The sequence below is a fragment of the Diplotaxodon limnothrissa genome, linkage group LG17 (assembly GCF_057381915.1).
Source record: "Diplotaxodon limnothrissa isolate DT_005_m linkage group LG17, D_limnothrissa_male_GT1.1, whole genome shotgun sequence".
In the NCBI taxonomy this organism is placed as follows: Eukaryota; Metazoa; Chordata; class Actinopteri; order Cichliformes; family Cichlidae; genus Diplotaxodon; species Diplotaxodon limnothrissa.
Window position 1 is genome coordinate 20,840,311 of NC_140612.1, and position 110,298 is coordinate 20,950,608.

At 41.6% G+C, this 110,298-nt stretch overlaps 2 protein-coding genes and 1 non-coding gene across 3 annotated transcripts; 2 read left to right on the plus strand and 1 right to left on the minus strand.

Annotated features, from left to right (window-relative positions):
• Nucleotides 1-5,784: 5,784 nt before the first annotated feature.
• grip1 (glutamate receptor interacting protein 1) lies at nucleotides 5,785-66,492 on the minus strand. The gene is made up of 26 exons (XM_085375724.1): nucleotides 66,256-66,492; nucleotides 24,994-25,074; nucleotides 23,547-23,682; nucleotides 22,611-22,756; nucleotides 22,438-22,521; nucleotides 22,291-22,366; nucleotides 22,055-22,200; nucleotides 20,865-21,012; nucleotides 20,339-20,508; nucleotides 19,880-20,017; nucleotides 19,647-19,796; nucleotides 19,209-19,395; nucleotides 18,753-18,898; nucleotides 17,120-17,200; nucleotides 16,603-16,672; nucleotides 15,740-15,885; nucleotides 14,348-14,492; nucleotides 13,343-13,482; nucleotides 11,914-12,117; nucleotides 11,681-11,834; nucleotides 10,650-10,761; nucleotides 8,397-8,429; nucleotides 6,731-6,841; nucleotides 6,522-6,638; nucleotides 6,286-6,432; nucleotides 5,785-6,197 (listed from the first exon to the last, which is right to left on the minus strand). The coding sequence occupies exons 1-26, from the start codon at nucleotides 66,308-66,310 to the stop codon at nucleotides 5,889-5,891; spliced, it is 3,432 nt and encodes a 1,143-aa protein (XP_085231850.1). The 5' UTR covers nucleotides 66,311-66,492; the 3' UTR covers nucleotides 5,785-5,888.
• Nucleotides 66,493-76,161: 9,669 nt separating this feature from the next.
• trnav-uac (transfer RNA valine (anticodon UAC)) lies at nucleotides 76,162-76,234 on the plus strand. Its single transcript has one exon. It is a non-coding gene; the product is annotated as a tRNA-Val (tRNA).
• Nucleotides 76,235-80,834: 4,600 nt separating this feature from the next.
• cand1 (cullin-associated and neddylation-dissociated 1) lies at nucleotides 80,835-105,183 on the plus strand. The gene is made up of 26 exons (XM_085375752.1): nucleotides 80,835-81,129; nucleotides 91,530-91,605; nucleotides 91,708-91,775; nucleotides 91,860-92,014; nucleotides 92,199-92,322; nucleotides 92,406-92,493; nucleotides 92,579-92,747; nucleotides 92,834-92,939; nucleotides 93,011-93,156; nucleotides 93,335-93,486; nucleotides 93,573-93,713; nucleotides 94,139-94,295; nucleotides 95,933-96,141; nucleotides 96,229-96,397; nucleotides 96,479-96,568; nucleotides 96,704-96,857; nucleotides 96,944-97,181; nucleotides 97,260-97,448; nucleotides 97,577-97,720; nucleotides 97,980-98,115; nucleotides 98,198-98,374; nucleotides 98,468-98,563; nucleotides 99,749-99,918; nucleotides 99,999-100,163; nucleotides 100,407-100,514; nucleotides 103,924-105,183. Exons 1-26 carry the CDS (start codon nucleotides 81,062-81,064, stop codon nucleotides 104,146-104,148), a joined length of 3,720 nt encoding a protein of 1,239 aa, XP_085231878.1. The 5' UTR covers nucleotides 80,835-81,061; the 3' UTR covers nucleotides 104,149-105,183.
• Nucleotides 105,184-110,298: the final 5,115 nt, after the last annotated feature.

Below are 110,298 nucleotides of genomic sequence, written 5' to 3' on the forward strand. Positions count from 1 at the left end.
TCAACCTGTAACTACTACCTCGGCTAAATGCTAGCTGCAAGCTAAATTATAGTTCATGTTAGTTATGTGCTAACATAAACCACAAATCAGTAGAAGCTGACATAAAACTGACATACTCTCTTGTTAGCAGACATTTTTAGCTCCTTGGTTACCCGTTGTGTTTACCTACCTACAAACCAACCAAGCCCTTGCTATGTTAAGTTGTAACCACACCAGTAAATAAGTGTTGAAAAATTGTATAGCTAACTTACCACCCATGTACTATGTGCAACTAGCCACATGTTATAGTTAGCTCTAATGCTCTGCATCAACTACCACATGCTAAACTGTAGTTCTATTATTTCCCATGTTAGCTTTTTGCTAACAAGAGAAAAACTTTGTTTTGCAAATGTAAGCCCTGTGTTAAAGGTCTGTAAGGGCTGTGCTGGCACTAGCCGTGTGCTAACATAAAAAGTTTAGGTTTGGATAGCTCTTTATTCATATGCTAATTAAATTACTTATACGCTTATTAACTAATAAATATAGCAAGAAATGGGTGTTACACATAGAAAGCCTAATTTTCTTGTTCTATGTGTATAGTCATGCGTTATGGTTAGACTAGTCCTATGCTCAATGTCTGCTAGATACATACTAATCATGTGTTAGTAATGTCCTCAGACCAAGTTAGGCTGCTCACTTGTCAGTTGAATTTGATGTGTGGCATATTGCTTTTGCTAAAATTAGAAACCGTGACTTAGTACTAACCATAAGCTAAATAGCTCTGTTATCCCCATGTAAGCTATGCGTTAACATAAGCCAAAAATCTGTAAGAGATCTTCAATGGAGCTGAAATACCCTTATGTTAGCATTGGCTGCATTACGTAAACCCCGTGTTCAACATCTGTTGGTCACATGCTAAAATGTATTTCTGTTATCTGTTATGTTTGCCTAATGCAAATAAGAAAAAAAGTCTTTATTTAACACATTAGCCCAATTTTAAAAATGGGCACAAGTTTTGCTTAACTGTGTCCTGACATACAATAGGATGTTACAATAAATGTTAGCTTTGGCTAGCTGTTTAAATATATGCCAACCAAGTTCTTTCTTTGTGATTAGCTAATAAACATAATAATAAATGGATATCAAACACAGCCAGCCTATGGTCCTTGTGTTATGTCTGTTATGATTACGCTAGCCCTTTGTTTAGTGTCTGCTAGCCATATGATAGCTATGTCCTTAGATCAAGTTAGCTTGCTCAAGTGTCAGTGTAATACCAGTGTTTCAGCCTTTTTCTAGTCAAGATGCTAAAAGACATTAATTAGCTCTACAGCTAACCGTACCTTAGTGAAGTGCAAGGTTTGTGCTAACAATACACAGACTGTGCTAGTACTGGGATAGCTGTGTGCTAACATAAAAAAAATGTTGGTTAAATTTAAGCTTTGGTTAGCTGCTTTTACCCATGTGCTTACAAGTCTCTTGCTATGTTTATTAGCTAGTAAACATAGTTGGGATAGTAGTTTGTACTGTGTTTATAATTATGGGTATGCTCTGCGTCTGCTAGCGTAATGCTAACTACATACTAGGCATTTTCTTGCAAAAAAAACCAAAAAAAAAAACCCATCTGAGCTTTTAGAAATTTTTGGGTAGACCAGAACAGCCAATTACAACTATCCACATAGAAACAGCCAATCACAATGCTAATCCAAAGCACAGCAGCAACTATTGGAGTGTTTGGCTCAGGGATGCTGAGGGAGGGTTCTGATTGGCCACTTTAAATAGTGAGTTAAGACTAAGGTGAGAGCAGGAAGATGTTGACATCACTCGAAAATAAACACTCATTCACTCTCTCTCAGACACACACACACACACACACACACACACACACACACTGTTTACTGTCACAGGTTTCCTGTTTTAACAGGATTTTTTTTCTTTTGTAACATAGTTTTTGTGATTATGAGATGGTGTTTTCAGGGTTTGATGGTTTTTGATGTGAACAGCGATGGGGACTGAACTCTTTTTTTTTTTTTAAATCTATTTTACATATTTTCTGGTTCAGTCACCATGGAAACAAACAAACAAACAAACAGAATTGACAACAGTCAATCAAAAAAAAAAACACACCAATTGATTAGCATAAGAGATCACTGTCACTGGGGCTGGGGAGGGGAAGTCGGGGGAGGGGCATGCGTGGCTTCTTCCTGGAAGCTGATTGGTTGTCTTTGTGTGTAAAAAAAGAACCAATCACAGACAGGCAGGGAAGGAAATGTTTATGTTTCTGATTGGTTCCAGCCAATCAGCTGAATTTTTCAGAACTGCCGTCCATCATCCTGGCTGCCTATTGGTCAGGGGGTAGATTGGGTGGGGCTTGAGGTGGGAGGGGCTTAACTGGCCTTGTGTTTAACGTGTAACATACACACACACAGACACGCACACATACATACACAGTGTGGCCAGTCCAACAGGTGTAAACAGTAGAAAAAGTATTATTGAACTTGCTCAGTGTCATCATCATCATTATTATTATTGACAGCGTGGTTATCGTAACTCTTCCAGCCTGTAGCTCGTCCATGGCACAGAACTAAAATTTTAACAGTAAACCCTTCGTTTCATTTAGGATGCTCCGATCAGTATCAGCTGATCATTAGTGAAAATGCACCGTTTTTTTTTTCCTAAAAGGTAAAATTCACAAATAATTATTTAAAAAAACATAATGATATTGTCCTTTATATTATATATAAACAAATTTCTCTAGTTGACATATTAAAGCATATAAAGTAGCTGTTCTGAAGCTTTGGATCCTACCACATGTTCTCCCTTAGCAGATGGAGTGTGCCCAGTGTTGCAGAGGTTCCTTTTTTGTGTTTTTTGTTTTAACTTAGCTTGCCAAAATTTTAAATTAGAAACTGCATAATTAAGAAACATGTTTATAGGAAGTAGCCATTAATAGATGGTTTTCCACAAAATATTTCAAACTGTTACTTTTAATGGGAGGCAATGCATTCCCAAATTCCTAAGAAGATATGGACTATAGGCACTTTTGGACCAAAAAGCATCAAAGATGTATAGCTTTCCAAAATACACTTTCCAGATATACTAAGCTAAGCATGGTTTGCAGATTCTTTTCTATTCAAACTGCCTACATACCAAAGATGGACAATTTATTTTCCCAAGGAGACACATGCTAAACTGGGACTGTTCTGCTCAATATTATTTTTTTCTCTTTATAAGTTCATTGGTGCAGAGCTCCACACCAGTCCCAGTTTCTCATGGCCTCCTCCTGGAGCATAGATATGCAGAAGTGATGTAAAAGCTGAATAGCATTAAGTATACATGAAAAATCAAATTACCTTGCCCTCACACAGAGCCAAGGTAAAATTATTTCTCTGTGCTTTGCTCCATTTTTTAATCACTGAGAGTTTTATATACTCAGCTGATGTTACACCCATTTTTATGCAGGCTTTTTAAATGTACTTTTTTGCAATTACCTTCTGCAAATTTTAACCTAAACTCTTTACCACAGTGATTTATGTGTTGAAATGTTTTGAGTTGTGTTCTGTCAAATTTTTAGTATTCCTTTCTAACCATACTCGAATTTCTTTTAGAACTTTGGTGATGGCTAGCGGTTCTCCAATCGTGCATATCATGTGTATCTAAAAAAACTAACAAAGGCTTGTTTAACAAGACCAATAAAAATTTCTCTGGTCCGAAAGCACCTTATCTTTGTCTTTTCACTAGCTTCAAGCTGAGGCGCAACAAACATAAATATATATGCAGCTGCAGGTTTTCCTGCTCAGTAAAAACCAGTATTGTAGACATGATCAAAACAGCAAAAGGTGACCTCTAGCGACCACATAAGGTATTAACCCAAGAATGGCTCCTACAAGTATCATGTTTCAATGTCCAGCTCTGGTTTAAAACTTTAAAACAGTGTTCATCCAGAGACCAACATCTCTGCTCAAATGCTAACTTTTCTCATATTATTCATCTGTATAGCGGCAATGGTTAGTAATAATGTAAATTTTGTGAATGGCGTCATAAAATATTAGAACTGTCAGTTGTAATTTATGGAGAATTTAGGAAATTAAAGTGATAGAGAGCAGGTTACATAAAATATAGCAGCCGTTCAACAGTGGAGCCAAAGTACAAGCCAAACCTTGTACAGTTTTAGTTCAGTAAAGTGCATAATCGAACTTGACTAAGTGCTAGTTATTATTTTTCCAATAGAATGGTAAATAAGAATGCAACAATGTTAAAACCCCTCAAAGCTGTCTGTCAACCTCTGCCAACTATTTAAACCAAACTAGTGAGCCTTAGTGTCTGAATTTTATCTGGTTATCATGAAAAACTACACCTGGTAATGCCCACAGGAATAAATCTCTGGGTTGCCAGACGAACTAGCTAAGGAGGTCTTTCCTTTTGTACTGTTTAATTTGGATATCTCTTCAGGTTTCCATGTCATGTTGAGCATTTATTTTAAGGAGGTACATCTCATCATAACCTTATGAATCCAACCTTGTATACTTGCCAAACCTCACCTAATCCCAACCATTTTTGAGCTCGAACTCTCTTTCTATCGTCATTTCCACTTATACCCTTTCTTCAAAACCTGCAGTTAACCAGAACCATTTTTATTCTCATCTCTTAAACCAACCTTCTGATACCGGTTTCTTGTGGGATCTGTACCTTCTTGTTCGAAAGCTTCTTTCTTTAATTCTATGTGGGGCAGTGCCTAAAACTACCTTTCCATCAACCTTCCAATGTCAAGCATAACTACTTGGAAAAGTTACACCTTCAGTAAATTCAGACTTACCGTCTTCTGCATTCTGAACAATCTAATTTTTAGTGTACTGAGGACCAGTTATTTCAGCTGGTTAAATATCAAATAGAAGACTTTCATAAGGATTTCTTATACACAAGCATAAGGATTTAGTAATCAGTATATGTTCAGTAATATCATCAGATGTAGACACTGATCAGAGCATCCCTAGTCTCCTTGGCAACTGTTATGCCCATCAGCAGGTTTCGGTATCTGGACTAGTGTCCCATCAGTCTTTGTGCTGCTGTGGATCTCGGCCAAATGCCACAAATCTGGTTCTAGTAGGCCCAGGATCCAGGATGGACTTCCCCAAGCACTGGCCATGGCAATGGCACAGTATCCATAGTTCCTTGGCCAGTGAGACCACAAACATGAACCATGCTTTGACCAGTAAGACAACTAGATTAGCCTCTGGTTTCACTAGAAACAATAGCCATTGTCCTGATCCCACTAAGACCAGTACCTGTGTGTCTTGGTATGCTAAGACTATTGGCTCAGGTGCTTGTTTAGTAGGACTTTGGTGGAACCTGGAACCATAATTCCAGAACCCATGTGTCTTCAACCTAGAATTCTAGGCTTCTAGAACCAGTAACCATCAATCTTAAAAGAGTAAGACCATTGGCTGCGGCACTGACTTCATAGGGATATATTTCTCGGCTTGTAGACCGTTAAGACTATTGGCTGTAGTTGTGGCTTCAGTAGAACCAGTAGCACTGGCTCTGGGCTAGAAGGACCAATAACTATTAATCTTAGACCAGGTAGGCCAGTAGCCCCAGTTGTGGCTATAATAGGATCATTAGAATTCTGGTTCCAGTGACACTAGTAATACCAGTATACAGAACTGGTTCAGGTTAAAAGGTGTGGAGTTGCTCCAGTCCATCACTGTGCTTTCAGGCTGCTTTAGCAGTTCAAGGGTCAAACTATAGTAGTCAAAGGTCATCCAGAGGGTGTGTGTAGCACCATGGGCGGTCTACTCCGAACCAGTTTAAACCAGTTTTAAATCAGTTTGATTCAACTTTGTTGTCCCCTTTTTCCTCACGATCTCTCCAGTCTGGTGTGGTTGAATCCAGTGTGACATAATTTTTGTCTGCTATAAGGAATTGTTTGTAACCTGCCCCATCCCAATCCCTGTCCCAAAGCCATCTCCTGGTTGGCTCCACTTAATTGGACCACTGTCCTCTCCCTGGCCAACAGAGAGCTCTGAGGATCCCAGGTCACTGCCAACTGGCTGAGAGGGGTGGCTGCTGTTGGTTGTGCCATCGGTGTGATTGGCCATCAGGGTAGAGGAGGAAGAGGATGAAGGGTTTCGGCTGATTACAAGCTCCAAGCGGTTTGGAGACTCTGCAATCAGGGGAACTACAAGGCAGCAGTCAAAGTCCCTGGTCCGCACATGGTTAATCTGTAAGAAAAAAGAAATCTTAATTTAAACCAAGAAATGAAGAGTTGAAGGCTGTGGAGAGATTAGTGAAACTGGTATATTTTTGTACCTGTAGTATTCGGTCATAGGCTTTGAGACCACCCCGTTCCGCTGGGCCTCCGGGTCGGATGTTATTAACATAGACGCCGCGGTCCAGCAATCCATCAGAAACGCTGAAACCAAAATCCTCCAGGTCTGTCGCCTTCTCCAGAGTGAGCTATGAGTACAAAAACACACCTGTCAGTTAATAAGGATCACAGGGTTTGTGAAACTCCCTAAAGAGAGCAAACACAGGCCAAACATTACCTTGTGAAGTTCCACAGGGTTCTGGTTTAGGATGTCATTTACTTCCTGTCTCATCTTCCTCATGGCGAAGGCTCGGCGCTGAGGGTCAGAGGGCAAGGTGTTGGATCGAGGAGTCACCTGAGAACAATCACAAGAAAGTTGTCTTCAAAATCAATATTTCACAAAATAACACATATCACAGAGAGAGGTTAAAGGTCAGCGGCATGTACTTGTGGTCTGGAGTTGCTGCGCTCCTGGAAACTCGCCTGGCGTCCCAGTGTGCTCCGCAGAGGGGTGGGATCATGGTTTAGACTGAGGGTGGAGCCTGACATGATGGTAGCCTATGAGAGTCAATCAGAGAACAGCAAGCGCAAACATCCAATCAGAACCGGATAAATAGCAAACATGGTAATTAAAGATTGCTGCCTTTGAACCCAGGTGGCAGGAAAGGACCTCTTTCTAATCATACATCACTATTATTTACTGTGCCTCTACTGATGTTTCTGAATTTCCATTCCTAGGATCTGCTGCTGTTTTTGAGCAGGCTCAACTGTTGTCACCATTGACTGTTTTAACTCATATTTACTGACAGGATCTCTTGTTTTGTACAGTTTAATGGCCTGTAATATGAAGCAGGTTCAACATAACAAAGAAAATCTGGCTTTGCTTACTCTGATATCAGCAAGCAGCCACACGAAGGTGGTTATTGGTACCATTCAGGTCTATACAGTAAACTGTTTGGGGGAGTTTTTTGGCATACACTCTTTATATTCCCAGTGTGTCATTATGTTTTCCAGTGCTTTTAGATTTCATTTTAATATTTATTAACTGGAATTTTCTAACCTAGCAGTAAGTTTGACAACACCTATCAGGAGCTGATGATCTCTCTATAATAAACACACACCAGCCACATTTTTTTTCTTTTTTTTTTAGGTAAACCTTGCTATTACCTGGTTGCAGAACTATCTTAATTCTTCGAAGTCCAAGTTGGAACTTCTTAATGTCATCTTGATGACATGTAGAAATGCACCATGTCATTTCTACATGATTGGGTGATTAGCTAATTGCTTTAACAAGCAGCTGAACATGTATACCTAATAAAGTGTCTGGTAAGTGTATATTACTCTATTTAAGGCTTATAGGAAAATAAAATTGCTTTAAAACGGCAGTTTTCCATTTTTCTTACTGGTCAGGGAAAGAAAAACTACATACTAGTCATCAAGGTGTGAGGGATCTTCTAAGAATCAATACTGATTGATCAGTAGACTAAGGCTTTGTACATGCAGGTCTCTTATCTCAAGCATAGCCGACATAATCTAATAAGACATGAACTCTGAAAGCTCAGCATTCAACCTGAAGTTAGCTGTCTAATCAGAAATCCTGCTTCGTAGTACAGACCTCTACAGATAGATTCTACTTTTGAGCTCACCCAGAGGATTTCAACTCTCTGACTGTCAATGTTTGATGATTGTGCTTATTTTCCACATCACACCCTTTTTTTTTAAATGGCTAAACTTCCCAACCGATGCCCACTTCAGCCAATCAGAATCAAGAACTCATCAAACGCATGCATGACTGACAGATCTGCTTCATGACTGGCAAAAAAAAAAAAAACTACCCATGAGGCCTTGCGCAAGCTCTCCAAGCATGCCTTGCTCAAACTGCCATGCCTGGTGCAACAACATGACTCTGCCATGTGATTGTGTTTGGAAGCTGGGTGATGTCACTAAGATGTCACAATGACGTCACCATGGTCTGCTGTTAGAATGCAGTTAGAGTCACATTCAAAACCAGCAAACATGTCAGATGTTTGACAACGCTGGAGGTCCAGTTAGAGGAGACAGAAGAAGAGGAGGACAGGAGGAGTTAGTACAGGGGAGGGAGGATGGGGAATACCAGAGTGAGGAGGTGTGTCTCCTTTCCAGACTCCTGGAAGAGAAGGAGTCTCTTTTTTACTTCTGTGTGCCAGAGAAGGTATAAACATGTAGTTCTTTCAGCATGAATTGGACAAATATGACTAAACTTTGACTGTCAGTCCTCAGGGCTGAACAATAAGCCTCTCATCAGTGTTCACATCACTACATGATTATTTGTGTTAACAGTTTTTGTCCAGTTCAATAATTAAAGTGATCAATATTTCAGCTATATTTGGTTTGTCTTCATTCTTGTGGATGTGTGATGTGGTTTTTAAGTGTTTCTGTGGATAAGAAGAGCATTATAGTTAAGCTCATTACAGACTTCCAGCCTGTGTTGCTGTTCAGATCAAAATATCAATGTCATCCTGTAACAGTGCAGTGTATTGGGCACAGGAATGCTACAACTGTTTATTACAGAAGGTCTATACTGTAACTTCTCCAAAGCCAAGTGGGGAGACTTGATCTGGCTTGCTGTCCAAATGTTAAGTACTTGTGACAGTGTGGTGTATGGGTCACAAAAAGTTTATCTGTTTTTAAAAAATGCTTAATGAAGACTGTAAAAAGTTCACTTATGTTGAGCGTCTTTTTCAAATTGTGTTGAAATTGTGGACTTCAACCTACAAACCAGTTTTTAAATTGTGTTAATCAGCAAAGTAAAACCGCAGTTATGATAAATATTTTATGCCATACTTCCTCAAAACTGTCCTCATATTTAGTGCAGGAAGAAGCTATAAAAATGGGATTTTCTAAGGACAGTGACAGTTCTATCAGAGAGATTTATGACACTTAGTGTGTTTGGACTGTGTTCTTAGTAGTGGTGCAACGGATCAAAAATCTCACGGTTTGGATCAGATCAATTTTCGGATCAGCAAAAAAAAAAAAAAAATGTTAACATTTACTTATTAACTTATTTAAGTATTTTTTGCCTATTAAAAACATTCAACTCAAGACTCATTCCACAGAATTATATAAAAACAAATTAAGGTGCAATGTAGGGCAGTACAGGGCTTTGTATCTACCACTCCGCTGTGATATAACGAGCGGTCACGGTCACGTAGCTTTCCGTTGCCCTGGAGGTCGACCCATTTGTAGTTGGGCAACAGAAGATGCCTGGGACAGTTCAGCCATAACTTTAAACTTTTCCTGCTCATACATGCCTGGGTACGATCTTGTCACTGAAGTGGACGCGCAACGGGATATCATAGCGTGGCTCAAGCACGTTCATCACAGTTTAAACCCCTTGTTTTGCACAACGGAATACGGCCTCCCGTCTGCAGCTAAACACCCCAGTAGCTTTTGTAATAGCTTTAGCCCGGTTGGACTGGGCAGCAAAGGGCTGCTTAAATGCCACAAACTCCTCTGCTCCTCCACTTGGACCGCTTTCGCTGACCATAACTATTGCTTAACAGACTGACCACGCGCACCATACACATACTTTTTTGAATCTTCGGATCACGTGCGTGCCGAACCGTGGAGTGGGATTGGTTCAGATAACGGATCAGCCGTGATCCGTTGCACCACTAGTTCTTAGTGTGTAGGGTAGTTTTTTTTTTGTTTTGTGTGTCATAACATTGAGACGACTACTGAATGTCACAGATGCCAGTCAACAATCCACCAATGGCAGACTGCAGCGTAAACGCTGTCTCCTGGTGATCCACAGGAGGAGTTTCTACACCTTCAAGGTGTCAGGCCTGTGATGTGCCCCCTTGTCTTATGGTAGACAGGAATTTAATGTAAATAACTACCACATTTGTACAATTTGAAATTTACAATTTATATTTGCATTTCAATGTTTGTGGTTTTCACACTAATAAAGTCTAACTGTTGCAACTCTGATTTTTTTTGTGTGTGTGATTTTAGGTCAATTGTGTTAATACAGTATGTCAAAATGGAAAATAACTGTAAAGACATATATGTGAGATTTTATTGAAAGTAAAATCAAAAACCAAATAAACTCAACTCCAGAAGGTTAAAAAATTAGCCTTAATCCATCATCTTTTCAACATTTTTTCTATATCTTCTTTGAGAAAAGCCAGCCTATCAAACTTCACAGTGTAGGTGCTGGTATCCATACACCAGAGGGCGATGCAGAAAGGCATTAGCATCTGAGAATTCTTCATTTGCTGAATAAAAATTTCAGAAGCCTTACTCCTGCTAATACTCAACTCTTACTGTAAATACTTCTTCTACTGCTAACACTTCTCACTATAGTAGATTTCGTGGCGTTCCTCACCTCCAGCTCTCTGAGGATGCCGCTCTGTCCACAGGTCTCCAAGTCCTCCAGAGCCTGAGACCAGAAGTTCTCCTCCTGGTCTGGTTCTGTCCCATCATGTCCCACATTAAACCTGAGAGGGAAAGGTAACAGGTCAACCAGTCAGCATGATGGGTACACACACACACACACACACACACACACACACACACACACACACACACACAGGAAGCTAGTGGTCATGCTGGAGAGTGTTTTTTTAACAGGAGGGGGCATGGGCAGTGATGACATACACATCCACCAGGTATTGATATCGGTGTGGCGGGGGTTAAAGGTCACCAAGTGAGGGTATCTGCTGGAGGTTACTGGGTGTCACAGAAGACTGTGTGTGAAGGGTTAAAGGTCAAAGGTCACTGTGGTACCTGCTGTCAGAGATTAGACCGCTGGGCAGATTACAGCCTCTGCAGAAAGACACACTACTGTTATTGCTGTTAGCTCAGTGCTACATACTCCATTGTTCTGGATGAGGAATGCTAACAGCTACAAAAGATATGCTGCAAAATGTATCCGTGCACATCCATCTTCAGGCCTCTCTTCTGATGTGCTTCTGGGTTTAAGGGTATACACATACTAGGCAAGCTGAGTTTGTTTAGACTGATCTTATCACACAGTTTGAGCATCAGTGTCATAGTTTCAGTGAACTGCGCCAGTTTGTGATGTAGAGGAGGAGGATCGAGTATCTGTACCCTCAGTATTTCATCTGTATCTGATAATTCATGGGAGAAAACTTGAAAAATTGCATTCTGAGTAAATTTGGAAATCACTATGTGGCATAAGTGGCTGCTCAAAACTAGTATGAAAAGCATATTAATCCTTCTCCCTCCTCTGTAACAGTTTTGAATAATTGTGTTGATCAAAGTACTTTAAGCCCTGAAAACAGCTTGATTAAACCTGGAACAGTTGAATACTGTCTGTTATATAACAAAGGTTATTACAGTTTTCTTTACTCAAGCTTTTATGTTTTTCACTGTGCCGTTCACTCAGTCTCTCACCCTCCGAGAGGTGGCCGGTCCCAATCATCGTCATTCAGACCCAGATCCGACAGTGGATTGGCTCTCTGGCGAGTGGAAGATGATGATTGGCTGTTGCTTGTCTTGGCGCTGCGCCACTCGTGGAAACTGTACAGTGACGACTGAAAAGTAGGAGCTACACACACCAGCAAAGGAGAAGTGTTTCATTACTGAGGCATTAATGAGGTCAGCAGAGGTCAGAGGTCGGTCCCTACCTGGGTTGGTGAAGCTGCTGTCCATGTTGGATCCATCCCAGGACTCCACAGCGCTGTCCACGGACGGCAGTGTGCTGAATGCTCTCTGGCTTGTCGGAGGTGCAACCATGACAACAGGCTCCTCCTCCCCATCCTGGTTCTCCAGGTTAGGCCCCACTCCTGGCCCCAGACCCGAACCAATCACGCAAGACTTTGGGCTTGACACTGCAGACAGACGGAGTACGTTTGTCAAACCACCAATGTGCGTTCGTGAATATAAATGTGTAAATCTGTAACTCCACTGGAAGTGACACTGTGTCCCGTCCCTTTAATGAGCTGTACGTTCAACTCTTCCCCTACCGCAAGGGGTCGCCACAGTGTTATGGGTAGCTCTGCATCTTTGATTCGGGAGCTTTATTCCCTTCCAGACAGAAAAGAAGGGACTGAAAAGGGGACTTTTCGCTTGTTGGGTGCTAGTTTGCACCACCAAACTATGGAGCCACTTAATGACCTGTACAAATAACGACCATCATTCAAACCTCTCCATGAGGTGTTAACAGCAGCGATGGCATAAAAGTGCAGGTTATAAAACTTCCCTAATGAAATCTTTAAATTACGGTAAATTATATTCAACATGTGCTCTGTGGAGGACTGTTTATAAAAATGGTTCTAATTCTTGAACAGTTAATGTTTAACTTTGTCAAACAGCCTGAATTAAAGCTTAAAGTCTGACTGTTCGATTTAACATCCAAACCACCGCCACAACTTCAAGCTGGATAAAACACAAAGCAATAAAAAGGAAAGTTGATGCCGAGGAGGGAGACTGGGTTGTCAGTTTCTTTTTTTCAAAGATCATAACTGGTGCTGATATTTTGATGTTTGAATCATTTGAGTCACAGAGGGGGAACAGAGGCTTCAGAAAGTCGCTGAAGTGGAACGATGCATTCAGCCACTGCACAATGTGTCTCTCTGAGGCCATCTTAAAGCCATGGAGCTGTAAAAGGAGGTTTCCTTTTCATGTGCAGCCGGTTTCACAGCAGAAGGCTTGGCAGTTTGGTACAGGTAACTGCACGATCAAAAAGCTTTTACTTTTCTTTCTGTTTAAAATGAAAACTCCCACACAGCTGCTGTAAGATCAGGACTAGAAAACAGTCTGTGGGCTGCTTGTGTGCAAGAACAAAACTTATAAGTTATTATTTTGCTCTTATATCAGGACATATTTGTTACAATTAAATGTCCAAAGCTGGTGAAACAGTTGGTCGTGAATTATTCTGCTTTATTAATAGTTTATAAAGGCTACTGAGTGATTGTTACTGGTTAAGTAAGCTGTATGAGACACACTACACAAGCCTGGCTCTTGATGTGAATCTCATTTCCTTGTGTTTTGCATTTGCTGTTGATGCTTGTGATTATGAACGGTGTTTATGGTGTGAAAAAAGCGTCTACGTACGTTCTCCCTGCTTCTTGATCTTCAACGTGACCGTCTCGCCCGCCTGCTGCAGCAGACTGATGGCTTCACTCAGAGGTTTCCCCTTCAGGCTGCTGCTGTTGATCGCAAGAATACGGTCGCCTACATGGATCGCACCAGTCCTGTAAACAACACCAAAACACACAGAAATATACACTCAGGGTTCAGCAACTCAAAAATCATACTTGACAAGACTTTAAAGAAGACTGGAACTGAGTTAACAGTCTCAGGGAAACACAAATATACTTATACACAAAATAGAAATGAGAATCATTTCTGTAGGAAAGAGGTGAAAACCCAATTGATGATGAGGAAAATAATTATTTTTAAACAGCAGAGGGCGACACTCTCCACTTCATCTGGCATCCTAAGCTTATCATGTCTGTCACGGTTTCACTCCATATTTCATTCCTCCAGTCACTGATGTTATTTTTAGAAAGATGAAAAATCTTTTCTTATTTAAAATTTCCTTAATTTTTTATAGTGAGACCATTTAGATGGCCTGCGCTGATACTGTATTTCTTATTTTATACATCATTAAACATAATCCCTCAGATTTAGGCAGCCAGCTTTAGCATTTCCTCTGTTTACGACCTTTGACATAAAGATGGCGTTTACACAAACAACCCTGGTTCTAAGCTTCTTAGTGTCTGAGTTTCTGTAAATAAAATGCCGTATTAAGCACAGAATGTATTTAATACTAATCCAGAATCATACATAACACCAGCAGGGAACTACTAAAGACAATAGAGCCTGCACTAATGATAATAATAATAATAATAATAATAATAATAATAATAATAATAATAAACATCTATTTATGGCACTTTATAGTGAATAAATGCGATCCTCCAAATAGCTGAAAAGAACAGAAAACTAGATGTGCTGATTAAGTGATTAAATAATCCACAACCTTGACATGTTTTCTACAGGTGTGACCTGTAATTAATTTTTTATGTAATGTAATTAGAGTTCATGTGCGTGCACCTCTCTGCCAGCCCCCCCTTGCTCAGAGAGGAGATGATGATGGGGTCGAAGGGCTCCTCGGTGCCTGAGATGGTGATTCCCAGCGGACCACCATAGCGTTGAAGCTCCACTGTGTAAATGATGCTGCCAGACACCTCCTGTTCATCTGGAACATTCAATAAAGATTGATTCCACATAAGGTCAGTGGTGAACAGATGATCAGGAGAAGATGGCATGGGAAGGGATGATGTGGTGACACAGACTAAAACACGCTAAAACTAAGCCAGAAGTGCAACGTTTGTCCTGAAAGTAGCATTAGACACCTCCTTTAAACCTTGAGTAGGTTTTCAGGGACTTAAGGGCCCTGTGTACCCTTAAGAGCGGCTGAGGACATTTAGAAAACCTTGACTGGGATCTATATCGCCATTAAAATGTTCTAAAGGTTATCAAGGTCCAGGGTCTGCCATAAGTTTAGTGAAATCCTCAATCAAGGTCAAAGTATTCAGCAATGTTTGAGTTAGTTTTGAAAAGAAGAGCCACCCTGGTAAGACACTTGAGAGTCCTTGAGGAGTTGATGGCAGATTTCAAGCAAACAGTTTGCTTTCCAGTCGTCCTTTAGGACGGTTGACGATCCGGCTCTACATCTAGTAGTAGTAGTTCTAGTAGTACCTTAGTAAATTTCTGTTCGTCCTTATGGACGATCGAGTCGATTTAGAAAATATGAATGGGGTCCTGAAGGATTCAGGGATGTTCTAGTTGGTGTTGAAGATACTTAAGATTGTGCTGGTCCCTTAGAGTCACTGATAAGGTTTGAAAGAATTTGGCCATCCTGAAGATCACCAACAAGATCCTAAATGTTTTTGAGAACATTCATTTTTTGGAAGAAGATTTCAAGAATAATGGATTAGTTTCTAGTCCTCGAAGACTCCTGACAGTCAGGTTGTGATCAAGTTACGATTAGATTTCATGTTTAAAGAGGTTTTAAGTTTAACTTAAAATGATACAAGACAAATGATTTCAAATCAGCTATTGATCTAGAGAGTTTAGGACCCCATCAGGACTCTCTAAAGTACAATAAAACTGTCATAAAGATGCTAAAGATCTCAGGATTGTCAGAAGATTAGTGAAGATTTTATGAGCACCAGTTTGGCTCCTACATGCTTTTAAGTACCACTGTCTTTTCACTTATTCAAAAGGATTTAGGTGTGACTGTTGGTGTTGCTAAAGCTCTTTAAATATGATCTTTTGAGGAGAATTTGGAAAGGTCCCACAGCTTATTAAAGTTGGCAAGTAGGTCACCACGGAACGACTCTAGAGGTTCTTTTTAAGGAGGATTAATGATACTGTGGGCATCCCTGAAAGCTGGTTTATCACTCGGCCTCTTGCTTTTGGGAATAGACTTAAAAGCGATACCAGAGTTGTCTTCATCTTTGCGGATCTTCAGTTTGACGAGCTCCTCACACTGCTGGAGGATCTGAACAGCTTCCTCCATGGAGCAGTTCTCCACACGGATGTTATCAATGGCCAGCAGCTTGTCTCCCAGCTCCAACGTCCCCGTCCTGAAAACACATTCAGGTAAATTAGAGGAACAAGTTTAATAAAGAAGTCAGCTGAGATCGTTATTATGTCATATTATCATAATCATGACTGCAGTGCATCTGCTTTATGGACAGGATGGAATTTTGCATTAATATCAGTTCTTCAACATATGAAATATAACCTTACAAATTTTACATGAAGATATGTTAACTTGTACATGAAATAGGAGTGAAGATATTGCTTTGGGTTTAAACCACGAGGTACAACTTAAACCAATTTTTTAGGCTTTATTTGTTTACATTTTGGGAAAATTAATCCCAATCATTTTACCTAATATCAGTTCTTTTTTAGTTTGTAAAGGACATCGAAGCTGGAAGATATCCTCTGAAATTGGTCCAAAATCTTGTAAAACTGCCGGCACTTTCTTTTCCGTATGAAGGTCTATAACTAGTCCTCTGCTTCCTGTTTCTAAAAGTCCTGCAGAGTAAACAGATGCTACCTGCCAGCAGAAGCCCTTTAGCTCATATTCTGCTTCACAGTCCAAAACACATGACCTACAAACCACGACATGCACAGGCCTGGACCGTTAGCCTAATTAACCAAACACGTACAGGCGGCAGTCTGAGGTTTAACACAGCTGACACTGTTTTATTTTAGCCTCACATACTGTGTGTAGAGTTCAGCCTCGGTTAGGTTTAAGGCTGGATTAGAGTTAGTTTAGCCATAGTTTGTGTCACCTGTGTGCGACGCTGCCTTTTTTGATGTCCGAGATGATCAAAGGATCACCTGGTTTCCTGTTGGACGGAGCTGCAGACACACAAAGAGACGAGTTGAAGATGAAACAGAAAACTGTAAATAATTAAACCTGTTTACACCACTACAACCAGAAGTAACGATTAAATGTTAAAGGGGAAAAGTAAAATCAAAGCAGGAAATGTAATATTGAAGTGACACCCAAGAGGAGGTCGGGCTGGATCTGGTCTGATGAAATCTGTCTTTCAGAATGAAAATTTAATTTCCTCGATGTGTAAACATGATGAAACACCAAATTAAATCATTTAATAAAAAATAAAACTACTGTCACTGACAATAAAAAGACTTTTATAATATTCTAGTTGCTTGTTTTGGCATTGGCACTCTTTCTTAATCAATAATTAACACAGAGCTGTGTTACTAATAAAGTCCATCTAAACCATCCACAGTAGCGACCTCACATTAGTGTACGTGTTTGCGTAGTCGTTTCTCTTTACTTACAGCTGATGGTGATTCCCAGTTCCACTCCTGGTTTCTTTGGGAGCTTTACGTGGAACGTCCCTGAACTGGGGATGACTGACTCTGTGCAGAAAGATGGAGACATTTCAGCAGTAGAAATGTTTAATTTACTGTGAAATACATCAGAAGAGGAATAAAGGCTTTCTGCTCAACATCTTCTCAGTCAGAATCAGGTGATTAAGCTTCTGTTCGAGGCTTTAATCATACGCTCTGTATACAGTCCTGCCTGGCTTGATGAGAACCAGGGTTTCAATCTTACTCACACTTGGTTTAACGGTTATAAATACAGGAAGAAATAGAAATATTTTTTACTCAGAGACCTCAGCAGACATGTGGAAAACAATTTCAATAACAGTCAATGATTAATCACAAAGTGAGCTCATAGGTACGACGTATATGTTAGCTGTCCATGTATTAAACCTGATTCTACATAACTTAGAGGACACATCATGCTCTCAAATGTTTATAGAAGATCAAAGTTCAAAACTTAGAGGTGATCATACATAAAAATCTTTCCTGCAAGTCAAAAATCTTTAATGCACCATTTGTGATGACATCTGTCTGTTTTGTAGCTATTATGTTAAGAATGTTCAGGAAGTCTTTTGTGCTGTCCATTTGTACATTTTATTAATTTATTAAGTGAAGTATTGAGATTATTAATTGTTAATATCAACACTGACTGATAGAGACAAAAAAAGACTGCTACAGATTCACACTGGCCGTAGATGCTGACAGTAGGTGACGTAACATTTAACTTCACCATTATTAGATGACGCATAGCTATATCGCTTCTTCGCTACCATTCGGTACAGTAGACTGGACATCACAAAATAAATTGGGAGTTAATCTTTTACATAAGCCTTTGTTTATAACTGGCTATGAGCATGTTCATAAACATACATCCACTGCTTGGTCCCTTTATTCCGAATATCCAAAGCACTGTTAAGAACTCATGTTAAAACTGAAAATCCAGATGATCTTCTAATTATTAAAAAAAGCTAAATTGATCTGTTCTTGTTGAATTATCCTGTGTAAAGATTATCTATTACTCACTTTCCATAAAATCAATCAGCATAGATGATGACATTATAGAGATTTGTAAAATAAATGATTGTAGTATTTGGCTCCTTGCAGGTTTTGGAAGATGTCCCCTTGGACTGACTTCAGTTATGATGCTTTCAGGAAGTGAGGAAAATTTTCTCAGCCTTATGTTTCTCTGGGAAATAACATCCACGGTCTATATTCTTCTTTTGGTTAAATAGTGACTCTGACTGTCCTGTAAATGACATCTCATACAGTTAACCGTCCTGCAGCTACAAATCATACAATATGCCTGTGAGTCACTACTGACAGCTTGTTGTGTCGTTCTATTAAACTCAGGCGTAGGTGGTTATTTACACCAGCTGGAGTACGTTACATCCACAAAGAGTCTGACAAATTACAGAGAAGCAGAACCAAACACAGACTGGCAGTCAGTCAGCCAAAACACGACGACACAGAAAACAGATGTCTTTGCCCAGCAGACAGACATTCATCAACAAGCACAGTTTTCAGTGCTGATCAGAAGCATGAAAACACAATTCTGATAAAATGATTTTTTGATTTTTTTTTTTACCAGCTACATCGAACTCAATTTCCAGTGTGAGCTGAGCAGTGATGGACGAGTCTCTGAGAAGCTGATTGGTTTCTTCAAGGGTCGAATCTTCGGTTGGAACGCCGTTTATGGATAAGATCCTGTCACCGATCTGCAGGATGCCACACCTACACATATATACACAAATATCTGATCACTGGAGCTCTCCTTACAATACTGTAGAGTCTGTACAGAAGGACATGAGGTAATGGCATTTTGAACTGGTGCTGCAAACATAAAATGCAAAGCTGCGATATAGAAAATAAAAATTATATATATGTTACCATGATTATCAATAAAGACAAAATATTAAATATTTCCAAATTTCACAAAAAAAACTGAAAATTGGGGGGGAAAGTTCAAATCTGAGAAGCAAGGGCAAAAGAATTTTTTCTCTAAATTTTTTTAAAGCCATCATAGCTGTGTCAGTGTGTTTACCTCTCAGCGGGGCTGTCGGGGTCGATGTAGGCAATAAGTGGCGGGGATGACAGCGTTTCCGTGGCGAACACTCCTCCCTGCAGTTGCAGGCCAAACCCCATGATGCCGTCGCCAAGCAGCGTCACCTCGGTGGTTTCCGTGTGGACTACCTGACCGGCCAGACCCACAGTGCTGGACGCCAGGGACACTGACAGAAACAAAGATTATTCTATTTTTTAGTCTCATTTTCCTCCCGTCCTGTGACAGCACCTCAGTCCTGTCCTTGTTTTCTGTCATACATACGCTGTTAGAGGGTGCAAGCTCATATTAAAATGTCATGGTTTAAGGGTTTGTAATGTTTTTTTACATTTTGTTGGTCATTATTGGTCATGTTATGAATTCATGTCTAAAACCAGCTAATAAAATAATAAGATTTGTTGGATTTGGAGACAGACTCACAGGAGCTCTTAAAGTCCTTTTTCTTGCCCTTCCTCCTCATCAGTGTGCCCCGTGGACTTGTGGGATACATGTTCCTGGGCAGGGTGCTCATGTTGAGGGAGGAGAGGCTATAGGCCGACATGGAGCCTGGAGAGAAGGAGTGGCTGAGCGCTGCAGAAAGAGAGAGGGCTGATGAGGAAAGGTCTCTCTCTCTCAACAGAAAACATGAGAGAGAGTGAGAGAGGTGCACGTACGAGGATTGTTTGTATGGCGGTTGTGCGATCTGGCGCCTGATTGGTCAGGGTGGTACGTGTTGTAGTGGTAGGGGGGGAGGATAGGGGCAGAGCCTCCGGTCTCCCAGGGGAGGGGGCGGGGACTACGCTGCACCTTGACTGCACAGACACACACAGAGGAGGGTGTTTAGGTTAAGACAAGAGGAAAGGTCAAAGGTGAGGCAGGTGCTTGGATCACAGCATCGAGATACCTCACTGGGAAGCCAGATGAGGAACTGTCATGCATACACAGGTGTGTGTCTTTCACGGCTTTATAAAAGATTACTCCTCTCTTCACATAATCTTTTATAGGGCCTCTTGAGTGTGTGTGTGTGTGTGTGTGTGTGTGTGTGTGTGTGTGTGTGTGTGTGTGTGTGTGTGTCTATACTGGTCTGTGGTGCATTCAGGGCCTTGTCGGATGTGATGTGTGTACGTTTATACCGTGCTGTGGTGCGTTCAGGGCTGGTCGGGTCTGGTGTTGTGGCAGGATCTCCAAGCGGACGGTCTGACAGGAAGCAGAAAGCAGCTGAGTGGCTTCAGCCAGGGAACAAAACTCCATCGACTTCCCATCAACGGACAGGATATGATCTCCTGCATGAAGAGCACCACACCTACACAAAAACACAAAAATAAACAGAGAATTTAAACCTGAACTTGGACAAAACTCATAAGTTAAATTTCTGCAGTTAAAAGTGCAACAAAATATTTCAGTTTCTGCACAAATACTGAAGTTAAAGTGTGACTGAATGAAGCTGAAAGATGACAAGGTGGTTAAAATAACCAAATTTACATAGAATCAAATAATAAGATAAGAAAACGGTGGTAATATTAGTTAATAAGCTGAAATTCCACTTTAGGCAAAATGAAAGCAGCTGGAACGATGCTCAATACGTGAAATCAATAAATAATAATAATAAAACAATGCAGTTAAAACAGTAAAACAGCATCAGGGTCAGAGGTTAGATACCTGTCTGCTATACTGGCTGGTTTGACCTTGTCGATGATGATGACCTGCTTGTTGCAGAACATGGAGGTGGACAGGGCCACACCCAGGCTAGACCCTGCCGCCTTGGCAACTTCAACCAGCAGCGGCCCTGATGCCGTGGCAACAGAGTCTGAAGGAGGGAAAACAGACAAAGTTTTTACAGTTTTTACATCGTGTAATTTACAAACGGTCCAAACGGTGTTCATCAGGGTTCCATCCTGGGTCCTGTTTAATTTTATGTAAAAGTTCCAAATAAACTAATCATCTGAAATCTTTATAATTCAGATGATACTCTTCTTTACATGTTGGTAAATTTTTAGAATTTTACTCTACACAGTACAAAGTACAAATGATCTTTTATTTTAACCAAAAATCACATTTTGGGTTTCAGATAATAAATACAAAATAATACTTCTCATGCACTGTTTCCTAATGTTAACGTTAACCAAGAACAGGACTTCACATAATACAGTTGGGATCAAAAGTCTATATCGACTTAATCATGTGCATGAGTGTTATGGAAATTCCAGTATCTATTAGTAACTGTTCTTTTTCCAGGGTTAAATGATTGTGCAGCATACATCTTTAATTACATAAAAAATAAATAAATAAATAAATAAAATTAGCTGCACAAGTTTGAATTTATTTTGGATTTTCTCTACTCCACAGTGCCCCTAAAAAAAACCATGTTTCTGCCATAATTCGGGCTAAACGTTTGACCAATCATCTTGGCAGAATTGATACAGTTCATTTAAACTGACTGGTTTCCTGGGACATACTTATGGTCTACTCTCTTATTATTTTTCTACTTACAGAAAAACATTAATGAGTTCTGCAGAACACAAACTTACTTCTTTAAATTGCTTTTGTCATTCAATGAACATCTCAAAATTGTATCTAATATCCACATATCAGGATGGACACAAATTCGAGCTCAGCTGCAGTCCTGGCACACTGTTTGGCATCGTTTCTCATCTGTAAGCCCCCTGGCAACCTACCTCTACCCAAACTTTCCATTAAATGTAATTTCAAATTTAATAACAATAAATGTCAAAACCAGTACAAGCAAGATTTCAGCTTGAATCCCCACAACCTTCTCCTTTTCCTGCACAGTTCTGATGTTAACTGATTAACGCTTTAAGCTCTGCTGGGAGGGGACACTGATGACTGACCCATCACGGAGACGTCATACTCAATCAGCAGCGTGGCCTCCTGTCCACACTGCTTCAGGATGCTCATGGCCTCTGAAAGTGTGCTGCCATGGAGACGAATCCCATCAATGCTTAACAACCGATCACCTGGCTTGATGGTTCCTTCCCTGCAGGTAAAAGAGAAAGAGAACAGTTTTTAGTCTGTACAAAGGCTCCCAAGGGACAAAAATCAGACAGACAGGTCAGAGGCCACGTACCGGTCTGCTGGGCCGCCTGGCCGGATGGTTGTAATGACGATGGGACGGGACTTGTTCCTGTCTTCATGGGCTCCACCTGCAAACACGCGGTCACATCACCATGTTTATTTTGATTTATTCTAAACACACAAACAGAACTCGCCTCACCTCTGATGACGAAACCAAAGCAGTTTCCTTCTTTGTGAAGCGTGACTTCCACATTCTTAAACATGACCCCTGACCCCTGCACCGCTGCAACACACCAGAACATCAACAACACGTCAACATTGCAGCCGGCCGGGTGCAGCTGAGTGTACACGTCTTCTGCTGGCAGAACTTACAGACAGGCGGCAGCTCGTACTCGACCTCCAAGACGACCCGTTCACCCACGTTCTTCAGCAGACTGATGATCTCATCGTGTCTGAACTTGGCCAGGTTGATGCCGTTGACAGACCTGATATAGTCGCCCACGTTCAGCTGGTCACTCCTGAGCAAACAGCCAAAACATCAGCTTTAATTTTACTTAATCAAACCTTAATGAGTTCGTTTAAGAAGAGGCTGTTCCAGAAAGGATGCTGCTAAACATTAATAACTGCCACTGCTTCACCAATATCCATTAATCAGTCACCCAAAGTGTTCTGTGTCATTTTTGCTCATTGTCGCTTTGTAGCTGGTAGTTGATCGTACATTGCAGGCTCCTGCTGCAGCCCAGTCACCTATGCCTAGAGGGTAACGGCTGAGAAAAATATATATTATCAGGCTGGTTAAAGAGGGGTTGCTGGAGGTTGCTGGCTGTCTCTAGGTAAACTCAGTCACAAAAAGGGTTCTTTCAGTTTGCATGGAATATGCAGATTTGTCTGCAAATACTCATCGACTACCCACTGAGCGTTAGTAAAACTTTAAAAACGTCCGACCAGAAACCTTCACAGTAAAAGTTAGTTAGTATCTTGCCCAAGGATATTTGGCATGCAGACTGGGGAAGCCAGGGATCGAACCACCAACCTTCCGATCAGTAGATGACCCACTCTACCACCTGAGCTACAGGCTACAGCCACCCCTGGAGCCCACTATGTGGAATATTCATGTAATCTATAGGTTTTCACTAAGTACAAAGTGATGTAGAACACGTTTTGTCTTTTTAATATCTTATATCAGATTGCTCATCCCTTTAAACAACTGAAAATACCTGGCACAACTCCAAAGTTAGTCTCAATGGCGATTCTTTGTTTTTTGGCTCAAGTCCTAAAAACACAAAGACCAGATGTAGAAGACATTACCGGGCCGCGATGCCTCCCTGCCGCAGGTTTGAAACTCGAGGCTTCCCATCTTTGTCGATTCCTCCTGAAACTGTCAGCCCGAGCGTCGTCCCCTCCTTCTTCATCAACTCCACCACCGTGCATCCCCGAAACTCATCTGCAAAAAGGGACATGGGATGAACTGAATGCTCTTCCTCGCCATTAAGGATTTTTTTCTTTTCTTCTTCCAGTAAAAATTATTCCTATTTGCTTTTTCTTCTTCTTGACTGCATAGCTTCTACTCTCTTTATTTAAGCATGGAAAAAATAAATAATAATCTGGATAAAATGAGAAATGAAGTCATCCTCTGTTCTGTCATCCATCTATATTTCATCAAACAGATGAAATATTTAACACACACAGAGAGAGAGACAGAGACAGAGAGAGAGAGAGAGAGAGAGAGAGAGAGAGAGAATTTCAGATCAGACCTGCTACGATGGGCTGTGACCAGTTATAAGGTAATGAAACTGAAATCAGGTTCATCCTCTTTCATACAGGCAGGATTAAGACGATCAGTCTTTGGCAGTGACCATCATCGTCTCCTCTTCACTCATCTTCCTCCTCCAAAGAGGCTTTACAAAAAAAGCAGCAGCGCCCTTTTCAACTTTTCGAAAACGGCACAGCTGACTCACACTCGGAAATGGAAAACCCTCAAATCTCTGATAAAAAAAAACAAGATGAACAAGTTTCCTGCAGCGGCGCTGGTGTCAGCAGCGCGGGGGGGGGGGGGGGGGGGGGGGGTGGTTTAAAGTTAGCTTTACGCTGAAGGAAGCAGCACAAAGTTTCCCTCAAAGGAACAGAGCTTTGTTAAAGAGTTTAACATCAGGGGTATCTGGGCTAGGAAATCCAGACTGTATATGATGATTTAGCCTCTACGATGTCACCCACTCGTTTCTACAATCCGTGTTTTCAAGCTTCAGTATTAGAGCTCTGGTGTTTTTGGAGTAAGAAATGACCATATTTGAAGAAGAGGGTGCTAAGCTTATCAGCTAATATTGGTTAGTTTCATTTTTAAGGGCGGTTACCAATGCTGCACTGATACATTTGACCAATCACAGTACACTTATGTCCCTCAAAGTCTTTCTAATCTAGCAAAGGCACCCACTTATACTAAGAGCTGAGGAAAGACCTAAAACTGAAGTTCTGACGTCTACGATATCATCCCTAGGCTGTCTCTGACGTCAGTCTGACGGCTCTCCAAATCAGTGATGCAATTTTTATTCTCACAGAATTTTTGATTGTAGCACAAAGACATCACAAGTAGGACACCAGCTCCAGGTGGGAGGAGATAAACTGCGACTGCAAGCATCTTCCTCTTCAGGTCACAAAATGGGAAACATCAGCTGTTTCTGAGCGTGCTCTATTTTCAGCTGTGTTAATGAGCTCAGCTGGTGGATTCAGACACTTTGATTATAAAAATGTTTGTTACCTGGTATACTCTGCCTCCTGATGGCCAGCGCTCCATCTGGAGGTCGCGACCCGGCGGAGTGTTTCGTGTACGGCCCTTCATCTGGAACACAAGGAGACATGCAAGAATATTACAGACTGGATCCAGACTTTAACTGGTTCCAGTAGCTAGAAGTAACGCCTCATAAGGCAGGTTCTTTTCAATAGTTTGGACACAGTGGCTCTGATGGCATATAAACCCCCATCATCACCTTGCACTGAGTCCAAATCTCCATTTCCTCTTGTAGAAGGTACCAGACCTTAACCATTTACTCTAACTTGTTTCTAACCAGATCTAACTGGATCAATCGGGTCCTTTGACTAGTTTTAAAGCCTTTCCTAAAAACTGGTTAAATAGTTGGGATTTTTTGACAGAATGGTTACAGACCTTCCTCAATATTGGTATCTGACCTCTACCATCTCATCAACATGGTCTGTTTGATTGGTTTGGAGACTCCACTAGTGTCTGTAATTGGGTATAAACATAAACCAATTTCTTCAACTGGTCTCCACGCTCAGATTTTTCCTCTAAGCGACCCTTACCAATTCAAACCTACTAACCAGCCCAGTTTTTCTGACTTGTTTTTAAACCCGTAGAACCACCTCTAGCTGGACATATACCTCACAAAAAATCATGACGCGTTTCCAAAGTTTTGGTCCTTCAAAGTGATTCTAAACTATATCCAGTTTATCAACAGTGTACCTGGCGGTACATCTAACTGGATATATTCCACAATTGTCCCACAAACTGGTTCTGAGGTTCTACCAGTTCTCATCACTGTTTTTAAATGCTTTCACTGCCCCTACATTCAAAAAGCAACTAGTTCCTTTAATTGAAATGGAGACTGTTCAGTTCCTGGTCCTAAAGTGTTTAAGAGGCTTTACTACGTCCTCTACATGGATCCAGACTAAAATGGCAAACTGGTTTTCCTTGACTGCTTCCTTTAGCAAGCTCCAGTTCAATCAACTGGTTTTGGAGACAACAGGAGATTTCAAAAGTTAATCCAACAATTTAATTTAAACTATACAAATATACAACCAGTGGCCGTTTCCAATATATAAAAATTCATTGGTTCCTTCAGCAGGTTCAAATGCTCCACCAATTCATCCAACTGGTTTCAAAAGTCAAACTGTTCATCCTTTAACTATTTTTCATTATCCATTATGTTTAGAAGCTTAACCAAGCTTCCTTTAACTAGTTGTGAAACTCTAAAATTAAACCTGCTGAGTTCTGACACAGATTACCTCAGACAGTATCCCCACACCAGGCTCCCATAATGCATCTGTACTCACCATCATCATCAGACAGTGCAGAGCTTCCACCACAGAAAAACATATCAGGGATGAGCTAAACAGCGAACACGTTAGTATGCTCGCCTTCAGGTTCTTTTACTCATCATCATCGTCCAGCAAAGCTCTGAAGGAGATTTCTCCTGACCACTGGTGTGTCTTGCTCTCAGCCTGAACAGCTGCTGAGCAGTCTGTCAACTCATGAATAAAGAAGCCACAGCCAGAGAGCGGTTACCTCATCAGCACAGCGACCAATCCCTGTGGAGAGCAGAGGTGGTCCAGCTAAGTCTGCACCAATCTCAGCAGCCCACCGGGAGATCCCGCCGGTGATGTCATCACGCTAAAAGCATGATGTCATGTAGATATATCTGGATGGAGTGGTTTGACTGTTTATTCCCAGTTTACAACAGGTGAGACTCTCCTATCATCTACTGCACCTGACACCAGGTACAGGCTTGAACAGCATTTGATCAAACCCTCTTATTAAATCTGACGATCCACCCGAAAGAGGGGAAAACTCGGGAAGATACGCATATTGCCTGTGAAGTGAATACTTCTATTATTAATTAAATGCTAATCTTCAGTTTTGTCTCCTTTTTATTCCTCTTTAGTGTGGTGTTGTTCTATTTTAGTTCTGCGTTTGGCTCTATTTTATGTCATTCTAATTTATTCTAATCTGCTCCGGATCTATTCTGTTTGGTTCCAGCAGCTGAGCTCAGAAACACAGCGAGGCCATTACGTTACATTCACCTCCTGAATATAACCTGAATATAACCTACCGTGAACCCCAAACCTCATACCAAGTCTTTATGGTAAAATCTCACTCGGGAACTTCCTTTTGTTCCCAAAAAGAAAGTCGAGTCCCCACAAAATGAGCATGCAAACAGAATTAGGTCCCCACAACATGAGTAATACACACACACACACACACACACACACACACCATAACAAACTGAAGATGAAAGCTAAGCCTCCTCCTCCTCCAGATGTAGGACAGCAGCAGCAGCAGCTCATTTTTTCTGTCTCCATCTACAGTGCAATCTACATATACACACATATACTGGATAATACTACATTCTACACGCTGCAGTATCTCCTGTGACACACATGCACACAATCTTAGCTCCTATTACTGAGCTGCAGTTCTTTAAACGAGGTCACGCATCATCTTTAAATATCAAGCATCTGAAACCAGCATTTGAGTCCAATCAGGGAAGAAAAATACGAGTAGCTGTGAAATGGTACATATAAAAAAAAAAGACTCCATGATAGCAACAACAACAACAATATTGATAATAATAAACACATCTTACAGGCAAGACAAATGCAACCAGTCAAATGTGTCTGCAAAAATGCCCTCACCACTAACAGACAATAAGGAATCACTAAGCAGCTGCAATAGAAATGCAAATTACACACAACGCCACCTACAGGCAAGACAGGTAACAGTAAAAATTTATAAATGAAAGGGCTCAAGAGTAACAATAATAAATGCAAGAAAACTAAGAAAAACGCACAAAAATATACATGTTTTATACACAAACGTCTGCAAAAAATTTTTTTTTATATATATCTATGATTATTATATGTAATAAAAATCATAAACAGCTAGGATGTGCAGTAAACAGCAAAACAAAACTGTACATCATGCTACTTAGGTAAGTAACAATATTAAAGGTAACTAAAATGACAGCAATAAAACTGAAAAATCAACAATAAAAAAAAGAAAATGTTAAAAATAAATGCCACCTACGGGTGAGAAATGTATTGTATTAGAAAACTGGGAGATCTATATAAAGCAAATGTGTTTAAGTCCTTTCAAGAATTCAAGGGGTTTAGCAGAAAGTGAATCATGGAGATATTTACAGCTGAGGAGCTGCATGAAAAGCACAGCAGTTATCGTAAGTAATAAAGAAAACGTATTATCATCCTTTTTAAATCTGTCTCAGGAAGCTCAATCAGCATCAGTTTTCTATAAATACATCCTTTGAATCAGTGGTGGCAAAGACTAAGGAAGTGTGGTCTGACATGGAATATGAAACTGACAGAATATAAAGGCAGGTGCTCTTTTCCATTTTCTGCCTCCACTAAGTTTTTGGAACCACTGTCCAAACACTAGTACTTAAAAATTGTATTCATCTATTATCATTTAATTTATTATTTTTAAAATAATATTTTAAATATTTTTTTCTCCAATTACCCAGACTGTAAATATGTTCAATGTGTTTTAGATACTTTGATGGAAATGAAAAGATTTCTAAAAATTTGAGTTACAAAACTAAATAAATAAAACAATAAGTGACGATGCATTAGCAATGGTAAATATCCATATATAAAAATATCAACAATAAGAGTATATGAGAGTATATGAGGTTTATGTATATAATACCTTTTACTAGATTTACATATTGTTTATTAATACAATTCAGACTATTCTCTTGCATAATCTGTTAGTCTTGACTTTTATTATTTTTTGTTAATCATTTTCAGAAGATAAAACATTTATTGACACATCTCTAAAGAGGAAACAATTATCAAACTAGTAGGAAACCTTTTGCTGAGATTAACTGTTAAATTTCCTAAGCATAAATTATTATGTATTTGTTTTTGTACAAGTTTTTAAACTTCCTACCTCCCGAGCACAGACGTTGTTTTACTTTTAATTAAAGGTTTATGCACACGTTTGGGTTAATTGTCAGTACTGACTGTGCAAAGTGTTTTATATTTTACGTTTTTAAACATCTTTTAATGTGCAAATGAGCTGGCACCGCTAAATGAACCAAAATGTTTTAATGGCATTTTTACTAATTATTTAACTTTTACGCACCAACAAATTTAATCACTGCTGTAATTCTCTGTACAATTGAGCAGATGTTTATTTATTCAGATAATTCACATGTTGGCTCTCTACTTTGATATTTAAAAACCTGAAAAACATGGATGTTCAGCCAAGCTCATGGATTTTAAAAATAAACCTCTTCCACTTACATTCATTTACAAAACCTCCCAAAGCTAACATCTAAGGTTTTACAGCCACAAGCTGAACTGTGTTTTCACTTGTATAATTAATATCCACTGAGAGCTGGAGCTCAATTTTTAATTATATTTATAACGCTCCTCACAACACATTCAAAGATTTCTCCAAACACTCAAACTTTCAGCAGACCTTGAACAGAAGTCAAATCTCCCAAAGAAACAAATACAAACAGCAGAACTATCAAAGGAAAACCAGAGCTGTGAAGACTTTGAACACAGCAGGGGTAAAACTTTCTTTGTCTGTATGATTATCTCAGCGCAGGAGGTGTCATCGAAGCCTCGTCTAATTTACTGGAAAAGGAGGATTTCAGCTCTTCCAGATTAACTGGCTTCCAGTTGAGGACAGGGCTCCGCATGTTCAAGTGTTTCTTCTTATTTCCATAATTAAGAAAAATCAAAGAGGCTGGGTGGACTCCAGAGCCAAACCCAGCTGTGTGAAGATAACACTCTGAGACCAGCCAGGTTTCCTCCATGTCTTCTGCTGCCAACAAACTGAACAAACTACTCATGCAATCCAAGAAGAGTCAAACTTTCCTGGCTTTCAAGTGGAGGCCAAACAGTGGCTGCTGAATTTCTCTGAACTCCTTCCTCAAGATGTGGACGTCAGCGACTAAAGCAGCTTTTTGTCCTTTGTCACCAATTTAAAAGCTTCAAATATGTGAACCTCACAGTTTATTTCACCTGTTTATGAAGTGATGGAGCGCCACATAATTTAGAAACTGGACTTCATGTTGTGTTAAATATGACCTGAAATTACTGAATGAAACCATAAACTGATCAAAAAAGCATTTACTGAGGTTGTAAATGAAGCCAGGAAAAGGTTGATTTTCTCATAGACGTCAATACGATCAGACTTCATATCAGAACCAAAGCATTCACCACTGGTGGCAATTAGAAAGAATGCAGATTTGCTTTACTACCTCATCACTACACCATTTTTATATATACAGCCCAGAATCTCAGTACTGATACTGTTGTTATGCTGGGTATAATAGTATCACTAAGTATCCAGCCCACCTAAAGATGGAATCAGAGTGTGAGGAGTTCTGTCAGATAACAGACTAGCGTGGATCCAACAACAGGTTTGGTGAGTGTATCATCAAATAATTTAGAGGTTTTAAGGCAAACAGAGCTGCTGCAGAAATAAACCACACTTTCATCTGGTATTCTCACCTTCATCCACATGATATCCAGCATTTCCTACAGATTTACAATGAATTTGTGTTTGTGCCCAGCAGCACATGAACCTCCTGCAGGTTTTGCTTAGACCAACTTTTGAAAGTGGAACAAGCTACTGTCACCAGGTGCACGTGGAGACAGAGCAGATACAGCTTGTTTAATCATGAGATAGAGACCCTCTGGAGAGGAAGCTGAAGAAATCGAGGCCCTGTACAGCCTGTTGGTGGGCAACACTAGTGCGTTTTCAACACTAGGGCCAGCAGAAAATAAACTAAAAATAAAAGTGAAAGATGGTCCAAGGATGACAAATGGAGCAGTAATCAGAGGCGTCTACAGTCAGTCTCTCGTCCCATGGACGGACTTAACCTCTATTGTCTAGAACCACAGATGGAGATGGTAACCAGTTTTCCACCTGCTGCATTTTCTACTTTGAATCTAATTTAGCCTGGACCAGATCACCAGAGTAGAAACAGCAAATACTGCTTATAGCTGCATTTGGAGTTGGAGTGTACTGGAATGCAGGATGAGAGACTGAGTTTACTGTAGCAGCACAAATCCAACTTGTCTGACTGGAGCATCCACCTACCTCACAGTCCAAGATGCTGGAGTTGGAGTCTATTCAACAAGGGGACAAGAAACCTCCTCTCATGAACAAACTCAAGGTTAAATGTTCACAAGCCCGCTCAGGTCTGAGTACGTAAATTTGATTATTAGACGGTGACCACAAGGGTCCATGTGACTGTACACATGTTAGCCTCTTTTTTGAGCTCTAAAAATGTTAATTATAATGCACTACAGGCAATGGACTTAAAATAAACTTGAAAGAAGTGTAACAGGAATGACTGCTCAGCTGTCAGGTCCACTAAGAAATATAAACAAGGCTTCCACCATCTTGGACTGCAGCTGGTTAAACAGTTAGTAGTTCAAGAATGGAGACAGAGTTTGACTGAAGTTTCTGAACATTGAAGACCGCCACAACAGCAACGTACAGCTAGTCAACAGCAAACCACAAGACGGAAAGGGCAGCAACTTTTTCTTCCAACGAGGGAAAATAAAAATAGCAGAGCAACATTCTCCTAATGCCATTCTGTAGATGAGTTACAGGTCAACTGTCTCAGACTGAGACCGCCACAACAGCAATGTACAGCCAGCTAGAAGGGAAACATGACAGGACAACAACTGAGCTTAACTTAATAAGGAAAACTAGATGGTTCAGGGATGAGAAATTAAAAACAGCTGTTTCTATATTCAGTAATCCAGAGAACAAACTCCAGATCAGCTGTCTTAGACTGCAGCTGGTGACGCAGTCCTTGTTCAGCTGAGTAACATGTTAACCAGCTCTCCACCTGCTGCAGTTTCTGGTTAGAGTGGCCATGTAGAACCACCATCACCAGCTGTGGTCTACAGCGGCAGACACCGAATTCATCTCACCAAGGGAGGACAGGCTTTCAGGACATCGAGGACCGCCACAGCGGCGACTTGTGCCGCCTGCTGGTAGGTAACACAAGACAGAAAAGGCAAAAGCTTAACTTTTCAAATACGATTGAGGGACTGTGCATGGAGGAAAGATAGATATAATTTTTTTTTTTTAAATGCTCAAATGAGTCATGAAATTTAATTGATCAGCCTAAATTGATGAATAAAGTTAGACGCTGGACACCTGAAGCTTCAGACTGAAGGAATTTCATAATCCTGATCGCTCTCTCAGGCTCTGCCTGCCCTGCTTTCTCTTCCCTGTTAATACAAACCATGAATATTACATTCATGAAAACAGGACCCCATGCTCGCGCGCTCGCTCACTCACTCTCTCTAGGGGTCTCTCGCCCCACAGCAACCTGCAGCCATCGACTGAATGAATCCATCAGGAGATCATTTACATCACCACACACACACACACAGACACACACACACACTTACAGCCGGCGTTGGTCATATACAAGCCACTCTCTCTCTTTTCAATGTCAGCAGTTTACAGCAAATGTCTCTCGACCACTCCTGCATGTATGTTGCACATGAAATTCTCCTCCATCACACACACATCCTCTCTCTCTCTCTCTCTCTCTCTTCCTCCCAGTGTTCCTCTGTGTCTCTCTACCTTTGTTCACCCTGCGCAGGATCTGGCAGCGACATTTAAACGACACGGCGATCATGGTGAAGCCGAGCCGAGCGCCACCTCCCCCCCAGCGCCATGCAGAAGACGTGCAGCCACCAAAAAAAACCCTACACCTCCCAATCCTCTTGCTCGCTCTCTCGTCTGCAAACGACCGAATGACCGACGACCTCCTCCTCAAACAGAAACCATCATCGAGGCGCTTCCTGAGGCTCGAGAGAGAGGGTGGGAGGGAGGGAGAGAGAGAGAGAGTGTGCTGCAGATGTGAAGCGCCTCCATAAAATCAGGGAGGGGGAGGGTGGAGGAAGAGTCTGCGCAGATGGGAGGATGAAGAGGAGCGGGAGGAGGAGGGGAGGAAAGAGGCTGCCATATCTCTGTGCTGGTTTGTAATGTGTGTTTGTGCAGCTGGAGGGAAGGAAGGATAGATAAAAAGGATTCTGATGTGCGACTGTGATAAGGAGACAAATGGAAGATGGAAAAAGGGACCTGAAGAAAATTATTAAAATTAAAAATGGAGGAACAAACATAAAAGAACAGAAGGAAAAAAGCAAAGAAATAAGAAAAAGGTTAATTGGATAATCCAAATTGCCACTAGGTGTGCATGTGAGTGTGAATGGTTGTCTGTCCCTGTGTGTTGGCCCTGCGACAGACTGGCGACCTGTCCAGGGTGTACCCCGCCTCTCGCCCTATGACAGCTGGGATAGGCTCCAGCGCCCCCCGCGACCCTGAAAAGGAGAAGCGGATGGATGGATGGAGATGAAAAAGGATTACAGAGAGAGAGAAAATGAGAGAAGAAAGGGAGGACATATTGAAGGAGAAAAGTGGAAGGATGGAGGAAAGGACTGAAAAATAAGGGAAGAAAGGTAGGAAGAAGAAAAGGGAAGAATTGAAGGAGACAAGGAATAATGGAAGGGATGTGATGAAAGGAAAGCAAGAACATTAAAGAAAGAAGGGAAAAAGAAACAAGGAAGGAAAGAAACAATAAAGGAGATGGAAATAAATGAAAAGAAGATAAAATGAAATAAGGAAGGATGCAATAAAGGATAGAAGGAGACAGAATAAGGAAACAAAAAGCAAAGGGAACGAAATTAAAGTAAGAAAAGGAAAGAGGGACTGAAATTGATAAAGAACAGCAAGGTTGGAGGTCAGCAAAACAGGAGGGAAGGAAATGAGAAAGTGGAGAAGGAAAAAAGAAAAGCAAGGAACTGAAACATAACAGAAGGAAGCAAACGAAAGGAAGTGTGAAAGGAAACAAATAATGAAGAACTAAGAAGGAACGGAATGAAGAAGGAAATGGGAAAGTGAAGATATAAATAAAAAGGCAGGAAATAAGGAAAGCAAAATGGTGAGTGAAAGAAGGAAGCATGAAGTGCAAGGCAAAGGAAAAACACTGGGCCTTAAAGTGTTTCTGTGGACATCAGCTTGTGATGTGTAAACCGGAGTTTAAACCCTTAAAACTGAAAATTTAATCAGAGGAATCTGAGTCTGCAGCCCTCCGGCCACCGCCGCAGTTTTCAGGAGTCAAACAGCAACAGATTTGTCTGCAGGAGGAGCGAGGTGACGAAGATAAACCTTTTAAAATCGCTCAACGGGGAGCTGTAAAGGTACTTCAGAGCCTTCCCTTACCACTCAGCATACGCAGCTGGTCTGATTTACATGATATGATTGGTCAGCTCCTGGGGGGCGTGTCCAGTAGCAGGTAGTGAAGTGGTCAGACATGTAGGTCAGTGTTTCAGATGCAGATTATTCTGGATTAGTGTCAGTGTGCGAGTATTAAAGGTATTAACAGTGATGTTACCATAACTGCAGTGAAGGCGGGTCAGTGTGTGTGTGTGTGTGTGTGAGTGTGTGAGAGAGAGAGAGAGAGAGAGAGAGAGAGAGAGAGAGAGAGAGAGAGAGAGAGAGAGAGAGAGAGACGCACAGTTATTATATCAGGACATTTTTGTTCATGTTATTTACAATGAGGCATGCTGCTGCTGATCTCTGCCGCCTCCTGCTGGAGACACTGCAGCAGCACAACAGCAAGAACTGCAACATGAATTTATTTAGCTTTTTATAACAGACAAACTCCTGAAACACAGAAAAAAAAAGAAAAAAAGAAGAATCACAACAGCCACAGGACGAGTGGAGACCCTCTGTGATGTGTTTTAGTACTGAGGAAAAAAACAGAAAGGACGTGAGTGAAAAGAAAAAGGGACAGAACACTAATAAGGGGGGGGGGGGGGGGGGGGGGAGGAAGGGAGAAAAAGCAAGGATGAAAGGTGAGAAAAAAGGAAGGAAGCATAAGAGTGAGAAAGAAGAAAGAAAATAGACAGGAAATGGGAGAACACTAGGGATGAAATAAATCCAAAAAACAGAGAAGGAAAAAAAACAAAATGGGAAAAAGGGAATCGGGGAGGGAAATAATACAGTGAAAAAAGGAACAAAATAAGGGCATAAACGGGCATAAATGAGGATGAAGAAGAAGGAAGGTGAAATGGTCCTTAGTTTGGAGGGTTTTTTACGCCATCGTCTTTCCTCTGTAGAAGTTTTTAACTTGTCAGGAAACTGAGATCAACAAGAAACGCCGGTTCTCCTGTCAGCATCACCCTCGTTATGTTGGCTGTAGCACATGTTTTGAAGCTTTACATTAGTCATTATGGTAACAAAACATGATCTAAAAGTCTTATCGACCCACAGTGAGATCATAAGCTCAAGTTCTGGTTTTATGTGGTCTTGTTTCTGTTGTTTTCTGTGTCAGAATCACACTGAATGAATGCCACACACACACACACACACACACACACACACACACACACACACACACACACACACACACACACACACACACGTTCTTTGATTTAAAACACAAAAACATTCAATATAAACTTTACAAGCAGAACGTCCTGTTTACAGCCCCACATCACTGATAAAACACAGAATAATGAAGTGTTGAAGCCCGTCCTGCTCATGTCAACACACACACACACACACACACACACACACACACACACACACACACACACACAAGAATGGCTGCAGCTGTTACCATGGAAACAAGCTGATGAATAATTGAGGGGAGAGAGCGAGCGACCCGAGCTGCACAAAGACTGATTTTTGAGAGATGAAAGAAGTGTTCACACCGGCTCACACGCACAAACAGACACACACACACACACACACACACACACACACACACACACACACACACACACACACACACACACACACACACACAACTACAGGTTATCATCACAGCCGGCAGCATTTCAAAACAACCAAATCAGAGAATAAACCCTGACATGTAGTGTGTGTGTGTCTGTGTGTGTGTGTCTGTGTCTGTGTGTGTTAAACATGAGTTTGAGTCACTGTGCCATCGTCACATGCCCCCACACACTCACAAAAACACTCAGAGTGCTAATGATGCCGTTACAGAGGTGGGTGGGGGAGGGGGGAGGAGAGGACGGATGTGCAAACCTTTAATTAGCGCTAACGGTCGCAGTCAGACTGACGGGTTCACGTGTGTGTGAAGAACAGATGGGATGAACTGTCACTGCCGCCGCCACACTTGCTGTCAGACCCTTCAAGCAGATATCAATGCTGAATTTCCACTTATTGAAGGTTATTCAAAGTAGTCAGGACAAAATTGAAACACGCCTTGTTCCCACTTACTGCTCCTTACTTACTATCATTTGAAATTAATCTTTTTCATCTCAGTAGAGAAGATGCATTGTAACAGCTGGAAAGCAGCTCTACTGACTTGACTTGACAACTGAAGGTAGGTTTGGAGAAGAAATGGTTAACTACGTCAAGCAGAACAAGAGGATGTGCATACTAGCAGATAGCAAAGAATTAAATGTTTCTACAATGAAGTCAGCTTTCATTTTTCTTCTACAGCAAAGCACTCAAGCGTTAGTCTCAAAAACACCAATCTGTGAAGGGACGTTTAAATGAAAGTCGCTCTACACACACAAAAATGTATACTCCATTACTAAATGATACTAAAAGCTTCTGGCAGTATCCATCAGATAAGACACTTATTCATAACCGTATCGATATCAACCAAGAACTGCTGCAAACACGCAGGTACACAGCCCTTCCCTTCACTAGCAACTGCACAGACAAGCTCCCCTCTTCCCTAGCAGCTGAACACACAGTCCCTCCCTTCACTAGTAGCTGAGCACACATATACGCCTCCTCTCAATAACAGTGAGGAGGAGCTAAGTATGTCTGTGCTCAGCTCACTAGCAGCTGAACACATACAAAGCTCCTCCCCTCACCAGCAGCTAAACACACACAGAGCTCCTCCCCTCACCAGCAGCTAAACACACAGAGCTCCTCCCCTCACTAGCAGGTGATTATGTGAACAGGAGTTTAAAAAACTGATCAACACTTTAGAAAGAGTTTCAGGAGGTCATTAAAGATCCTGTTTGAACAACATAAAATATTGAACACTTATAAATGTTAGCTTTGATTAAGCTCATGTTACTGTTAGCTGTTTAACTATTAACAGTTACCCAGTAACCACATTAACCATTGGTTAAGTAATCATATGCAGTCAGTTCTGCCCATCTGTGACACTGTAACAGAAATGTTCTAACAAAGTAAAATTCAAATTATTAGAAAGCTAGGAAGTACAATATTAGAAAGACAAAAGTCAGCAGCAGCTCCAACAAAAGCTGAGAATTGAAGTTTAAGGAAAGCAGGATTTATCGCATTAGTTTGAGATACGTGTACCTAATAAACTGGAAACACTCTGAGGACTCTGAAGAGTAAAGAAAAGGAGGAAGTCGTTGTTCTTTAATTTAAAAGAACTAATTAAACATCAAATCCAAATAATGTGGAGAAAGTGCTGTGAGTCCCGAGAGGCCTGCAGATTAATTAAGGTGGATTTCTGCTCTACTTTCCGCCTCTCTGGTCAAGCGTGTTCATTGGCTGCAAAGATAATCCAGCGGCGAAAAGCACGCCGCCTCCGAACCACCACGGATTCAATCTGAGCAAATGGAAAAAAGAAGGAAACGTGGGCCGGCAGAGTCGAGAGGATCTAACGCAGTCACACATGAGAGCATGTGGGCGTGATGGCAGAGCTAACGGCAGCCGGGAACACAGGAGGACGGTTTCACCACTTCATCAGAAAAATCCGAAGCAAGAGTCGATGAAAAAAGAGAAACAAAATTACTATTCGAGGGCCAGCCTTCCCTCCTGCAGCCCGTTTTCCTCTTTAATCTCCATCATGTTGAACACAGGACCAGTTATGCTAATGAGGGCCTTATTTAAAGCTTTAATTAGCAAATATTTCTGTGTCAACAAGCCTCACACAGCACAGAACTGCTGTGAACTCTTCGCCGTGTTACAGTCACTTCATTAAGGTGCAAATTTATGCATCGTAATGTTTCAGCATGTAATGAGATCAGCGAGCACACGGAGAGGAGATGGCGGCCGGGCGGCGGGCAAGCCCGAGAGGGACAGGTGAGTTAGAGGTGTGGCCTGAGGCTGCAGACCAACACTTTTAACCTGTGCCCCTCAAAACTGGCAATACAAGGCTAAAAATACTCAATATTCTCGTATTTATTTATTAATATAAGTGATTAAGTGAAGTGATGAAACAAACAGTGGAGAGATATAACCACACATTGAGGTTAAAGGACAGCTTCAGGTCATTCCTCCCACCTGAACCATTCCAGAATCAGCTCATTGTTTCTGCTTATGTTTTTACAAAATGATTATATGAGATTGATTCCTGTTGAGTCATAAAAACAAAGCTAAAAGATGAGCCTGGTATCGAATATAGGCAAAAAGAAGACCTTTCATATGCAATAATTAGTTTTGACTGGTCACCTATTCCACATGAGTTTGGTTGATGTTAGGTTTAATGATCCCCCAGTTCATTTCCCATGTTTTGAGTGGTGCAGGATAATGATTTTAGGTTTTTGCACATCCCGTTCTCTCATGTCAAAATAAGGATTTTTTTGTTCAGGTCCATTTTGTTCTGCAACAAAAAATGATTTTATTATATGCTATGTGATGGTTTATCCTTTAGGGTGTCTTAATCTTTTCCTTTTTCAAAGAACACCAGAAGACAAACACCAAAGAACTACATCCATCCTACACACGCTTCGGGAAAATCATGAAAATACATTTTAACCAGTCACCAAAGTTCAACACAAAACAATCCTCCAACTCTGTAATGGCAGTAACGGTAAATCAGTGAGTTAAAATACTTAAAAACTTCTTCAATTAATGATCAACGGTGTGCTGAAACAACTTCTATGACTTTATAGGGGCGATCGTGGCTCAAGAGTTGGGGGTTCGCCTTGTAATCGGAAGGTTGCCGGTTCGAGCCCCGGCTTGGACAGTCTCGGTCGTTGTGTCCTTGGGCAAGACACTTCACCCGTTGCCTACTGGGGGTGGTCAGAGGGCCCGGTGGCGCCAGTGTCCGGCAGCCTCGCCTCTGTCAGTGCGCCCCAGGGTGGCTGTGGCTACAATGTAGCTTGCCATCACCAGTGTGTGAATGTGTGTGTGAATGGGTGGATGACTGGATATGTAAAGCGCCTTGGGGTCCTAAGGGACTAGTAAAGCGCTATATAAATACAGGCCATTTGCCATTTATATAAAAAACATCTGTGTCTTGTGTCGAAAGGATATCTGCAGCATTTGAACTCAATCTGGGGCACCCTTTCCCGTAATACCGACTCGCACCATAGGATGGTGCCATGAGCCAAACAGGCATTGAGAGTATAGTCTTATTTATAATAGAATCCACCTGAGGAAATAGTGATGTGGCAAAAGAAAAAAAAATGGCAAAATGCTGCCCCTGGGGGTGAAAGTTTTAGTTTAGCTTTGTAGAGCATAATTACAAAAAGTCTTTCCTCCACAGCTCGGTTCAGGTATTTGATTTCTTACTTACAAAAATCATGAAACGGGAAATAAAAGTTTGTATTTCTTCATTTTCACGAGGATAGAACTGTTACATTTTTTTAGCACAGTCACAGTCAGCACAGTGATTGTTTTTCACAGCATGTATGCAACAAACATTCAAGACTCATCAAAGGACCCATCACACTGTTAACCAAGAAAATAAGTTGTCTTTTAACTCAAACCATCATATTTTTCAGGACTTAACTGTGTAGTTTTTAATACATACATCCAAACTAGTAGTTTCATATTAATATTATATATATATTAACAATCTAACGATCCAGTTTGTGGCCTCTAACCTCCAACTTCTAAACTCAGGCACACAGTTTCCAGCTTCCAGCTTATAGCATCCAGGTAGCATCTAGCCTCTAGCTTTTAGCATCTAGTCTGCAAAAGTTCCAACCTTGAGCTTCTAATTTCTATCTTCTAGTTTTCAGTTTCCAGCCTCCAATTTAGCCATTTTACAAGTAGAAAATAGTTATTTTCTGCTCTTGGATGAATCAATAGATATGAGACTATGAGACTGGTGTGTGAAACATTTGAGTTCAAATAAATTAGATCTGTGTCCAGAAACACAAATCAATACATCGTAAAATACTCAAATCAGCAGAAACTGACATGAGACTGTATAATATTTACAAATGATAAAGAAAATAAAAACAAACATCCCTCACAACAACTTAAAAAAAAATTAAGTGCAGCCGTTTATCTCAATGGTTTATAATTTTGGTAACAAAGAGACAAACCAATCCGGTCACAGCGCTCCCTTGGTGCAGGTAACAATGTTTTCTCCCTCTTTGCTGATTTTCTGTCGTGCTTTAAGGTGAATTCTAGGAGGGAGCGTTTCAGACACGGTTAAATGGACTCGACTTTAAAGGACTGCATGGAGGCTTCACCGGACAACCTGCTCTACCTCCTGAGGCTAAACGCAGACGCCGAAGTGAGCATTACAGACCAGGACCAGAAACAACTGATGTCATCTTTGTGTGAATGTTTTATTCATGAACTCTTTAAGATGCTCGGTCCAATAAACCAGGTTAACAAGGTCAAACCAGATTGAATCAAAGAGGAAATACGGGACGAAAATCACCCTAAACAAGGAGTGAGGAGAGGAGGAGAAAGAGTGTGTGTGTGTGTGTGTGTGTGTGTTTATCACAGCATGTGATTGTATATGAAAGCACTTTAAGGTTGGTTGACTGGCTCACACACACACACACACACACACACACACACACACACACACACACACACACACACAACCCCGTTCAGCTATCTTAGTGAGGACCTTCATTGATATAATGCTTTCCATAGCCCCTTACCCTAACCATTAAAAATGAATGCCGAACCTTAACCCTTACCCTAAATCTAACCATAACCCTGACACAAAAACCACATTTTGAGCCTCAAAAACACCTTTAAATGCCTTCAAATTTGTGAGGACCGGGTTGTGTGTCCTCAATAGTGACTGTTGGTTCTCACAAGTATAGTAGAATGCAGATTTCGGTCCTCACAAAGATAGCTAGACAGGATCTCACACACACACACACACACACACACACACACACACACACACACACACACACACCTAGCTGGTAGCTTTGAGAAATGCCTCCTGGCAGTTCTGCACTACACACACAAATGGTTTATTTTCACACAGGAATAATAAGTTCAGTGTCAGCTATTAGCATCCAAACACTCAAATATGTTGCTCTTAATTATTAAATAATTAAATTTACACCCATAAGATTCCACAAAGGCTCCAGAAGGTGTGTGGATTTATTTTTGTTTAATCTGTGCAGAGAATCGGTCCAAATGTGTTCCTCGAGTTCATTCAGAAACTTCTGAGACACCAAAGTGCCGCTCGCGTCATCTGCTCGCCGCCCGCAAACACTTCTTAATAGGTGTAAATGGTTTAGTAGATGGCAAGTTCAAGTCCTGCTTGAGTTTTCTCTGCAGGGAGACAGATGGAGATGGGTGAGGCGTGAACCAGAGTTCAACTAAAAACATAGGCAGTTTTTTCATTTTAGCTCAGCTGACAGTTTTCTGAGAGGAACGTGTCAGAAACACACTTTCCTAGAAGCATGTGGACACAAAGAAGTTTCTGAGGGTGGATTTCACTTGAAAGCATTTCAGAAAACATTATCTTGATTTTGAAAAAAAAAAAAAAAAGCCATCAGGAGGACTGTGAAGGTGAAAAAATAAACTAGAGCACAGTAAGCTTCAATTTATCACTACCTGACTGGTTCCTTTGTTAACTCCTAGCTCAGCTCCCATCGTCTCATCAGAGTTAAAAATAAAGAAGAAAAACTTCAGAATGTGCTTTAAAAACACATCAAAGGGCATCAGAACAAACAGAATCACAATCAGAGACCAGAATAGAGTCAAGACGAGACCAAAATAAACTGAAATTCACAGCAGATCATTACCCGACAAGGGTCTGACCACACTCCTCCTGCCCTAAAGCTTAAACTCCTCCTGCTTTATCACCTGCTCTTTCTGTAACGTGAAACTAAATTTGCAACATGAACATCATCACCTTAAAATAGCGGCTGAGAACATAAAACGATCAGGAAGGTGTTTGCAGACAAATTTAGGAAGCGGGTTATTTTCTCGAAGACATGTTTTTAAACCAGAGGAGGCGCCCCCTGCTGGATATCAGAAAGAACATCATTTAAGACACCTCAGTATTGGCTTCAATCTTCACTTCTGGAAGCTACGTCCATCTGTTGCATATATCAGAGTTATATTGATGGATAACCTCGAGCACCGATGATGATCAGACTGATCAGTGACAATTTACTGATATAGGTGGTTGTTAGCTTATTTTTGCATTAATGCAGGGGGCCAAGTGGGTGAGAGAATTGCAGTAAAGTTTTTTTTAAAAACCAAAAGAGAAGAACAGATTCACTGCTTATTACAGAATGCTGGCCAGACCCACTTTAGATCAAATTGGGCTCTTTGTAGCCCATGAACTAAAATAAGTTTGACACGCCTTCGCTGGCGTGTCAAAGTTACATCATCATCATTAAGAGATTCGTATTGAAGTGAATCAGCCTCGCTAAGTGACCAACACTTCCATCGAGTTCAGCTGTCTTATTTCTGTCTGCAGGTGACGTGAACGCTGCTCGTGTGCAGCGACGCTCGTTAAACTTCATTTGCCGGTGAAAGACTCGGCTGTTTGTGTGGAGAGCTCGATGATGAGTGGAGGAGAGACTGGTGACACGTTTTACACAATTACAAAGCGGACTGGACGAGTTAGTGGAGCTATGAAGAAGACAAAAGGCAGGCAGATGTTATGACTTAATAACACTTTATCTGCTCAACTGATGTCCATCCACTTCAGCTCACTAATTACTACTGACTGAATCATTAATCGATGGGCGAACGAGGCTCTTCAGCTGGGACAGCTTACATTACTTTCTCTTCTTGCTTTACTTTCTCGGTGTGCATCAGGGAGGGAGGATAGCGTGATCCCACGATAACACTATGGAGATCACTCAAGCCTAAGACAAAGTTCACAGAAGAACAAAGAAGGAGAAGAAACCATTTCATATGATCCAGGTCCACACCTGTGGGGCTAAAAACAAACCTGCATCTCCACCACCAGACTGTAAACACACCAAACTTACAGTTTAACAAATCGAAAATCAAACTGTCTGTCACAATATGTATTCATTCAGTCATAAACAGCATGAAATGGAGGAGATGGGTTGCAAAGCAACTTGCAGATGCACAACAGCTGTAGGAAGGCTAAAGCAGCTTATATGGCTGCTAATAAGACGTCTAGAAGAACACCAGCAACGTCAGAAACAGGCTTCATTTATCCACAAACACAGAGGAAGAGTCTGGAGTGTGCTTAACTAGTCGATCTCAGTAGATCCACCAGCATTAGCTTTGTTGTTGTTGCTGATGCTCTATAAAAGTGGCCGAGCGTAAAATAAGTGTAAAAGGAACCCCCAGATATGGGTCACAAGAAGACAAATTATATCTAAATGTAATTAAAGATCAGATAATTAAAGTGGAAGTGTGAGCGCCTAGAGCTAAACACATTATTCACGACTTAGTGTATCACGATCTGCTCCTGATGGGGGAGGAAATCCCAACTGGTCATATTTGGAGCAAAAGTTTCGTAGGTTCAGTCAAGAACATGGAACAAAAAAGGAGTAGAAACTACCGCAGGGCCCCAAAGAAGGACTGAAGCGTGCAGACTAGAACAACACAAGACGTCAAACCTGGAATTAGTGTGCGCTTTCCCACATTGTTCACATTCCTTCCTGCAGTAAACATCCTGCCCTGTTATTACCCACAAACCACCTGGTTCATGTCATCTGAATACCTGAGTGAGCGTGTGTGTACTGTAACTGAGCAGCTTCACTAACGACCTTCATCTATAATACAAGACCTTAAACAGACACACACACACACACACACACACACACACACACACACACACACAGTGAGAAGAGCAGTATTTCCATCCCTTCACAGGACTAACCTCAAAGTCTTCACCCTGAACTTTACTCCATCACCTTTAAGAGGACTCAAACTTCTACACTGAACCAAGGTGAGTCTTCACAGTAAAAAAAAAGCAAAAACATACACACACACACACACACACACACACACGCACGCACACGCACGCACACGCACACACACTGCTAACCCTGAAATTTGTTCCTTCATCTTACAGGGACTCGAGCTTTGTCTCCATGAGGACATCGAGTTTAATTCAAACTTCAAAGTCTTCATCTCCTCTTGGGAACTAATTTTAGTTCCCTCAAATTGGACTAGCTCTAAGTTCCTCTGGTCAGAGGGCCTGGTGGCGCCTGTGTCCGGCAGCCTCGCCTCTGTCAGTGCGCCCCAGGGCAGCTGTGGCTACAATGTAGCTTGCCATTGCCAGTGTGTGAATGTGTGTGTGAATGGGTGAATGACTGAATGTAGTGTAAAGCGCTTTGGGGTCCTATGGACTAGAAAAGCGCTATACAAATGCAGGCCATTTACCATTTACCATTCCAAGCCTTCAACCTGAAATTTTCTCGATTACGGTGGTTTTCCCTTCATAGGGCTCACTCTTTATTTAGACTCATTTTTTGTTCCCATAAGGAAGTCAAGTCCCTACAGTGTAAGAAGAGCAAACACAAATACGTCAAACCAATTACAATAAGACACACCTACAGCCTCCCCCCCCCCATTATATCATTACTATATATAGGACTCGCTTTTTGTCCACATGTGCTTCCACGTAACCCATAAATACAAGACTTCACACTCTAAATATTTCCACCACTTTAAAGGTCTCGAGCCAACCCTGAAAGTCTTCACCCTGACATCTGCTCCCTCACCTTACGGGGGAGGTGGAGTGCAAGAAAGTACCCACAAGCCAGTGTCCCAGGAAACAAATTAAAATAGCACACACCCATGGAGTTGTATTTCCATCGCTTCAGAGGATTTACGTTTGTCCCCTGAAGGAAGTTGGGACTCCACATTACAGAAAAATTAGTGCATATATTTCCCCCTTAAAACACAAAAATTAAAAGACATCACACACACTCATTGGATTTCTTTTACTTTTGAGGAGTCGAGCTACCTGTAATATCATCGTCCCTGAAATTACAGCAATTTTGTCCCCTTGAGGAGGTCCCCACAGAGCACTAAAGTAAACACACTCGAGTCCCCACAATACATTTAAAACAGCGCACACCAACACAATCTAGGCCACTTTGAGTGCCATAATCTGTTGATAAGCCCCTCTCTCTCTCTCTGCATCATCTCTCTACCTCACTCGCTCTACAGTAGGACAATAAAACAAAGCCTCTCTCCCTTTCTCCATTGTTTCTTTATGGGACTCACTCACTCAGTAGGTGTGTGTTGTACTTGCTGGTGTAGTAGTAAACGTCTTCGTAGCCTTCCTGGTAATCATCATCCGCCCGGTACCTCCTCCCTCGCCTCCTCCTGCTCAGCAGACGTAGCAGGGCCAGGAACCGCTCCATCCCCACCACCTCCACCACAATCACACTGGGTCCAAACTGGGCCGGGCTACGCTGCAAGCTAACAGCAAGGCCAATAACGGTGAGGGCTAAGCGTTTATTCCACACAGAGAGATAGAGAGAGTGAGATCAGGTTTCCTCCTCCTCGCCTCCTCTTTCTGCTGCGCACACACACACACACACACACCTCTGGATATCACACACACACACACACACGCATTAGCGCACATGTAGCACACACACACACACTCCCTCACACACTCCCTCACTCGCTCGCTCTTTGTATTCTCTCCTCTATCTGCAGCCTCCCTCTCCTCTGTTCCCGTCTTCTTTCGGCTGTTGGTGCATCTAGCCGGGTTCAGCCAATCACAGAGCTCGCAGCTCACAAACACACACACACACACACACACACACACACACACACACACACACACACACACTTTGCTCGCTTGCTGCTCTCGCCCTCTAACACACCACTCCTCCATCTCAGCCCTTCGTCCTGCACTTCCTTTCCTTCATTAGATCCTTCCTTCCTTCGTTATCTTGTCCCTCTATTTCCTTCCTTCCTTCAATCCTTCCTCTTCTTTCTCTTCCTGTCTTCACATTTCCCTTCCTCTCCTCCTCTTCCTCCTCATTCATACACTTCATTCCAGTGTGGGGGGAGGGGAGCCGGTGAGTGAATTCCTCAGAGTCTTCTGTAAGTGTACCAAGAGGAGGAGAGAGGAGAGGGGTGGAAACGTGCAGGTAACTGGTGGAAAACTGAGATAAAACCAGATTTCAGGAACTGAAAACCAGGATTATCCTCCTGGTATCAATATCAAGGTCCTGTTTGGGTTTGGGAGAGCACTGGTGTAGTTTTACACTCGATTCAGGAAACAAATGAAGACACAAACCACAGACAAAAGACGTGAAACCCGGATAAACATCAACAAAGAGCTCTCAGGTTCCATTTACCTCAGAAACAAGTGAACAACATCTGCAGTCATCCTTGGAGCACATCTGGCTGACAACATCAACTCAGGGACAGCCACAGGTCCACCTTACATGATTACTGACCTTTTAGGCCACATCTGGCCCCGTTAACCTCTGCCGTAACCGACATAAATCCCAGCTCCTTATTTTTTGCCTCATCTAGTTCTTGACAACCGTTGGAGTTGCAGTCCAAAGCCTAGCTTGTGACATCTGGGCAACATCTGGCCCGAACAACTCTCGCTGTACGTCACAACCATACTGTCTTGTGACTTTTGAGCCACCTCTGGCATCAACTCATAGACAGCTCCAAGTACAATTTATATGTTTAGTGGCATTTGAGGAACATCTGGCTCATCCAACCTTTTACATAATCGACATCTGGATCACATCTGGCTCATCCAGCCTTTGCTGTAACCCATGTAAAGCTCAGTTCGTGACTTTTGGGCCTCATCCAGTATCAACTCAAAAACAGCTGCCAGTACACATTCAAACACACATTAGGTGATATTCAAGGAACATCTGGCCCTGACAACCTCTACTGTAACCCACCTCGATATCAGTTTGTGACTTTTGGGTCACATCTCAGGCATTACAGCTAAGACTGTATTTTTTCCCCATTTAAACTACATTTACAGCACAAAGAAAGAACTTGTAAATAGATCATATTGTATATATACTGTAAACTTGCAGGATGTTTGTCAGGTTAGTGAATAATTGTGTTACACAATCATAATAAACTTTTGGTTTCAAGCTCTTATACTTTTCCTGCTTGCATCACACAAAGAACTGATCACTCCATCGCTGCCTCATATATGTTACACCGTGAAAAGCCCGACTGTAACAGGATAATCAGTGTTATTCATCTTCAGTGTTTTGAACACCTGACCAGTGTATAATCCCTGCAGGTGTTCTTGGTCGGCCACCCAGAGTCTACACAACCTCCACAGAGACCTGAAGTCCAGACCTCACGCTTCCTGCATCAAAAGGGTCTGGTCAGGATAATAAATGGAGACACTTGTGCTAAAGCAAGGACTAAACAACGCTGAAAACAGCTTCCACTCTGAGTCAGTGGATGCGATCTGCTGAGGTAAGCCTGCTGCATGATGGCAGCATCCTCTGGTACCTGAGTACAAGGCTTCACAATAACACGGGCACTAAAGATCCTGAAACACCTTCATGATTATATCCAGCTGCTGACAACTTCTGAGAGATTTTTTATTAAAGAATAAAATAAATAAAATAGCAAACTTTTGCTTTTACCCTCATCTCCATTTATTTTATATTTATGCAATAATCATTTTTTGTCTTTTGCTGATCGGAGTTACGCTGCTGGCAGATGTTTAGAATTCATCATATGATATACGCCGTCATTTTACTCTGCCTTATTTATTGATTAATAAAAATGATTAAATCACAATGACAAATAAAGAGAAGAAGCAAAAAGAAAATTAAAACATGATCACGATCAAAAATTATATACGAAAACACTGACAAAATGAAACATAAAATAAAATAAATAATAAATTACTGAAAAATTATACTTTCAGCAATGATGAATAAAGTGTGCAAAAAAAGGTAATAATATTTGGCATTATTTAAAAGCATAAAATATGACTATATTAATAAATAAGATACGTTACACAAAATACAGTAAAAAAATAAAAACAGAAAATAATAACAAAATAAAAATAGAAATAAGTGTAATAATGACAAGTGAAAATTAAACATGTTTTTAAAATAAAAATAAATAAATAACCAAAACTGGAAAAAGAGTATTTTAAAAAAAATAAGGCTAAATAAATCCTGGCAGACTTACACACTGCCTATGGTCCTACTCCAAACTGCAGGAAATCTTGTGAACTGGAATTGATCTCAGCGGGCGCATCTTCAACCAAAATCTTCAACCCAAAAATAAACATCTGTGAAAACTAATGTTCTGATTTTTCATGCCAGGAAAAATAAAATATAATCTACAACATAGAAACGCTGGAACACGTCCCATTGGACTTCATGATCTGCTCGGGTCAAACATTTAGCACAATGTGTCGTTTCTTTCTTGAATATGTTGACGTGGACGAGAACGACAGCTTTTGTTGTTTTTGCGTAAAACTCTGAGCGACGGTCACGACATGATAACTGATCACAAGGACGGAGGTATGAAAAGATCCACGCTGAGCACGATTATTACTGTTACTGTTAGTTAGATTTGTTTGTGTTTGGTTGTCAACAAGTATCACAATTAAGTCAAAGCAAATCTAAATATCTAATGATATATGTCTAAAAAAATAACACAATAAAAGCTATAGGGAAAAAATAATCAGTACAAAAAAATAAAATAAAAGCATAAAGTTTGTTTATATAGACCAAACTATATTGATGTTTATTGGGGGAAATCGTCGCAACATTTATCAATAATGTAAAGAATCTGGCCTAGTTTTAAAAGCAGCTTTACAGATGTTGCTATTTTTGGTTTTTAACAGCTACACGCTCGAGTACAACCTTCAAGTATTTGAGTAAATGTGATTCAGCGTCAGAAAATCTGCTGAAGGCAGCACACAGCGAAGGACAGACTGCTGTGAAATCATAATAAAATATTTCTACAGTTTAAATTCCTTTTTTTTAATCCATTTGCCAAACGGTGGATTGGAGGGGAGCTTGCCGCTCGTCCAACTGGGTCCCAGTCGGCCCTGTTGGCTCAGGAAATGACAAACGGGAGGGGGGCAGCAGATTGTGATCAGAGGGTATTTTAATCATGCACATAAGGAGGAGATTAACCAAGTTACTGAGTGTTTGAGGGTCCCGAAAACGATCAGAGTGGGGACGGACTTCACGCCAAAATTCGGCCGTCAGGCTCTGGGACTGTTCTTAAGCCAAGAGTATGACGGCTCGCGGCGGCATGAGATTTCTACAGAAAGAGAGGGAAAACCCAGAATATCACCAGAGATGAGTTTAGACACAGGTGAACTGGTCCAGGCAGGTAAATCTGGACCTTTCCTCTCTGTGTGGCCATCACACTCAGCCCCTCTCCAATGTGACTTTTGACCTCTGACACACAGTGACTGACAGCTGGTCGCCAGGGTGTTCAGTGACAGTCAGAAAGCCCTGTCTCTGAGCTGTGAGTGCTGACCTTTGACCCCTGTCATGTCCTGGAAGCTCATGTTTCCCACGCTGCGCTGAAGCCTGACAGGCACAAAACTTCTGATGGAAAAATGACAGCACACACACACACACACACACACACACACACACACACACACACACACACACACACACACACACTCATAGTAAATGCATTGATTACTGGATCAGCAGCGGGAGTGAAGGAGAAGCTTCAGATTTTGTGGATCCTGCTGCACTGACACCTTTTGTCATCTGATAAACACATTTTGAAGCTGTTGGCAGAATAAAATCAGCACTCTGCTTTCATCCAGGTGAGAATGAAGTCATGTGGAGTCAAGGTTTTGTTTTTTTTTTGTTCCACTCTGAAAGTGACGTTTACACCCGGAAGGAGAATCTGCTGCAACCATCTCCAAACAGCGTCACGTCTTAGACTGTGCACGTGATTTATTTTCCTTTTACAGTATAAGAAACACAAATCTAAGGCACATGACTTAAAGCTTCAGAACACAACTGCAGACCACGCGTGAACCGAGCAGCTGGATCTGCTTTCATTTCTAAGAATTTCTGATCTCACAGCAACTCTAAAACTGAATCAGTTGCAGCTCAGGTCTGCTAAATGTTATAGATGCAAACCTGTCTGTAAGGGCCTCTCTGCCGGGTTTAACTCAGCATGTCGTTGTCTAGTGCAGGAGATGTTTAAAGGTTGCAGCACTCGCTCGTTGCTAGCAGAAAACTAGCTGATTAGGAAGATTACACTTATCTCAATGAGACGTTTTCCTGTGTAATAATATTCAACATAGCTATCAATACATTTTTCAAAAAAATGCCTCTCTGTGTAAAATGGGTTTAAAAACTGTGGGAAACCGTTTTTCCGTGATTTGAACCGAGGGAACAAATCGTGGCAGGATCAGCCTGATGTTATTTGTATCCCACTGTAACTTTACTGTATAAAGAGCTAATATCTCCAAAATGTCAGGAGTAGTTAGTCATTACAAGAAGTGTTTGTGAACTAAAAATCATAATGTGGGATACTGTTTGTCTGTGATTTGAACAGCCCAGCGCTGCTCCTGGAGGGAAAAGCAATTCTGCAGGCTTCACCTTGGCACTTGTGCAGGTGAAGCCAAAGGGAATTTGATATACCTTTATTAGTCCCACAAGGGGAAATTTCATAAGGCTGCCGACCTATTGCACGCAATGGCGGTGCCATCTTACCCTCCGACCATACATACATTACACAAAACATCACATGGGGAAGACAGGTCAGAGAGGTATAACAATGGAAAAATGCACCACAGGAGGAAAGATAAGGAGAAAAAAAATAACTCCCCCCAGACTGAGCTCCAACAGGGAGATCAGTTTGAGAACAGCAAAAAACACCTCTGCACATAGCACATGAAAAAACTCTTAATGCACCAAAGAAACACATGACAAGCAACAGGGGTGGGTAAAGGGTGAGAGACAGCCTGTGCGCAGGTCTCCTTGATCCACCGTCAGCATCGGAAGGAATAAGCGTCAAAGGCGTTTGGAAAGCGACGGGGGATGAGTGTGTGCATATCAGTGTATATGTGTGTGCGTGTCCAGAGTTCAGCTGAGACAGTGTCCTTCGCCCTGCCAGGCTAAGTAAACAGTCTTCCAGCCAATCCAGGTGGCCTTGCATAGAATGGGAAGGAACAGACTAAACACAGTCGTTATCAGGGAGATTTTGTTCGGCTCCAGCCTTGAGACCGCAGCTGGCGCCGAAGGGGTGTCTGCATAAGTGATGGTGGTTTTTACTTTAGTGCAAACAGCTCATATGAATTTCAAAGCAGTTCTACAGTCCAACAGTGGTCTCTCAATCTCCCGTTGGAGAGCCGCGAGCTTCGCCATACTTGCGTTCTGTTATTTTGTCATTTCTTGTGCTCAAGGAGCTGATTCTGAGAACTCACGACAGTGTGCCTCCCTGACATGCTTCACCATATTTTCTAGTCTTTGGCTTAGAATGAAGTTGGTTTGGAAACATATTCAGCGATGCTTCATCTCTTGCTTTGCGTTAGTGTGGCCGCCCCGTGCTAGCAGTGTCCAAGCGTTGTTGTTTTTTTTTTTTACCCTTTTCATACCGCGCCCCCCCTGCAATGGCTCTGCGCCCCACCTAGCGGGCGGGCCCCACACCTTGGGAAGCTCTGCTCTAAACTAACACAGGATGTCATGCTGGTCGTTTTTCACCTTTTTCCTAATGTTTGATTAGTGAGTTCATGGTGAATACAGCTGCGTCTCTGCCTGCAAGACCTGGACTACAGTACGGTCGTTCAGACAGTGTTTTTAAAGTTTCTCGCATGAGCTGCTCTCACAACACAAGAGCTGCCATTAAATGTGAGGGAAGAAAAAAAAAAACCCAAAAAAACCCCCACATCAGCGGGCCCTAAAATTAGACTGGCTCCGCCTCCCTCACCTGTCAGACATGCCTGGGGCTTTAACGGCCCTCCAGGTGTCAGCGGGGCAGATGGTCGAGTCACATTTACTGACACAGGTGACAAAAAGAGAGAGACGGAAAGGGAGAGTGATGCTGCTGCTGCTAAAAATGACAAGTGAGGCTTCATTTGCATATCGCTGTCAGGATTCTGCTGCTCTGCAACCTGATTGGCTGCCTGCCTGCGTGTGCGTGTGTGTGAAATCCTTTTCTCCACGCTCCTCTCTGAGAAAGACTTTATACCCTACCTCCCCCTGGTGGTCACTCAGAGAAGCTGCAGCTTTTAAAAGACAAGTCTGAGGAGAAGACAGAAAGTGTCAGACGCTTTAGACGTCCAAATCCTGCCAAAAATACCTATGATTTAGCTGGGCAGACGTGCAGACAGCGATTGATAAAGCCGGAGGGAGGACAGCAGAGACGTAGAGACCCAGAAACCAGCAGAACAAAAGAGAGCCTTAATGGACTGCTGAGTGACTGACCCTGATTCCTAATGGACACAAACACATGACGCATTGACTTTCATTCATTCCCCGAAGGGTCGGCCTAACCTGAACACAGACCAGAGGGAAAAAAAAAAAAAGCAGCTGGGTAACAGCTGTCAGGAGCCACACAGATTCATCTCAGAGCAACAAAGAGGTTCAGTCAACAGAAACTCGTGTTATTGATCCAGAGGGGATCGCAATCCATCACACAGTGATTGGGCATTTCAGAAATCTAAAAGTTAGTTTTAGACTTGCAATTAAAAAATGTTGTTTAATTAAGGGACATTTCTTCCAGCTGCACCACTTTAATTGCTTTCAGTTTAAACAGGCTTTTATTTGAACACCTGGATTAACACCAAAAGCAAACATGTAGGTTTGAAATGAAATAACGATTTTTATTGTGAGTTAGCATTTTCCTAGTTTTACACCGCTTTTACAACCTGACATGGAAAGTGTAGCAGCCTACATGAGAGTTATCTATTTCTATTCATATTTAAAGAGCTGGCTATTTTCAGCCAGCCTGGAAGATGAAATATGGCATTTTTAATTCATAATAAAAGTCGCACCTTTATGGTTGTGCCACCCTGAAATCTGAGAGCAAACAAATCACTGGAAGTTGTTTTAATAATCACAATGGTTTTGAATGTATTGCTGCTGATAAATATATATATATAAAAATATAAATGTATTATTTTCAGAGTTGTATACAATAAGGATTTTTGAATTCATCATTAAAACAACTGTGCCACCGTTTTGGTGTTTAGATATGAAATTATAAAAAAATATTAATTATTTGAATGCAGTCAAAATATATTCAAACAAACAGTTTTTCAGGATGAAGTCCTGAAATCATGAATTAGAAATAAATTATTTTAAACAGAAATGATGCAGAGACACAAAGATCAGTCTGCACATGGCATCATTAACCTGAATATGAACAACAGAAGTGACTTCATCAGACTCCAATGACTCTCCTCTGCTTACAGAGAGAACGTTTCACTTCTGCTAATCTTTTCTTCATCATTAACAGTTTCAGTACTTTTATTTCCTGGTATTAAAGCATCTTCTGCTCTGGTTTTCAAGTAGTTTGTCACTTATCTGCTAGCATAGCATTGCCCTTTTGCTGTTGTAGCAGCCTTAGCCGCTGCGACCCTTTATGGTTATTTGTGCCGAGAGCTTCTTGTTAATGTTTGCAGGAGTGTCTGCTAAACACACACATTCACATGGTGAAGCAGAGCAGTTAAAGTTTCTGCCACCTTGATGTGAGCCTGTTAGCTTTAGCATAGCATTAACCAAATATGTATATGTATATAAGTTTAACAGGGAAGTTCTGCATGCCTGTCACCAATGAAATGAAACTGTGATGTTTAGCGGCTTCGTTACCTACAAACCTCAGCTCCACTACCTTACTGAAGATAGCGGGTGTACTTCTCTGGGCTCAGCACTGATAGGCTTTTACTCATGATGTAACCATGGAGCCCAAGTTGAAACTGGCTGGGAGATGCGCTGAGCTAGTTTAAAAAACTGGTGAACATAGAGAAAGTCTTTTATTAATTAATTTAACTGCATTATTATCAGAACAGAGCTAATTAGAAAAATGTCTCACAAATAAAAAACTCAGCAGCAACCGCTTCCTGAAGGTAGAATATGGTGAACAAACAAAGATGGCCTCAGTATGTGACTACATTTCACAGTAATCTGACACTATGTCGACTGTGGGGCTGTGGCTGGTTTCTGTATGATGGTTAATCTGAATGTGGTGTGGGTTTAAGGCGGGCCGAGGACAGCCTGCACAGGAGTGCTAATGTTTTATTTTCTAATGCTGAACCTTAGAGAGAAAGAGGGACAAAGACAGTAATCGGGCAGCTGCAGCTGGCAAACACACACACACACATGCACAATAATGGATAAAACAGATCAGAGAAAGCAGTGGAAATACTCTCCTCTCTCCCCGTCTCTGCAGGTTTCAGTGTCAGACTGACTGCTGGACCATCAGAGACACCCTAAGACACAACACATATGAGTGTGTGTGTATTAGTAAGCGTGTTTGTTAGTGTGTCCATGCTGGGCTTATTCAAGTAGAAAATGAGTGAGTGTATGCGATGCCAGAAGCTCGGCTGTCCACCTGGATGCTGCCCAAGGCTCAGTATATGTGCGAGTGTGTGTGTGTGTGGGATTGTGAGTGTCAGGATATAACAGATGAAGGGCAGTAAAGCAGATTCTCATCATGAGTCTCTTTCCTTCTGGTGTCCACAAATTAAACGTTTTTAAAGCTTCCTTGCTGCTAATTCTCTAATTTCATGTTCGGCTGTTAAATGCAGCTCGATGGTTGGAGGTCAAGTGATTGAGTCAGCCATTACTGAATTTTCCAGAATCAATAAACAGCACATTGGCAGTCTATACACATGCCTACACTGCCTCCTTCTCCATACTTGTTTCCTCTTACTAGATGCAGATGCTGGTTTTCCAAAGAAAAGCACTCTTGAATTGTTCTTTTGTTTGTTTGTTTGTGTGAGTGCGTGCGTGCGCGTCAGTCATAAAGTTTCATTTCACATTAATGTTTTGGAGACTGATCTCTGGTTTGCACCTTGAGGGGAACCCTTTTTACCATTGCAACAATCCTGAAAACCTCCCTCACAGCTGACTTCTGTGATCACTTTTAGGCTTGGGTATTGCGTTCTGCGCTGCTGGATGTTCTGATGGGGGTTCCTTTTTTAGCATTGAAAGGACCCAAAGATCATCCCCTATGGCAGCTTTCTGTGGACCTCCAATCACCTTGTGCCAAACCCTACTGTCTGCTGTAAAGTCTTAATAATAAATCATCTACTTCCTGGTCAATGCTCTACATTTGGCTCTGTGTTCTGAAGAAGGTTTTGTTAATCATGGAAAGAATTCTGTGGTCATCCCCTGCAGCTTTTTTTGTTTTGTTGATGGCAATAGTTTATCCTTTCACCAAAAATATACCAAACCCTTGATTTGGATTTGTTTTTCTGGTACGTCTCCAATGACCTTAATGAGGGTATTTCTGACTTGCACTGAGAGACTCTTTGAATGTGTGTTTTGGCTCCACAGCCTCAACTTTCAAATGCAACTCTGGAGCTTTGACCTACTTCATTTATGATGAAATATCAAAGAAATAGGCCACATAGGTCTGGAGATTACAGAAGTGAACTGTCAGCAAGTGTTAATATGGGTTAATGCATACACAGAACTTTTCTGAGCAACCATCCAGAAAACAGTCAGCCAGTCGTTAACCTTTAAAGAGTTCTTCCATATGTCTAAATTTGGTTGAAGTGAAATGTTTTCTTTTTTTAAAATACAATTTTCTGTTGACTATAGATCTAACAGGTCTAAATCTAAAGCTAATCATCTACTGCTTTTTCTGATCTGGATCATGGTTCCTTTTGACCAAGAGGACCAAAGACTTTACTCTGAGGTGGAGCCTAGACACCCTTTATGGGAACTTCACTCCCACCAGACCTTTGATTTCATTCAGTTAGTACCCACAGCTCAAGGCCACAGGTGATGGTAGGAACAAATATTGACCAGTAATATGAATTCTGTCACTTCTGAAATTGCTGCCTCAGAGAGGTTGATTGTGGGCAATCTATGGTGTCGCAAGCAACTTACTCTGGTAGGGCTTCCCAAGCTAAACTGGTCCCGGGTGAAGGGCCAAATTAAAGAGGACTTAAAGGAAAACCCAAGAACGAGGCGCCAGTGTACACTTGAACACAAAAACATAATTCCCGTGTATCCATAATGTGAATTAAAGACCTGAATCCAGGTCTCAATCTAAACATGCTCTTCTTCTCTGTAATGTGCTCCAGAACGTCCTGGGTCCAAGATACGGCTTAGTCAACCCTAAACTTTTGTTCCAGGTGGGTGAGAGGCTGCTCATGTATATCACAAACAGGCAACAACAGAATAAATCACCTACTTTTATTTAACACATAAGACTCTTAGTGACCTCAACATTTCTGTGTTCGTTTGTAAGAAAATCCCGTCAGCCAAGTTCAACATTTGGCTTTAAAATCCCCGCAGGTCCACTTACTTTTGGTCATGTAGACGATTACACAATATTTGCACACACCTTAACAACATACACACTCACACACATTTAAATGGATGAAAAAGTCAGGAGATGACACACACAGAGTCAGCAGTTTGTTCAACAGAGTCGTGGTGTGTGTGTGTCTGTGTGTCTTGGTAAAATCTGTGAGAGACGATACGAATAATACATTAAGCTGAGAAATATGGATGTAAACACAAACACGCACACATACAGAAGCACATCTTCTATTTGAGGAGCCAGGCAATATGTCCTCATAATACTGGTGTCAAGTACAAACACACACACAGATTCAGGTCTGCTTCAGTAATCCTGAGGACAAAGATGAGCAGAGTTCTGACATCAGCACCTCTTAAAGGACACAGTGTGTATTTTACTGTGTGAGAGTCTGTCGCAGTATAGAAAACGATTTTGCGACAGTGTGTGTGTGTGTGTGTGTTTCAGTGTGTGTGTACTTGTGTTAAAGCCATTTTCTCTGCTTCTTAGCTGAAAAGCTTAAAACAGTGGGATGATGTCATGCTGTGACACACACTCTTTATCGCGCACTTGCACACACACACACACACAGATGCAGCCTAATCATAACGCCCTTCTATGTGTGACTTCTCAAAGATTTTCTCGTCTTTTTAGGGAAAGAAACACTTTAAAACCCGTTTAATATTTTTAAAGAAACAAGTCGATCTGACAGCCGTTCAGCTGCTGCTCCACTCGTGTCACATGACCTTCAGCGCCAAAAGGGAAGCTAAAAATTGACGACACAGTCTGACTGCACTTCACTGAAACAGCCACAAAATGTATTTAATGTTTCCATGTTATGACACATCCCTGACTTTACAATCACTTTATCATAGTCACCAAAGATCTTTTCAAACAAAAATACAATTTAATCTTCGATGACTCATCTGTGATCCAAATTGAGAAGACGGTTGACTGTTTGGGTCATTTTTCACCAAAAGATCTCAGTAAATAAACAACTACACAAACTGCATTTTCCAGCCTGTATTTGGAATACCTGGAATAATTATCTCATTTACTTAAGACTGGTTTAACAACTGCAGCTGTAAGTCTATGGAGGGCCGTAATTGCCAAAACACATAAATACAATTAAATGTTTAAGGAAAAAAACAACAACATAAAAACGAAATAAAAGAAATTTAAAGAAAATCTATAATATATAGATTAAATAAATAAAATCTAAACTTTTATTAAAATATAATAAATTCATTTGTTAATTTATTACATCTAATATAAATAAATCTATTCCCACAATGATTTTTTTGTTTGGTTCTAGATTTCATGGCACATAAATCAGAGACATTTATTTATTTATATTAATTTTGGCAGCAACTGTCCTCCATAAATCACTGTCTGTATGCCGGCAGCTGTAGTCTGGACTCTGTGTTTATGAGGACATCTGTGAGGTAGATGCTCCTGTTGAGCAGCACATCAAATCTGGCCACGGATCAGACTTTCAGAGCGGCCTGCAGGCGCACAGGTGCTGGACCCTTCTGGACCTGCCAGGTAAGAAATCGGGGTCACGCACCTGACGCTGTCACCGCTTGCATGCTGCAAAAAGCTGCCTGCAGCATCCGTGTTCTCCTCCACAGGCTGGCCTCAGCTTCGTCAGTGAAGCCAGGAAATAATCATTTACTAAATCCACCACAGTTAAACGTGAAAGAGGAGACATAAAAACAGTCTGAAGAGCCTTTTCACCTCGTAAAAGTTAACAGAGCGCACGCACACACGAGCTAAAGCCCCATTCGGATGGGATTAACCTTACAGAGGGAAGCTGGGGTTAAATATTCCCCCGAGGTCTCTGGCAGGGATTTGAAACTTTGCAAGATTACAGGAACAGACGAGCAGAAAGCCGCTTAGAAATCACAGAGAAAGATTCTGCAGAACTTCCCTGAAAATCGCCACATTTTCATAAAAAATAATCCTGGGATAGCTTCCTTTAGATCCACCACATTTTAATCAGGAAGGTCTAACAGCTAATACAGCTGCTTCTAATGGCACCAGGTGCGCTTAAAAAAAAAAAAGAAAGGAAAAAAAAAAGGGAAAGGCGTCATCATGATCACGTCAAACTTGTACAAGGCAGCGAGTGTAATAGTCTCATCATTAATTTCCAGTACTTCAGATGTCACTTTGCACCAAATTCTAAAGTAAAACACTGAACTTTAAACATATCTGAGCCCTCACATGTTAAATACTAACAAAACATGAGCTTAAAGAAAATTACACCTCAATATAAATGAAACTACAAATCTGTAAGAGACACTGAAAGAATGTGATATCAATGGATTCATGACAGCAATTAGAGGTCTAAGAGATGTTGACATAACCATCCATCTATCGACTTTCCACCTCTTCTCCGGGGCTCTGTCCCACGATGCAAGTTCAACATAGCCAGGATATGATTTCCCTCTCTGGCTTCATCCCTAAGGTTTCCCAATCCAGCTTGAAAGAGACAATGCTGCCAGAAGTGACCAATCAGAAACACAGACAGGTCTAATGGCAGCAGATCAAACTGCAGTATTAGGAAAAAAATGGAAGAAAATGAAAAAACAATTTTAATCAAAATAATGGACTGACAGTTTCTGAGAATCTCGAGGGAGAAGGTTTTTCATTTGACGACGTCCATGGATACTCGACTTCAGACAGTCATTCACTGCAAAGGATTATTATCAAAGTATCGAAAACAATTACTAAAATGAAAATTATATTTGGTTTTACAATTACTTCTGGACCTCTGAAAATGGGGTAGTGTATGAAAATGCCTAAATTCTGGAGACTTGATGAAACACTTTTTATGAGAACAAGATCACATATTTTACTTAGGATCAGGGGTTACGCTTGGAGTTTGGGTGATTTCTTAGAGTATTTTAAATTAAATATCAGTAATTTAAGCTGTTAATTTGCTTACTTATGTTCTTGTTTTTCTGTCTTTCTACCTACAAATCAGCTGTTGTCACATCTAATCACTGCCTGAATTTCTTGAACATGAGAACATAAGATTTATTTTTATTTAACTCTGGGTTTCCCTGCTCAGTTAAGAAAAAAACTCATGGGAAAATTTAACTAATTAACCCAAAATTCTGCTCAGTTTTTCATCATTTTATCTCACGGGGCTCTTGCGTTACTCCTGACTCCTGTGTTTAGATTTAATTTCTCATTTTCTTTGAGTCAAATCCCTTTGAGATGAGTAGTGACATGAAGCAGTAGCGATAAACATGTAAGTATAGTAGTACACCGTGTTTCCGTCATGGTCTGTCTATGTATTATTTACCCGTTGTCTATATTTATTCTGCTGCTTTCAGCTGCGTGATATTTTTTTTGTCCTGTTGTGTTTGGGTCTTAGCGTTTAACATTTTGGTGTTTTGTTCTTTTTTCCCAGCATCCCGCTGTGAAGGACTATGACCAGTTTAGCTGGAAGCTGTACACACACGCGCGCACACACACACACGATTATATTATTATCTCTCCAGGAGCCCCACACACAGGTTTACAACACAACACCAAAGCAGCACCGTAACGTGTTTGGAAAATGGCTCTGAGGCTCAAACTGCTCAGATTGTAGAGGCTTTTTCAGTCACTTATACTCATCCAAAGCTAGGAATAATTATTGGGTTCATTATCAGTTAGTTTGTTTAATGATGCTTTTGTTCATTGTTTTGTCTGTAAATTGTAAGGACACTGTGAAAGCATTGGTTTTGATTTTTTTTAACAAGAAGCAATGGAAAATCCAAATACAGAGTTTACTATTTTTTTTAATCAAAAGAGTCTGAAACATGGGACACTGTTTGTTTATTTTATTTTATTTTTTTTTTTTTTTTGGGGGGGGGGGGGGGGTTGTTTATTTGTTTTGTTTGGGGAAGTGCATAAGAAATTAGTCAAATATATCAATAAATCACATTTTATTTATATAGCTACTGAATTCATGCCAGACAACTTAAGGGCCCTTTTACTTTCAAGGCACTTACTTTTTGAAGCACTTACTGGTTCAAATCTTCGTGGTGTTCCCCAGGGCACAATTCTGGGGCTACCGTTATTAATTTTATATCTGATACACTCGGGACAGATTACTGAGACGTTTTCCATTAGTACCGTATTTTCACGACCATAAGACGCACTGTGCTAAAAGGCGCAGTCTCAGTTATGTGTGCCCTTACTGTATTTAACACACATAAGGCGCACTGGACCATAGGGCGCATACAAGTACCGTATGCGTATTTAAAAATAAAGCGGGAGCAAACCTGAATTCGGTACCTTACTCACATTTCTATTGCCGGTAATCGTCATCATCAACAACACACAAGCATACAAGTGTGCGTATTTAAAAATAAAGCAGGAGCAAAACTGAGTTTGGTACTCACATTTTTATTACCAATAATCGTCATCATCAACAACACACAAGCATACAAGTGTGCGTATTTAAAAATAAAGCAGGAGCAAAACAAAGTTTGGTACTCACATTTTTAATCATCAATCAAACCCATCGAAGTCCTCATCCTCTGTGTCTGAATTGAACAGCTGCGCTAAATCTCCATCAAACATGCCAGGTTCACTGTCTTCACTGTCAGAGTCACTTTCCGTGCCGTGCGGCTCCTCGGAAACGATGCCGGCTTTTGCGAAAGCTTGAACAACAGTGCCAGCAGACATGTTAGCCCAAGCATCTACAATCCATTGGCAAATTGTGGCGTAACTCGCCCGGCGCTGCCTTCCACTCTTAGTGAAACTGCGTGGAAAAAACCACCTGGTCTCCTTACATACACCTCCCTCAGCCAGTCTTTCATCATTTCCTCATCCATCCAGCCCTTTTCATTTGCCTTAATGATGATTTCTGCTGGAAACTTCTCTTTAGGCAAAGTCTTTCGCTTAAAAATCACCATAGGCGGCAGTTTCTGTCCATTAGCATGGCAGCCAAGCACAACAGTAAAAGAAGACTTTTCATACCCCGTTGTGCTTATCGCTACCGTGCTGGTCCCCTTCTTCTCCACAGTGTGACTCACCGGGATGTCAAAAGTGAGCGGGACCTCGTCCATGTTTGTGATGTGGCTGGGCTGGATGTTTTTGTCGCCGATGTGTTTGCTGCAGTAGGAGCGGAAAATGGCCAGCTTTTCCTTATAATCCGCTGGAAGTTGCTGCGCTACCGTAGTCCTGGTCCGGATGGAAAAATGGCACCGTTTCATAAAACGAAAGCACCAAGACGGACCTCCTTGGAAATGTTCAATGTTCATCTCTTCAGCTAGTGAAACTGCTTTTAGCCGAATGGTGACCGTCGAAACGCTTCTCCCGCTCGCTCTTTGCTCGATGATCCACCGCTCGAGTCTTTCCTCCAACTCGGGCCACCTCGCCTTATGTCCGCGGAAACTCAGCTGCGTTTTCTTGACCTGCCGGAGCTTGTTTTCCAGCTTCCTCCATTTGCGAACCATCGATTCGTTAATCTTAAATTCTCTCGCCGCTGCTCGATTTCCATGTTCCTCCGCGTAGCTGATGGCCTTCAGTTTAAACTGTGCTTCGTAAGCGTGTCTCTTTGCCATTTTCAGGGTTGTTAAAACAACGATGTCCTGCATAATGCACATACCTGTTCTTTTATACAGGTATGTGCGATTGTCCCGGTATATACGATCAACGCCCACACTTCACCCTTTAACGTTCTCATGGTGTTCTCTACTACGTCCTCCTTACAACACATAGGGCGCACCGCGCTATAGGGCGCGCCGCACTTTTTGAAGAAAATCTAAGACTTTTAAGTGCGCCTTATGGTCGTGAAAATACGGTACCACTTATATGCTGATGACACTCAACAATGTTTAATTTGCAGTTACATAAAAAAGAGAAAGTGTTATAGTTTCACATTTCTCTTTCTGAAAATCAGCAAATGTTTGGGATTTATTTAAAATAAATTAAACTTTTATTTTGGTCTAGGCCGTCTGGAAAGAAATTGAAGGATGATCATAAATAAGCCTCAAATATGAGTCAATAAGCAAGCGATATTAATATAGTACTTTTTGCAGTCGGAAAAACAAGAAGTTTTTACAATGCGAGAATAAAATTAATTTATAAATGAGAATAAATGAATGAAATACATAAATGTGAACAAATTCAGAATGAAAAATTGGATTTTGACAGAAAACTAAAAGAAAAGATGCTCCTGGGATTATCATTCGTTGTTATAACCAAGTAATTAATAATAAAAAGGCAAAGATTTTATAAGAGGTCAATCAGCACGCTGTGGGTGGATAAGTAAGACGTGAAGACACGACCCCTTCCAATTAGGATATGTTTACATTTCATAGTTTCATTTATGAAGGAGATTAATTGGTACCCACTCAAATCGCAGGCTTCACTATTTTCAGAATTTAGCAGTTCAATAAACTTTATTCATCCTTTGTGGGGAAGTTAGACCTTAAACAGCTGCCCAGAATTTGGGTGCTCATCTGCCAAATTTATAATGAAGAGACAAAATTGTTGGCAACAGAGGAATTATTGCATCTTCAGTTTGTTGCACCACCCATTGGTATTCATGTAGGTCTTCTTAGTGCCCATAAAGGTTCACTACAGAGCTGGGATCCTATTGGGAGCAGTTAAAGGTTAACTCTTACATTCATGACCCACAAATCTGGATAATGTTAAACACTTAGCTGTCTGTTCAGGTCTCTTCAGGAATAATGTGAATAAAAACACACCTCTTAAGTAAAGTGGAGAATGTGTGGCAGTGGTCATGAATAGTTTTTATAAAGTGAGCTAAAATGGTTTGCTGAATCTGACACAGAGTATAAAAGGAGGAAAACCTACTGTGAGTACACCTTAGGTGAGTGTTGACATGTTTGTTTCTATTCTAGCTTGGCCATGTGGTCAATCAAAATCTTCTTAAAATCAGGTTCATTAAACTTCAGCTTATTGTCATGACAGGATGCCTCTGTATAGACTCAAGTTTTATGTACAACAAAAGAGAGCTAATGATCATTTCTAATAAATACTGGATTATATTTAAAACCAATTACGTTATAATCAATATGACAAAATGTTCAATCCAATTTAGAAATGCCCAGATAAACAGGAGTTCACCTACTTGCTGAAGAGTGAAAAGTATCCACATACATTCTACACAGTGCTTTGGTTTGTGGCTTTCAAGACCACAGAAGAGCACAGTATGGTTAAAAAAAAACAAAAAAACAAAAACAAAACCTTTGACACTAACTTTCATTTACAAATGATTGTTTAGTAAATGAAACCCCAAAGATATTTGAATTTATCCTACCAAAGACTACGATAACAAGCAATGTCTCCACATTCACGATACTTGGAACAAGCTTTTTTTTTTTTATCTTTTTACCCAAACAGTTCGCTCACTGAAAAATAGAATAATAGGTGGTAGGCTTTGCCAAATAATCTGACTGATATTTTTTTATTCCCCTTATTAACTCTACCAAGAAGGTCAAACTATCCACTGAGGTTGAAGAAAGAGATGATGTGGCATCCAAAAGACAACAACTGTCCACTAGCTAGATTGAATCATTTTAAATGTAGACGGGATTAAAGTTCAAGACCCTAGCTGACTGTGGGGACATGACTCTTCTCTAATGCTTTTCCCAGCCCACACATGAAACAAAGCTGCTAGATTATTTCCCAACACATGAACAGGGTTCCATATCACCAATGGCTTGATCGTGCAGAGCCATTAAAAAAAAAAAAAAAAAAGTATGTCCACCAATCACAGCTCCAAGTTCACCCGTGAAGCAAACCTCACTATGAAGTTCTTTTCTTGAGCCAGTCGGCCTGTTCTCACAGTAAAGAATGAGCAGTTGTTTGTTCATAGTAATAAATAATTGTACCTTGCTTTTTGAAATGGAAATGAACGTGTGCAACGTAAAATCAATCACAAGTCCAGTGAACATACTTATCCTGCTTTCTACCACTTAGAGTGACCAGAATTTACAGAACTAACTTCATCCATTTTCTACTGCTTATTCAAGGCTGGGTCACGGTGCAGCATTCTACTCCTCCACCTCCTCCAGCTCATCCAGAGAACACCAAAGCATTTCCACACCAGCTGAGAGATGAGTCTTTCTAACGTGTCTTGGGTCTACCCCTGTGGTATCCTACCAGGAGGACATGCCTGAACCACCTCACCTGTGGAGCAGTAGCGGCTTAACTCGGTGCTCCTCCCAAATGACTGAACTTCTCACCCTTAAGTCTAAGGGAGATCCCAGCCACCCTTTGTAGAAAGTTCATTTTTACCCCTTGTATCTTTGATCTCATTCGTTCGGTCAATACTCAGACCTCAAGGACCAGAGGTGAGGGTAGGAACGTAGACTGAACTTTGCTTTTACACTCAGATTATCCACAACGGACAGGTACAGCATCCACATCACTACAGACACCACCCGAGGTACTCAAAATCCTCCACTTTGGGCAGTAACTCATCCCGCAAAATGACCTTGTTTTAACTAAAACTGGAGTCATGGATTCAGTTAGTAGTAGGGTAATTTTCCCATAGACTTCTATTCAAATGTCAGACTTTTTGCAACCAGGAGTGTCGCCCCCTGGTGGGGTCTGAAAAGAAAGTTGCATCCATGTTTATACTGTATTTAGGAGGACCTGTGCCGATAAGGACAGTGAAGATGGCCCAGTCTTGCTATTTATTGGGCTTTGAGTACGAAGACAAAACAAAGCTTGGTCGTTTTGGGTCAGAAGAGTCTTGACCAGCATGCACAAAACACATCTCCTAAAGAACACACTTCCTACATACATCCTAACTGACTAATAAATTGCTTTTTCGAGCTGTCACTGCAGCTCACAAGAACTCAGAGCTGCCCATCAGCAAGCTTCCAGAGGCTGGCCAACTGGATGAAAGGGAGAAGGGTCTTATAGAGAGAGCAGAGTGGCGATAAAACAGCTTATTTTGGACATGGAGGCACAGAATTAGATTATTAAAGCTTACTCTGAACGTGAATGATGCAAAAGGCATAAATGGTTCCCTTTAACAAACACCACAAAACATCCAAATGCACACACTCACTGTGGGTTTAACACCCTACAGCATTCAGCCATGTGTGGCGTTATGGAGGGGGTGTTATGGAGACATTACAGGCTGCTGTCAGAAAGCCTTAGTCACCGATTTTACCGAGCACCGGTCTGTATGCCAGGCATTTAAACGGCTCACCTGTCATCATGTAGTCAAGCCCTCCATTTCCACATTCATCCAACTAAACTGAGGTCACACATTTCACTGTAACACCGCCCGCGCGCACACACTCATACAAGGGCAGACCTTCGCTTGACCAGCCGTTTATCCCGCTCGGTTTACCCGCCTGTTAGCCCGTTAGCAGCCCCACTGCTAGTAACCGGTCACCGGCTGATCAACGTAAAAATCACCGTAACGTCGCTGTAACCTCAGCCGCTGCGTCAGATTAACAGGAGACAACACACACACTCTCGCGCGCATGCATGCATGCGTGCGTACACGCGCGTGCGCCGCTCTCACTCACTCACTCACTCACTCACTGGGTATCAGTTACCAAGTTTCACTAATTTAAAGACACCAACCGTCTGCGCGAGCTCCACCAGCGGCGCCAAACCACGCTGCACAAGAGATTGCACGAGCGATAATTAGTGTACACATACACACACTAGTCGCCGGTTTGATCGTACCTCCCTCCTGGTCCGGTTGGAGGCAGGCCGGGATGTTTTTCTTCCAGCCGGGCATGATGCACCTCAGGGCGGATAGGGAGTCCAGGGCGGCCGCTAGCAGACACACACCACCAGCAACGGAAGGAGCAACAGCAGCGGCGACAGCAACATGGCTAGTTAGCTTTAGCTTAAGCTGCTCCACTACACAGGGATCCACCTCCCCCTGCACGAGCCTACCTCTCTCTACCTCTCCCTCTTTTCAACCTCACACAGGCACGCGAGCCTCCTTCTCTCTCTCTCTCTCTCTCCCCACTCCTCCTCTTTGTCTATGTCTCTCTACCCCCTCCCCCCATCTGTAACTCTACCCCCGCGAGCCTCGCTGTGGTCTCACGGGAGCGGGAGAGCGACGTTTACAGAGATGGTCAAAAGAAAGAGAGTGGGTGACGTGATGACCGTGAAGGAGCCCGCGAGGCACTGACGCTTTGATGTTACAGAGGTTTCTGAAGACTGTTAGAAATGTATCCAGGTTCCACTGAAGGCTCTAAAGACTGTTACAAATGTATCCAGGTTCCACCAAAGGTTCTAAAAACTGTTACAAATGTATCCAGGTTCCACTGAAGGTTCTAATGACAAATGTATCTGGTTCATAGTTTAGTTCCTACAGAAACGTTGCTAGTGGCGCACCGTTCTACTGTCTTCATTCATTCAGAGCAGAGATAGAGAGAGAATCTGTAAAGAGACAGAAAGAAATCAATAAGACTGTGAGCCAGACATCCTCCTCCAGCAGCCAGTCAGCCTGTACAGTGATGAAGATCCATAGAGGCAGAGGCGTGGAGGAACTACTGAACCAGAACCAGCAGGACATGGTCCAGAGACCATATTCTGTACACAAAGAGGTGAAAAACAGCAACAATGGACAAAATGATGACAAGATGAAAAAACAAGCAAACAAAAGAAAAACAGGCAAAAGAGCTACAAGTCGATACAACACCAACAAAAGCCACAAGTAGTGAAAAGTCATCACAAAAATATATATTCTAATAATAATTTGATGGTGATCTTGGTATTTGGTATTTTCATTGCCAAGTTGTGTGTCTTACTCTTACTTATAGTTGTAAAAGTATGTCAGCAGAATTCAGCTGAGGGGGCACAGTGACCTTTGTGAATGGGCCTGGACCCCTGGGCTGTCATAACACCAATGCTGATGCAGAATTAGAACAAAGAGGGAAAAATGTAAGTTAAAGTGAAAAAATGACAACTATTACAGAGGGAAAGAAAAAAAACAAGCATAGAGAGAAACAAACCGACAACAAATAATAACAAGAACACTGAAATATACAATATGACCACAGTGGCTCCAGAGGGACACAAAAATATTCAAAAAAATACCTCTACTGGAAATTTAAAAAAGCATAAAATCATGCAAAACGGCAACAACGAGAAACAAAAGAATGACAAAGAGATTTTTTTTTTTAGTTTGTTACCCAGAACACTGCAGTAGTTATTTATAGATACATATATAGTAACAAGTAATTTGGCAAGAACAGATAAGACTTTTGAATCCATGAAAGAATTGTTGAGGGTTTTTTTTCTGTAAAGAGGACCCAGAAATGCTCCTCTGGACTCGAAGAGTGAAAATATTCTGAGGACTGAATCTGAGCTTCTTTGAGATCATGAACACTATGTCCTTCCAGACCACAGTTATTCCAGGAAGGGTTTTGTTTATTTAAGCAATGCAATCGAAGCCCAAATTTCAAAGCCAGCGTCTTTGATTGTATGGAGGATCATTATTGCACATGTTATCGTATATCTGTGAGGGCCCCAATAATGCTGAACAATTTATACACATTTGCCATTGCTTTTGGGTAACTAATGCATTAATTAATGTTTTGCTTCTTTGTTGTGAAGCACTCTGTAATACGTATATATGTTATATATATGTTTTAATATAACTATGAAAATAATGGTTTAGGCTGAATTTCATGGTGTCCATAAACATAAATCATTATGTGATTTTTAAAATAAGCTGTTGATATTTATCCAATTCTGTCTCAACCTCTTGTTGCCAGGAGCAATGTTCCCTCTAATTTTTCATGTGTCTGAGCGAACACACAAACTCCCTGAGCGATCCCGTGGACCACTGTGAGCAACAGCAGACATGGTCACTGTGGTCACGCCAGCATCAAATCCATCCAAGTTACATGGTTTATTAAAATAATCAAATTACAGCATTTACATTTATGTTAGACTACTTTTAATTAACTGCTTTAGCCCACTTACAATGAAAATTAAAAAAAGAAAAATCTTGTTCATGACCTGTGTAGTATGTTAACACTATTGGAAGTAAAAATAACTTGAACTCCAATTTTGAAAACACAACTTTCCTTTTTTTTTTTCTTTTCTGATTTTTATAAAGCTCTGACTTGTATTATGAGTATGAGTCTGTGGTCTGGGAGAGAGTCCTGTAACTCTCTGTCTGTATATACAGTATATAATGACCAATGTTGGGCAATTAATTATATAGTTACTTCTTCAAAAAAGTAACTGAGATTTTTGCAGCTGTTTACCTAAAAATGCAGCCAAGGCGTTTTTTTAAACAAACATTTCAAACTATTTACAGAACAATCAGCTGTTCTGCATCAAATTTGATGCCACACAAATTATTTGTGCAACTCCCAAAAATAATTTCTCTCCACTATGAGATGAAGGAGAACAGTCTGATACCTGCAGGCCTGACAACAGGAGATGTATCACTCCTGTAACACCTGTAACATTCAGCAGTCGCCTCATTGTTCTGACACACACAACAAAACTAGTGGCTACACTACACACTAACTACACAGGATTTGCACTAAACATCACAAATGTCTCACATCTCAAAACACTGCCATCACTCCTAAAACATCCCCCCTTCCTAAACATCTAAATGCCATGTTGCCATATCATTTTTTGATTGGTCAACATGGTACATTTTTCGACCAATAGGAAAGGGTGGGGGTTTTGGGCGTTGTTTTTGCTCACAGGCGAAGAGTGCTTTCGAGCGTTTTACTTATAAAAGGCCGTTTGTTTCTCCTGCAGTAAATATAAACAACGATAGTATTCAGGAAGAAAACCAAACATTGCAAATATTTTTATCATAACTCTGGTTTTATGTGGCCTATCAACACAATTTATAAACTGGTATAAAGTCCACACTTTTCCGTCAATTGTTCCTTCTGTCCTGCTCACATCTCCAGTGGTTGTACATGTTGTCAGTGCGCAATTGCGCACATGCACAGCTTAGAGGGAACGTTGACCAGGAGATGTTTACAGGGCGGTATTACAAAGATCTGCGAATATTGAGAAATTAATTCTCACTACAGAAATGTAAAATTGATGTATTAACATACAGTTCTGGTGTTTTGTGGGCCATGTGGGTCAAAAATAAGCACAAGGGCTGACAGCCAAGTGTGAAAAAACGGACTGATCTAGTCAGTGTATTTTTAAGTTTATAGCACATCTGCAAACAACAGACCAAAATGCAGAACAGCACAAAGTCAAAAAATAAAATAAAACGAAATAAAATAAAATAAAAATGAATGAATGAAGAATGAATTTTTTAAACTTCATATAAAAGATATTTTATTATACTTTTACTAAAACATTTGGAATGATTATCCGGGAAAAGCTTCTTGTTATCAGCAGACTTGAAATGAAATGCCCAGCTGTTTTTTTTTTTTTTTTTGTATTTGCCTCTCTGGATTTGTGTAGACTTCTGACCTTTGACTCCCAAACAACTTAAAATAAATGTACACCGAGCACTGCTGGGAGTGACTCCTCCTGATATCAAGACATGTTTGGGATGGTTTCTGCCTCAGTCCTAGCAGTGGGATCTTTTTAAAGCATTTCCAACCTCCTGCAGTAATTTTATTACATAGGGTATAAAATAAATATGACCCCTGTGTTTGATTTCCAGCTTCAGCTCTAAAATGAAGTGATAAAGCACACAGATGTGGGCAGCAGTGAACCTGCAGATGTATTAACAGGAAGCCACACACAGATAATGGCTGCTCGAAGATATTTGAAATCTGGTTCCTGTCCCGACTCGCCTCTGAGGAATTCACCCCATCGCCTCCCAGCTGAGGATTAAAGGGCTATTCCACTAAAAGTTTAAAGGAAAGGAGAACGTGGTGTAGGTGACGTCATGTTAATGAAGTGAGAGAGTCATGTCACCATGGCGACCGAGAGACGGGAGCATTAAAAGAAAAAGGGGGTGTTTTAATCCAAACTGTAATGTTTCTAGAAACGTACTAAAGTTGTTTTTTTTATTATACTTAATAATTCATTTAACTCAAAGCTATTAAAATTAATATAAATTGCATGTAATTATCTTTCTGAGTGATTATTTGCTCTGAGTTTTATACCCTCTAAACACAGAGAATAATATTTTTGTGTGCATGTACACAAATTAGTACATATGCGACTGAACAGAAGAAAAACTTGGAGGAAATTAATATGAGTCCACAAACACCAATCAGAACATTACAGGCCATGATCATTTCAGTGTGTAACTGAGGGGTGCGATTGCCCTGTCCCACTGAAAATGAACAAAATGACTACATAAACATGACATGGAAGAACTCATTTTTGAAAACTGTGCAGATCTCAAAGTCCAGATCAAAATGATACACATACCCAGTTCTACTTTTTAAAATGTCTGGATTTAAAGATGAATCTCTGTAGGACCCATGAACCCATCTTTATCCTGCCTGAACAGGTTATGACATGATCTCTGGTGCTTCTGTGGGTCAACTTATCTCCTCTCTGAAAGGGTTTGACAAACTTTACCTTCACACTATGAACATCTTCTGAGTTACAGGCCCTCAGAGGGCAGAAGAGTGCATTGAAATTTGGTGTTTAATCCCTCATAGCTTCATGAGTACCGAGACATCAACATGATGGTGATCCACATTAAAAACAACATGTAAGCTGTGTTGGAAACTGCAACCGAATCCATTTCACACCAACTCCAAGTGTCACAATCTGAAGCCAACATCTCGTTTCTTTGTCAGTAACCAACTCTGAGCATCACAGGACATCATAGTTTAGATGAACTGCAGGAGTCTAACATCAGATTAACAGAAACAAACACCGATGCTCTGGATGTTTGATCTGATTCTGACTCACTGGACAAAAATCACCTCCTTTCTCCCACACTGTTAAAGCTATAACTGCATTAACATGACTGGAAAGAGGTTCTGTTGATCCCGCAAGTTAGAATATGCAAATTATTATTATTATGCCTTTATTCTGAATATTTTTAAAATAAAACAACAAAAAAGACAAAACCACAAACAAAAAAAACATATTCATAATTACAATAAATAACCTCACATGTTTAAAAAAGAAGTAGGAAGAAGTGCCTAATCACAAGAACGCTAACCTCAAGGTGCTTTATATTGTATGATAAAGACCCTATACACTGTTAACCTTTGCTGTATTTTTCACAGTAAAATACCACAAAATGCCCAGTAACTTACCTGAAAACATTTCTACAGTTAATTACTGTAATTTGCTTTGCATTATGGGTATATTAAGGTTATTTACATTTACTTACTGTATTTTTTAAAATTGCGGTAGTAGTTATACCTACCGTTAACACATTAGCAGTAGTGCTACTGTATTATGTGATTTGAATGGTTCATCATACTGTTTGTGTATTTTTACTCTTTCAGTGGTTGGTTGCAATAGTGCATTACATTTTAACTCTTTCACTGCCAACCATTTCCAGATTTTCCTCCAACCTATGCCATTTGTCAGTATGATACCAGTGAAAGTATTATGGTTTTGACTTTTTAGGGGACTTGCCTGTGTGTAAGGTTCAAGAATTCTGATCATCTAATCTGCTGCATGCAGTTGTATGCACATGCACAGCTGCTGCAAATGTGTGCTTGCCACTGCGTTGCCATAGAGATCAATTCAAGTGACAGCTGCTCCTGGGGAGAGGTAAAAGAATGCAGAAAGGCCTCCTTGTAGGGAAATTTTATAAAGCAAGGTTCTCCAAATCTCTCCCAAAATTCTGTGTTTTCTTAATTGACTTCCATTCATATGTAAAGACTATAAGGTTAACTACAAATAAAAAAAGCAGAATTCACATTGCTGCATCTCCATCACTTATCTCTGATTAACCCTGAACAACATTCACACTTCCTTTTGTTAATTTTTTTACTTGCCACTATTCTGTTGTTGGATTTCACTTAGGTTGTTGCTGCTGTCTGTTTTTGTGTAATTTTGTACTTGTGACAAGTAGTGAATAAAGTTATTTAAAAAAGACGCAGAAAGGCGAACTTCAGTCAGTGGAGAATATTGTAATAATTTGGCGGAGGCTTCTCAGTCGAGCAGTAACTGAATTGCTCATTTACTGAACGTGCAACATGTACAGAACTCTTCTGAGAACTACTCAACCCAACTTAGTGAATGCATGCTGGCCCCGCCCATCCACCTACCTCTACCAACCACCACTCCATATCCTGACTGACATGACCTGTGATCCAGTGATTGACAGGAGAGGAAAGACAGGCCAATTTTGTTAACTCTTCGTTACGATATGCTCGAGAGGACAAAAGATTTTGCACCTCGTTATTGTTGGACCTCTGTGTGGAAACTGCAAACGGGACGTCATAAGGTAATGCAAAGGACTCTCCTACCTAACATACTCGTTTATTAATTCTTAAGAGCATATATCTTTTTTGTGTGTGGGGGGGAGGGGGGGGCTTAAAATCGGTGTTAGCTTGGTCGAAATAGCACATTAGCTGAATTATTCTGGAAAAAATAGGTTGTGTGTGTGTTTTTTCTTTTCTTATTTAAATATATATTTAGATATATATTTTCCACGGGGAGGGGCGAGGAACACAGGCGCAACGACAGTCTTTGTCTTTTTCCCGCCGAGTGTGGTGCATTGTTCTCCTGCGCTTCTGTTCTATGACTATTGAGAAGCTGGCCATGCTAACAAGTAGGACATTTAGCTTCAGCTAAAGCAGCAGGTAAAAATACACATTTAATGAGAATAAAGAAAGACAACTCTTTTTTTTGGAAATTTAGAGACTGCTAAAACAATCTTATCCAGTTTGGAGCTTGCTCATGTAGGTTAGCCTGCTTTATTTAATTGTGTGTGAGCTGCAGTACACAACATTAAAAAGTTAATATAACATTAGGTTGGTGGCGCGAGGAACTCCAACCTAAGTTTAATATTTATTATTTTTTTAAGTGGGAAGGGGAGCATGTTTTTTTTTCTCCTTTAATACGTCTTCCAAGGTCTTTTTCATAGGAAAACCATGTAACGTCTGTGTTAGGTTGGTCAAAAGAGCAATTAGTTGAATTATTCTGGAAAAGATGGGTTGTGTGTTTTTTTTCCTTCTATTTACTTATGTAAATATATTTTTCAAGGGTTAAATAAATGCAACATTAAATTAACAATTGTCTCTCTGTCTTTTCCCGCCCAGTGTGGTGCATTGCTGTCCTCCTGCCCTTGCTGGCCGCGCTGACAGTGTGATGTAGCCTCAGTTCTTTGAGAGACAAGACAAAACAGCAGGTAAAAAGACATATTTAGTGAGAATAAAGGTAGACAACATTTTTTTGGAAATTTAAAGACTGCTAAAACAATCTAACCCAGTTTTGAAGTTTCTCATGCAGGTTAGCCTGCTCTAATCTCAACTGTGGTTTATTGTTTCATAGGTTCCATTTAAAAAGCAAGACAGTGTAGTGGTCTGTAAATTAGTCGCAGTTAGTTGCAGTGCCATTGTTAAGGGGTTTAACGTCAGCTTGACAGACCCTCCAAAATTTTTCCTCCAGTGTTTCAGGGTCTGCATGGTTTAAGTTAATAACATTGATCTATAGATAGTTTTTCTTTTAACTTTTTCCCATTTTTTGATACAACCCAAGCAGAGAACACCCATCAATGAGTCAGCTCCCAATGACCAAGCACTTGGCGACAGTGAGAAAGAAGAACTCCCTTTAAGCAGGAAGAAACCTTCAGCAAAACCAGGCTCAGGGAGGTGCGGCCACCTGCTGTGACCAGTTCGGAGTGAGGGGAGAGAGACGGGACGAAAGACACTCTTTTATGAGTTTTTTCATGATTAAAATTTGTTTTTATGTTTTTAAGCATTCAGTCATTAACATGTTGCTGTGTGGATTATTTATGCTCAACAAGCAGGTCAGTGGAACAATATCTGCAGCTGTGGTTAAAGCTGAGAGTACTTTATCTGAAGATGTTTTTCTCCTCTTGTCAGAAATAACAGTTTAAACACAGAGACAGGTGGGACTACATCTGCAGTGGACTCTGACAGGAAGGAGTAAAAAAAGAAAAGAAAAATCCCCTGTATGTCAAAACAACGGCAGCCTGTCTGACAAGTGCAGCGATTAACTGACAGCCTTCAATGTGACGAGCGGCCATCTTTCATCCCCGTGGATTGGCACAGAGAGGGAGGAGGAGGAGGGACAGGAGGAAAAGCAGCAGTGAAGCGGAAGAATGAGTCTCTGCAGGCTACAAGACAAAAAGCAGAGACTGACCTCGATATGAAGAGAGCGGGCGGGACTCGTGTGGTCCCATCAGAGAGAATCCTGCAGCTTTACAGCTCTCACACCAAACCTGCACTCACAAACTATCAGCAGTATTTATGGTGAACATTGTTTATCTCCTCACAGAGTCATCTGCACTCAGTCAGTGTGTCTTCAAATATGTTCAGACTCTCCATTTTCAGCCTGTAAGGACTCCCAGGACATCATAAAATACATCCAGTGAACTCCTGACCTCAAAAACAGCTGATCTCACCACCAGGTCCATTTAAGTCTATGCCCAGTAGCTTTGGACCATCTCACATGATCCCCAGCAGCAGCAGATGGAGCCTGGCCTAGTCCTTCACACTTAGTTCATATATAAGTTTGATGATCTTCCAGTCTAAACATGTAATTCATAATTACTGAAATCAGTGCATGCTCATTCTTCAGACTCGGCTCATGTGTTGCCGGGGGCTTCAGGGAGCTCTGTGCCAAATTTGAGGTCATCTGGTTGAGCGGTTTTCATGTTTTGGCTAAATGTTGCTCTCCATTAAAGGGACTGCTGCCTGGGAAATTCATTGCTTTATATCACAGATAAATGTGTTAACCTGAACCTTAACCACCAAAAAAACCTAAGATGGGTTTTAAAAAACCTCAAGAGCCAAAAAGTTCTAAATTTTTGCAACTCACTGGCTCTCAGAACAGAGCTGCATTGTTTCCAGTGACCAGCAGGGGGTGACTTCTCTGGCTGCAAAGAAGACATTTATTAGCCCTTTTTGATTAGCATCTACTTGAATTGTCTTGTGACAGCTCAATAGGGTTTAAAGGTTTTTCATTAGGTTGTAGTACCTGGCAACAGGTACCTTTTTAAGTACCTGCTCACCCGGGGTTCCAAGTAATCTGAGGTGATCTGAAAATGTGACATCAACAGACTGAATGAGTCATGAAAGCGACTCCTTGAAAATCAATTCTGCCAATGCTGAAATCTGGCAACAAGAGAAACGTTGAGTCACATCAAGCTTATCCGAGTAGGTACTAATGGAAATGGGCTATATAGAACTTCAGACTTTGTTTGTCGCCAGTTTTAAGTCAGTGCAGCATGAGGTTCATTTAGTAAACTGTGGTGTGACTTAGAGTCAAGCACACATTAAAGCAGGGTACTTGGTGGGACAGTGTGGGTTTTGATTCAGCAGGGGCTTGCTTGCAGTTGGGTGGAGATTTCCATCTTCAGATCTTCTTTTCAGGCAGTTGATGGAGTTTGGATGTTTTGTAATCTTTGCTAATGAAGTAATTCATGAGTTACCATGTCAACTTAAAGGGGGTTTAGATTTGAATTAGTCACCGTTATTGATTTGGGGCAGTGAATGTGAGCTAAGCCTGGTGTGGCTAGGTGGTTCTGTGGTGTAGCGGTCATCACATCTGCTTTACACGCAGACGGTCCTGGGTTCAATCCCCAGTGGAACCACAAATCCAGCTTTGATGCCAAGAATGTCTTAGATCAGAGGTGGATAATGAATTTTGACAACTTTTTTTTTTTTTAAAGACAAAAACATGGTCTCCTTTTCATCAGAGAGTTTATATAGTAATTTAAATGTATATGATTATTTGAAAACTGAGTCTAAGTAGAGGATTGGCTGGAGCTGTTTTTCAGACTAACCAGGTGCTACGAACATGTGGAACTTGGGAAAGTTAAATATTGCAGACGTACATGGATGAGGTTAGAGCGATAAGAGGAACATATCCCAAAAGAAATTCCACTAAACCCAGAGCTGCTGCAGTTTGGTTTGTATCCAGGAGGACAAACAGCAATAAAACAGGCAAACATCAGTGAACTCTTTTAGTATAATTTTGTGTCCAAACTCAAAGTCTCACAGCTATCAGAGGAGGTGAACGACACTCAGAGACTATGGGTGGATCAACCACAGGTGACAGGAAGTGGGGGGTTTAAATCAAACCATCACTAAACTGGAACTCATGCACCAAATCCCCATCTTTTATATACAGTCTCAAAGCCTTGGTGTGGCCCTTCTAGTAGCTTCCAGGAATTCATCAATCAGACTAAAGTGGACTTTTAGGGAGGGAGGCTCTTAAAGAAACAGGAGAGGATAGACTGAGGGGCTTCATTCAGTATAAGGACTATTTTGACAAGTTAATTAGAGTGGGGAGTCCATGTGGCTAATGTCATCTTTTATTTACAGTTTATGGGGAAACCAAAACCAAAACTGCAGCTCTTGGTGCTTCAGCCTGAGCTTCATCTGTCGGACCCTGAGCTTGGGAGCTTCATTAACATGCAGGACATGAACACAGTGATGAACTCAGGTGAGCCTGCGAGGATTTTTCATCTTCATCAAGCCAAGGCTGATGATAAGCTGATGAGTCTGAAAGTGTGAATGGATTAATGATCATCTTCATTGCGTCTCCGTCGAGTTAGAGAAATAAAAAAAAGTGCATCATCATTATTTCCTCAGAGATTTCAGAAGAAGACTGTGAGTACTTGAGATGCAGCTGTAGCCTCATTTCATAGATTACTGTCAAACGCTGTCAATGCTTTAACACACTCGTATGCAAACACGCACACACACGCTGGAATCACAGCGTGCATATGTCAGAGGCTGCATTATGTGTCAACAGAAAGAGAGAGCGCCTGGGGGTTTGTAAACATCCCACTCAACTGATCTGTGACTCATCACACACACCACTCTGCTCCCGCCTCTGTGAGGACCCCTCACTAATGCCAAGCATGTCCTTTTCCTTCTCTCGGACTCCAACCTGAACCTGAAAATCAGGCCTGGAGAAGCTCCAGCTGCACCCGAAGCAAGGACAAGCTGAAGCTGAGGCTGGTTCTTCCGAAGGCAGACATGAACACGCCCCCAGCCTCATGTTTCCATAATTTCAGAGTGTGTTACACTGACTCACAGTAACGCAGAGGAGACTCTGTGGTCTTTTCGTGCGTTACTTTGTTTGTTTTTCCTTCTTTTGTTGTCATTTTGTGCAAAAGCCATGTATTTGTTTGTGTTCATGGATGCAGCTGGTGATGAGCCTGTTATAGTGAAAATCAGCATGAATTTGTAATGTTTCTAATGTATTTCAGCAGGAAACTATTCCCTGTCTGCAGTTGTCCAGACAAAGTGGGAACACATCACCATGGTAACCAAGAAAACAGAGCCTTAAAAGAAGTGGCAACCTAAACGTAAGCGAGCAACGCATCCTGAATCCTTCAAAGAAAAGATAATTATGTGTGGAAATCAGTGACGTGCACAACTCAAATTTGGGTCTTTGTGTGAGCTGCATTTGCTTCTCTGCCAACATATCCGACCTCACATTTTGTTTGTCTGTTAAAAGTGGAAAGAATAAAAAAATAAAATTATCCCCCCAAAAAAGAAGAAGTGGAAATAACCCTGCTCATTTCACTCAGAACAGAGATTCAATCAGAACATCTCTTACAAACTGAGAAGTCTTTCTTCTTCTGCCTTTCTTTCTCTCCCACTGCCTCCTAATATGCCTATCCCTCTCCTCTTCTTCTCTTTCCTTTATCACAGTTTCCACCAGCACCTGCTGACCAACAGCATTGAGGTAGTTATTGGTAATATGGGCTCCGACTGATGCACTATGGAAATTTCATTCTCCTTTACCCATAGGTTTGGTTTAGCAAAGATTATACACTTGATGCATCCCTCCACATTTGTTCTACATTGTTCATGCATTTTGAACTGTCCTGTAGAGTCACACAGTTAAGCAGCTCACATGGAGCTCAGTCCGTGTAATACAGCTGTGAATTTTTTCTTCAGTTCAGGATGTACATGTTTCTGATCTGATTAAAAATGTTCTAACTGTGCTAAGCACTCAACTTCAAGGAGTTTTTCTCTTCATTTACTTTTATGACATCACCAAGAGCAGCTATTCCTAATCTCAGGCTGAGGGGGAGGGGCTAAAACTGCCTTTTTAAGACAGAAGATGAATGTGAATCATGCAAAGCTGCCCTAGCAGAGTCCGAGGATAAAATACAGTCACCATTTACTAAGAGCAATATTTTATTTTATATTAATTCCTGAATTTCACGCAGATGACTTTTAACATCAAATAAAATCCAGATTTCATTTTAATGTTCATATTTACACAGTGAGACTCGTTGTTTTAGTCCCTAGAGGATCCTACAGTACACCTCTGAAAACAGTCATGTCCTCACAACATCAGCATTACACACACACACACACACACACACACACACACACACACACACAGAGACTGAATTGCATACTGAATGCATTCAAGCAACAAAAACAGCATCCTGAATATCCTGAGTGCGTCTCCCGCATGTATAAAATTACTGTGTGTGTGTGAGTGGTGATTCATTTCTGAGCAGAGGATAATATGCTCAAAATAGCTGTAAACACACACAGGCACACACACACAGTTTACAGATCCTGTTAAAGGGCGGAGCTCTCACTGAGGCTCTGAATAAAAACACCTGCTGCAGGTGAATCACAGCATTGAACACTGCTTGTAAAACTGCTGGATTCAAGAACACAGTTTAGTCCAGATGTTTGCAGCCTGCAGTTTTGAGTCCCTCTGCAGCGACAGTGGGTAAATCTGAGGGGCCGTGAGAGGATTTCATGGAATCGAGTGTGAAATTACATCTTAAATATATAGGGCAGAGCAGATTGACTGAAGGAGGCAACTTTTATGTCCTGATGGGGGACGTTTTTTGTTTTGTTTTTAAATTTCATATGTGATTCTGTTTAACTTTTATACAGAAAGTTAGAATTAGAAGATAAAAAAAATCATTTTATCCTTTGTGTCTTTTATTTCTGATGTATGAGTTCAATGACTGAGGCTGTGTTTTAAATAATCATTTAGTATCTTTATCTTTTTTTTTAATCTTCCCTAAGGCTTCATTAAAATGGAAAAACAAATCTTATAAATCAAATTTAACTTTGAATTTCTCATCATCTACGCTAAATAACTGAAAGATTCTGGAGGAATCTCTGTGCGCAATATTGGTTGCCTGTGATCTTCAGGCTGAGGTCAGACAAATCAGAGTTTTAAATTCTTTTTGGAAAACACAGATGCTAAATGGAAGAGGGGCCACCAAGCTCGTTATCAGCGCTCAGTTCAAAGCCTGCATTTCTGATCGTATTGGGGTGTATTACTGTCAATGGAATTAGCAGCTTTCACATTTGGAAATACATCACCAATGCTAAAAGGTATATGCAGGTTTTAGTGCAACATCTGGTCCATGGGACAATATTGCTCTCCCAAAAGTTCCAAAAGTGTTCTCCTCAGTTCCCAGATCTTTACAGATTGGTGGACCAAAATCGTCAACAGTTTCTACAGATGTGCAGTTGAATGCATCATCATCAGTTCAGTCACGGGGTGGCATCGAAGCCCCTCTGTTCAGGACAGGAAGTATCTCCAAGAGAAATTAAAAGTTGCCTTCCTATCAACACTGGACATTATCCCTGATGACTGACTGTCACCTCCTCAGTGCAATCATTAATCTTATCTCTCCAAGTCCATTTTTTTTTTAAGCTGACATCTTCTTGCCTGTTCCTCCTGCCTGGCAGCTCCATCTTCAACATCCTTTATCTAATACAGCAACTATCCCTCCTCTCCACATGTCCAAACCATCAATCAGAGAAGGTCACACTAACATCTTGTGAACCTCTCCCATTCACTCTTGCTGCTATCATTCTATTACTGCCTCACTGTTTTTTAAGCTGGCCTCTATTTAACTATTTTTTAAACTATATTTTATGTATCACTACTTAATTTTACTGTCCACGTGATAATAAAACCTCTTAATCTGATTCTTTTTGACCCCAGTCAAAAAAAAAGGAAAAAGAAGGAAAAAAAGATAAAATGTCGAATTTATGATTTAAAGACTTTCAGTGAATCGTTTTAATTCACACTTTGGACTCGGGTGAGTGTTTTATGCAGATTTTCATTTTACTTGGGGTAAAATGACCTTTTATGAGGGTTTAGAAAGACAAACTGACAGAAAAATTGGTCAAACTGTGACCTTCGACCCCACATCGTCCAGCGCCGCTAACCCCGCCCCTCTGCGGAGAGAACGGGAGCTCCATTCAAACACACCAAACTGGTAGCCCCGGGATGCGACAGTCGCTGTAGCTGAAGAGAAAGGTGGAAGAAGTGGAAGAAGAACAGAAACACACTCTCTACCCCCGAAATCATCCGAGCAGGGCGGTCACACAGCCAGCCAGAGACACCAGAGCCCGCAGCCGGAACATCCTCACCGAGCGCACTCTGCTAGTAGGAGGCTAACGGCACCAACATGGCGAGCGCCTCGTACCACATCTCCAACCTGCTGGAGAAAATGACCTCCAGCGACAAGGATTTCAGGTAAAACAACGCCCGGGTGGAGGGATCTGACCGTCAGTTGTTGTTTATCGCATCGGAGTGTTGTTATTTCGCACTGAAAGCGGCGCTTTGCTGCGGCGGGCCTGCCGCTCTCAGGCTAACAGCTAGCATGCCACCTGTCTGATCATCGTCATATCCGCGGTTAGCTGCTAGCATTAGCAGCTAGCCTGCAGGCTAGCGGGCTAGCACCAACTTCTGTCAATTCGCAGGCTGGCTTAGCATGAGTGACGGCGCTCTGTGATGTAGATTCAAATGTGAAGGTAGCCCCCCGCTAGTGGGATTTCTCCCGGGAAACGGGCGGGTTTAACGTCAAAGTGTCGCTCCAGCTAACGGGGGTGTGGTGACGCCGGTAAACAGACGGAGAAGGTCGGAGCTTTAGCCTTGCACTCACATAGACTCTGTCAGCGTTAAAGGTGTCTTATTCTGATCCCATTTCTGTGGTTGATTTGTTTTAAAACTCTCGTCAGAGCAGCTTTGCGTGAGTCACAGTTCAAAATAAGCCAGCTTTGTCTCTCACTGGGCCTCGGTACAGCCTTGCAGTTCATCCTCCCTGAAATAAGCTGCTGTAGCTCCATCAAAACAGCTTGTTTCATACAGAAAATTGGCTACTTTCTGGAAGGAAAGTAGACAAACGACTTGTTTCAGACAGAAGGTAGTTGTTTTTAGACAGTAAGTGGCTTGTTTCAGATAGGAAACAAATAGGAACAATTTCTGTTAGTCAGAAAATGTCTGGTTTCACACAAACCTGGCTTGTTTCAGACAGTTTGAACAGTAGGTAACAGAGCTTCTGGGAAGCTGCTTTCTTTGATATTGAACTAAGTCAAGAGTAGAATATGAAATACTACTGTCCTCCTGAGGGGTCAGCTTTTAGAAGCCTGCTGTGGGGCAGCAACCAGCACTATACATAGTGTATTTAAAAGATAGTTGCAGCTAGAGTGGCAGCACCTTTTGGCTACTGGACTGAGTTTTTGTTTTTGTTGGAGTAAGAAGAGACCATATTCAGAAACATGGAAGCTGCATCAGTACACTGTACAGGGTCAGCATACCTGCTAATTAAAATCCAAATTAAATCTTTGATTTAGGTTCGTCTTTAACCTAAACTGGGGCTCAGACTTCTTGGATAGTCTGTTAGTATGATTAACTACACAACAGCCATATTATTAGTCAAATAATTTCATTAAAAATGTTTTTAAAAAAATGCACAAACGCTCCAATCCAGAGGTCTAGTTCAGACAGCTACTGTAATAGAAGCCAATAATGCACACTTTAACCCTTAATTGAATTTAATGGGATTTAAACAGGGCTGGACTGGGACAAAATATCAGCCCGGCACCAAAAGCCCAGAAGGGCCAGCACAAGAGAACAAAATTGCTCCTAATCACTACATTTACAGAGACAAAAGGGTTCGCCCACCAGGTATTATAGGAAAAACCATAAAGCCTTTGAATGAAAACAAACGCTGTTGTCACAGTGATATACACTATCTTGTTGGCATATATGTATCAATCTAATGAACTTAAAGTTTATTAGATTGATACATATACACCATCCTCCCTATGCTGGCATTCTAAACAGTACAGAAACCCAAAGACTGCTTGGTTGAGTTAACCTCCTGAACTATCTACAACACATGGTGGAAACCTGAAATTAAGACAGAGAAGACTAGAGGTGAGACATGACCATTACTGAATATTAAAAATAATAAATGACAGATTTAGAGATACTTTCATAAACTATTCATTTACCACATCAATAAACAGCATGGCAGGGCAAGATATTTTTTCTAACATGACAACCTTTAAAAAGTGAAAGGAGACAGAGAGACAGGTGAGAAAGAATAAAGCTTAATTGACTTTTTGATGGTATTTTACACAAAGTACTAGTACAGTATCTAGAAAATGTTGGAAAATACTGGCATCATATACAGTACTTATTTCTGAAGAAATTATGATGGGACCCTGAAAAAAAATTACTATGAAAGATAATGGATTTCTATACATTTAGTCAGATGACCACTTTTGTTGTAAGATTCAGATAATTATGTATTCAAAGTTTTTAAATGACATAACAAAGAAAAATATTTCTTGGTGCCCCCCTTCCCCTGTTAATGCCCTACCTAGCCCCCTGGCAAAACTTTGCTAGACCTGCCCCTGCACAGTTACCAGCTGTCAGCTGCTTAGAAAAGGATCCTGGTGTTATTTGTTTCTCAGAAACAGCTCATAACTTTGCTTCAACTTAGAGCTGGGCGATATGAGATTTTTTCATATCACGATATGTTTTTTTCATTTCAGGCGATAACGATATCTATCACGATATAAGCCAAATAACTATATTTGTAAGATTTAAATGTGCCGTTGCTCACAAGTAAAATGTGAAATAATCAGCAGCTTGTTTTTATTTAAATATTTATTTCCCATAATAAGTTCAACAGGGTAGATGTACTTAAGGAACATGAGAATTTTTCAGATAAATAAAGGCAAATATTGCAAACTACACAAAAGGCAGCCGCTAAAGCGTTTAAGTTTCAAAATAGAACAAACAAAACAGACTAAACTGTCAATTCCACTTAGAAACAAAATATTAATTCTAAAAATAAATCTTAGTTTGTTTTACAGAAGAACAGACAAAACTGACTAACTTTTGTCAATATCAAATAAACTGAGAACTAAAAGGAAATTCTCAATCTCTCCTTGTTGTATAGCTTAGCTTTTCAAACAGTTTTAACAGTTACTTTAGTCTGACAAAAGCCGAATGACGAATTAGCGCTTCCAGTCAGAGACTGAGGCTACGTCCACGCGTACACGGGTATTTTTGAAAACGGAGATTTTCCGTTTTCGTTTTAAAAAATAATCCCGTCCACACATAAAAGCAGAAATGAAGGAAAACGCTGCTATGAACATGCCAAAGCAGCAGGTGGCGCTAGATTCCTAACCGTACCGAAATGTTGGCCAATCAGAAGTCTAGAAGCCTCGGTGGGAAAAAGTAAACAAAGCTGGGGCATAGAAGCAGAACCGAGTCGTATGTGTGGAGGGACAGTAACTGTGTGTATATGTAAGCATTTAAACACTGCAGAGAGTAGAATTAACAGTAACAGTATTGTAGAAATTCATTTCACCGAAACAATAACGTGGCGCACAGTGTGACGCATGCACCAGTTTATTGTATTTCCAGACTTGCTTTCGGCACAATTTACAGTGCACGCTACTCTGTTTTTTGTCAGACTTGAAATAGCCGAAATACCTTCACCCTACGGAACTTCTATGGCTCTTCCGTTTGACAATCTCTCCGGCGTTGGAACCATCATCTGTTTTCTCTTCGGTCACGCTCGGTTGATTTTTCTAGTCGGCACACTCATTTCCTCCATTACGCGCTGGCTCCATTACCCGCTGGCTGCTTCCCAAACAAACACACGTGCGGCTTGGCACTTGTGCTGTACGTAACAAGTCACGCGACGTGACGCTGCGGCTGTGATTGGTTCAGCTCTGCGCTACTTAATTTGGATTGGCTGACTTTTTTTTTTTTTTTTTGAGGACAAGAGCGGCGAGGTCTATCGCGATAGCTTAATTTCTCTATCGAGTAAAAGTTATATCGTGATACATATCATTATCGTTCTATCGCCCAGCTCTACTTCAACTCATTCATGTCACCTAAAAGGTAAACCTGTTTCTCCATCACCTGTTCAGCTCTGATGATTCAGTAAGGACATCTCCTGGTTTCATCTTCATGTTTCCCTCTCACCACATGTCCAAACCAACATCATGACCAGCAGCTTTTACAGCTGTGGCTCCAGCAAACATCAGCTGATACTAGAAATTAATATCAAATAAATTCTAACAACAGCTGATCAAGCTTAAACGTGCTGCTGTTGTTTAGCGCGACCTCCACTGGTTTCCTTTTTCTGGTGCAAAGTGGGCGATAAACAAGAGAGAAAAGCTGATCATTGATCAGTTTCATGATTGATATAACAACCAGGGGGCGAGAATGAGAGAAGAAGAAACAGCTGTGCAGCATAAAGACACAGAAAAACTCCAGCTTTGTGTCTTTTTCATTGTAGCTGAAGTACCGGACAAACTGTGTTCCTTTTCACCTCAATACGAAACGCGTAATATTTTCTCTGAATACGAGACGATTCCGGGACGGTTGGCAACTCTAATAATTAACCTTATGAATTAAATAAAGTTCACTATTGGTACCATCATAGCACCCACCCAGCTGTATAGAAACTCCATCACTCTCCATAAAGTCGCTATGGAGAAAGAAACTAGTTGTAGAGGTTGTTTATTGCTGGGTAATTATGTCATTGGCATCGATGAGCCACTGTCAATATGTGACATATTGAAATCGCGTTTGAATTTGCGCTTGTTTTTTGCTTTCACTTTGCAATCGCACGAACTGTGTATAGAGAGCGACAGCACTGATCTGTGAGTGATGATAATTTGTGCACCAATTCCTCTGACATCGTCTTATTAATCGTTAGCTTACTACGCAAACATGACAAGTGAAATCTCCCGCAGCTTAAACATGTGAGAGGTTGATCGCGCAGAGAATCGCTGAGTTATGTGAGTGCGTGTGTAAAAGCAGCAGGATATATATTTTAGTTCTGCTGAGCCAAATAAGACAGGTCAGGGTGAAGAAGTGACAGCCAAAGAAAGGCTTACCGCAAAACGGAAAAGTTATGACAAATCAGACTATAAGTCAAAAAGAAAGTGCAGCTTTATGGTTTCATGGACAAAATAATTTCTGTGGCTGCAATATGACGAGCTAAATAACCAGGGCTGCACATAAGTGGTCCGCAGGTGCGCATTCGCTGTCAAAATAAAAAACGCGCACAAGATAAGAAGTTGCAACGCGTGTTTGCGTACATAAGATTTTCAGGAGGACAGACATTTGTTTAGAACTCTTAAAGATGTCGAAGAAGCTCCTTTAAGCAATTACTGTGATGTTCCTCCACCTCCAAAGAAATGTCAGAAGGAGTCCGAACCACAAAAGAAGCGCGTATTCTCGGAAAAGTGGTTGCAGGAGGTGAGCTGGCTTCAAACAAATGATGAACGCACAGAGATGTGGTGCGGAATGTGCCGTGAAAATCCCACTCTAGCGGACAAAAACAGTGCTTTTTATATGGACGCAAACGCGCGTTGCAACTTCTTATCTGGTGCGCGTCTTTTATTTTGACAGTGAATGCGCACATGCGGACCACTTATGTGCACCCGTGTAAATAACAAAATGTTCTGCCGGGTGTGTTGTTGGTTTTCCCTCGATTTCTGAGTCGACAAGCGCCTTTGTTACTGGGACCAGTCATTTTAAGAAAGGCCCCCATTAGAACCCATGACAAATGCAAGAAATGCATTATTGCTCAGTCTGCAATATCTTTCCCAGAACAAACACCAACTGCAAATAACATACTAAAAAGAAACCTGAAAAATCTGTTTAGAACAGCGTACTATGTTGCAAAGAGTGAACTACCACTGGCACAATTTAGCAGTCTTTGCAAACTTCAAAAAGCAAATGGCCTCGATCTTGGTTCCATTTGCCTCTTACCCGTGACTTCAGTGGAAATTTCAAATTCAGGATCTGACACAGACTGATTCATGTCCTACACAGTTCTTACAAGTTCATAGAAATTTCTGTTCAATTAGAACCAAGTATTTGAGTTGATTGAGTTGTAATTTTTAGACAATGTTATAATTTGTGTTTCAACAGTTTTTTGATTAATGTTTTGTTTCTGTTACAATATTATACATTATAATATTGTAATGGAAACAAAACATCAATCAAAAAATTGCTCTTTTTTTATTCGGGCTACTTAAATTTATTTGGGCTACCAAAAACTGAAGAGTCCCTGCCCGAAGGGCTACCAGGGACTTTGAAATTTTGCGAGCCCTGGTGTAAGCTGAGATGATGGTGACGGAGCATGCTCTTTGTAGAAAATAAGTGTGAAGCCAACAAGGGAAACTCTTGGTCAACCTGTTCTTCCTCTTTGTCATTTTCAGGATGACATAAAAAGCAGTTGCTGCTTTTTAACTGATTACCAACTGCATCCCTCACCCCCCACCCCACCATAGGGGTTTTAACCACAGAAACTCGGGGATAAAACCTACATATATAAATGACAGTATCTGAAAAACAAAGGGGAGTTCACAAAAGGCCTTCTTGCTGTTTTCTGTTGCTGTTTTTCATAATGTTTAATCGATTCATCTTCAGTATAATCAGCAGGTGAAATTGAAATGCTGCAGTCGCAGCCTGAACTGAGGCTTCAGATTAATGAGTTTATTAACAGGCAGACTGAAGTGACACAGTTTGTATTGATCATCTGCAGCTGATATCGTCTAGCAAATAGTGAAGGCAGATGAAGCGTCTGACAGGAGGTCCGTTAGCGCCAGACGAACACAAATATGCAATGATTTATTTATGTTGGAGCGTTCAAAACTGAGCTTATAAACTGATTTGACAGGAAGAAGAACGTCATCAGGCCCTGCGCCAGGAGTTTGTTAATCCTGAGCTCAGGGGGAAACTGGGTTTTCTGGTTCACAGTAAACTTAAACTCTGTGCCAGTTACCATGGTAACAGACTCTGTGAACTAAAACTGTTCTCTGGCTCCTCCCTTCTTACTGCACCTGAACCAGCTGACTGACACTCAGTTTCATTTCCTCATTCATGAAGTCGCCGCCGAAGATTGGAATGAATCCATCTACAGACAATTTTACACACACTGAAATCCCAGTTTAGGTGTTAAGTGTGTTTTTACTTTACACAAGCGCTTTTAAGGTCAGTCAATCGTCAATATATGAGGGCAGATTCTGCGACTACATCACTGATTTATAATCCGCTCAGAATAAACTGTAGTCTCATCTTTCTGCCTCCGAGACTGTGGGCAGTAACACAGCCGTCAGACTGTCAGTACTAACGTTTACTGTACGTTACTGAGAAACAGTGGTTAAATCAAACTAATCTGTGTTGTAACTGATCACACTGATGGAAAAACATCTGCCACGACTGGAATTTTGGAGATGCAAAGATGAAACTGAACTAAATTTATTTAAAATTTAAAAGTGAGTTTTTGGAAGCAGCTGCACACAGTCTGATTGTAAACTCATTACGTGTGTTCATCGATTGAGATTCAGTGATTAAATGATGCCAAACAACATTTTAAATGGATAATTAGATTTAAAAATCTAATCAAATTAGGATTACTGCGTCATCTATAAGTTAAAGTGCGGTTATCAAGTTTCATTCAGTCAGTGATGATGACAGAGTGAACAGAGCTGATTAAAATCACTCTCTTCTTCCCTCCTGTTTGAATATCACGGTCAGCACTAAAACGTCTTCATAGCCCTGCTCATCTGCTCTTTAGTTACCTGTTACCATGGTGAATTATAGTGTTGGAGCTCCATTGATGATGGCTTTCTTTCATTAACTCAGGGTAAACATATTGAGAGCTGATTGAAGTAACTGATCAGCTGTTCAGGAACAGGAAAGAAAAGAGTTGTCGATCCCAGGTCTCCACGTTTTTGTTCTTAGACTGTGCAAGCGCAGCTTTGCATGATTCATAGTTCAAAATAAGCCACATTTAACTCATGTTCAGCCATCCTTGGTCTAAAATGAGCTGTTTTAGCTCCTCGCCCTTTAAGCCACCATTGAACGACATTCATAAGCATCAGTTGGGCGGGGCTTCACTTCCAAGAGCAGTCTGATGCCTGTTAACGTAAAACTTTGCCACTGGAGAAAGAAGTACGTGGCAGAAAATAAAAAAAAGGATCCTAGCAAAATTAGAATACTAAGATAATTTTAAACATAAATACTACTTTAGTTTTATCTGTGCGGTCTTTATTTCCCTCGGTATGTTTTTGCTTGATTGTGTTGGTTTTTTGTGGTGGTCGTACTTTGAGCCATGTTGATGTGTTTGTGAGGAATGTTGCATAAAGAGGTACAGAGTGGCTTGGATCAGACTCTTTGACCAGTAAAAAGAAGCTCATATTTAGCTTGAAATTCAGAGCAGCCTGGCCCTCTTTGTGTCAGCTGCTCGGGGACGATCACAAGCTGGCAGCACAGATAATCAGCTTCATCGCTTCGGCCGCCCTCTCAGAACTAGGAATCCTCGATATCATGAAAAGCTGTCAGTTTTGCCTCCTGTTGGGTAAAAATTGACCCACTTTTAGGCCTGATCTGAGCGTTTCCACACGGCTTCTGTGAGACAGGAACTACATATTAGTTATTTTATAAACGTATGGAGCATGAGGTGCTTGGTGCAGATGTCTGAAATTGCCCAAAAATGAAATAAAATTCACAGAATGCCAAAAAGAATATACTAATATTCAGTGCCCCAGTACTGTTATATGGAAGATAAACATAGGCATAATCTATAAAATACATTCATGTAAATATAACATTTAATGGTATTTAATTTTTCATTACATTTTAAAATGTGTTTATTGTTTATTTCTCAGATTTATTCATTAATATAATAATTGTTAGACTTATTTTTCTGTTTTAATGCTAAAGTTTGCACACTGATACTCTATGAATGACCCACTCCTTATTTTCATAATTAAAAAGAAAGTAAATGTATTAAAAAGATATAATGAAACATTTTTAAGGTGGGAAAGAATGCAGAATTAAATGCACAAAAAAGCAGACAATGATTAGATTTATAATTAACTGGTTATGAATGAAATGGCGAAGATTTCAATTTATAAATGAATGAATGCCCACAGTTGGTAGATTCTATTCCATAGTTTTATTGATCTTTATTTACTCAATTTTTAAAAATTCCTTAAGTTATTCATTGTTAGTTAAATAAGCAATTCTATTTTTTTAAATTAATGACAAAGTAAAGAAATCCGAGAGTAAATTAAATGTGGATTTTATTCATTATACTTTGTCACATTTTTCTTTATTAATGCCAATAATAAATTCAGCGTAATTTGTGAAATTTGAATTCATTATTTTGTCAATAATATATTTTTTGACATCACTGTGTATATTTATAATAGGTTTATTGCCTCTTTTATTAAAATTTATTTACTGATGGTACATATTTTGAATATTTTTTTACATTTTGCCCTGTACATCTCAGGGTTTCTTTAATTTTATATATATGCTTTTAATTCATTACATTTTATGCCTTTATTTTTGCATATTATCTGACTTTCTCTGAGAATTTAGTACTTGGCTTATTAGGTAAAATAAACAAAATAAAACATGTATTAAATATGTGCATTAGTACAAAGAAAAACGCAGTTTATACATTTCTTTCTCTCTGATGTTGGCAGCTTCAATCCTCTGTATTGGGCTCTATATATGTGAACCTCGGTGGACTGACAGCACCTTTGATTCTGCATTAAAGGATTTGGATCTGCAGCAAAAACGGATCCATTTAAAGAAGTTAATAAAAGTGTCCTAAAACGGCTCGTTTGTCATCCTCCAGATTATTTTTACCAAGCTCGCTTTAGAGAGACGCAGCTCAGACAAAAGAGAGGGTCTTACATAATTTCATTTATTTTCAGTTTGCTTCGTTGGTTTTTATAAAAGCTCTTTTAGCAGAGGTCGGCATGTCTGAATGAAGCACTCAGGACTTTGGCTGATGCACATTTGAGGAGCTAAAAGACTAAAACTTAAATACTCTGAAGGTTGATCTCTCAACTGTCCTGCACCAGCGTCAGGTCCGAGGGCTTCATCCTGACACCCAACAGCAGTCAGACTTCAGGTTGTGGAGGTCAGTGTGACATCAGTGACCCACTGCCAAACCGGTTGTGTTGGATGACGTCACAGACGGGAAGTCCGAGAGTTTGGTGAGAAACGTGCAGGGGGTCGTTTCACTGCTCTGACACACAAACAAAAAAAAAGACACCAGCTGCTGAATCCTCTACTGATCCTCTCAGTGTGAGAGGAGCGAGGTTTTTATTTTATTTTTATTTTATATCGTCTACTTGCTTGTTTGAAATCCTGCTGTAATGAGCTCGACCTAACGGGGTTTTGGTGTAAAAATGAACCGTTTCATTAGGACAGCTGGAGAATAAACTGACGTGAAAACACTTTGGGAAGAACATGGACTGATGAGTCTTAAATATGCAATTTTTTCAGAGTTCATGATCTGATCTTCTAGCAGAACAAATAAGTCCTTCTTTGTTGCCCGTTTTGTCATGTCCTTTTCCCTTTTAGTACTTTCCATTTCCTGGTCTCTTCAGCGCCTCCTGTTGGATGTTTTACTCCAAGCTTTAAAAACTCAAATTAAAATCAATTCTTTTTTCTGAGATTTTCAGGAGGAAAGCTAAGACTTCAGCTCTGTCTGAAGCAGATGTTGTACTAATGACTCGCCCATCTGTGCGTTTAATCACCGCACACTTCGACTCGCTTTATTCATTTGTTTGTTTGCTATTTTCCAGATTTATGGCAACTAACGACCTGATGACGGAGCTTCAGAAAGACTCGATCAAGCTGGACGACGACAGCGAGAGGAAGGTCCGTGTGTATGACCTCGCACTGCTTCACCTGGTGTCTGTCTAATGAATGATTATAATTTATTGATAATTTATTGAACTTTTGGTTGACACTGATGAACAGGTGGTGAGGATGATTCTCAAACTGTTGGAAGACAAGAATGGAGAAGTTCAGAACTTGGCTGTCAAATGGTAATTTATTTGATTTTAAGTTTTAATTTCCTATTTCCTGTTTGATCGTGTCCATGTGTGTGACTGTGGGTGTGTTTGTTTCAGCCTGGGCCCTCTGGTCAGTAAGGTGAAGGAGTACCAGGTGGAGACGATCGTGGACACTCTGTGCACCAACATGCTTTCAGACAAAGAGCAGCTCAGAGATATTTCCTCCATTGGACTCAAAACAGTCATTGGAGAGCTACCGCCGGCCTCCAGTGGTAAAATATTTGACTAGTACTGATCTCATAACAGCACATATTTCATTCAGTATCACTTCTGAGCGAGCGAGTTTTGATCTGTAAAATGTGAAAATTTTCAGCATCCAGTGATTTCATGAATCTTCAGATGGTTTTGCTGTGAAAATGTGAAGATTCATCTTTTCTCCTCCTGCCTCCGTCTCAGGCTCGGCTTTAGCGGCCAGCGTCTGTAAGAAGATAACGGGTCGTTTGACGAGCGCTATCGCCAAACAGGAAGACGTATCTGTGCAGCTGGAGGCACTTGACATCATGGCCGACATGCTCTGCAGGTACGTAGTTAGGCGGTCGCCGATGGATGGCGCTGGTGGGGATGGGTGAAGTTTTGAGTTCTTCTCCGTGTCTTTGTTTGCAGACAGGGGGGTCTGCTGGTGAATTTCCACCCCTCCATCCTCAGCTGCCTTCTGCCTCAGCTCACCTCCCCCCGGCTGGCCGTCAGAAAGGTCTGTCCAACCGCTTTGACTTTTGTGTTTTTGAGCTTTCAGGAAGTTGTTTGTGTCCTTACCTGTTGTTCTTTGGGCGTTTCAGAGGACCATCATGGCTCTGGGCCACCTGGTTATGTCCTGCGGAAATCTGGTATTCATCGACCTGATCGAGCACCTCCTCGCCGAGCTGGGGAGGAATGACAACATGTCGACCACCAGGACATACATCCAGTGCACGGCCGCCATCAGCAGACAGGCTGGACACAGGATCGGTGAGACGCCCGGCCTCCACACAGTCATGTCTCTGATTTAGAGATGAATCCTCCCTGACCTCTGACCTCTGGTCTCTCTTTAACAGGTGAGTACCTGGAGAAGATCATCCCTCTAGTGGTGAAGTTCTGTAACGTGGACGATGACGAGCTCAGAGAGTACTGCATCCAGGCCTTCGAGTCCTTCGTCAGGAGGTAAAACCGTCTCAGACCGAAGAATCTGTGGCGGCGGTGCCTCGTGTGCTCACTGCTTTTATTCTTTCCAGGTGTCCCAAAGAAGTTTACCCACACGTCCCCACCGTCATCTCCATCTGCCTGCGCTACCTGACCTACGACCCCAACTACAACTTTGATGATGAAGATGAGGATGACAACGCCATGGATGCTGAGCAGAACGACGAAGACTATCAAGGTACTGAAACCCTGTCTCTGGCTATCGCTGCTGAAGTAAAACACCTCCAGTTTATGTTAAACTGTTAAAGGCTCAGCTGATTGGTGCTTTGAAATCACATGACACTGCCCACTCATTTACATCCAAATTAAGCGTTTGAACATTAATCGGTGACGCCATCTCTTCATTTCCTTTCCAGGCAGCGACGATGAGTACAGTGATGATGACGACATGAGTTGGAAGGTTCGAAGGGCGGCGGCGAAGTGTTTAGATGCTGTCGTCTCGACTCGTCATGAGATGCTCCCGGAATTCTACCGCACCGTGTCTCCTGCGCTCGTCTGTCGCTTCAAGGTAGCGTCGTTCGATCGGCTTCTATCTCTGAGATGTGTAACGATGACCTTTATGTCTGACCTGCCTCTGTGTGTATGCGCGTGCAGGAGAGGGAGGAGAATGTAAAGGCGGATGTTTTCCACGCCTACTTGTCGCTGCTCAAACAGACCAGACCAGCTCAGAGCTGGTTGGCTGATCCAGACGCCATGGAGCAAGGAGACACGCCGCTGACGATGCTGCAGAGCCAGGTATGCTCCTGCTGTGGACAGAGCTCTTTTCTCTTTATGCTCGCCACGCAGAAGCAGAATTTTTTTTTAAATTAATGAAATAAAGAGATATTAGAGATGTATAAAGTATGAGATATTAGATTAAGTTAAGGAGTAGGTTATTTAGATACAGGAGATAAAAGTTATCACCTCCTTGCAACCAATCAGTGCTCACTCTATATGAGAAATGGGTGTAAAGTTTTCTCTCAGCACAGTTTCTCACTGGTCTCTGGCTGTAGTTCAGATTTCCTACAGTAGATGTCAGTGCTGCACAGCTTTTAGGAGCATATCTTTGGTTCTCACGGCGACAGGAAACCCTCAGCATCCTGCAAGGCTGACCGCAAGCAGCAGGAAGTACCTGCGGTGGTCTCCTGTGATTCTCTGGTAACATCTGTCGCCCTCCACAGGTCCCCATGATTGTGAAAGCTCTGCACAAACAGCTAAAGGAGAAAAGCGTGAAAACCCGTCAGTGCTGCTTCAACATGCTGACCGAGCTGGTGAATGTCCTCCCGGGCGCCCTGACTCAGCACATCCCGGTCCTCATACCAGGTGACGCTGCCGCAGGTCAAGAATAATCTAGATATGATAGAATAAGATAAGATAAGATAAGATAACCTTTATTAGTCCCACACGTGGGAAATTTGTTTTGTCACAGCAGGAAGTGGACAGTGCAAAAGTTATGAGGCAAAAATTAGAATACAATAAGAATAAATACAGTACACAGCTGTACAGAATAGAATAAAATAAAATACTATATACAGTAGAATAAAATAGAATAAAAATATACAATAAGATAAAAATAGAATACGAATGCTATATACAACTGAGTAAAAATACAACGATGCCAGAAAAGATTATTGCACTTAGTGTTATTGCACATGTGTGGATGTGTGTGTTTGTTCAGTTAAAGTCTTTGTTGTGGAGTCTGACAGCAGTGGGGAGGAAAGACCTGCGAAATCTCTTCGTCCCACACCGTGGGTGCCGCAGTCTCCCACTGAAGGAGCTGCTCAGTGCTGTCACAGTCTGCTGCATGGGGTGGGAGATGTTGTCCATCAGGGATGACAGCTTAGCCGCCATTCTCCTGTCACTCACCACCTCCACTGGGTCCAGAGGGCATCCTAGAACAGAGCTGGCCCTTCGGATCACCCTGTTCAGTCTCTTCCTGTCCCCAGCAGAGATGCTGCCGCCCCAGCAGACCACACCATAAAAGATAGCAGAAGCCACCACAGAGTCATAGAAGGTCTTCAGGAGTGGGCCCTCCACCCCAAACGACCTGAGTCTCCGCAGCAGGTACAGCCTGCTCTGCCCTTTCCTGTAGAGGGCGTCTGAGTTATGAGTCCAGTCCAGTCTGTTGTTCAGATGAACACCAAGGTACCTGTAGCTGTCCACAGCCTCAATGTCCATACCCTGGATGTTCAGTGGTTGCAGTGGAGAATGCTTGTGCCTGCGGAAGTCTACCACCAGCTCCTTGGTTTTACTGGCGTTGATCTGGAGGTAGTTCAGCTGGCACCAGTCCACAAAGTCTTGAGTCAGTCCTCTGTACTCCTTGTCGTCCCCATCAGTGATGAGGCCGACTATTGCAGAGTCATCAGAGAACTTCTGCAGGAAGCACTGGGTGGAATTGTGGGAGAAGTCTGCAGTGTAGATGGTGAAGAGGAACGGAGCCAGAACCGTTCCCTGTGGGGCCCCCGTACTGCAGACGACCCTGTCCGACACACAGCCCTGAGTCCTCACATACTGTGGTCGGTCGGTGAGGTAGTCCAAAATCCAGGTAGTGAGGTGATGGTCCACTCCACTCCAATACAGTCACTATACACAGATACAAATATTTTTCACCAGTATTTTTGTAGTTCTTTACATAATTCTGTGGCCCAGTCGTGCAGAGTTGGTGTCATAAAACTGTAAGCCCCCCCCCCCAAACAGATTTCAGGGAGGACTCAGGAACACACCCACAAAACAGCATCTTAGTCAGATGTCAGAATGGCTGGCTTTTCTGCTGGGGTTAGGTTACGGCTCCAAAACGTTTTGTATAGGCTCTTGGAATGTTTGATGTTTCTGTTTTTGCTGGGATTACTCTTTGGAGCGCTTTGGAGCTGTGTGTCTTGATAGCAGTGAGGTGTGTGTGTGTGTGTGTGTGTGTGTGTGTGTGTGTGTGTGTGTGTGTGTGTGTGTGTGTGTGTGTGTGTGTGTGTGTTTTGCAGGTATCATTTTCTCTCTGAACGACAAGTCGAGCAGCTCAAACCTGAAGATCGACGCTCTAGCCTGCCTCCACGTCATCATGGTCACACACCCCGCTCACGCCTTCCATGCCCATGTCCCTGCCCTTGTCCCGCCCGTGGTGTCATGCGTGGGAGACCCCTTTTACAAGATCACCTCTGAGGCTCTGCTCGTTACTCAACAGCTTGTAAAGGTGGGAGTCAAACTCACAACCTCCTCCTTTCTGTTTCTAATGTCATAGCTGATTTTTATCCTCCATCCTGTTCTGTGTCTCCACCAGGTTATCCGACCACTGGACAGCCAATCAGAAGCCAGCGACAGCTTCGATCCCTCCCCTTACATTAACGACCTGTTCACCTGCACCATCAAGCGCCTGAAGGCCGCCGACATTGACCAGGAGGTGAAAGAGCGAGCCATTTCCTGTATGGGGCAGATCATCTGTAACCTAGGTAATGCACACACTTCCCAGTCACATGATGTGATGTCACAGAGCTTTCCTCGGTTTAATGTCTTCCTTTTTTCTGGTACAGGTGACCATCTGCCTGCTGAGCTTCCGGGAACGCTGCTGATCTTCTTAGAACGCCTCAAGAATGAGATCACAAGGCTGACAACGGTGAAAGGTAAGCCCCGCCCACACACCAGTTGTGTCTCAAAGGAAGCTTGTCTCTTTTCTGCTTCCATATCAAAATGAAGTGTTGGATATTGTTCACCGGGCTGGAGCTGTTAGTGTTTGATGTGTGTGTGTGTGCACACAGCTCTGACGCTGATTGCCGGCTCACCACTGAAAATCGACCTGAGGCCCGTTCTTCCCGACGCCGTTCCTATCCTCGCCTCCTTCCTCCGGAAGAACCAGCGTGCCCTGAAGCTCTGCACGCTGGCCGCTCTGGACATCCTGCTCAGAAACTACAGGTAACACACACACACCAGTAAGCCCCACCCACCAAACCTCAGCTCCACCCTGTCCACCACCCTCACCCTCTCATCCTGTGCTTCAGCTCTGCGGTGACTCCGGTCATGGTAGATGCTGTCCTGGCCGAGCTGCCTCCTCTGATCTCTGAGAGCGACATGCACGTGTCTCAGATGGCGCTGAGCTTCCTGTCCACGTTGGCAGTGACTCACCCATCCTCACTGGGTCAGCTGAGCGGAGGGAACATCCTCCAGCAGCTTATTGCGCTGGTTCGATCCCCGCTGCTGCAAGGAGGCGCGCTTTCTGCTATGCTCGACTTCTACCAGGTACTTCCAGCTCCGCTTACCCTTCGGCGTGTATGGTGGGCGTGAATATGCATATTAACCATGTGACTTCCCGCTTAGGCGCTCGTGGCCACCGACACTCCCGGCCTGGGCTACATGGACCTGCTTAGGATGCTCACTGGCCCCGTTTACTCCCAGAGCGCCGCCCTGCCGCACAAACAAGCATACTGCTCCATTGCCAAGTGCGTCGCTGCTCTGACCAGAGCCTGTCCCACTGAGGGGCCCGCCGTGGTGGGACAGTTCATCCAGGTGAGTCAGAGTGAGCAGCGTTCACCTCTCTGCAGGTTAATTGAGCTGTTTTTAAAGGTTTTCACTGCCTTCCGATGAACAGCGAACAGTAAGAGCCACGAGATTCAGAGACCTTGTGTTCCTCACAGGATGTGAAGAACAGCCGTTCCACAGACTCCATCAGGCTCCTCGCTTTGCTCTCATTGGGTGAGGTTGGACACCACGTGGACCTCAGCGGCCAACCAGAGCTCAAGACTGTCATCCTGGATGCTTTCTCCTCCTCCAGTGAAGAGGTAAGTACACCTGTCTACACTCTGAATCCAGATGTGACATCCCCCAGCTCTGCTGCCCTTCCTGCACTGTTCTATCTGAATAAAATGAAAAAGTTCCATAAAAAAATTTTAAGAAGGATTTTACTGACTAAATAAAGATGATGGAAAAGATGCTAATCTTTGACGTGATGTGTTCAAAGGAAGCAATGAGCTTTCCTGCGGTTGTTCACCTGTGCTGTTGTTTCGGTGGAGATTAAGCCACCTGCTCTCTGTGTCGCAGGTGAAATCGGCGGCCTCGTACGCGTTGGGCAGCATAGCAGTGGGGAACCTGCCAGAGTACCTGCCCTTCGTCCTGCAGGAGATCTCCTCCTCCAAGAGGCAGTACCTGCTGCTTCACTCGCTCAAAGAGATCATCAGTGAGGAAAAACACATCACATTTCCTGTGTGTGTGTGTGTGTGTGCGTGTGTTTGGTTTTAACATTGTTTGTTTGTTTGCAGGCTCGGCATCCGTCTCCGGGCTGAAGCCCTACGTGGAGTCTGTTTGGTCACTGCTGCTCAAACACTGCGAGTGTCAGGAGGAGGGAACCAGGAACGTGGTAGCCGAGTGTTTGGGCAAACTGACGCTGATCGACCCCGAGACGTTGCTGCCCCGCCTCAAAGGATACCTGCTCTCAGGTGACCCATATGGTTAGCCAATCAGATGGGTCGTTGCTGGCGATGAGGCTGATCAATATCAACACTGATTTATTGATTTCTGCACGTTTCCAGGTTCGTCTTACGCCAGGAGTTCTGTGGTAACGGCTGTGAAGTTTACCATCTCTGACCAGCCGCAGCCCATTGACCCACTGCTGAAGAACTGCATAGGTAACCCACACACAAATCCAAATGATTTATCTTTCTTTGGTCCCTTTTGGGTTCTTTTGGTTTTGGTTTTTGTTTACACTGTTGTCCCAGAGCTCCTCTTCTTGTTTTTCTCTGTGATGGGTTAGTGTTGCCTGACCAACTGTCTTGTCGTATGACAGTCAGCGGTGTCATTTGCTGTCTCTGGTCTGCTTGAAATTCAGGAACGTTTAACTCGGGACCCACAAGCTTCATGTTGTTGTTGTTTCGTTTGGGCGGTGTGGACATAGAAGTTTGTGAATGTGAGCAGGAGCAGCTAAAAATCTCAGACGAGTTTGAATCCCGGTGACCTCGACCTAAAGGTCAAGGTCAGGGCTCACGTTTTCTGAAAGTCTTGTGAATTCGATAACTTCAGAACAATGTGATTTTGCAATTGATGCCAGAGGTCTGTTTACTAGGAGGCTGAGGGGTAGCTGTGGCAGTTGCAGATATTTTTGTCTAGTCTGTGTCGTCAAAACATTGGTTGGCAAGAACAGGGGATGAATTTTTTTTCTGCTGCTCATATCCATGTTTTCATTGTTTCGGTGACAGGCAAGGGTCTGTGATTAAATGAAAACTCGAAAAACCACAAATGCTAGCATTACTGCTGGCTTTCCATCACTTGTGAACATGAGATACTTCAGGTTGACGCTCTGGGTGGAAATCGCCCCACCCATCTTTAATCTCAGACTTGGAGACGCTGATTGTCATCACAGTCACTATACTCACAGCTGGACGAGGTGAAGGTGGCGCTCTGATGATGCGAGCAGAATCAGGAGACACAATTTTCAGCAGTGTGTGAAACTAGAAAATGATCTATCAGACTTCTCGTCTTTGTTTTATTCTCGGGGTGGCAGCTTTTGGTTCTTGTTTTAATTTGCTGATTAACACATATTTAGTAATATTGTGGTAAAAACGCCCATTCAGTTGTAATAAACACAAGTTATGATAGAAAAATTTGATCAGCTGTGAAAGGCTATAGATGCAGGGCTTTTTCTCCTTCTTTATGTAAACTCTAAATGTGACAAGAAGACCTTATTTTCTTAATTAAACACTATAAAATGTCTGAAGTTGATGTTTTTATCATTAAAGTCAGAGTTTGTCACACTCTGGTGAGAAATGAAAGTTTCCCCCTCTGTCTGTCCTCTGATTGGCTGTTTTTGTCCTCAGGTGATTTCCTGAAGACGCTGGAGGATCCAGACTTGAATGTGCGGCGTGTTGCCTTGGTAACGTTCAACTCCGCCGCCCACAATAAACCCAGTCTGATCCGCGAGCTGCTAGACTCGGTTCTACCGCAGCTGTACAACGAGACCAAAGTCCGGAAGGAGCTGATCCGAGAGGTGAGGACACCTGCAGCGGGGAATCGATTGCTGGGAGTGGGCAAGTTCATGCGTCTGACTACTGTCCTACTACTCTGCAGGTGGAGATGGGACCCTTCAAACACACGGTGGATGATGGGCTGGACCTTAGGAAGGCTGCGTTCGAGTGTATGTACACTCTGCTGGACAGCTGCCTGGACCGACTCGACATCTTCACCTTCCTCAACCACGTGGAGGACGGTCTGAAGGACCACTACGACATCAAGGTGTGTCTGAGCCCCAGGGCCTGGATCCTGAGGACGGAGTTACAAACCATAAGTGTATTTTAACCTTTAGCATTTTCATTAAATTCAGGTTTAATCCTTCCATTAAAACTCAAATATGAGTGGCTGGCTTCATTTATGGTCCAGTGAAAAACCAGGAGTCATTTGTGTATATCTGAGATCATGATGTTTAAACACCATAAGGTATTTGAATCATAGATACTGAAGCTGCTGCTGTGTTTGCAGATGCTGACCTTCCTGATGCTGGCTAGACTGTCATCTCTGTGTCCCAGTGCTGTTCTTCAAAGACTGGACAGACTAGTGGAGCCACTGAGGGCCACCTGTACCACAAAGGTATTTTTAAACCAGTTTCGATCCAATGTGTCCAACATATTTGTTTATTGTGGACTTTTAAGGATTTTTCCTGGTTAAAAATAACCCCCAAGATTCCTCATGGTGTTCCTGGAGGCCAAAAATGTTCATGCTTTTTAATTTGTCATTTATTAAAATTATAAATATATATTTTAACTCAAAAGTACAGTTTTTAAATTTAATGTTGCTGAAACAAAATAATAAAAAAAATAAATCTGATCGAGAAATCACTCATCTTTGGAAAAGAGAGTTTATTACAGAGAAATGGCTCTTTCCAAAATAAAAGCTATACTATACGCTTCTTCTGGGCTATATTCTCAGCAGCATATTAAACATATCAGGTCCCCATAAGGAGAATCATGTGCTAACGGCTGTCTAAATGACTCTGGTAAAGTTTGTAGCATGCATGCTTGTTGTTTTTGTCTGCTTCCACTTGTCTTTGCACTAGGATGATGTCGGCGTAAATGTGCAGCCATATTCATTGTGTTCCCACTAGTGCTGTCAGCGTTAATCTCGTTGAAATGACGTTAACGCCACAACACGGCAAATCTCCGTTAACGAGTTACCGCGGATCGCCCCGTGCGTGGGGCTGGACGGCCAACACGTTAACGAGCTAACTGCGCTAACGCACTAGTTCCCACCAATGTAATTGAGCATTGCGTGGCACATCCAACATACTGGTTTACTTTTGTCCATGACGCGCTTACCTTCAGGGTTATGCTTCACATGAAAACCAAAATAGATCCAAAGGCCAGATCTGAATGAGGGTGGGGGAGGTTCAATTTCCCATGTTGCAACGAGCTTAGCTTCTGTCTTACTAGCTTGCGCTGCGCTCAGTGGATCTGCGCTCGACAGTGCAGCCTGGGCGGAGTAGTCAAACGCAGATCCACTGAGCATCGTCATAAATATTAAGCAACCTAACTAATAGGGTTGCAAACTTCCAGCAAAAAAAAAAAAAAGGGAACCACCCTCCACCTCATGATGCTGAATCGACGTAATCAACTTTAATTTGATGCAGTGTGGAAAAAAAAATGCACAGAAATTAATTTAAATTTTCACCAATTTTCAAAAATAATTAAATAGATTCAACATCTTTCTTCAACAGAATTGCAGACTGCACAGATGGTACCTTCCCAAAGGAAAAAGTACTATAGCTTACTAGGGTATATTAGACTTAATAGTTACTATATACAGTAATGGACTTCTATATATTTTACATAAGATTAAAACTTTGGGTGTAAGATTCAGACAATTATTTATTAAAAGCTAGACATTTTAAATGAGAATAAGAAAGAAAAGTATGTCTTTGTGCCCTCCTTTCCCTGTTCATGCCCTATCGGCCCCCCTGGCTAAACTTTGCTAGATCCGCCCCTGCACAGTTACCAGCTGTCAGCTACGTAGAAGAAGATCCTGGTGTAGAAAGTAATATTAAATAAATTCTAACAACAGCTTATCAAGCTTAAACGTGCTGCTGTTGTTGAGCCGCTGGTTTCCTCTTTCTGGCGCAAAGTGGGCCAAAAACAAAGAAGAGAGACGGACTCGCAACAGAAAAGCCGATCAGCTGATCATTAAGCAGTTTCATGATTAAAGTGGCTACAAGAAGAGGCACTCGCTCCATATATCGGTTGTTAAGCTTAACGTGGGAATGCTTTACAGACATTCAGAGATGAACTTACACACTTGCTTTACTTCTCTCTGGGATAACTTCCTCGGAGATGAAATGCTGGTTTGGTAGCAAGGCTACAAATACACACAGCCACTCTATCACGTGAGCACACTGCTCCAAAGTGCTAAGGTTATGACCTGAGTTACGCCATGTCGCAAGTTTTGTGAGGTGCTTTTTTGATATTTAATGGATCGGATTACATTTTTTTTTTTTTTTTTTTTATTTCTCTCCGATATCCGATCCAGTAATTTATGTCAGTATCGGACCGATACGTAATATCGGATTAGTCCATCTCTAAAAAAAAAATATATATATATATCTCACTGAAATCTTTTTGTAAATGGTGTTGAAGGTTCTATGATGTTTTCACGTCTCATGCGTGATGATGATTGACTATAACTGCCAGCATAAAAATGATTTGTTTGACAGCACTGGATTCATGATACTCAGATCAGTGGGAAAGTCCAAGTAACTCTGTGATCCATGAAGCAGAGTTATAGATTTAGAAAAGTCAGAAAGGTCTGAGGCCATTTCTAAACATCATCAATTTCTAAGTTCATCAGTTCTAACAAAACTGTATGTAACTACAAGTTATTCAGATTTGTTGCCACTTTGCCAACATCTGGAAGATGACCCACACTATCACCCTCAGATGAGAAGAAATTGGTTTGGATGTTCAAAGAACGACACGAGCCACCAAAGCTTGAGCCTGGCATGCCTGCCATGAATTGGAAAAACTGCCGGAATACCTCCATCGCTGTCCACAGTGAGGTCACTTTTAGAACACTGAGAAAGAATTCCCTGCTCTAGAATCAACACATTCAGTCAACTTGGTATGAACAGAATGACATCTGCAGAAAAGCTTTATGGTTAGAGAAGACAAAGATTGAGCTGTTTGGCCTCAGTAACAAGGTATGTTTGTAGTAAACATAGAACATTGGTAGCATCATGCAGTTGGCTGTTGTTTTGTACAAAGTGGATGGAGTAATGATGGAGGAGAACTGCTTTAAAATTTTTCAAATTTATCTCAGATCAACAGCTAGATGGTTGAACCTTGGATATACTTGGGTGTTTCAGCACAGCAATGATCCCAAACACTTCAAAACTGGTTATGGAATGGCCTTACCGAAACCTTGATCTCTCAAACCTTTTGAAAATTTGTCTAGTCTGTGTCGTCAAAACCAGTTTAAATGGACCTCTACTGAGTCTACCAAGATGAGTGGTCAAATATCCATCCAGAAGTATGCCAGATGCTTTGTTGATGTCTACCAAAAGCATCTGGCTAAAGTATATTTAACCAAATGTTAGTGAGGTGTATTTGTATATTTAGTTTTGGCCCTGTGTGGATGAGGGAAAAAAAATCCAAAATGTATCCAAACATGTGCTCCCAATTCTTGTTTTTAAACTTATTAAAAGTGTATGCAAAGATATACAATACTTCCACCCAAAAAGAACAGTTAAAAAAAAATAACAAAAAGCCTAAAATTACCCTGAGATTTATGCCCATGTTGAGTGTGTATAAACCTCTGACCATGACTGTAAAATGGAAAAAGTATTAGCTCCAGCACAGAACCCTGAGGAACACCATGACTGACTTTTGTGTTTTGACGACTCATTTATAGGAGGCATCAGAGTGCTGTTGCATTTTACTAACTGATGTCCCTGGAGTTATGATTGCCTAGTTGTTTTTTTGTTTTTTTTTAACGGTCTCCACTGTCTCTGTAGGTAAAGGCGAACTCAGTGAAGCAGGAGTTCGAGAAGCAGGACGAGCTGAAGCGGTCTGCGATGCGAGCCGTTGTCGCACTGCTCACCATCCCCGAGGCCGAGAAGTCACCGCTGATGTCAGAGTTTCAGTCTCAGATCTCATCTAACCAGGAGCTGGCGGCTATCTTCGACTCCATCCAGAGAGACTCCAGCTCTGCCAACATGGAGTCCATGGATACCAGTTAAAAAACCCCATGGACAAAAAGAAGTTCCCACGATGCAACACGGCACCACCCGCTGCTGGAGCGCTAACCCTGCAGCATGTTTCCATGACAACAGGACGCAAACACACACACACACACACACACACACACACACACAATTGTAGTGACACACCCTCTCCTAGCGATCGATCGTTCCATGATGCATTGCACTGAATCAGCTGTTGGAAGAGAAAGGAAGTGGACGGACGGATGGACGGCTCACACACGGAGAAATAGGACAAAAACAAAAAATTACATACAAGGCTTGGAAGCTCCTCCCACTTCCTCTTTGTTTTTCTAGCGAGGTCATCTAACTGGTTGATCTCCTTGTTCATCCTCATTCTTCTCTTGTTTTTTTTCTCTTTTCTTTTTTGTAATTCCTGAAAGTTCCACAGGTACTGTACTGCAACCTGATTCGCCGCTGCTGAGTGACTGACAGTTGGCATGTTATCGAAACTGACCAATGGAAGGGCGGGGGGGAAACAGCCTTTTCCGCCTAAGCTGTGGTGACCAATGGGAGAAGGGCTCGCTCTGGGTTTTTTTTTTTTCTTTCTTCCTTTTTTGATTGATGTAGGCAACCAATAGGAGGCTATGGGGAGATGAGCAGCGGGCGGGATTTTACTGTGTGTGGACCAATCAGCATCTTTGTTTCCTCCTGATTCAGTAGATCCACCATTGACCCCTCTTAGGAAGGAAGTGAGAGTGGAAAGAGGAGGGATTATTGGATCAGGCCTCATCTGACCAGACCTGATTGGACCATAGTGGCTGTTGCCGTGGTATTGCAGTGTAAAAAACAAAGTAACAGTGTTCTGCTGGTTGTCCACAGTCTGGCTGCCTCAAACTCATTTCTGCTGGTTTAGTCCAGTCAGCATGGGGTTGATTTTTACTGTCTTACTGGTTTCATTGGTTTAATCCGGTTAAACTGGGTCCAGTCTAGTTCATTCCGGTTCATTCTGGTCTGGTCAGGACAATCCACTGTTGTTAATCGCCCGAGGAAAAATAAAAAGGTCCATTTCTGCCTGCCTTCACGTTTTGACTGGGTTTTGTTTTTCTGTGTTATGCGTTGCTACATTTTAGAGATGCTGATTTTCCTGATGGTTCGATTATTTCTGAAAAGCAATAATCAGTATTTTATAATAAATTTTGTTTGATTAGATGCTTATTAAACACACAGCTCATGAAATGAATAGAGAACAATAACAAAGTTCTAGTTTCCAGGCCACAAACAGCTCAGCAAAGACATTGACTGGCCACACCTCCACAGCCAGACTGCATCCAGAAATTCAGTTAACTTACAAGCTGTGCCAAATGACATGAACCCTCAACAACAGTAAAGTTAAGTCTTACTCCACCTTCTTTCAGCTCATCTGGAAACCCAACACAATACGCATGTCTAATATGCTGAAAATTAACACTAGCTGATCTGGTTTGATAAGAGTTCTATTAGATTATCAGCGGCTTCTTAGGATCCATGTGTGGGTCTCCAAACAGACTTTGCATAAAGTGAATTATTTCTGGCTCTTTAAGCTGATCTACCCAGACCCTCTATTACAATCTACCTTTGGTACAGTTTTATTGTGAAATCATTCGTTACAGATACCCCCTCAGCTTCAGTCCTGAGTACAAACGGTACACTGGGGTTGTAGCTATCGTGACATCACCTGCTCATCTCTGAACTTCTGAAGCATTTCTGCCATCACCATCTTGGTTCTAGGAAATTGGATGTGATAAGAAAAGGCTGGTGTAGAGTACTACGTGACAAGAATTTACCCAAAGCAAGCATCTCATAAACTGAGTGTTCAAAGAGGTCCAGCCAGAAAGTCATTTTCCCAGACTTTTTGCAGCTGTCGCCATCTGGTAGTCTTCAGTTTACAGCACTTCTACATTGACATAATTTTTCCATCTTGGAAGCTACAATGCTGTGATCTCTGTCACTGCCATCAAATCCTTGAATATTTCACTCTCCACAAAAAAGACTGAAAACTGACTAAAGTCAAAAATATAACCAAAGTGTGTATTTGCAGCAGTTTAAATTAAAATGTCAAATTAACAATTGACACACAACATAACATTAAAATCAGTGTGTATTCGATGTATACCCCCCTAAAAACATGATGACCTCTTTAAAACTTTCAGTTCACTCTGAGTTTTTTTTGTTGTTGTTTTTTTATTTTCAAACTTGTGGCGGTTGACTGTAACTGCTTGAATCGTAAAATGTTCAGAAATGCGGACCTGGATTTGGACTGTTTGTAGGGATTTATCAAAATATCTGTACATAACTGAAGTTATGAGAAGACCGCCATGAGTGTTTTCAGTTTAGTTAGTGTAGTTTTTAGCAGCAGAGGGAGCCAGAGTTCAGGTCACAATATAAACCCAAGACCTAATTGAATGAACAGTTACAAACAGGAGTCTTAGCTCTGTTTAGTTTAGTTTTATGGTCAGCCTAGATCTGCCTAAAAAAAAAAAAATACTGTCTTAGACGAGCCCTGGCTAGACAGAACAGGCACTATGCAATAATATAGAGACTTTGGACCTGCCATTCATTAGCACAAACATGAAACATGTATGCTTCAAAAGCATCAACATCAGCTCTTCTCTGACAGCATGGTTGGAGTTTCTAAAAATGACTGAGTCTTCCCGTGGAAACGTAGATCCTGACATACTACAGAACAATAATATGATTAACTTCCCAGATTGGAGTTGTAAAGGAATTAAATACTTGAAACATATATTTGAAGGAACATACTTTATTATGTTTAACAGATTAGTTATATGATATGGGCTTAAGAATAGATAGTTAGAATATCAACAAATTTAATCTATAGTAAAAAAGAAAGTTAAGCCTACGCAAGTCAAATGACAAACACCACCAAGTGTGGTACAATTCCTTAATCTGAAAACCCCAAAATTACTAAAATATGCAGGGCACCCTCCAAGTAGATGGATCAATCTCCCTTCCTACTGCAAAATGGGAGAGGGATCTATCAGCCAGCTCAGACCAAAACATCTGGTCTCACATATGTTTAAAAACCTTTACATTGATTAGAAATGCTCACATTGTCAAGGGAATACACCTGACAGTTACACCCATGTTCTGTCCCCCAGTTCAGAGGTTTTGGTGCTGGATATGTGAGACTTCTCAAAGTGTCTGAAATGTAACATTCCACCCTCCCCTTCAGTTTGCTTATTGGGCAACTTAGATGAATACAGTCCAGATGGCTCTCACTGCCTAATGCTTTGCTAAGAAGACTATCCTCATGAACTGCATCTGGGGGTTCCCTAGGGGTGGGTTTCTTTGGGGGCTGGACATGAGAGCTGTGTTCCTGACCTGGATGAGGCTCTGGTGGCTCTTGGGTAGTGATTCTCTGGCGACTGCGTATGGCAGGGCCGGAGGAGCGTCTGTGCTAGCGGACGTAGGTTAAAGGCCACGCTGCTCTTGGGTGGGGCCGGGCTTGGGGACTTGGCGTCCTGGGGGTGCACCACCTCTGGGCTGGCGTTCTTGGTGGGCCTGGGGGGCTTGGTTCCTGGTTTGGTGTGTCACTGGGGTTGTGGGTTGGTGCATGCACGGGGCCCTGGCCCTGGCATGGGGGCCTTCGGTGCACCGGTGGAACTGGAGGCCTATTCAGCTGGTGGTGAGGTTGTTATTATCTTTTGCATGTGATCTCTGCTCTTGTGGAGTCCACTCTGCAGATTGGGGGATCCAGTAGAGGTGGAGGATGAACTCAACCTTGGTGTCTATTGTCTTATGTAGTCTGAGAGTTGACTCAATGTTGGGGTGGGTGTAGTTTTTCCCCTGGGGTGGGGTCAGCGCTCTGTGGGACTTGGTGATGCTGCTGTTGTGGGCCCCGGCCTGGGCCCCCTGACCTTGGTGAATTTCAAGGAATGGGGGTGCCTATGGGGGTCAGTGGGGGAACTTGCAACATGAAAGGGGTACTTTGCCTCAGTTGGGGGCTCATGGGTCTTGGGTCCCTCGGCCCGCTGCTTAGGTGCAGCAGGCTTGTCGCCATGGCCCCATGGGGCAGGGCTGTACCTCCCCATAAACACTGTTAGATACTTAAATGGAGAAACCTTATGAATAAGGTGCTTGCACACACAGGTGTACAAATGGGTAAGCATAGACGCACACTATCTTGTCTGCTGCTGCCTCTAAACATATCATGTATTATTAGTCCTGTATGCTCCATTTAATATTTATTATTTACTGTTACTACTTATGTTGGTTGTTGCTGTGTTTTCCCTCCTGTGTTGTTTTTGGGAGGATTTTCAGCAGGTGTTTAAGCAGATTTTCAGTGTTTTTTCTCTCTATATATCCCTATTCTTCTCACTTTTTCTCTCCCTCTCCTTTGAACTTACTCTGCAACGTTTCTTCCCAAATCATCCCAATAAAAATCTAATAAAATATGAATGAATGAAGTGGACTATCATAGCAAAAGCTGCAATGGTCCACTTGGGAAAATAAATCTGCTGGGCATTTTTTTGGCCTTCAGACAACAACTCTGATTGGTACACTCCCGGACAGGAAAGGCAAAAAAAATCCCCAAGACCCGAGTGAATGAACCATTACAAACAGGAGTCCATGCTGGGGTCAGTTTAGCTTCATTGTCAGCAGCAGGGCTGTTGGGTCTCACCTGTTTACCCGGCGTGCTGATGTCATCACAGATCCAAAGGTGAGAATCAGAGGGCCGCACTCTGATTGGCTACTGAAATGAGGCAGAAATTCATTAGCAGGCAAACAAACAGGATGACGCTGGTTCAGCTGGTCTCCTAGCAGCAGCTGAATTGATGAGTTTGTATTTGTGTGTGTGTGTGTGTGTGTGTGTGTGTGTGTGTGTGTGTGTGTGTGTGTGTTTTAGCCTGGCTGATCATTGACATGCTGATGATTTTTACCCTTTGAAGTTTAGTAATTTATTCTGCTCAGACAGACCCCCGCCTCAGCACCAATGAGCCGAGAAGTAAAACAGCTCCAAGTCAGAAAAAACTTCCTAAAAGAAAACTATTAATAGGAACAGAGGAGACAGGAAATGCATACAAAAGCAGCACAGCAGACTCACAAATCAAAATGACAAAATTAAAAACAGCATATTTCATAAAAACATAAAAATTTAACCTCAGTTTGCTTCTTTAACTTTGCTTATTTGGAGACAAAAAGAATATTAGCTAGCATGAAGTTGTTCTGCAGCACGTTTGTGTGTTTGATGACTGACCAACAAAGCAGGATAATTATTCGTACATGTATTAATATTATTATTGGTGCTCATCAGAAATTAGTTTCTATTCCTGAGCCTTTCCCTGAGGTCCAAGGGATCTTCCAAGAATGAGGAGCCTGTTTCCCAAAGATCTGATTGGTCAGTTGGTGGTGTGTTTACACCTGTTGATCTCTTGTCTTGAACATCACCTGCTTTGAAGCAGCTAAGGTCTGCATGATGAGTTACCCTGGTGGTACAATTAACTACACAGCAGCCATATTATCGGTCAGATAATGTCATTAAAAATGAGCCTAAAGGCTCTTGTTGTCAGCTTCACAAATCTGGGTGGATATTTCCTCCTGACATTTGCACACAAAGCTCAACTACAAGAACTCACAATAAACGCTCTTCATAATTTAGAGTTAGAAGAATACAAATTTATGTATCAGGCTTAATTGGATGACATATCAATGTTTTATCATACAGTTTCATTTGGAACGGCAGTGAGGTTAAATCAGTCTGAGGGAGAAAATGCTCTGCTGGCTCAGTAGTGTTGAGTGGAGCAGGTGTGACAGTAATCCTATATAAAAATAATAATAATAAATCAAAGGTCAAAGGTCACCAGTGAAAGAACAAACAAATTACAGAGCAAACTGTGTATTAGGGGGTGTGTGTGTGTTACTGGCATGAACAGCAAAACGTGTCAGAGCGTGTTGGAAGTACGCCTCAACACACACACACACTCATGTTTCCATCATTTCATTCCAGGACTTAGACCAAAACATCACCTGAATGATTCACCTTAAGGCGACTTTTTATGATGCATAGTCAGATTTGCTGTATTGCCACACAACATGAGTAACACACGCAGGCACGCACACACACACACACACACACACACACACACACACACTGTGTTTACTACAATCATAGATACAGTACTGTGA

What these genes read in the sequence shown, in the direction of transcription:
- grip1 (XM_085375724.1), bottom strand. Translation starts at nt 66,310, where the DNA reads ATGCCCGGCTGGAAGAAAAACATCCCGGCCTGCCTCCAACCGGACCAG. An exon ending in CCAGGCGGCCCAGCAGACCG is followed by an intron (nt 22,201 to 22,290) that starts GTACGTGGCCTC and finishes TTTTACCTGCAG; the next exon opens with GGAAGGAACCATCAAGCCAG. An exon ending in CCCGACAGCCCCGCTGAGAG is followed by an intron (nt 18,899 to 19,208) that starts GTAAACACACTG and finishes ATATATGTGTAG; the next exon opens with GTGTGGCATCCTGCAGATCG.
- cand1 (XM_085375752.1), top strand. Translation starts at nt 81,062, where the DNA reads ATGGCGAGCGCCTCGTACCACATCTCCAACCTGCTGGAGAAAATGACC. An exon ending in TTACTCAACAGCTTGTAAAG is followed by an intron (nt 96,142 to 96,228) that starts GTGGGAGTCAAA and finishes TGTCTCCACCAG; the next exon opens with GTTATCCGACCACTGGACAG. An exon ending in GCAGATCATCTGTAACCTAG is followed by an intron (nt 96,398 to 96,478) that starts GTAATGCACACA and finishes TTTCTGGTACAG; the next exon opens with GTGACCATCTGCCTGCTGAG.